Here is a 122,966-nt window from a genome sequence, read left to right on the forward strand (position 1 = left end):
TCCCATTTCACAAGCCATAAAAGAGTTAAACGTGAGGGAGTGTACCGTAGAGCAGCTTCACGAGCAGCATCACGGACCTCAGGCTTCTCAGCTCTCCTCTTCTGTATGACTTCCAAAGTAGCACCAACTATAGATCTCGAGTAGGGCTTCTTAGTGGTTCGGCGCTTCTTCTTAACAGCCTCAGCAGCAATGTCCTAGGAACAAACAACCAAATTATAAGTAGACTGAAAAAGAGAGCCCCACAGACAATGAACCATTTGAGACATACTATACCTTCTTGTGCTGTTTCCTGTACATGGCTGTCCAGGTAAGCTTGGAAGGCTTAAGGCGATTGTGGAAATACCTCTTGCATTTCGAGTTGGCAAAGAGGAAGACCTTCATCAATCAAATAGCAATACATTATTTCAGGAAACAAAAAAAAACTACTAAAAATAAATAAAAACAACCTAAAATTATAAATAAATAAGAATCCGGAAAACATATATTATTCACCTGAGAATCGGAACGAATAAATCTGATACCCTTACCAGGGTAAATCTTGGCACCACTGAAGCGGCAAAGCTCAGTCCTGGATATTCCAAAGATTTAGTTCTAAACTTTTTACTAATCCACAATAAAAAACTAGAACAACCATGCCTAACAATAACTTCACTGTACAGGCAAATGCAATAAAATTAGGGAGCAACATCATTTAACAATAAAATCCGAGGGTATTTATTAAGGGGATAAAAGTGAAATTAAAAATCTGAGATCTACTAAGTCAATTCAATCGAATGGAATACAGATAGAAGGAGAAGGGATATATACTTACTTGAGAACCATGGTAATATGAAAGTGCTGACGCCGCTCTGCTGCTGAGGAAATGGTCCTCTTCGTATTACAAACCCTAACTGGTCAGCAACCTCTCCAATTTAACTAGCGAAGAAACCCTTCTTCGTAGTGTCTTTGGGCCTTTTCCTCTCGCTTGTTAGGGCAGAAAAGGCCCAAACATCGGAAGTAAAGTCAAAAACCCATCCGGCCTTGCAGCATGTCAGATACATCTTTCTTTTTTGGCGAGGAGGTTAAATTTTAAAATTTAATTCATAAAGAGCACTTGCTAATACAACAATAAAAAAGGCCATTATCTCGTAAAAAAATAAAAAATCAATGGTATCTAATAATAAATTCTCAAATTAATTTTTTAACCGATCTATTTGAATTGACTTAAGAGTAAAATGTAGGGGAAAAAAACAAAATAGGCTATGTGAGCGGAATTGCATACGTGGCCTCTTTAAAGGAGGTCTAACCCCTCACCATTGTGCCATGCCCCCCCCCCCCCCCTTAATTTTATAATAATAATAATAATAATACAAGTCCCTTGATCATTCCTTCCCTCCTCTTAATTTTGCCAGGGACCCGAGTGTTGGGCTTCTAAAATGTAGGGTTTTGGGACACGCCTGCTGGCAGCGACCCATTTCCACCCAAATAATCCTTTCATAACAAAACAGCAGATGATCATTTGATTGATTAATTATGCTATTAAGTTCACTCTTAATACGACTAGGTAATTGCAGGGTTTCGGAGACGATAATTGATTAAAAAATTAACAAGAAACAAGCTTGATAAGCCATCGAGGAAAAACAACAAAAATGGACATGCAGCAATTATAGCTTCTAACGTCAATCCTGCCAATACTATTTTTATCAATTCGGCGACATCAGGCATCAGCTGAAAGGAGAACGGTTTAGGATACTGTGTGCGAAGAGATAGCTCCCACCATTAAGTTCAGTTTCTCATAACAGAACATGTTTCTGGAACATTTAAACAAGGATGATCTCCGCATCAACTTAGCCCATCATATTACCAGAATAGAGCTACTATTTACTTATGCTGCTCGTGCTGTGTCACGAACTAAGGCAAGCTTGGCCAACAGGCCACAGAGCTGAAGATACGAACCAACACCATCGCAGATTCTCATATGGGCAAACCCAGTTTCCTGAAAGCTCATAACGTCATAGAAAAGTGTGATAAATAGATTAGATAGATGGAAGGAAATGCTAGGCAAGCAATTATGTTTTACCTTCATGAACTCCAATTTCAGATATTCAGCCATATCATAACTCTTTATGATTCGGAAAAGGGTTGTAATTATGTCAGTGGGGGAATAGCCCATATCATAGAGATGCTTCAGACCAGAACAAGCATCATCAAATTTTCCCTCAAGCACCTGGCGCACCATATTCTTCACATGCAATGGATGAGGCTGATCACAGACCTGAAAAACAACTGACAACCTAAGATTCTCTAAATGCGTAGCGACAATAAATACCAAGGTTATGCACCAATTTTGGGTTGTAACCTTGAAAACATTTTCCTGGTTGACAAAATGGAATCCACTATGTGTAGCTTGCAAGTTGTTCAAGGCCTGCCTCATATCTCCATCAGCAGTAAATATAATAGCTTCAAGACCTTCAGGAACGTAAGGGACCTTCATCGAGACAAATAAAGGTCAATATGATGGTTGCATCAGGTTTATAAACACGCTCTACTATCAAAGGTTCATTGAGATTTTAATCTTGGGGAGCCATGCCAAAGAGTCCCCATCAAGTTTAACTGTACTTATAAACTTTCATGAGAAAATTCAGGCGTCATCCACTCATGTAATCTCCCAATCAAGATGTATTTGAATCTGAACCTAGTTTCACAAAAAAGTCATTAAATAGAATTAGACAGTGTTGCTTCATACCCAGTTCATCTACCATGTTTTCAGGGATAAAATATCCTGCATATTTAAATGATGATTGACCCATTAAAAATTGCAAGGAGGTAAATGCCAGTTTTCCGCCTCTTTCTCGCTTGTTTCAATTTTCACAGCTTAGAACTACCTTCAAAAGTCAAGGCATGCTCATTCTGTGGAGTAATAGCTCATTTAAATGTTCCCTCACCAGAAAGGTAGTTTAATTGATAAAGAAGTTTGTTGATAGCAGCACAGGCTCCATCACTTTAGGTTTAAGGCACTGATGCAGTGAACAACTGGGGAGGAGTTTTTAGAACAGGCATGATAAAGTAAACAAAAAACTGGCAGATGATGAAAATTGAAATTACCAATCTTAACAGTCAAGTTAAATTCAGAAACAATAAAAGAACATAGATGAGAATAATGGCTGCTGGTATTAAGCTTTAAATGGTACTGATGTGTTCAGTATCATGCAAAATTAAAAATCCTTCACCTGTTCTGCTCCAACTACAACCATGAGACGACCAAGTATCTCTTGATCAGATAATCTTGAAAATCGAACAATGGCACATCTACTTTGAATAGGCTCAATAATTTTAGAAGATGTGTTGCATGCAAGAGCAAACCGAGTGGAATTTGAATATATTTCCATGGTTCGTCTCAAGGCTTGTTGTGCTCCAGATGTCATGCTGGAACGGGGTTGATGAAAAGTGAATAAATACCAGAAAAAAATGTATAAAAATAAATTTGTTAACTAGAACTGCTTGTTGCTGGATGGAACAAAATGCATCTGGAATAGGAAAGTAAAATTCTAAAGCACGTGAATAGGATAAAAAAACAATACTATAGAGTTTGGCCATCAACCAAATGAGAGATAATCATTGGGTACCTATCAGCTTCATCAAGAATTACAATTTTGTGTTGTCCAGGAGGCAGTGTCACTTTCTTTTGTGCAAACATCTTAATTTTGTTCCTCACAACATCTATACCCCTGGAAAGCAATAAGGAGGTGACAATGAGACAAGAAGGCAAGCAAGGAAAAGTACTGGAAAGTCTTTAGCACCCTGAAGCATGTCATCTATGCTAACCTGTCATCTGATGCATTCAGCTCCAAGACAGCCTCCTTTGAATTTGGTCCCAGAAGCTCATGTGCAAGAGCCAAGATACTTGTAGTTTTGCCAGTTCCAGGAGGACCCTGAAAATATGAAGGGATATAAGTATCAACTAAGCAACAATGAAAAGCACATAACTACAAATCTTCATGTAAAACTTCACTATGGTATTGAAGCCACCCTTTTAATTTTCAAAAGATTTTTCTATCTAAACCTTTTTAAAGTAAATTAGCAGATGAAAGTTTACCCAATTAGAAATCTAAAGTGGGTTGTGAGCTATGACCAAGAGTCAGCCGCAGTGTTTGCAATTTTAATTTTTTGCCTGAATATTCGTAATAGTTCAAATATGGATTTAAAACTCCATTCCATCCCTGAAATTTTCATTTTTCCAAGCATCTATGCACTGGATAATTTGAGGCTTAATAGGAGATGCTTTTGGACCAAAATCTCAGTCCCTGGTGATCTCAGTTCTAGATTCGACTTCATCCCACGAATAGCAAAACCACTCATTAGAACACCTTAAACCCGGAATATGCAAAATTCATCGGTATGGGTATATTTCACAAAATCCATTGCTAATGCACATTATAGCTTAAATATTTCCTTTATCACCAAAATTTTCACTCAAACCCACTAAACAATTCATCCAAATTAGTATAAATATCACATTATCATGTTGATAATCAATACCCCGCGACCACATAAAAAATACATTCGATCTAGAACTGTTGCAACGGTAGAGAATAAATAAAAGAAAGAAGGGAAGCAGAAGCAAAATAAAGATTGGAACGTAACATACGGCTAAAATGAGATTAGGCATGTTTCCATCGCGAGCAATGACTTGGAGGCGAGAGACGGCGTCTTGGTTGCCCACGATGTCAGCGACTTTGTTGGGCCTGTATTTCTCTACCCATGGAATGTCGTAGTTACTGCTGTTGCTCGATGATGCCATCGGTTAGAGAGTTGATTGATTTGATTTTTATTTTTTATTTTTTTTTTTGTTACAAGAAAGAAACCCTTCGCTCTCTCTCGCTGCTTGCGCTATCCCTAGATAGAACCTCTTTCAGTCTTTCGACTTGGAGGGAAATTGCCAGTGAAGCGGAGGGAGAGGATTTTATTTTTCCCTTTTCTTTTAATATATTTTTGGGTAAGGAGGACGAGTCCAATTTTCAAAAAAAAAAATAATGAGAAAGTAAAAATTACATAGACTCAAATTATTAATCACAGTATAATTACCATTTTGTGCTTTAAAAAAATAAAATGCATGGGTGTTGTGGGTAATTTTATTTTTTACATGTACTATTATTCATTAAAAAATTAATCAGGATATATGTATTTTTTATAATTTTTTTAACAATAAAAAAACTTAATTATCTTCAAAATCAAAATTTTTAAAACTAACAGACAATAATATTCCTTGTTTTTTATTTTTTAAAACATAATAAAATAATAATTTTACTTTTAAAACAAAAAATATTAAAACACATGTGTTTAAGGACTTTTTATTTTTTTTACTATAGTTTTTTTTGGTTATTATTTTCATGAATGATAATTTATTCTTTTTACATGGATTGAATATTATTTTAATGGAAAAGGGTTACTAATGCACGAAGCTTTACAATTTTTCTCGTGCTTTTATTCTAATAATTCAAGACAAGTATTTAAAAAATTAATAGAGTTGATATTTTTTTTGTTTATTTTTCTTTTTAATTTCATTATTTAACATTATTATTATTTTAAAAAAATAACTTTGTGGTTTTCTTTGATTTTATTTTTACTGGGTTATCTAGACCCCGTGACTTGCAATGTGGGTTTGGCAATTTAATTTGGACTGACTCGATTCTTATTGCTCAAATTACATATTTATTATACTAATTTGGGTTGACATGGATTTTTTTTTGTTATTTTTTTATAATTTCAGCTTCTCATATTTAAACGGCTGAAAATTGAACTACATTATTTTTTATTATTAAAAAAATATTTATTTTCTAAGTTACTATGATCATTTTCTTTCTGTTTGCTATAATTATTTATTTATTTACAACTAATTTATTTGACCGATTAAGACTATAACTCGATTAGTAAAGTTTTCTCCGCGCTTATAACACCCAAATATTACTTTCTTGTAAGAAAATAACATATACCCACAGCGGAGCACAAGCATTGTCTAATAACTATGAAATCCATAATGATTTCATCCAAATGAATATGCACCCAGTCCACTGTGAATAGTTGGGTTCAGATATTGCCGGTGAAAAACAAAGTTCACTTGCATTCATAAATTTATTCTTAGGGTAAAGTTTTACATCAATCCAAAACTTGACGCATACCTAATTCAAAATTAATTTACATTCGTAATATTAATAAAAATTAGAAGAGATAATTACCCTAACCATTATGTAGTTTAACCATTTTTTTTATTTTACCTTGATTTTTTAGAAATTATGGTTTACATATTGGATTCAAATAATTTTTAAAGTTATAAAACACTTTGCATTATTATTATATAAAAAAAAGCAACAAAATAGTTTAAAGTACTTATAAAATTGTTATTATATTTTAATTAATGGCTAAAAAGCCTTCAGTGTTAAAATCATAAAATTATAAGATTGCTATCATAAAATTACAATATTGCCCTCTCTTCTCTCCCACCCCTCTCCCCCTGCTACAATTATTGTGAAAATATAGGCAATCAACAACCAGATAATTTTTAAAAAGTATTATGGTTTCAAGTCTGGTCAAGTGACACATAAAAGAATAAGGGATAATGAGGTTTGTTATAAATTAAAATTTTAAAAAATCATAAAAAAAAATATAACCATAAGTAGCCTCTCAAAATAATTAAATCTATTTGAACAATACTGAATAAGAAAAATAATTAGGAAAACTACCCCCCTGTAAATAGGATTTGTTTTTAAGAAAAACATCATAATACATAATAGGAAAATTAAAGAAGAAAAAAAATAAAATTAATTAAGAAAAATATTTTTAAAAAAATAATGATCATACATCAATCTTTCTAGTTCTCGAGTTCAAACCTCGATCATTAATTGTTCTCCATCATAAATATTCTTTTTATGTGTGGATCATTTCATTGGGAATCTTTAACTACTTTATATAAATTGTTTTATCGTGGGTCTCTAACATACTGTTCATTCCATCGTAAATCCTTAATACTAAATCTTTTTCTTTCCGATCGACCAACAGTCACCATCCTTATATCTATCGTGCTAGTTCTACGGTATAAAAACTCCATGGGAGAAGCACAGGATGGTCACATAATGAATTACAGTATCCACTCCGTATATACACTGTAATGTTCCTAGCTGGATGAAGATAGAAACCCTTCGATACATCGTCACACTGCTCTGGATCCTGCAAAAACCTGAATTGAGAACATATAGAACTAGTTCTTCTTGATCAACTCGAGCTTAAAAGCACAACCCTTTTTGCAACTAATTGATACTCAGTGGACCCTTCGCAAAAGGATATGAAAAGGGGGTTTGGTGCTTACCAACTCCACTTTACCCAATCCTCTAGGCTTACACTGCAAAATAGGGTTCAGTAAAGACGTTTCAATTCAATATTTCACGCTTGCGGAAAATTTATTTCCATGCAACACATGGATGTTCAACCACATTAGCATGAGAATATGAACTCTGCTCTCCAGCCTCCGTACATGATATTAGACCAGTCTCATATATAGTCTCATACATTGCTGGGGTTATATATTGTTTTTATATACAATTTTTTTAAAATATAAATTAAAAAATTTATACATATAAGTAATTAAACAAATCAAAAATTATATTGGTAAAAAAATAAAAAGTTATTAACAATACACAAAGATAAAAATGGAGAAATTAAAAGATATATATGAATCAAGATATTTGACCTCACAATATGAGTTTTTAACCTGATTGTATTTAATGACTTTGCTTACCACAATTATATGTTTATTTAATCAAATAATAATAGAAATAGTCATGCATATAATTAAATGAATAAAATAAAAAAAATATTATGTAAGGTTACAAATATTAAAAATATTATCCAAAAATAAATATTTTTTATTTATATAAAACATAAAAAGAAAAAAACTATAGTAGAGTTAGAATAATCTCTTCAAAAACTAAATGTATAAGTAAAAAATAATTTTTATTTAAAAGAGGCTAAATAAACAAAATAAAAGAGATAATAAGTATTAATTTAAATCTATATTAAAAAATTATTTAGAAAAAGACATATAAAAAGGCATAAAAATATAAATAGAAATAAAAAAAGACTAGGTGTTGTCGAGCCTGACCCATTTAATAAGGTCTCGCGCGTTTGGACCCTTAAATCTTTTTTTTATGGTAGATGGGGTGGATGACATGTCATCCGTTATTTTATATATATTTGCAAAGGTCTGGCGATGTATTGTCTAATTTTGCCTATATTCCGGTTACTATGGTTGTCGAAAAATTAAGGTTGAAGCTTTTGAACTTAAAAAACTCATTTTCAATTAATTTTTTACCAAAAACATCTTACGCAACATGATAAATCCATTCATGACATAAAAAACATCTTAAAACTTGAAATCAATTCAAAATAAAAAATCTTTTTGAGGATAAATAGGTTTTTTCACATACTTTCAAGGTAAAAAAATACCTAAATTGAACTCTTCTCGTAAAATAGAATCATTTGACACAAAAATCGATCGTTTTGATGTATGGAATTGATGCCAACATCATTTTCTCCTCTAACATTGGAATTCGATGATCTCTTTTTAAAACTAGAGACTAATAATAACAAAAAAAAACTTTTATAGTAAAATTAAATTGAAAAAACAACGAGAGACCAAATGGGTATAATAGTAAAGTTTGAGAACTAAAATGAATTATTTTTTAAAACTTTGAAACCATTATCTATTTATAGCTCCCTGTCCACCTTGGTCCCTTGTTTTTCATTTTTTGTCCTTGGTCAATAATTGTGATTTATTTGTCATTTAATTTAGCCTAAAAAGAATGCAATTATGCAAAAATAAAATTAAAGAATAAAAAAATAATAATAATTAAACAATAAATTCATAGTAAAATACAAAAAGATGAACAATACATGTGTATAGTAAAAAAAAAATACAGCTTTTAGTGTTTTCTATAATTAGCTACCCTCCCTCTTAATGAACAGTTTACCTTGCATGAAGTCAAGGTAGGACCATGAATGACAAACTTATCCGTCTCAGGATCGAAGGTTGCAGTTGTTTCAAGCCCTTGAACACTGTATCCATGACCAAGTTTAGTTTGCGCATGGCAGCAACTTATATTCCAGTGAGAACGACTTTGTTCCTGAATTTTTTTTAAAATGTTTTTTGAAAATATAATAAAATAATATTTTTTAAAATTTATTTTTAATATTAATATATCAAAATAATTTAAAAATACTAAAAAAATATTAATTTTTTAAAAATACAAAAATAAACAAAACATTAATCGCAGGTACGGACATCCCCGCCGACCATATCCAGATACACAAAGGCAAAAGAACCGGAGACGTCGTTCATAATCATTAAGAAAAGAACATGGAAAAGAGCACCTTGACGTTTACATATCAAATCAACAAATATGCCGAGAATGCAACAATTAATGCAAAATGTGTCGACTGTAGAGCTTGCCCATTGAAGATCGGTAAAGGCGGGTTCGTCAACAATACTGTAGCAGCTCGTTTGTGGACGTGCTTGTAGATATTTTTAAAATGTTTTTTTAGTTATGTATATATATATATTATTTTTTAAAGTTTATTTTTAACACCATTAAATTAAAACAATCTCAAAACAAAGAAATTTTTAAAACAAAGAAAAAAATAAAAATAAATTTTTAAAAGCATTTTTGAAATAAAAAATAAACGTATCAATCCTTTAGCCTCCCGGCCACTTTTCTGTAATACCACAGCTTTCAAGGACAACTTGTTGCTTAAAGAGTCAAAATTTCAGGCAAGTTCTATATATTTAGAAAATCACCATCATTCACTGTAACCAATAAAGTCCAACCCCTACAGAACCCACCAAGAAAAACAGCACGGCAGCACCAAATTTAAGAGCATTATTCAAATTATTCGTAAACATTAAGAACACAGAACCTGTCTTTCGATAATACGAAGCTCATCATGTAGCTTGTGTTTAGGAATGATTTTTTTTTTGTTTGGTTTGTTTTTTATTAAAACAAAAAAGTAATTAAATCAATTTTTTTTGGTTTGATTTTTTTAATTTTTTTTTTAATTTTTTCAGTTTAATTAGTTTTTCAGTTTTTTTCTTACCTCTAATTATATTTTTTGCTTGAAAGATTTACAATAGTAGGCGTGGGAAGAGAAACAATAGATTGGATATATGGCCCGTGGTTTTAATGATATCATTCATTTATTGGTTGTTTTTTAAAATGTTTTTCATTCAGAAAAGCATGTCAATAATATTTTTTTATTTTTTACAAATTATTTTTGAGATCAGTATATTAAAATGATTTGAAAACATCAAAAACATATTATTTCAAAGAAAAAAAAATTCAAATTTGTTTGGAAGTGCCTTTGAAAAGCACTCCCAAACACTTAGTTAAACCAATTAAATATATTTATACAGTGATTAATAAATAAATAAAATATATTAAGTAGAAAATAAGTATAAAATATATTTTAACTATAATGCTTGAAAAGGATGCCTTTTAGAGCTTGTTGGGGAGATGTTGCTTTTTATAATTTTTATTTAGAAATATATTAGAGTAATATTTTTTTTTAATTTTATTTTTTATATTAACCTATTAAAACAATAAAAACCTCTAAAAATATTAATTTAAAACTAAAAAAATTACCTTTTAAAATAATATAATTTAACCAATACTAAACAATATTCTAATCAAGGGATTAACTAGAAAATTTATTCACTCTCCGTGACACTATAATCTAGAGGTGGAGGGAGAGGAGTACAACAGTAAATAAAGCAAAGAAAGATACATGGATTTTCTATTTGTTTTTCTTTCTTTTCTTCTTCTATCTCCCTTCACCTCTATTTACACAGGAGGTTAGGAATGTAAAATTAATTAAAATTAATCTATAATAATTTATTAAATTTGAAAAATCAGGAATCTAAAAAGATTCAATAAGAATTAATTATTCATAATTCATTTAATTTTGCAGAATCAACGAATCTTAAAAAAAAAATAGAAGAACATAATCAATTCAAGATTAATGGTTCACATTCACCATTGATTAATAGTTTTAAACAGCACACACACGCACAAATTACTAAGCTAATCTTTTGATTTCATAAATTATAAATTAACAATGTAATTAGCTTTTAACACTTCATTCTCGAACTACTAATAAATTTTTTTAATTACAATGAAAATAAATATGAGTATGGACTACAAAAATTAAACACGTGAAAAAAACAAGTAGTTATCTAAGCTTAGCATGATTTTTTTTTTATTTCACCAAGAAATTATGTATTAAGCAGAAGCAGAAAAGGATACATCCAATTCTGAAGATGACGAATCATTTATTTATTTTTAAATATATTTTTATATTTAAAAATTAAATATTACATCAAAATTATTTGCTAAGAACATCAGGGACTCAACTGATAACAGTTTTATTTTCGGGATGAAGTTGATAACCAGTCAACAATTAGGGGTTCATTAGAGGTTTTGACATTTCTTCCAACCAATCATAATTTGGCGCGGAGGTAAGTAATTATTACAACGCAAGTATATTTAACTTTTACCGTAACAAAAGGAAAAACAGAATCCATTTTCCATTTCTGTTACAGAACATAAATCTCTCCAAAATTCTTTCATCCCCGCACAGAACCAACTACAACCCAAAAAACAATCTCTCAATAAGAGAACGAGACAACCTCCGATCCTAAAAAATCCTGTAACAATCTCAACTATCGAAAAGGAAAAAACCCCTTCCCCTCAACTGCTTGAAAGAAAAACAAGATCCCGAAACAACCAAAAGCCCAAAAATGTCCTCCACCACCACACCAATTTCCACCACCACCACAACCCCGACGCGAACCGGATCATCCGATGACATAATCGACACGACGCCGTTTCTTTCCCCTGGTCAACAAAATGAACCCAATCCCAATTCAAGCCGCCGATCCATCCGCCGCCAATCCCTCCGTGACGCGGCCAGGTTTCTACGCCGTGCAAGTAGCCGCCGTATGATGAGAGAGCCATCGATGTTGGTTCGAGAGACGGCGGCGGAGCAGCTGGAGGAGAGGCAGAGTGATTGGGCGTATTCGAAGCCTGTGGTGATTTTGGATATCATTTGGAACTTTGCGTTCGTGGCCGTGGCGGCGGGGGTTTTGGTTTTGAGTAGGAAGGAGAATCCGGGTGTGCCTTTGAGGTTGTGGATTTTAGGATACGGGCTGCAATGCGTGTTGCATATGGTTTGTGTTTGTGTGGAGTACAGGAGGAGGAGAAGGAGGAGAGTTGGGTTTGGAGGAGGAGGAGGAGGAGGAGGAGGAGGAGGAGATGGTGGGATTGGGAGTGATGGGAATTCGAGTTCCGGTTCGAGAGGTGATTATGGAGAGTATGTCAGTTTGGCCCAGTTAGAAGATGATGGAACTAGGTATGTTTGTGGTGTCCGCTGCTAGATGTTTGAGATTTTAGGGTCTTTGATGAAGTAATGTGAAATTTATGATTTTAAAACTGTTTGGCGTTACTTATTTGGCCTTTTATTTGAAGGGTTTTAAAAAATATGGCATATTTGATTGTTCCTGATTTGATTTGCCGCAGGCTGGCGTGGGTTGTCATGAGGTTGAGGGTGGTGTTGTGATGATGCAGTTATGAAAGATGAAATTTAATTATGGATTTAGGATAGGATTAAGTAAGCCTTAAATAGGTTCACCAGAATGTGTTTTCATTTTCTGATTTAAAAGTAAGATTTTTTAATCATCATTTGGCATGCAATTTCATACCTTTTCATCTTCATTTTTTTACGCACTGGCCTCACTTTATTACCTTTTTTTTCTTCTTTGAATCGCTTGTTATTATTTTGTAAATCCACTAAGGAACTGGGACTTGTTGATTTTCATGCTGTGTTTGTGCTGCAAATGAAATCTGTGGAATTGGAGTCTTTTGTTCATTCTTTGTATTTTAACTCTATCAGCAGTGTTGCGAAACATCTGGAATCTGCAAACACAATGTTTTCTTTTATCTGGTGGATCATTGGATTCTACTGGGTGTCTACTGGTGGCCAAGCTTTGGCACTAGGTTCTCCCCAGCTATACTGGTTTGTTCCTTCTCTCCCCTTCCTTTTTTCATAAGGCTTGAGAAAATGTTGCTTTAACAGTCTCTTACCTTCTCCAACCTGCCTTTGTTTTGCAGGTTATGTATAGTTTTTCTCGGTTTTGATGTGTTCTTCGTTGTTTTTTGTGTTGCCCTGGCATGTGTCATCGGCATTGCTGTGTGCTGCTGTCTTCCATGTATTATTGCAATCTTATATGCTGTTACCGACCAGGTAGACCCACGTATCTGCAGTCATGTTCATCCTTTGATTTTGTATTGCTATAACAGTGTCATTTCTTTTGGAGTTTATTACACTCCACCCTTTTATGTTAATCATGTGTATTGTGTGTAAGCTGAAAGTAGAAACCAGAGAATAATGACCTAATGAAGCAGTGTCTTTCACTGCTAACTCATCTAGGCCCATTGATTGAATTTAGAAAATGAAAACGAAAGGCTGGGTTATTTTGAGGTAGAGTTGATTTGATGGCACAAATGAGAATTATTTCTAATGGTGATGCTATGATATTCACTTGTTAGAAGAAGCAGGCACATCGAAACCTTAGTAAATTTGCTCGGTTGGTGTTTTCTGCTAAAGTTTTTCCTATAGCTTGAAGGGAGCACTATTCAACAATTTCTGATTAATCGAACGAGTTATCATGTTAAGTAAACTAACAAAGTAACAAGTTTATCTTCATCCAGTTTTACCACATATTGCTTAAATATTATATCCCATTGGACAAGGTGTTATCTTGTACCTTCTGTTTAAGTTCTGCTCAACTTGATGTACTGGAATATAACTTAGTGATCTGGATGATCTGTGATGACGGTATAGTTGATGTCCATAGCTTGTTGGGCAAAAAAGCTTAATAATGCATGATGCCAGAGTTGTTTTTGTGTGCTTGCTTTATTTGTTCTGTTTAGCTTACAAAATGCATTATCGTGCAAGTCATGTGCTTTTGAAAGTTTCACCGCGTTTTAACGAGGCATGAGAAGCAGTTTGACTTGTAGCAAAATCATGCCAATTTTGTGAAAATGGTTTGGGTTTTCTTCCCTTTGAGCCTCTATAATCTGTCCATATTATGGTTGCAGAGTGGTCATATCTTACATAATTCCATGATTGATAGTGAATTGAATTTGGGCTTCAGAGGTTTGTGGTTCAAAATCATATAGATATTCGCCCGAGAAGAATATCTCGGAGCATTAAAGGTGATTATAGTGCGAATTAGCGTTGTTAGATATTTTGTTTTGAATAGGAATATTACTCCTCCACAGATCAGAAGGCTGATGCATCCATGGCTAACAACCCGACTCATCATAATGCAGTTTGAGGGTTCAGCATTGGATACAAGAGTTACTGGTTGAACATGTAAACTCCACAGTATGGAGTCAGAGTTCTTAGTTCTTTGATATAATCATTTAGGCTTGAAAGGATTGGATAAAGTTTTGGAAGGATGGTTTTTGTTGGAGATGGGAGGATTAGCCTTAGTTCTGTCAAGGCATGGTGGGCTACTTTTTGGGCTTTAGTCACATTATTGGATTGACATCTTAAAATGTTGTAGTGTTTTATAAATTATAACGTGCAAAGTATTATACATGTACAGGAAGTAAACTAATTCTATTCAACTGCTCTCTTATTGTGTCCCTTTGATCCTTTCAACCTGTTAAAGCAGGAAGGAGCATCCAAAGAAGACATTGACCAACTCGCAAAATTCAAATTTCGAAGGGATGGTGATATTGACAAGCTCACTGGTGATGACCAAGGATGTTCTGGAGGAATAATGACTGAATGTGGCACAGATTCTCCTATGGAACATGTTCTTTCAGGAGAGGATGCGGTACCTGGTTCAACTCTTGCCTTGTTATTTGATGCTTTCCTCATCCTTATTAAAAGAATATTTGATGATCACTTGAATTCAAGCGGTGTCTTAAGCATGTGAAATTTATCCTTTTCTTATCTAGCATAGCCTTTCTGAAACATTTGATAATTATAAATGCTTAATACTTTTGTGGTTATCATGAGTCAATTTATCATCTGTTGAGTAAAAGATAACCTTGTGTCGCAATTAAGAATACATAGGGTGATAAGCTTGACTGGGGAAACTTGCTTGGCTTTGAGTGGGAAGGCAGTCAATCTGCATAACTAAACTGATGCTTGTGCTAACTTGTAGGAGTGTTGCATCTGCCTCTCTGCTTATGAAGATGGGGCTGAGCTAAGGCAACTTCCATGCGGTCACCATTTTCATTGTACCTGTGTAGATAAGTGGCTATATATTAATGCTACCTGTCCTCTCTGCAAGTACAATATCTTGAAGAGCACGAGCCAAGACAGGGAGGAAGTGTAGAAGGATTGCAAATACTTTATAAATCTGTGGACTTTGTCATGCCGTTCTAGCTCAAGCATGCCATTGGACTAGTACGAGCTCTCGCTATTGTCGCTGTGGTAGGTGTTCTGTTGGCTGTGGGCAAATTTCTGTTCTTGGTTTGGCTTGCGAATGTGCATGTGTATAATGTTGCTTCCCAGTACATTTGAATACTAATTATGTCTGTTTATTTCTCTAACTAGATAGCAGAAACATATGACAGATTGCATACACTCTGGTCTGTCAGGATTTTCTGTGTGGGTTAACATTAAGAGTGCTTCGGGGTTCTGGTTGAATAACATAATGTGCGAAATGTGTTATTTGTGAAGTGAATAAATTCAACAGAATATTTCTGAACTCTGTTGCTTGCTTGTGTGTTTTCTCTAAAAATGGAGACATCCAGGTTGGTCGTAACGCTATTTTATCTGGAAGGTGCAAGCAAAATATTCACATGATCAGACAAAACAAGAGACACCGCTAAATGTTACTTGCAACGAGGAAAAAAAAGCTAGAGGAGTGGACTCGTGGGCAGTCGGTAAAAAATAAAGAACATAAAGCCTAGTTTGGTCCCTTACAGGACTCCGATTCCGAATCCAAATGGGATTCGCATTTTCTGAAGCTAAATCTTCTCGGCATTTTCTTGAGAATAAAAATGGAGCACCATGAATGTTCATGCTGCCAATGAAAAAGAGCAGCGATTCATCCATTTTACGCTTAGAATCTTATTCTTTTCAAATTTTAGTTGCTTCTTTACATTTACAAATTACAAGCAGGTTATCTAGCCTCACCATTCCCGTCTACCTAGTCCTCCCATTTGTGCCTCCAGGGGATCACGGTTACAAGATTTTGAGCTTTAAGTGGCAGAAATCGTACCATGGTTTCAGCAGCCGCCAGCTTCCGTGAATGAACAAGTGTCGAACAAAGATGCTGAGAACGTGAGATGCTGGTAAAACTAGTTCTCTCTTGAGGATTTAATTGCGTGGTGTCTTCCTAGTAACGATTACGGGTCCTATTACTTTATATATAAAAGATTGTTTTAAATATGAACTTGATATTGTCTTCATACAACAAGAAAAGCTTATTATTATTACTTTCATAAGTCATAATCCGTAAATTTAGTTTGTTTGCTCTAATAGTATGTGTTGATCTAAAGCATACTCAATTCTAGAGTAGACCACTTGTAGCTGGAAGCTAAGCTATTACGAAGGCTCTATTTAAGAGATAGAACATTATTTGGTTGAAAAAATATAAATACAAAATAAATATATTTCTAAAGTAAATATCTGTATAACATGAAGATATGCTATTTTAGAGTTTCTCTTCGTCATTAATTTTGATTAAAATAGCTCTGTAACCCATCCAGTCCTACTAAATCACTCTCCAATCTCGGTTTCGATACTCTTAGCGCCGATTATATCCTCCACTGCGACTGGGAAATACTCTGATGAATTGGCTTATCTTGTCAATGCTAATTAACGAGCTTATGCACTGGAGTTTTGTTTAATGCTGATTAACTTCCCCCGTTATTTACTACGTAAAAGATATCTGGAACGAAATGATTATTAGTTCTAATTACTTTTCTAATCATCACAATCAAAAGAAATTTGATGTGAAGGTTTAAAGTTTTGAATCGTTTATTCTTTATCATAATTAATTCTTGGAAACTATAAAAATAATAACATTTTGTTCAGGCCCAACGGAATATCCCATTCAGGCGAAACACGCCTAGAGTTCCAAATGCACGCCGATTTTACACCCAGATTTCTAAAGACTTGGAGCATCCATATGTTAATGGCTATTTTTTAGTTCTTAGCTAAAATAGCTGGCTCTTTAAAAAATATAATCACATTCATGCTCTTCAAAATAAGAAACCGCACTATGCTACAAGTTTTTTTTTTACTCAAAATTAATATTCAAGTGTTTGTTATTTCATGTTATTCATTCTTTCAAATTATGTTAAATAATTTTCTAATTATTTAATGAAAATTTTGAAAATTAATCTTTTTTATTATAGTGGGATTTAAAAATAAAAAAAGAAATGCATATGCTTAAAAAAATAATTAAAATTTAAACAATGCGTGCTAATTAAAATCATTACTATATGGTTTAACTAATATCTTTATTTGACACATTTCATAATATTTAGCCAAAAATGAAGACATGCTTGCCATATTTATTAATATAATTATTCTCTCTGTTCATTCTCTTTCTTCGTCTTGTTGTTATTTCAATTAAATTTCTTTTATAATGACAATCTTGTCTGGTTCTACTTTTTCTTTGTCATGTCTTTGCTTTTATTTTATCTTCCTCTAAAACATATGTTCTTTTATAATTTTTCATCAAATCACATTCAGTTTTTATTTTATATTCTCTGCAATCCATTCAATATAAGAAAGCCGAGATGACATGGAATATGACGGGGACCAACGACCACCATGTCTGATGATGGGCAAATGATGTGGCACGGGTGGGCTGGACCACTTTATTGATGCGTTGTTGATCTGGATCGATATCAGGTCAAGGTCTGGGTTACCAGGTGAAGAAGACAAAGCTCATGATAATAAGTGGCGCATGATAGAGCTTGTGGCTCGCTCCAATTTTTTTTCGCACATGATTTTCATCATTGTGTTCGTACTTGGTCTCTTCTTCACAGCTAGTGGTATATTCAAAAACATGTTTAATTTCTGGGAAAAGATGAAAAACCACCTTCTTAGGCTCTGATACAAGTTGTTTGGAATTGGACCTGTGACCAATGCCTAGAGTTAAGAACACGCAATTTAACTTGGTTTGGCAAATTGACTATATTCACAGGACTGCTGATTTTACTCATAGGGGAGAAAACTAAAACTTACACCAATGGAGAAAAGAGGCTGTCTCATGCAACTAAAAATTACACCAATGGAGGAAGAGACTCTCTCAACTCAACTCACAAACACACTGTAACTTTCACCCCACTTCTTTCTATCACTCAATGTTTTTTGTTGTACATGTCTATTGCTCTTACAAACCCCTCTATTTATAGTGAAATGGAGAAGCGCATGCCATGATTCTCTCTCTTTAATTTGGTGTACAAACCCTCAAATCTCTTCCCTGAAAATTATTCATTCCTTTCCGGCTTGATCTGCACTGGTTATAAGCCTAATTTGTCTCCATTCATAACAACATGTTGATTTACCTTTCTTAGCAACTTAAATGAATGTCCATCTTTCAGGAATGTTATACATGGCTATTGCTGGATGGATGTTCTTCTCATGCATTTTCTGATGCGGATATCACAGTGATGGAAGATGACTTCAATGTGTTGAAGGTCTCCCTCCGCGCTGCGCGCGCGCACATGCCCGCGTAAAGAAAATTGCGGAGCAGCTTGAATATAGAAGTTCTCTTGTAAGAGATTTTGAGTAATCAATTGTTTTATGAGTGTATAAAGATGCTTGCTGCCATTGTTACTGACATCTTTACTATTATTTGCATATCATCTTTCGATTACATGATTTCAATGCGAGATTTAATTAGCGCACAGGAAAAAAAAAGCCAAAGCATTTTGAGATCAAATTTTTAAAGAAGGGCTTCCATCTTAGCAATGATAGCCAAGCTATTATTTGCATATATATCATCTTTCAATTACATGATTTCAATGCGAAATTTAATTACCACACAGAAAAAAAAAGTCAATGCATTTCGAGATCAAATTTTTTAAGAAGGGCTCCCATCTTAGCAATGATAGCCAAGCTAATGCTCAAGAAATCCTTAGACCTCTCCACCTTGGCCTTGATCTCATCAGGTAACACCGATTCCATCTCCTCCAAACCGTCTATGCAAGTTTCTTGATCTGTCATGACAGCACTGATCCATGTCTGGATGTCGTTCACCTTTTCCAAAGTCAACATCTTCTCTCCAGGTCCAACCTCCATTGCCAACAAAGAATCGTTGAGCTTACCCAAGGAATTATCAAACAGGCTCACGCAATCTCTCATAGCAGCCTGAGAGTTAACATCATGTGAACTAGTGAATAAAGAAGAGAGGCATTTGAGCTCTGTAATGGAGACTTTGAGAGAGAGCTTGAAGATGGCTTCTGGGTCAGGTTTTGTGGAAATGTTAAGAGAGGATATGCTGGTGAAGCAGGAGGATGGATACAGAGTCATGTCGCAGACTGTTTTGATTGATTCAGCTGAGTTTGATGCAGAGAGATATGGGAATTCGTCTGGCTCGGTATTTGACTCATGGATCAATGCTGCAAGGGCTAGACCGAGGATTAGAGTAAAAAAGAGGATGGATGAAACGCTGATGATGAGGATTCGGCGTTTTGATGCAGTACTTTCCTGCTGGTGAGGGCTTTGATCTTCAAGCGGATTCACTTTGCCATAGCCTTTGAAAAAGTTAAGGGATTCCATAACCAATTCAACTGATCTCTAGGTTTTTGGGTTTGGAAATTGATTGGAGGTTTGATGTTCTTTCGACGACTGGGAAAGGAAATGGTTAAACTTTAAAGTGGTTGTCCAACACGATCCCTGATTACGACCAAGTCTTAACTAATCCTTTTCCTCTGACTGTTCTTTCTCTGTTTGTGATCGAAAAATAATAAATTTTTTTAAAAATTATAAATTATATATTTTTTTATAAAATATTATTTTGATGAGTTTAATTCAATAATTATGGATTTTTTTAATCTATTGGTGTTGAAATTGATAATGAGAATCAAACCCTATTATTGCAATATTCTTTATCTCTATCATATCAAAACTTTAAAGAAATTTTTGTATTTAGTAGAGAAATCATAACTTTAAAGGATTTTATTTCTTTCTTATTTTATAAATTTATTATGAAGAGACACTCAAGTTGTCACGACCCGAATCCTGGGTCCGTGACCGGCAAAGCAGGAGCGGTGGCGGAAAGATATCCCTCCCGCGCTAAGCCTCAAAACGGACATATCAAAGAACAATTTATTCAAAAATACGCAGCATTTCATAATTTTTATTCAAAACTGATGAAACCAAAAGATAGTTTAAAACTCCTCATCAGTAATTAAAACAAAAATAATAATCCATAATACTCATTACATTGTCAAAATCCAAACTTAATTAAAACAAGGTAATAGTGGAGCGCCTAAGACATCGAATCAAACAGCCTTGAAAGATAAGCAAGGCATACTGACCCAAAACTGAAGAAGCAGGAACACTCAACAAGGTTCACCTGCTATCAGAAACTAAGAACCTGAAATAATATTAAAATGAGGTGTGAGTTCAACCAACTCAGTGAGGGAATAATATTTAATATACATTTTAGATATTTTAGATATTAATAGTTTGCAAAACTATTTATCTTCATATACATATACATATACATATACATATACATACTAAAACATATTATCATAAAGTAGTGGAAATTTATCTTCATATACATATACATATACATACTAAACATATTATCATAAGGTAGTGGAAATTTATCCTCATAGACATATACAGATACATATACATACTAAACATATTATCATAACGTAGTGGAAATTTATTCTCATATACATATATACATATACATACTAAACATATTATCATAAAGTAGTGGAAATTTATCTTCATATACATATACATATACATACTAAACATATTATCATAAGGTAGTGGAAATTTATCCTCATAGACATATACAGATACATATACATACTAAACATATTATCATAACGTAGTGGAAATTTATCCTCATATACATATATACATATACATACTAAACATATTATCATAACGTAGTGGACTACATGTCAGAGATCAGATGACACCCGAAGGTGACCATATGACACTCAAAAGTGACCAGATGACACCCGAAGGTGACCACTGTGGGATGATCAGTCACCACAGGCTGATGCCTCTCTCACCAGCTAGGTATACATAATACTATGTGCACATAGGCTAACTACTCTCCGTTAGCATGGAGTTACTGACAAGTCCCATATCAAGGCATATTAGATATTAACATAATCATCCAAGAAACGTATATCATATCAAATAGAATTTACTTTGACAGATTGCGAGTGCAAATTCAAGAATAAATGAGTACTCGGAAAATAAGCAACATATATAATTATTCAAGAAATTAACGAGTTGTACTCATTGTATAATCAGAATACATATTTACTTATCATATATGCATATTAAAGATTATCCCACTCACCCGGAAAATATAGAACTAAAAGGAATGTCAGACGAAAAGACCCGAAATCCTAATGAGGATTGTTAGGAGAACCTACAATAAATATATGAAATACACTTAAAAGCAACTCAAAGCAACACAAATAAAAGATTCCAATGCATAAATGAAAACCAGGTTTAGTCTCCTAGGTTTAGGGACTAAAATGACAATTTTCCAAAACAGGGACCAAAACGTAATTTTACCAAAATTGGACCAATCTGGAAAATACATAACTATACTGAATTTTATCCATAATTCATCCTTATCTTTGTACAGAATCTCGAATTATGCCCCAAGAGCCAAACTGTGATTTTATCAAAATTTTAGGGGTCAAATCGTAATTTGTCAAATTGAGGGACCAAATTGAATTTTTGTCATCTTCAACCTCAAACCCAGAATTTCACAGATTACCTACTGTCATCACCTGATTTCTAACACAATTTCACCATTCAAATAAAATCATAACTCAAAATCATCATCTTTACCTCCAATCTCTCACAATCAACTAATTAACCAATTACCCACAACAATCAACCCATAACCTTCCAATTAATTCATCAATCAAACTCAAAACACAATATTCAAAACCCTAACATTTATCAAAACAGAAATTAAGGCTTAAAGAACACACATTTATACATAATCTTACCTTTAAACTTATTTCCTTCAATTCTCTTCTCCTTTCCTTATCTTTCCCTCTTTTCTCTTCTTCTTCCTCCCCTTTTCTTCTCTTCTCCCGTCAGTTTTCACTCTTAAAACACAGCTCTCTTCTCCTATTTTCTTTTCTATTTATATTTATCAACTCTTTATTCAATTACTACAATACCCCTTATTCATTTATACTCATTTTTAGCCTTCAAGGGCTTTATTGCCTTTTACCTACTCATCTTATTTCAAAACATCACACAAGTGACAATTCTAGAAGTAACCATATAGATAACTTATAACTAGAGTTTGATTAAGGAAACGAGGTGGCGGTTGTTTGAGATTATAGTCATGATATAGGAATTTGATTTGTTTTTATTGTAAGAATAAATGGTATATTAGGAATAATTGTTCCTAATACAATAAAAAAATAAAGTTTTCAACGAGGATGGTCATATTCAGAGGAAGAAAACTAATAACCTGAATTTGCTATTCTCGTGTACGAACCTGTGATTGCTAATATAATAGTTATTAAAAATTTATATGGTTGTTAATTTCAGGACCTGTAAGATTAATCGAGATATACACAAACTCGCATGAACTATAATTTTAAAACCTAGCCCGGCTCAGCGGGTCAACTCGAGACTCGCCTGACCCGGAACTGAAACCAGGTTAGGTTAAAAAAAAAACCTAATATAACCTGGTGGGTCAACCTGACAAAACATGGTCAACAATAAAAATACTGAAATTGGACAATGGGTTCTTTATGGATCTGGCAAAGCTCCGTTATTGATCTTGAGAACTTATGGGTTTATCATTTGCTGCAAAATCCTTAAGTTTATAGTTCAACGGGAGAAAGATTTTGAAACGATTTCCAGATTTGTTCTCTACCTCAATCATCTTTAAATTGATTGAAATTTATTCTTTTTTACTATAGATTAGTTCTTTCTAAAATAAATCTATCGAGGGAGAAAAATTATGATTTTTTTTTTGCGTTTACCTTTTTTTTTTAATTGAATTCTAAATTATTCTTTATTTACTTTCACTCCCCATTTCAGACCACAGACATATACTCTTTTTTTTTTCTTAATTTAAAATTGATTTTATTTATATTGGGATCCATTTCTATCCATAATCTTTACAAATTCTACAAAATAACCTTAGAATTTCACTATTTTAAATATTTTTTACACCCTTAATACTTCATCCTTGAATTTTACTCCTTTAACGTTTCTCTTCTAAATTTCTCACATCATACCTTAGTTTTAAAAATCGCTTAAAATGCATGTTGTTCGTTTACATCTTGGATAAAAGACAGCTAAAATCATGTTGAATTGCCTCTGGGTTGTGAACTTGAGAGCTGAACCAGCTTGTAGCTCAACGAAAACTTTGAGGTTATGTTTGTTTTTATATTTTAAAAGTATTTTTTAAAAAAATTAATTTTTTCAATGATTTTAAATTATTTTAATATTTTAATATTAAAAATAAATTTAAAAAAATAAAAAAATATTATTTTAATATCTTTCTAAAATATAAGTACCACACAAGCAGGCTATTAGTAATTTCCGATATCTTAGTTTTTAGCAATTGCGTAATGCAACAGGACGACACGTCGCTAGTAGATAATTTATTTCGGACCACATGTCGAATAGCAACAAGCCACCTAATCGGGGTTTCCCACTTGAGTGCTGCTGTTACGTCTGCAAACCCACAACTAGCCAGTCTTCGAAGTTCAAACACTCCCGAAGTATCATAGGAACAATTTACTCTCTCTACATACAAAGTAGCAGTACAAGTTTTTCCTTTTCCTATTCGAAGCATGCGCCAGATTATCATCAAACGAATATGAGGTCGGAGTTCATGGCTTTTATTTTCCTTTGTAGCATTGCTGCCCCCTTTCCTAGTTCATGTTTCTTTCTTTGTTGAATGGCTTATCTTTTCCTTCATAGAAAGCTTGAATATGTTAATCTTTGAATTATCACTAACCGAACACTGTCTTGATGCTTTTTACTCTTGTTTTTTCACTTCCTCTACCACTCCAGTCGTTCTGTTGATGGTGTATTTTCATTCATTTTTCACGCTCATACACTGTTCGATAAAATGCTTAAACCAATATGACTTTTAAAACTACTAAGAAACCAAAACTAAAACGGTAGACATACATTATCCATTCAGAGAAATCTTTTTCAGGACTTATTTGAAGGTCAATTTGTTTCCTCCATGCTGACTTGATTCTGTTACTGTGTACTTAAAATGCAGCTTGAAGGAAAAGGCTTCTCTGTTTTTCTTTTCTTCGAAGGCCGTGACAGTATTAGTTTAAGATGTCACCTGCGTGAGTCGTTATAGATTGTTCAGATATTAATTTCTGCTTGGTTCAGTTCTAGCAAAGATGCCATCATTAGTATCACCGCGGTTGCTCTTTCTTGTTGGAGAGACAATACACTTGAAGAAACTATCACGTGGTTCTAGCTCAGCTTTGTGTCAACGCAGTGTGCGGTTTTTTAGTCGTGTTGACCGGGACAAAAATGCACCTCTAACTCTTGCAAATCTTGGGTTTAATACCGAGTTTGAGACAACTGCCAAAAACAAAAGAAATAAACTGGAGAATGTGAAAGTGAATTACCCGATTGAAGCACCGAAAAGTAGAGAGAAGGTGGCTACAAGCAACAAGAGTAGAGCTGTTAGAGTGAAAAAAACACTCGAAATAGAGTCCGCCCCATTTGCTGCAAAGTCATTTTCTGAGCTTGGCCTTCCACCTCCGTTGATAGAAAGATTAGAGAGGGAAGGGTTTAATGTTCCAACTGATGTTCAGTCTGCAGCAATCCCGACTATTCTCAAGAATCATGATGCTGTCATTCAGTCGTATACTGGGTCTGGAAAAACGCTTGCATATGTACTTCCCATACTGTCTGAAGTTGGGCCGCTGAAGAATAATTATTCTATTGCTGATAAAGAAACTGGGAAGAAAACAGAGATAGAAGCAGTTATTGTGGCTCCATCTAGAGAGCTAGCTATGCAAATAGTGAGAGAGGTTGAGAAACTGTTAGGACCTGAAAACAAGAGAGTGGTTCAACAACTTGTAGGAGGTGCAAACCGGTCAAGACAGGAAGAAGCTTTAAAGAAAAACAAGCCATTAATTGTTGTGGGTACCCCTGGCAGGATTGCAGAAATTAGTGCAGCTGGTAAACTTCATACCCATGGTTGTCGTTTTTTGGTCTTAGATGAAGTTGACGAGCTTCTTTCATTTAACTTCCGGCAGGACATCCACCGAATATTAGAACATGTAGGGAGGAGATCAGGGGCAGACCCTCAGGGACAAAAAGATTCGCTAGTGAGATGGGCTGATCGTCGGACTATCATGGTATCTGCAACAGTGCCATTTTCTGTCGTAAGGGCTGCTAGGAGCTGGGCATGTGACCCACTTCTTGTCCAAGCAAAGAGTGTCATTCCACTTGAATCTCTCGCTCCTGGAACTGTTAACCTGTCCAGGCCTACTTCTAGTTCAAACTCAGACTCGAATTTGCAGCATCAGGCAACGGTGCAGAGCCTTCCTCCAGCATTGAAACACTATTATTGCGTCACAAGGTTGCAGCATAAGGTTGATACTTTGAGAAGATGTGTTCATGCACTAAATGCACAGTCTGTGATAGCCTTTATGAACCATACAAGGCAACTAAAAGATGCTGTCTTCAAACTAGAGGCTCGTGGGATGAAAGCTGCAGAGCTCCATGGGGATCTTGGCAAGCTTGGTAGGTCAACAATTCTAAAGAAATTTAAAAGTGGAGAGGTGAGAATTCTCGTAACGAATGAACTTGCAGCAAGAGGCTTGGATGTTCCGGAATGTGATCTTGTTGTCAACCTTGACTTGCCTACAGACTCGATTCATTATGCACATCGAGCTGGAAGGACTGGCCGGCTTGGGAGGAAGGGTACTGTGGTGACAATTTGCGAGGAGCGAGAAGTGTTTGTTGTGAAGAAACTGCAGAAGCAGCTTGGGGTCCCTATTCCTGCTTGCGATTTTACAGAGGGCAAGCTTATTGTTACTGAAAAAGAGGAGAAACATGCGGAGGCTTTAAGGTGATGGGCATCTTTCTCATTATATCTTGTGGTTCTGCTTATTTCCATCAAGATGACGGATAATGAGATATCCCTACTGTTTTCAATCCCAACTGTTTTCTTAAGCAGCTTGTTGCAGCTAGATGACGTTGAATTTGAAGTTTATTGTGAGATATGCAATTCAATTTTTAGAGCTTAAAGTATATTGCAATTCAATTTTTATCACGACTCTGCGATTATGACTGCCATACAAAACAGCTAAAAATCAACTTGTTTAATGGGCAGTAATCCAGTTTTAACAACCTACAAAGGTTCTGTGGTCTACTTTTTTGAAGTTGAATAACATGGTTGCTTGAGTGAGAATAAATGATGCTGCAAGCTCTGTGACATAATTTGCCAACTCAGAGATGATGCGGTGAAAAGCTAGCATTCAATCATGTTTAACCTGGATACAAAATAGGGAAAATGATCATATTTCGTATGATTGAAGAAATAGCAGTGTGTGATATTACACCAGACATGCCCATAGAAGGGGATTTTTTTTTCCTTTTACATGCTATTAATCGGAGATGCTTTGGTGTGGTTAAAGAAGAGCGCTAGGATTTTAAGTAGCCACGTGATTTGTCTTCAGATGATTCTCTTGCATAGCTTGTAGCCTGATAACTTGGTGCAGGTCGCAATGCCAAGGAAAGTCGCAAACGACATGGTTATGGAAATGATGACCGCCTTCTAGATAGATGCATTTTTATCAATCTGTTGGACGGCAAATATGGCTACCGATCTAGAAGAAATCAGAAGATAACCAGCAAAAAACTTGGCCATCAAGGGATTGTATTTTACAGATTGCAACGGGTAAAAGACATTGAGAAAGGGTTTACAGTTTTTTTTTTTAAAGCTTCTTTGAAACAGCACTTGATCAAGGATGAAGCTCTTGTAATTTGGGAACATGTCTGAGATGACGATGCCTCTGTGTGCAATGTCACAGACACCCTTGAAGAGTTGGAATGCAGAGTAAACGAACAGTGAAACAGATTCAATAAAGCAGTACCTACCAAGGAAACAGAGTACTCACTCAGATGATTGTGGACAAATAATTCGTAATATGATAACAAAATACTATAGGTATGAATGGATTTATTTGTTGCTTCTGATTTGTGAAGCACTATAATTTCTTAGTGCTCTTTATTAGTGAAAACTTATATATGGGACAGTGCTAAATTGTGAGTTTGTATTTTTCTTTGTGAAAAAACAATATTCAATCATTCCAAGCATCACAAAAATAAGCAATTCAAAATAATTCAAATTATAGCCCTGACCGGACTTAATAAAGTGATTTTATTTTAATTAAATGGTAATTTTTTTTTGCAACAATAGTAAAATAACAAAATAAAATAAAAAAAGACCATGAAAACCTAAGGAAAAAAAAATTGAAAGTATGTAATTGAACAAAAAATTGACAAAAAAATCAAGATGAAGTAACTTCAAGGTAACATGATAAATATGAAAGCTGGGTGATAAGTGGTGAGTCAATTTATGTTAATTTGCAAAACTCATGGTTTAGGTTATGAGATTGAGTTAACTTAGTAGAATTTTTTTTAAAAAAAAGCACAACTTTTTTTATTTTTAAAAAATATTATAGAATGACAAATTAAAAAAAAAGGCAAACAATAAAAGAGGATGTTGGGTCACATCAGCTTTTCAAGCTCATAACCTGAGTTATTAGACCAAAAACACCATAAATTGAAAAATAATAAAACTTAATCCTAAGCAAATCCAACGCTAAATGATAAATTATCACTATTATTACTATCACATAATTATCATTATTATCGGTATTATTATTATTATTATTATTATTAATTTCACTACCACCACCATATTATTACTATCACTATCACTACCACTACCACTAAGAAAAAGAAATTAAGGGGGGAAGAAAGAGTCACCGACAACAAACCAACCACTTTTAAATTATATAAGCCCACCTATAAAGAAAGAAGACATGTTAATGAACCAAATAATAAGGCAAAAACTTATTTTCTACTATCGGGAAGCGCAATGGCTCCCACTTATTGGCACGTGTTTGACATGGGCCCATAAATTTTTCATTTTAAAATTATTAATTAAACGTTAAATTACCTATATTAGCCTCAATCAAATCAATAATTACAAAAAAAACTAAAATAAAAAGACGCTAATACCCCTAATTCAATGACTTAAAGTTTTTGACCCTAAAGTTATATTTGTAATCTTATTTATATTAAAAAATAAAAAGATAAATACACCATTGCCCTTGTTAGTTTTTTCCTTTTTATTACAAGGGTATTTTGATTTTTTTATTGTTCATTAATATATTAAATAGATAAAAATATCTCCAAATAAATCTATAATGATTGAAGTTGAAAAAATAAAAGTTATCTATGGTAAAAGACAATCAGTTTTTTTTTCTTCCGAAAAGGCCATAGGAGTGAATTTTATATATGGTTAAAGGAAAATCACCTTTGTTGTTTTTTTTTATAAGAAAACTAAAATTTGAGAACGTTTTGGTCTATGGCTACAATAATCTAAGCAATTCTGAGTAGTCAACGAAGTTAAAAGGATGTTGAATATTCTTCTTGGATGATGCAGCCATGCAGCTAGTGAAAGAGCAGAGACAAAGGAAAAGACAAGTGCCTTCTTCATTCAATTGCTCCTTTCAAAGAAATGGTTCCTCAAACCAGCTTCCACTGAATATTTTGGAGGGCCCTCTAAAAAATCAACTTTATTTTTAAGCTTGGTTTTTATAATACCGTGCCTCTTCAGGGTGTTTTGTTATTACTATCCATGGAGTTTCAGGGAAGAGGGTCTTGGTGTTAATGGCAAAGTTGAAAAAAAAACAAACATTAGGGTTGACCATTATTTCTATTTGATCCCAGGGAAGTTCAATTGTGTTGAGAAATGTAAGCATGGAAACGAAATCAGTGACCTGTATGTATAGTGGGTAATTCTTGTACGTTAGTGATTTGAGAGGAAAACGAAATGCACAAGTCAACTCTTGCTCGGTCAACTGTGATCTTTGCAACAAAGAATCCCACACTCGTCGCAAGAAACAATAATAAAACATTAAGAAAATGAAAAAATGAAAAATGAAAAAAATGAAAGGTGTCCCTGCAATTCTAGTTCTAGCCAAAATGACATGAGAGAGAACTGTGACAGATTATATTCTGCGCGACTTCCTCTTGATTATATTTTGGCGTTGACAGCCAAGTTTAGATGGGAGAGAGATTCATGTTTCTAGATAGGAATGCTTGCATAATCAAAGCAAGCAAAAGAAAACAAACAAACAAATAAATAATGAACCAGCAGCAGAGCCCATCTTTCTTCTTCAACTCGAATCATAAATCTAGACTTGTAACTCGTAAGCATTATCAAATATCAACACAACATTAATTTTTATGAGATTGAGAATATTATTCAATGGTGGGAAATTGAGTGGCTTGTTTATACGGAGTGTTGTACGGGTGTATGGCAAATAGACCAACAACCCAAATAATGAGGGAAAACATAATAGACGTAAAGGGGGAATGCCTATCAGATCAAGGTCATGAGAATATTTTTCTGTGGTTATTTGGCCTATGAGTCGGGGATTGTTCTGTAGATCTGGACGAAATAGCTTGTTATTTTTCAGGCTTTGACTGGTAACCCCATGGATTATTGCTTGCCCATTTCCATTGGTCTCTGCACATCTCCTCGACACCGTATTTTGCCCTGAAAATTCAATCACAACGGTTAACATAAACTCATTAGGCCAACAGATCGAACTGGAACTGATGCTACAATTAACTTGTGAAATTTCAACAAGATGGCCAAACAGCAATGGAAAATTTATTACGCGTGACATGATTAGGCATGCAAGGGAGGATATGTGTCACGGAAGCATCATCACAAATTGAAAGAGAAGATCCTTGTAATATGCCAAAATATCAGGAAAATAGTGGGTTGAGAACATACTTCCAGCCAAGTTCTCTCTCAGCTTTCTCTGTAGAAGCATATACCGCTGTGGCATCTCCAGGCCTTCGTGGACATAACTTGACGGGGATTTTCTGAAAACAAAATCATAGTAAATACTTTTTGACTAGCTTCATTTTTTGAGAGAAGAGATGACAAGTGAAGAGAAGGGACAGTCACCTTGCCAGAAGCTTTTTCAAATGCAGTGACCATTTCAAGCACAGATGTTCCACATCCAGTCCCCAGGTTGTACGCAATACAACCTAACACAAGCAAATTGCTTAATAAATGTAGCTTTCTAATGATAAAAACTAAACTGCATTTAAGCATGCAGTGATGCGAATTTTTGAAACGAATTAAATTAGAACTGAAACCAGATGCAGGTGGCTGCACTTCGGTTGACATTTAAATCTGTGTAATAAAAAATGATTACCAATATCCTTTGTTGTGAAAATTTTCTGAAGAGCAGCAACATGACCATCTGCCAAGTCCATAACATGGATATAGTCCCTGACCTGTTAATCCAAAAAACTTAATAGTTGATGAAAACTAAACATATGGTGGTTGAGAAAATCATTTGGTCTGCTCTAAATTCACGTGGAACATATCATCCATGTCAATTTGTCAAACAGAAATGCCAAATATATCTTAGACAGCCATTAGGATTCCAACAGGAAATGTTTCTATAATTTTGCAACAAAGAGAATATCTTATGTAGAACTACATACCGCACTACCATCCTTTGTGGGATAGTCATGACCATATACATTAAGCTCAGGAAGTCTACCAACAGCTACTTGTTGTATGTAGGGCATGAGATTGTTTGGGATACCCTTGGGATCTTCACCAAGTTTACCACTCTCATGAGCTCCCACGGGGTTGAAGTACCTAAGTAAAATGATACTCCATTCTGGTTCTGCCTTTTGAATATCTCGAGCAATTTCTTCAAGGAAAAGCTAGAGAGGAAAATACAAAAAATGTTAGTAATTGGCAAGGAAACAGGATCATTTTTATATAAAGATGGCCACTCCAACTCCACCAGGTTAATCCAACTTCAAATATGAACTTCTAAGAAAAAAGCAAGTTTCCAGGAAAAAATAGATTTGTACCTTGGTACGTCCATAAGGATTCATTGCCATAAGGTTGAAGTCCTCAACACAAGGAATTTTTTCAGGTTGGCCATAAACAGTTGCTGATGATGAGAAAACCATCTACAAACAAAACAAAAAGTTTAAAACAAAAATCAAAATCGTTGTTCCAGTGATGAAAAAGCATGAGTCTTCTAACCAGTCAACAACAAATGAAAGTTACAGCTCCTTTACAATCATAAAATGTTTCTTAAATTGATGTATGACATTTAAGGCTAAATAAAGGTAAAAGTACCTCTATTTAAGATGAAAAAAGTGGTAGAATCAAGCTTAGATAAAACTAAATGAAGAACGAAAAGAAAAAAGGGAAAATAAGTTTGTCAAAAACTCTTAGATTCTCGACCACCGATTATTGTGCAGATAAGCCAATAGTAATATCACCAGATGCAATCCTTTACGAAATCATTGTAATATGTAAAAATGCTCTCTCTCAGAGATATTATGCAATAAATAAAAAAAAGTACATAAAGCAGTCCCACTATGCCATTGATCCATTGAAATTCAATCAGCAACAGTAGCTTCCATATTGGTTTTGGTTAATATCAAAATTCTTCTGGCATTGCAGTTGGTTTCCATGTAAAGGAGTGGCAGGCTCCACACAGAGAAACTACCAAATAAAAATAGTTAAACAAACTTATACAATGATATACCTTCTTGCAGTTGTATTTTGCCATAACTTCATAGAGATTGATGGTGCCAACCAGATTATTGTCAAAATATCTACGTGGATTAGCAACACTCTCCCCAACTGCCTTGAGACCAGCAAAATGGATCACAGCATCGAACCTGTCACATTTGCAAATATATAAGCCATCTCCATTTATGAAAAGGCATGATCTAGTTCGACAGTTGCCAAGTGATCTTTATTTAATAATAATCTAAGAAATGATTTATCATGTAACACTCCAAAAATGTTGATTAACATTCCACCATTAAAACCTAGTCACAAATAGAACCCTGTCTAATTTAGAAATGAAACCCAACCACCAATTAAGTATTCAGATTCAAGATTTACCAATCCAGCAAAGTAAAATTATTGGGCAATTTGAAAATCATCAAAAGAGCAAAAGGGTATCAGAAATTCACTTAGTTCTTGAAAACAACTTCTCCAAATCATCCTTGTTTCTAAGATCACCCTGCAAAAACACACCAAAATAGAATAAAAATTAAAAATTAAATTCCCCAGATTCTATTTTCTCCATCCAACAGAAAAGGAGTATTATTACTCATAAATAGAAAGAAAAGGTGTGAGCTTTACCAGATTGAATTCAAGATTCTTAGAAAGCTGAGGACCCACCACTTCCTTAACACGATCAACAGCTTCAGTGACAGAATTATCAAGATTGTCAATGATTGAAACCTTAAAACCTTCCTTTAGGAGCTGTACTACTGTGTGAGTGCCAATAAACCCAGCCCCACCAGTCACAAGAATTGTTTGTCCAGCCATTATTACTAACAAAACTTGACAAGAACCAGATACCCCGAGAGAGAGAGAGATTGAGAGCTATTAAAAAGAGGAGTTTAAACAGAAAAGGGAGAGTGTGTAACTTTGGTATTTATAGGAAAAGGAGAGAGAAGAAAGATTGAAAGCAATTAAAAAGAGGAGTTTAAACAGAAAAGGGAGAGTGTGTAACTTTGGTATTTATAAGAAAAGGAGATTTTATTTATTTATTTATTTTAGTTTAATGTGGGTGTTCAAGTCAGTTTGAATATACCTTGATTAATCTTACAAGTTCTAAAATTAATAATTATATAAACTTTCAGTAATTATCATATAAACAATCAAGACTCAAACATGAGATGAGATGATAAAAAAAACAAATCTTTTGATATTAAATTTTTATCACTGATGGCATTTTATTTAATCTTTGAGAAAATGAAGGAGAGAAGATAGGTTTGTTTCTGTTTGAAGCGGGTAATACCAAAACTTTGTTTATAGTTGTCTCCTGGATGAGCACGGAACGGTTTGGCGCGCTTTTTATTATGTAGTAGTATCTTAAACCACTCGTTAATGGTAGCGCGTGGATACACTCTCAACAAAAGGTATCCTCTATCCTCTCTTTTCTTGACACGTCATGGCTACTTTTTGGTCATCCCTTCTTTTCAGGTAAGAACGAATTTTGAATTTCAGAGGTAATATGGATAATATCATATCACTTTATCCTTCCACATCCTGTTTTTTCTTTAAATCATCACTGTATGGATAATATCATATCATTTTATCCTTTCACGGTCTGTTTTTTCTTAAAATCATCACTGTTTATAAAAATAATATAATTTAAAAAAACTTAGTGAAGAAATTACAAATCATATTCGGAAAACACAACATTTTAAGATGAATCAACCCTTGTATATATAATATTACACAAACGACGCAAATCTCTTAAAAGTTGTCTCTCTTTAAGCATGATTACCCTCTTTCTCCTAGACAAAAAACCCCCAAATTGATTTCCATCCTTGAAAGTTTTGTGGTGGCTTGGAGCAGAAAAGGAAGGCCCCAGCTGGTGGGAAGTCAGAGCCCGTTGATCATCGTGCCTAAAATGACTGGAAGCATCATCGGAGTTTACAACGGCAAAACCTTCAATGAGGTTGAGGTCAAGCCCGAGATGATTACCCATTATCTTGCTGAGCTCTCAATTTCACACATGGAAGACCTAGTATTGGTGCGACACTCTCTGCCAATTTCACACATGGAGGCCATCTGATTGGAGAAATAGGCCTTAAACGGACAAGTGGATCAGTCCTCCAAGGAGAGGCAATGGCAATTAAAGAAGCTCTTAAACCTGCACAAACTTTTTTCTCTAGCACCAGTGCTTGTAAAATCGGGTTCCCTCCTTGTTGAATTGGGAAGAAAATTGCTTTGACCCCCGGAGAAGAGGTGGAGGCAAGGTTTTTTTAAAATAATTTAAGGATAAAATTGCAATATTTAATATAAAAGTTATTTAGTCATAAAATAAAATAAAATATAATGACAATTCTATAAAAAAATAAGATTTTTTTTTAATTTTTTTTTTACTAGTGATGATATAAAGTGTTATAAAATTATAAAATTTATAATTATAACTATATTTTTCAAAAAATTTTTTGACTCAAACTAAAAAAATTATCTAACCAAATAAAAATAAGGGTAATTGCCCCCTATATTTGTGACACTCACTTGCAGACATGCTTATATTCCTCAATCATAATATGTAGTGTCCGGTATCATATCATTGCATGTAACAACAATCTTACTTCATTCATAATCATTGCCCGCGCCACATGTAAACCATTATAGTCATTGTTAGTAATTTTTTTAAATTTTTGTTGGATTTATTCTATTGATATTTTAGATGATATTGATGGTATTATACTTAAAGTTTTGGTATACTTGTATAATTTCTTTTTCTTTCCTCATTATAATTAACTACTTATCTTTAAATAAAAAATGTAATCCACTCTGATTACGGTTGATAATTTTCTTTGATATTATTGATTTGTTTTATTAAAATATTTCTAATGATACCAATAATATTATAATTAAAATTTAGTGTGATTTCACGATCCTTTTTTTTTTCTTCTCTATTTTTATTGTAACTCATGTCAGCCAAATTGCTAATTTTTTTTGAAATAACATGTTTCTATAAGATATTTTTAAATATTATAATTTCTAGTCATATCATTTATAAAACCATATTATTATTTTTCAAATTTTTTAATATCTATGTTATTTGTCTAATGCTTTTTTTTTTAAATGATGTTAATAAGCAAAAGTACACTACACCATGCGAAGATGAAATGGAAGGAGGACTTTTTGGCGTGTGTGGACGACACACAAATGTAAAACAGTAAAAGAGAGACCCAGTTAATTCAGGCAGGCAGAGTGTTTGATAGCCATACTTGTCAAGGATTGTTTTGCTTGCTGTTCATGGGGCTCTAGGTATGGGAAGGATGCTTTAGAGTCACTCCTTAGCTTCCCAGAAATTGAAACGAGTGACTTGACAATCATGGGTTGTGGTTAAGACTTCGGGCTACATGTTTTGTGCCTTCTATACAGATTGCACTTGCATGGGATCATGGCTTTAAATGCTGCCCCACATGTGGGGACAGGAGGTTCGATCAGCTGAACATGCCTTTCGCAGCTCCTGAAATGATATCTCAAAGCATCACGCAAAAGACAATCAATTGTATCAACCACCATAACCAAGCCGACGCTGAAACCAACAAGGCAACAACTGCTTTTATTGGAAAGACGGGCAAAAGCTGTGTTTGGACTGTATTTAAGAGTTTTTTTCAAAGTATTTGTGGGTTAAATGTATTTTCAATACAAACCCCTTTTTGGCAAAATCAACTTTAACTACAAAGTGAACCAGCTTTCAAGTTAGTGCGCACTATGATGAGAAAGTAGCCTGTCCATATTAGATTTTACATCAGAAATCTTATAGACTATATATAGCCTATAGCTACATGGTTTTGCGCCTTTTAGATCAACAAGGGAGATAGATGTGGCAAAGCAAAAGAAAATTGCCATCATCTCCCAACCATGAGAGGGAAAATCAAAACATACTGTACACTCCAGGTCCACAGTTTGAGCTGGCATTCCCCACATACTTCGCGGCCGCGACACTTCTTCCCTTTATTGTGCTCCCACTATTGGTTACACTATTCTGCCTCTCCTTCCACAACTCATCTTATTCTGTGATGCTTTCCAAGATGGACTATCATTTGGTGGCCGATCAGATTAACGGACCTGACATAGAAAGACTAATGAAATTGGATCTAGCTATCAGAAGGAAGGTGATATTAAAGGTTAAACTATCTATTTAAATCAATATCAAGGAAACGAAAGGAAATCTCAGAATCAATAATTCAATCAGATACACCAAGCAAAACGAAGGACTCATCAAACAACCTAAGAACACAGGTCTCTCCAAGAGCCCACTTTCCTGTGTGACAGTACATCTTTCGACAATAATAGTCATAATTCACAGAATCAACATAATTATTTAAGTTTTAAGTTTCATGATGCTGAAACTGGCAACAACAACTCAATAATAATCCATTACATCAAGGAAAACCTGTTCAAAGTATGGCATCAATTCCCTCATTTCAAGTGTTATGAAATATGGTTTTCCTAGTTATATATGTTGGATGTAGCACAAATTGGAGTAGAAAATAACTGAATTCGTCATCCATCATGTGTAAAAATGCCAAACAGGGCTTTTAATAATAACTGCAGATTTTTTTAAAAAATTATACTAATTTCTGCAAATAGTCTATTTAAGACAACAGATCCTCTGATTAATTGTAGGAGTCGAGGGAAAGAAGTGCAATTATGTGATATATATCATGCATCATGCTTAGTTGATAGATGAAAAAAAGAGTGGATTCATTACTCAACCCAAGAAGTCCAGAGCAGAAAAAGTCGGTAGCACTCACTCACCAAATTTAATTATCTTGAGGTATCCCTATCGCGATTCCAAGAAATTCTGATGCAGAGGTTCACTAAGAGAAACTGATTTGCCGCATTTACCCAAATCTGCCTCCTTTTCCATATCAAAAGCATAGTCAAAGTGCCTTTTCAGAGACTTGATGGCAAATGAAGTTTCAGGTTGGAAGTAACGGAGAAACCCTTGCTTCTCATTTGGACTGTTTGTGCTGTCGGCAATTTGGAAGTCATTTGGACATGAAAACTTCGATGAAGGTGTGCAGGTGACATCAGAAATCTTAGCAATAGCAGCACCTCTGAGAGCCCTCTTCCTTATAATAGAAGGGGTATTTTTAAAGGTCCTAGCTGAATTCCTCAATATTGATTCTGGACTGGTACTATTGACAGAGATACTTTGTGCGTACTTTGTTGGTGTGGAACAACAAAATGGACTGATTGGATGCATGACACAAGTATCCATGCTAGGAACTTCACCCGCATCCAAATTACAAACCAAAGTGCTTAGCTGTTGTGACTCATGATGCAAGCAATTCTGGCTTCTCTCCTCTGCTTGCATATGCAATTTGTGAACTTCATTCTTCTTGCCAATACCATTGGCCTTTCCAGATCCAGAAGCATTCATCTCAGCACTACACCTCAACTCCATATTTTCATATACAAAGGCTGCCTTCTCAACACTTTGACTTTCTTTTAACGTCAAGCAGTTTAGTTCTGCGGTGCAGTTGTAGGAATTGGGAGAACTAACTGTGAACAGATCCATTGTACAGCCATGTAGTGAATATGAATCCAAATTCTTCTTCAGTACACAATTCCAGTAATTTTTTATTGCATTATCACTCCTGTCATTTACCAAAAGATACAAGAATTTTTTAAACTTGATGGCAAATAAATGTATGCATATCACGATGAAATGATAGGGTAAAGTAGTGCTGGAATTTTATCTTTTGGTTTCAACTAAATTCATTTCTTTTTAAATTCTAGTGTCAGTGGTGAAAGTATTAGGAGGTGTTTGGGAGTGTGATCCAATCACGCTTTTCAAAAATTTTGAATTTTTTTTACTTCAATTTTTTTGTTTTGTTTTTGGATTGTGTTGATGTTAAATGAATTTTCAAAAATAAAATAAAAAACATTATTTTGATGCATTTCCAAGTGAAAAACACTTTGAAAAGCAACATCTATCGCTTTCTCAAACACCCTTTTAATCTATCATGCATACCTTCCAGGTAGAAACCTCGCTATCTTGGCCCACTTATTTCCATATATTTCACGGTAGTAAGTCAGAGTCATCTCCTCCTCTTTTGTCCATGGGGCTCTATTTATAGTTGGATTTAAATGGTTAAACCACCTGCAAAAACTAATTATTAGCTTTGTTGAGAACTTAAACCACCTGCAAGAACTTAACATCCTCAAAGGGACATCATGAACATTGATACACTCCATTTAAAACTTTTAGGTGAAGTAAAAATGCTTGGCCTGTTTTTGTGCTGAGCTGAGTGGATGTTTTTTCATCTTTTACCGAAGTAAACAGGCTAATATTACTACTATTATACTAGAATACTAAAAAACCGCAGAAAAAAAGTAGGAGCAAGAATCAAGCATTTTCACTTGATAAGATTTCAGTTTTAATGAACAGATGACCATGCCTCGATTACAAGAGAGTTCCTGTTTCAAGAATAATTACTTATGTATTTATTAGTGGTTACTCTGATCATCATCAAACTTCTATTGCATGTGGTGTGAATATAGATAGTTAATTTTTCACTTCCTTAGGCTTTTGCTGCAATGACTAGCACCTCTTGGTTGTCATATGAACTCTAAATGGAGGGAAATCTACATAACAAGAAACAAATCAAAAAGGTTGTCAGTTACCTGACAGAAATCCAATGCCAACTAAACATTTGGATTACTTACCTTTCTCGGCATTGCTTTCCTACTCGACCTGGTAAGGACTTTGCGATAACAGACCATTTCCTACAACCATGTTTTCCGACTAACTCCATGATGCAATCGTCTTCCTGAAATTCAAACAAAAAGAAGACCATGATCCCATATCAATAATTTCAGAGAGACAAAACACAGGTGCTTTTCCCTGGGCAACAAAACTATCAAGAATATTTTATTTTCACCTCCTTTGTCCAAGTTCCCTTGACAATTGCAGGATTCAGAACCCTGTCCCACCGGCAAAAGCACTGAGAAACTGTCCTTCCAGGAAGACACTCAGCTGTGCAAGAAACAAAAGTAATCATTTCATTTGCTTCGGATACAACTGAAGTTCTGCACATGTATATACTCACACAATGGCACATAAGAGAACATAAATAATTCAGAAGGATAGCTTTCTTCAGCAAGTACTACGTGGTAATCAGGAAACTTCACAGCAAACATTATTCACTAATCACTGCTGACTGTCTTTCTCTGTAGTCCATTGACGCCACCCATATTTGAACCATTTACCAAAAACATTCAAACATTACATCTTGTGGGTAGAAGATAAATGGTCCATGATTGACCCTAAGATGATGTGCAAGCATTAGTAGAAAGCAAGAAATATAATGGTGACACCCACCTATTTTCTTCCAATGCCTCCCATTGAACTTCCGGACTGATTCTTCCAGAAGACAATCCTGTCCATCAAACTCATTTTAGTTACAAAAGTTGGAAAGCTTCAGTTAATGAAAACTTCCATCTCACAAATAAGAATCTAAGGGTAGAATCTGTCGCTGAATATGGAACTACTTTTATTTGTTCATTCAACTCTTTCTTAAGTTCATTGCCAACTTCTAAGCAATTAATGAAAGTGAATCTGAATGAAGAAAACGTCAAACAGCATATACTAGTTGCAGAAAGGTCATACAGACTCCACAACTACTATTCTTATAATGTTCTATTCTTTCTTTAAAGTTCATCAATCTGTGGCAGGTTCTACATGAGAAGGTATATGCATAAACCATAGAACACAGAATTAGTGACAAACTACAGTTTACAATGACTGACCTCTTCCTTCGTCCATCCTCCCCTTCTTGATGATCTAGTGGGACCAGTTGTCCACCTACAGATATTGGAAAACGAATAATTAATTCATTAATTCTATGCCGAATAGAGAAAATTAAGTGATCAAAAGTATGTATTGCATGGTTACAATCTAAGGATTCCAAAGTAACAAACAGTTATGCCAAGGCCCTTAATCTAAAACTAGAACTGAACAAGAAGAGAAGATTTTCAAATTGAACAATACAGAAACCGCAGAATTTCTTCACAGTCAATTTGGAATTTAAAATTTTCTATGTAGCATGAAAATGCAATCACAGAAACATAACTTTGCAAAGAAACAAACCTTGGAGAAGCCCCAAAATAAACCGAACAAGGTGAAGCATCTATAACTTCGTTTTCCGAATCCACATTGAGCAATTCCTCCTCTGTCTTGACTCTCATGATCTCCATTGAAACGGCTTCACAATTGCAATCAGACTTTCAACCTATCACAAAACCAGATTCCATTTTCTTGTTTTACTAAACAATAAGATGGTAAATCATGTGAAAACAAAAACCCTGTTTAAGTTATCTTCTAAAGATTAATCGTATGCTATTGTTTTATAAGGCCTTTGAATCTAAAAAAAGCGAGAATCTAAAGCGCAAAGTTCTAACAATTTTCCTACATTTTCTCAGCAACCAAACAGGACATCACTTCACCAAAAATCCAATCAACAAAACCAGCTAGAAAACAAGAAGCAGTTAAAACAATATAAGAAACAACTGTGATCGGAGTCTATTTTATAAATCCCTTCATCTTCCTACACAAAAGAAAAATCTTTCATCTATAATAAAGTACTTTCCCACATTTTCTCAGTTACCAAACATAACAAAATGGGTAATCACATATAGCACCGCAAAAAAAAGTAGGAAATACATTATATAATATAGAGAAAGAACTGATAAAATAACTACCAGGGTTTGCAAAAGGAAGTGAGGAACTTACTTCTTTGAGTGAAACTCTGTAAATGAAAAACCGAGAAAAGACTGAAAGTAAAGCAAATGCAAAGTACAAGGATCACACTTGACCCTCAATTTGGTTCTGCAAAACACGTTGGTAATGAAAATGTGGAGGTGGAGAGATTGATAAATGGGCAGGAAGAAGCGGGAAAGTGAGGGGGTTTTTTTTCTTGTTACAGACGGTTTTAGCTTACGTTGGAAGTTTCATGAGGTGAGTGAGAGGATGGTCAACGTCAGCTACTCAGCTTCCGTTGGAAGCTAATGACTGGACCGTCACTGATTTCATTATGGGCCTATGAATCTATTATGGGCTTACTTTCTTATTTGTAGATCCATGAAGCCAGTTCGCAGCGGTAGGGCTTGAGCCTGTAAAATGAGAGAGGTGATGGATGTATGGAATTGAAACTCTTTGCTCTCTGTGGATCACAAATGGATAATCCCTAATCAAGTGGGCTTGAATTTATACAATATTTGTGACCTGAAATTCGTGCAGTAAAACACACAATTTTTTATAAAATATTAGTATGGGGTGTTCGGGATAATTTAATTATTTTATAAATTTTTAGTAAAATATTTTATAAGTATTTTTTTTTATCTTGATGGTTCCTTTTATAAAATATTTTATAAAAAACGTTGTCAATGTAAATTTTTTATTGATCTCATCATGCCGATTTCAAAACACGAAGGTTCTCTCCCTGCCTTCCTCTCTCTCACCCCAATACTGCAATCCGAAAACACGCTTACCTCTAAATCCACAAATTATCCTCGATTTTTTTAAGCCTTAAGATCGGTTCTAATTGATTAAAAAAAAAACCCAGGGTTTGCGGTTGGCTCTTTTCCGATCGACTATTTAACAGGATTCGAACAAAAAGAAAATTAATTAAAATCAATACAAATCCCAATGACAAGAAAAGAAATTATAATAGTAATAGTCATTTATAGAAATTCTGATAATTTCTTGTGCATAGATGGCACTGCAAGAACAATAAGATAGGCTCAAGAGGCAGCAGCAAGAGAAGTGCCAGTCAACGCTTACAAGTGTAGCGAAATCAAGGCCCAACGTGACTCAAAAAGCCTTTCCGGTAGCTGCATCGCCATCAACGAGTGCTAGCCAGGACTCCTGCTCCTGCTGCCAGATTTTCTAATGACACGGAGAGGCTTCAGCATACCAATAGTATTAGAAAAGCCCCCGCCGGAGCTCAAATCAAGCGAGTGATAGACCTGCTTCTAGAGGTAACAATTGAATTCTTAATCACTGTTGTTTTGATTCCTTTCTGAATTGTGATGGACACCGGGTTAGGTGCATAGTAAAAAATAACTTGATAGAAGGATTAGGTGAATTGAAGTTAATGTGTTATCCAAGATGATGAATGATGTTGGAGATACAGTTGACGGTCTTCGGTCTTTGTTCTGTCTCCCTTTGAGTGGATTGTGTACGGAAGTGAGAGTCTTAGACACCTGGGGCTGGGAGGATGTTGGCTGCTTGGGAAGGACTGCTAAGATGAAGAATTGTAATTAAAAATTTGGCGTGGCTTGCAGTGCAGCGAAAATAGTTAACCACAGTAGCTTTTTTTTTTTTTTTTTTTTTCAATTCGCATTCTTTTTTTTTCTTCTTCTTATGATTGATAGGTGAAATTTCTAAAAGAAAAAAAAAGAATTCAAAGGAAAAGGATCAACACACATGGCCAATTTCAAATTCATACAAAAATTCATTTTAATCTAAAAGTATGTGTTTTTTTTTTTCAATTCATGACTGACATGAAAAAGAAAAAAGAAACTTATTAGAAAACAAAGAAGACAGAAAGTTGATGGTTTTTCACATTTCAACAGCAAAAATACAAGATTTTTAAAAGAGTAAATCTTGAGTGAGAAAGAATTTTTCCCGTTTGAATATATGTTTTTGGATGAATTCCAGGGTGTTAAAAATAGATTTTTGGATCCATAAAACCCAACCCTTTTCTTTTTATCTTTTTTTGTAGTTTAAAAATTAATTTTACATGATAATTCACCTACCTTTCAATTTTAACATTCTTAAATAATATCATAAGTTTTTATTAGAATGTTAACAATTTTGTTTTATATACCAAATTCTTAATTACGTTTTTATACATGGTTTTATCATATTTATTATTTTTTAAGCCTTAAATATATATAAAATATGAACATGTTATTTTGATTTATATTTTCGAACTTGCTTGGATAATTATGAAATATTTTTTTTTAAATAGTGCTTCCCGTTAAAAAAATTCTTTCACTAAAATAATTAATAGACATTAATAATAAGGGAATTGAATTTAGATTTGATAAATACATGTTTCTTTTTTATTTGAAGTAGCTTAAATCTTTAACAAACCTTTATTTTAATTATCACTCCTTTTTATTAGAAAAGTGTGCTCTTAATAAAAAAAACAATGTCATTAATTGTTTTGAAGAACATTGGAAAATTTAACGGTGATATTAATGTTGTTTTATTGATTATTATGTATTAGCACCGTATACAAAATTTTGATATTAAATTGCTTATTAATATTGAATTGCAAAAAAAAACACTTATTCTAATTCTTTTCATTTGTTTTTATAAAAATTCAGAACCAGTGAAAAAAATATTAATGAGAACAACAAGATTTATACTATAATTTTTTTTAATGGAATTTAAATTATTTATGTTATAAAAAAATAAATAAAAATCCCATAAAATGAGATTATATATATCTTTATCTTAACTTTTAAACTCAATATTTGATTAATATTAATAGATTTTTTTTATCATTTATTAAAATATATAATTATTAATTTATAATAAAATACACATATCAACCTTTTATTTTAAAATTAAATTTTTTCTTGATGGTAAAAAATATTAACACCAGCACTTTATTTTTTTAATCGGAAATCAAACTAGTTTAGGCTGAGAATCAAGTGCACCACCAACCATGCACTATGGTGTGGTGTTCGCGGGCTTGCCCTTTGGGCAATGATAGGTTAACAACATGTTGTCAATCAATAAAGTTGACAACATCCCATGTGGATGCCAAATGGTACAAGCAAACTCTGTATTTGAGCGCGTAAAGAGCTGGAAACAGCTGAGAAAAAAACATTAGAAAATCAAAGCAATATGAGAAGAGAGACGAGTTGAACCAAAAAAAGGAGAGAGAAACGGGTCGATCTTTGCCGTCCGGCCATGACCGAATGCGAAACCATCGCCAAGTAAAAGATTCAATTGCCAAGAGTTCATTCATATAAAATCTAGACCCGCACACTGTCGATTTTGGGTGTTTTGAGACTTGAGGTTTTGGATCTAAATACTCTAAATTTGAACTTGAAAGTGATTTTTAATGTCTTATTACCATTTGGGAGGTGGAATGGTTGTTTGTTGATTATTTAAGATGAACTGGCGATGGGAGAGGCGGAAAACTAGCGGCGAACAGAGGGGGTGCCGGAAGGAGGAAGCTGCTGGGCTTTCTAAGCAAAAGTTATGACATAGTCCTTGTAGTCTCAAGATAATTAAACTCAGTGCTTATAGTTTTGATAGTTTCAGTCCCCATGGATTTTTTTTTCAAATCCCCACATCACATATTTAGAAGAAAACTAAGCACAATGGTAATTTATAGAATTAAAGAGTAGAAATAAGCTCTCATAAGTTGTTTGTAATCATAATAAATCTTTCGTATAATTGACTTGAAATTTTATAAAATTAAGAAGAGCATGAGAATTAGGAATGCAAATGAGTTTAGCCTCAGTGAGCAGCTTAATGCTTGCTTAGTTTAGGGCTTGACTCAAACTCGTTTATACGATAATTTTATACAAATTTATTTTAAAAATTCATTATAAAAATACATGTTGAATATATTTTAACTGAGATAATATTGATTGGTTAAAACTAATAATTAACATAAATTAATCGATTAGAATGAGAGATTATATCAGATTTTTTTTCTAAAATTTTTTATAATAAAATTAAGAAATTAATTAAGAAAGTTTAGGATGAACCAACTGTGACTTCGATTAAACTAAATTTTGTATAAAATAAATAATAAAGCATTAATAAAATGAATGTTAAATAAGATAAAACTTTCAACCTCGAAATAAGATACGTAAAGACATGTAAAACCCCTTATGGTGGGACTAAATGGGCAATTATTGAATTTCCTTCCCATCAATATAGATATACGTGAATCAAATTTATTGCTTTGATAGTCACATATGCTAGCAATGAATATTATTATTTGACTTCAAACTGGATACGAAACAATTAGTATAAAATACAAAAAATGCACAGTAACACAATTTGAATTTAGAGCAAACAACTTTGGATTTTATTGAATTTAAAGTTAATTTTTTGACTTTTATAATATATTGTTGTAAGAAGTTTTCAAGTGATACAAGTTACCAAAAATTATATGAAAATAAATAACAATCTCTTGCCACCGACTGGTTTTTTCAATATTACAGGAGAGAATGACAAAGCAAGATTTGTAAGGCAAAGTAAAAATATATTATTTCACAAAAATTAAAAAAAAAAGAAATTGAGAAATAAGAATAAAAAATTAAGTCAAGGGATTGTATGGACATGGACTTAGCATCAGGCAAAGGAAATTAAGAAACATATAATAATGGACCGTATGGTATCTCATTAATGAGCATGTCTTTAACTCGTTGACGCGTTGTCTGACTGGCAAATTAAGAAATTCAATTGCTTGAAGGACAAAATTGATAAAAGAAAAATGGTGAGAACGAAGCTGATACCTCCCTAATAGTTGACGGGTATGTCTGAACTTTGGTTATTGATTCTCAACACAGCCAGGTGCGCTTATACCTGCTCACGCGGAATTTTTCTTAGTCAAAGCGTGGAGGGCAAATTTGCTTACGCGGAATTCTTCTCCCAGTCGGCCACGTAGTGTTGTCAACTCAATTTATTGACAGCATATTGTGAACCAATATTTTCCCGCATTATTCCGCTATTTATTAATAACAAAATTGGAAATTTATTTAAGTTGGAGCTGATTGCATCTCGTTGGAGTTGACTTGAGTTGTAATCAAGTTTTGTTTGATTCTTCCTTTGCCCATGAATGTGTTACACACGAGTACAAGCACAAACATATTATACGTCCCTGTTTAAGCACAGAAAAAATATGTTCATGAATTCTTCCTTTTTTAAGCAAGAGAATGAGTACCATCGAAGGGTTAGCGGCAAGAACCGGCAGTAGAACCTACTACAGTTTGAATCTTTACCGTGAGATGAACACAGTTTGAATCTTTACCGGCAGTAGAACCTACTACAAGGGATTAATTAGTCTCCTGGTTCAGAAGAGGGCGCCGGAGGATACCCTAGTAAAAAAGAGAAGAAGAAGCTCTTGCACAAAAAAATCCTTTTAAGAAAAGCGAAAACAACTTTCCTCGATGATACATTAATGATTGGGAGAAGTGGCGTACCATACGGTAGTATGGTATATTCTTTTATTTTATTTTCAGGGACCCATCCCATACTGCAAGTGATCATTATGATCTGTCTCCATGCAGGTTTCGCTCATTAATTTCAACTCTAATGACTCGTACCAGTACAGTTCTACGAGCCTTGCTTGACCACTTGCGAATGCAGCGTTTGCTATATAAAGAAGAGAGATAAATTCCACTGATGGTGGTCTGCATATGCAGTACGTACAATCCTTCATGTTCTCATTCATTCATTCATTCATTCATGTGGAGTGAAATTTGCCCCGCCCTCGAGGCTATACAAGCAATCAAGTAATAATAAATCCAAAATCAGGTGGCCAATTGTTGTTTTATATTAGATATTTATGCTTTGACTTCTTCTGTAAACCAGCAAAGGATCTTACAAATATGCAACAGATATAGTCGGTGGCTACAACCAATTTATAATTAGATCGTTTCTTGTACCCTTAGGCCTTAACCTATTGTTAATTTATAGGCATTAACTCCCCATCTCACAAGTTTTTGACCTTTCTCATCTCTTAAGATTTTTGTGGAGATGGAGAACATGAACAAAAATAGCTACTGTTATTCTTTTTTCTTTTCTTCTAGTTTTTGATTTTTACCATATATAATATATATTGCAACTCTCTACATTGAAAAAAATCGGAGAAACATGGACTCTCTCTCTCGGAAAATTCCTTCGTTGGCGAAATACTTTATTATAATTTCTACATAGAAAAACACTTCTGTCAAAACTCTCAATCTTAATAAATTATACATCCTTGAAACAAAAAGAGAGAAAGTAAAAAAAAGGGCAAAGATAATAAGGTCTACAAGCTGCAAAAAGATATGTATACAACTGAACACACATATAAGGATAAATAACCAAAACTATAATCAGTTGTGAAGGGGGTTTGGCCCCCCTGGAACTGCTCTATAAGAAACTCCATAAACTGGGTCGTCGATCTCATCTTTGCTTGATCCTTCAGAAGCTTTTGCAGGGAAATGCCATGAAAGCTGAGTAAACACATCTGCCTCAGCTCTTTGCTTATTTTGATCACCTATTTTTATATGGAGGTGGCGGCAACTTGAGAGCTGGCTAATAGCAAGGATGATGATCATCAAGAAAATAAATGAGAGTCTTGGATTTGGATTAATCCTCATGGTTTTGATGAAGAGAATGTAACAGAAGAGGCGATATATATATATCAGAGAATAAGCAGCAGCTAGTTGAAATATTTGGAGCTTATGTACAAAATAGTTAGAGAAAGGGGATTTGTGAAGTCTTTTATTTTGGGAACAAGCAACCTGTGGTGAAGATACAGCCAAATCTATATCTACTCACCCACCTTCAAATTCCGGAAATGCCCTTTTCTTTTGGGAACAACCAATCGAGTCGGTGTCCACAACAAAGAAACAATAAAAAGTCATTCTCTTTTAGTTTTCTTTTTTCTTTGTTTTTTTTGTACACACACACACGTAATAAAATAACACGTGAAGAGAAAATCTATGTACGAGTTATTGTCATACCTCAAGAAGGGATCAGTGCGCTAGCTCTTTAAAGTCATTCAAATTCTACATATATAGAAACATGTTTTGTCCTTGACTCCTCTTGTAGCCATAGGTTAGATGGAGTGGGAGATCATAGAGGTTAGTTTGGTCCTTTGAAACCCACTTGAGTGCTACTTTGAAACATAGTTTTGGCGAGGAGCGTTGACATTGCATGAGTTGGATCTCTCATGTTATTGTGTTCTGATCATAGTTAGGCCGTGTTTGTAATTCATTATTGGCGAAGACTCGAGGCTCTGGAGATACTCGTGCCACATGGCCACCGTGACAAGTGGCTCACACGTTCTCTGTACTCTGATGCTTAGCTTCACCACATGTTCTTGCTTTCCAAGTTATTGGTACAAATCCTAAAAGATGTCCACCGCTTATATTAGATTTTCCGGCTGGCCGGATACCGCAACCTATTAAATATATGCTGGGATCCCGTGGCGCCCCCTCCCCTCTATGCGTTTTCGCTTCCTTTTGTCATTCGTTGATTTTTCCAACTAAGTTTTGCGATACCGATTTTTCTCCAGCTAAATATTCATTTCATATTAGCCTTTTGACAGGTCAAATTATCGATAGAATAAATTCAAGTAATTATGATGATAAGCCGATGGTGGAAGACTCATGGTGACAAAATAAATTGAGGAAATGTGCAGAGGAACGAAGCTCTCTGGTGCTGTTTGTGGCAGAAGATGATGATAGCGATTAGCTAGTCGACAACGATGAGGAGAGCATGACATCTTTGGCGTTGAATCATGGGAAACATGATTAGGTAATGAATCACACTTACTATCAAAAAAAAAAAAGGTAATGAATCACGCTTAATCCTTTCACTTTTAACATTTAATCAAATAAAGTTTTCTACTTTAAATTGGCCCAAATCAGTTCCCCTAATACCAATTATATGGAGTCTTAACCCTTTTCACCAAACTCTGACACTGACTAGCTGGCCAGATGGATGTCAATGTTATGGTATAGTAGTTTAGAGGATCTCAAATTTGTCTTCAATTAGAAATGGAGGGGTTGATTAATCTGATTTAAGGAAAGGGGACTTGATTTGACAAATGGACAAAATAAAGGGATCTCACGATAATCTTAACCCCTTGTGTACTAGAGCATTTGCATGGGGAATAAAAAATATTTGATACCCAAAGGTCAAATGCCACATCAGCTGACAGAATTTCCTCGCTATAATTTCATTTGCTGATGAATCACGAGGGACAAAGGATTCTCCTATGCATGATTCAAAAAGGCTTTAGAAATCGGGCAGAGAAACAATTAAAAAAAGTGACCGTGAAAATGCGGTTTGAAATTGTTGAGGATGGCGTACGTCTATGGTGAATCCAAGGTCGTTTTCCTGGAATTCCAAGCAGGGTGGTCGGCCGTCGGTCCACACAGACCCATCGGATTTTTCTTTTTTTATTTTGTCATCGTTGTCAAAGTGAACCCATCGTATAGATGAATATGTTCACGTTGAATATTTTACGGGGACCCAACAATAATTTGGAAAATATTCGTTTATTTTAATATTTGGAAGTTCTGCAGAAAGACTCTGTTGCAGCCCAGCCCCACAAGAGTCCTGATCTTAGAAGCATTTATTTTAACCTATAGTTACCATCAAAGCACTGCTCCTTGTCGCAGTGTATCCGTCTGAACTGGTGCAGATGGATTTGAGAAGATATGATCAGAAAACGGGTTCGAAAATATTCTGATCACTGAAAATACCAGGATTTTTGTGGTACAAATGCACTTTATGTTCGAACTTGATTAATTAGCAGGCTGTGATATTTCTCGGATGGATCTCGAAGGGAAAAAATTAAATAAAAATATTCTTATGTTTTGTTATCTTTAATTATTTCTGGTTATGTTCCTCAGGATTCAATATCCCCAGGCTTTGCTCAACAACATGCATGTCATCTATTAATGCAACATATGCCTCGTAATTAGGTGCTAATTAATGAGGCCTGAATTTAATTACATATTAGAAATATTGTGATCCCAAACAAAATCTGATTGTGATATTGAAAGGATATATTCTATGGCTCACCGTAGTTAGGTAAGTTTGGTTTGTGAATGATAAAAGACACATCTCATTCTCATCACATAGAGAAAAAAGAAGCACGCTTTCGTAACTTGTTAAGCTTGAGTTCATCCTGTAATCTTGTGCTTTGCGTGTGATGAATGCAGCAGCTTTTTTTACCATCATTCACGGCGGAAGACGCCCTTTTTATTTATTTATTTTATTTTAAAGATGTATTTTTAAGAAAATGATTTTTTATTTTAAATTAATTTTTTAAATCATAATTTTTAAAAATTAAAAAATTATATTTTCTTTGATTACTGTAAAAGATGTGATAGGGTTATTTTATTTTATTTATTTGGAGCTAATTAACTATTTCACTGTATTATATTTTTTGGATTGTGGAGGAGAATGAAGACTCCACTAAAGCCCGAGTCAAATAATTGACGATGTCAAAATCTGTGAGAGAGCTTTCCAATGTCAACATCCCAGAATATATGCAAGCTGTTCGTTTGATTACATAAATAGTCAGAAACATAATTATTGTAGTAGATGGGTAAATAATTAATTGGTAAGCTGTACTTTAAGATTTTAACCCATGTAGATTTCACATTGTTTTGCTTTGGACTCTATAGTATAGAATAGTATTTTTCAGTGTCGATCTCATAGCTAGCTGCCATGGTCCCAACATCTCCTTTCTCTGTTAAATAACTAACGATGGTCGAATTTATTAAAATCTAATTAATTAATTTCGGAATTTTAAGTGTTTCCTGGTGGATTATCGAGATAATTAAGCGAAAACTAATGGAAAGGTTAAATATTCTCGTCATTAATTATGGTATTTTATTGTGTTATTGATTGAGAGGTTGATGTTTCTCTGTATATAGAATTTGTTGTGTTCACAAACACCAATTGATAATTTGAAGGAGTGTAAGTGTGTACGAGTTGGTGGTGTGCAAGGTTTCTTTTGACTTATCAGAGTTTGAAAAATACTTTGAGGTGTATGCCTGGATCAAAATAATGGGTTGAGGCAAAAAAAAATAATAATAAATTATGGTCAGCTCATCAGGCCTAGAAGGTGTTGAGTTATGATGCCTAGCCTCTTGTGAAGCATGGAGTGTTTCATAGGTTTTGCCATAACAGATTAATCACAGAAACAATATCTTTTGAGATGAGTTAAATCTTTTTTAGCCATTTCCTGGACTAAACACATCTTCTCTTTGGGTTTTTATTTCTAGTTCTTCTATTCTCTCTGGGCGATCCCTAAGACCAGGACACTCTTCAGGTTTCTCAATATATTCTAACAAATATAATCTAGTCTTCATAGAAGTTTTTTCCCAACTTTATCATATAGAAATATAACATGATAAAAACATATATTACCATAGAAGTTGATTTATTATAAGCTGACATGATTAGCTTACGAGGCTCAAGACTTTGACGAACTTGCTCATATGTCCCAAACACATTCTTCATGCTCAGGTTAAATGGCAAGGGAACTCACCTCGTCATCTCGCCAAAGCCCTTCCTCATATTCATGCCATTTAAACCGTCCCAAGTCTTTGTACGCACGCATACACATTATGCAAGCGTCATTCTGACAGGCGAAGAAGTTCTTAAGCTGTGAGGTTTTTACTTCACTCACCGAGTCACGCTCCCAGTGTAACGAAATGGGGTTTTTTGTTTGAAGAGCGTCTACGATGACAGAATGAGATATGTTGAGTACCTCCAAGTCGAAGAGCATCAATGTGATCTTCAAAGCATCTTTATGCAGAGGCGAACAAGATCGCAGGCTCAAGACCTTGAGATTGGGATGTAAATAAACAAGGTAGTCGCAAATTAAATCATGATGATCACATGGGGACTCGAGCAATTCATGAAATCCAAGAAAAGCAAGGAAAATAACAAAAATGGCCCCAACCAGAGCCCCGAGCGTGATTTTTAATATTTCAAAATTCGACGGTCATTGGAGCACCAAAAGAGATTACAAATAAAAACAAAATTTAAAAACTTCTATAAAATTTTGATTTGAATCCATCAATCAAATCAAAAAAATTAAAAAATTTTTAAGTTATCATTCTGGTAGTTTGAAGTAACCAAATCTTTTTTTAACCTAAACTTATCCCATTAGTTTATAAATACATTTATTAGGTCTTATAAATACATCTATTAAGTCATCTATATAATCTGTCCGAGGCAAATCATCATCTAATTGTGGCAAATTCACATCTAAATGCTCAGAATCACTTGTTATCTCAAACCCGACTACATCACTTGTTATCCTAATTTATAATCTTATTGATTATGGTCCTCCTTCTTCTAACTACTGTTTATTTGGTTTTTGATGCTTTTTGAAGTATGGATTTTTTTTTTATTTTATCATTGGACATTCTATTCAATTTGATTTTTTTTATTTGATTTGGTCCCTCTACTTTTAATTGCTCTATTTCTAGAAAATAAATTTTGCAATTTCATCCCTTTTAATCTTATTGCATTTATTTTTTTAATTCATTCTTGGTCCCCCATTCTTTTTATTACTATATTCTTGTCTTTTTTCTTGATTTATCCTTTTTTTTTAATTTTATCCCTCAACATTAATTTCATTTGGTCTTTTATCCAGTTTTAACCCTTATTCTTTCAATAACTTTTTTTCTTCAATTTAGCTCTTAATACTATATTTAGTTAGTATTGTTTGGGTTTTAAATTGTTTTACGATTAAATATTTTACTTTGTTATTTTTATAGTTGCCTTCTAATAAGATAGTTCTTTATTGAAAATTGATTATTTTTTTTAAATTTCTCATTTGACATTTGATTATGAAGCCCTTAGCTTCATTATTTTTTACGTTTTTTTTATTGAGTTATTATAATCTCATATCTTAAGTAATAATAGATTAATCAAGTTAATCATGATTATCTAAATTTTTTTTCCATAATTTTTTTTTTTAATTTCTAATCTGCGTGGAATATTAGATTCTTATGCATTCAATAAGTATTTGAAGTTCCAAAGTCTGAAAGAGATCGATTCACAAGTACGAAGGTCATAGGTTTTAGTTACTTCTCGTTGGTAATTTTCAACTCTTCTCTCAATGTGCATTTGGGTTTCAAAACAAAACCAAGGAACACCCCAGCTTTTAAAGGAAAAGGTACGCAGCTTAAAGGACCTCAACGAAAACTAGTAACAACAATTATATTACCAAACAACAATATACAGGGTAACAGGAGTGCATGTGTATGAAAGCATTGCCATTCTCAGTCCGCTATCAAACTAAAGAACCCAAAAACCCTGATCATGAACACGCTGCATTGGATAATGCAATAGAATGACCCATCAAAATCGCAATTACAAAGCTTAGAAGACACAATAGTATGGGGATTGAAAGCAGGAGCTAGACCTATCACATATTACCAGCTTTCAAGTGGAATAAAAATTGAAGCTGGTCTTTCAGCACAAGCTAAATCTCAGCAACACTAACCAGCAGCTTGCATGCATCAATGCTCCCAATAAGTACTACCTCCGGATCCGGATACCAGGGATGTCTTTCAAACCCATCTTTAGAGCTGTTTTTCTGAAGAGGGAAGGAGGTTTATGTAAGCCTATTGACTCGGAAAATTGGTTGGCCAGCTCAACAAGCGTCGTTTTATCCCTTCCAATCTCTCTGATGGAGTTATAATACCCTAGCCAAGCATGATATGCTCCTTCTTTGACACTACTATCAATCTTTGACATTGACTCCTCCACCTGCAAAACAGAGCAAGTATCTAAAGGTTATCCATATGAAACCTGCACAATTGCATGCCCTAATAACAAACGGATAGGAGGGACTAAAACCCAGAAAGCCATGCATTTTGATGTTTCAGAGGGAAAACATTATAAGTTGCAGTTTAAATCGAGGTAGACTAAATGTTTTAGTTACTGTTCGTATCAGGACCTCAACCATGCACCATTTTCAAATACAAATATGGATCATCAAGTGATGTTAATTCCATAGTATGCAACATAAGGAATCCACCCTTGAAAAATCTTGTTTAACGAAGTGGGAAAAACATGCGGATGGCCTTCTAGAACTTCAGCACGTTAATTAAGAAGACCACATGTGCCTTTTGCATACTTCTGCTCTGAGTTCATTTTCTTTCTTTTTTTTTCTTTTTAATATCAAACCATAATTACAATCTCTTATAATGCTGAATAAAAACAAGAAGCAATTAAAGCAAGTAATCAGTTAGAGCATTACCTTAAAATTTGTTTCAGAATCAATTTGTGGTAAAGGGAATTTCTCGAGTGGCAGGTCTTTTAACTCATTCAGGAAATATTCTTCCCATGGAGCGAGCAATAAGATCCCTTCTCCATCTTTCCCTTCGCGTCCTGTTCTTCCAAGCCGATGGATATAATGTTCACGATCATAAGGAATTCCCACCTGATTATGATTAAAATTGGTGCATTGTTTTACAGTAACACAAAATAATGCATTCAAATCAACTACTGAGAAGAAATATACAAAATACTGGGTGTTTGAGAGATACTGTCTACTGGGCACAGTTGATTTGATGCTTGGCAATTTATACAAGCAGAATATGAATTTATAACTTTTCAATGGTTGTTAGTACCTGAATGACCAAAGTAACATCAGGATAATTCATTCCACGAGCAGAAACATCAGATGTAACGAGAATCAAACATTTCGATTCCCGGAATTCATTAGAGACACGAGTTCGATAAAGTTGAGGCTTTCTAGAATGCATCTCCCTTACATTCATATTCATTTCCCGAAGAAGTAGATACATGAGTGATGTTACCATTCCAGTTGTACAGAAAACAATAACCTGGGGCATGTTAAATGTCTAGGACTCAGCCACACACATTCCGATGTGCAAATAAATGAAATCCAGAATCTACAGAATCTTACCTTGTAATCAGGTGCCTGCAGAATATGCTCCTTCAGAAGATGGTGCACTACTTGAAAATGCAATCTGTGTGGAGAGACAAGAAAAGACTGCTTGATCTAAAGGAGCAGAAACGAGCATTAATGCTTTTTGCTTCCCAATTTAGAAACAATCAAAATCAAATATCAAACAGTCCAGATGATTTCACTTATAGTGATTAGATATTTAATACATCAATTAGTCATTAAACCAGTGCCAGAATGTTCAGCCTAAGACAAACTCTGGACCATTTTACAGGTAACATGATCATTTTTAACAACATCAGGTCATTGCCATCTGCAATTCCCTGATTGGTAATTAACCACAACAGTTTCTTAATTTAATGTATACCTTAGCAGGAGTTTCCACACAACCAACACCCACAGTATTAATGAAAGCATGTTCCCTTTTCAATACAAGCTGAGAAATTCGACGAACCTGTATATGCATAACTAAAATCATAATGAAGTCATGTGACACAATTTAACTGCTTGTTTGACCCATCAACAGAAAAATGAGGAAAAACCTAACCTCTTTTGGAATTGTTGCAGAAAATAGCAACGACTGTCTCTGACGGGGCAAGCAGTCTAAAATTTTCTCCACATCCTTCCGAAACCCAAGATCAAGAAGGTGATCAGCCTCATCAAGTATAAGCACCTTCAATCCCATCAAATGCACAGATAAACCACCTTTATTCTCAATGTGATCCAGCAGCCGACCAGGAGTTGCAACAATTATCTGGAAAAAGTTCAAAGCAACAGAAAATGATATGCATGCATTAATAATGAAAAACACAGGAATATCAACTGCATATTTATTTCTTTTCTTTTTTCTTTTTTTCAAGTACATGCCATGACATGAGTTGAAGTTAAACCAGGAAAAAACACCAAGCACATGAGCAAACCTGATAAGGATCTGATTCAAGGCGTCTCTGATCATCTTTGAAACGTGTTCCTCCAACTAGTGTTAGCACACCAATTCCATCATGGTATTTCAGCATAGCATTTGCTTCTGCAGCTATCTGACTTGCTAGTTCTCTTGTGGGGCAGAGAATAAGAGCATATATAGGGGACACTTGTGGCTTGTCATTGCTACTTGTTGCCTTCAGAACTGCTTCAATTGCAGGAAGCTGTTTGAATTTAACAATGGCACCAAAAGAAAGAAGCTAAAATACCATTAATTAATTTTCAGGAATGCCAAAGAGACTTGTAGTTTACCAAAAAAGCTGCGCTTTTTCCTGTGCCAGTTTTGGCTTTGACCATAGCATCCTTGCCTGCTTCAAATTGAAGTAAAAACCATCATTCAAACTTCACAATGTGCAAGAAAGATCATTTTTTGGCATGCACAGGTTGACTAGTTTGAAAAAAAAATCGTACATAATCAAAATGGAGCACAGAGAGTATTTCTTTAGTATAACAATACAATAAAAGAGATGCTATAAGTATCCAAACATGCTTATGGCCTCGCACATGCCAAAAAATGAAAAAGTTGACACACGCGCACACCCTAACAATATTGGTCTACCCTGATTTTTGAACTAACTATATAATTACCAAAACTCTCATAACTGGAGATGAAACATAAAACACAATTTGCATACCCTCAAGGCAAACAGAAAGAGTAGCCTCCTGTACCCTGGTCATTTGAACATAACCAGCAGCTATAAGTGCTTTGACAGTCAACGGAGACAGACCACATTCATCAAATCTGCAAAAAAATACATACAGCACAAAATCACCACTTAAAAAGTAGAACACTAGATCTTTACATTACACATAATTCCACAGCCTCTTCCTTTATTCTACCCTAGACTCCAAAAAATGCAAAGTTCTTTGATTTACTTTTCTCGCAAAGCAATTACATCAGAAAAGTATCCTCCCATTACTACAGTGTCGATATTGTGAAACGCAAGAGAGCTTATACGGGGCCCCCTTCTCATTGCTGTGCTTATGTTCACCGTACACTTTCGGTGTCATTCTCTTCTATTGTAACTTTCTAAGACCCACAATTCAATGAAACTGCGTTTTTCATCCATGCAGGACCTGGTGAAATTTCTTCTATTGCAGGTTATGGTGAAATTTCCCTCATATTCGGCAATCATGATCTCCTTATTGTTATCATATCCAGAGATTAATGAGGGAATTGGAACCAAAAAAAAAATAATGCACATTTTCCCGTGAATGCCGAAACTACCTTACTAGTAAGACTAAGACACCATTTAAAACCAATAAAAAAAACTTACCTTTTTTCGCTAAGAATTGAATCCTCCTCCTCCTTATCTCCTTCATTTCCGGCAAACTTTTTCTTCCTCCCCAGCTCGTATCTGATCAACTCCACTTCGTTCGCAAAATCATTCTTATCAAGCACCTTTAATGGAACCCTTCTTGTCTTCTTCATATCATACTTCCCTAAAGCAGCTCTACTCCCAATATCAGTCGCACTCCTCCCTCTCCTATCTCCCCCACCCTCCAAATCCTCATCCTCATCATCACTCTCATTTCTCTGAAACCTCCTCTGTTTTACTGTCTCAGAACCCCTATTCTTCATGAAATCACTCACATTCCTCAAATTACTCACGCCTCCTCGCTCATTCCATGAATCTCCTACGAAATTCTTCACTTTGTCATTAACAAACCCATGATCTTCATCATCATCACTCGAAGAACTCTCATTTATCCTAAAATTTCTCTGTCTCCGCGCTAAAGGCTTGGTAGAATCACCTCCAGACTCAAAACCCAAATCTCTAAGCATCGAATAATCTCTACTTTTCACATAATTAAACCCATTTTCGCGATTCTGCGACACATGACGCCCTTCTGATATTAATTTTCTCAAATCCACCGGCGAATGAATTGATCCTGGCTGTTGATTAGTCCCCACGAATTCAGTCTGTTCATCCGATGGGGGTTTCAATGACCCATCATTTTCGTTCCACAAATCTTCAGCTCCATCTTTCATGAAACGGTCAGCGAGGGCTTTGAGGTGCTCGCTGGGGCTCATGGGGTTGTACTTATTTGGGTCCGGATTCAGGTTAGGGTGGGATTGGCCAGCGAGGTTGGAGCTGATTTGGGAACGCATCCGGTCCTGGAAGAGTTGTTTTTCTTGATCAAGGAGCCGTTTCTCTTTTTCTTTGGCTTTTTTCTCGTGGAGACGTTTCCATTGCCATTTGTTTAGACCTCCAGGGAAGCTTCGGGGTCCACCACCCATCAGTCGAATGAAGACCCGGGTCCGGAGCTGTTCCGATAAGAATTTGGAGCGGCGGAGGAGTGATGGGTACATGATGGAGAAAGGGAAGCGGGAATGAGGATGGTTTTGGCTACTGGGGTTTAAGTCTAAGAGACGAAGGGTTTAAATAAAAAAAAGTCTTTTTTATTATTTTTAACCTCAAGATTTAAATCTATAAAATTAAGGCGAGGAGTTTTTTTTTTTTTTTTTAGGTTCATCAGTTTTAATATCTAATTAACAAAATGATGCAAAATAATCATTCTTGAAATGTAACTTTATTTTGATACTTAATATTTTAATTTTTAATTTTGATTCTTAATCTTTAATTAATTTTTAAGTTTATCCTTATATTTATAATCTTAATTTTTTTTATTTTAAAAAAATTTAATTCTAATTTTTTTTATTTTGATTTTTTATTTTCGATTCATTTATTAATTTAATTTTTTTTCAATTTTGCCTTTTAATTCAAAATTTTTATTTATCCTCTTAATTTTTTTTTTTCAAATAAGGTTCTTATTTTTTTAATTGTTATTTTTTTATCCTTCAATTTTATTTATTTCATCATTGGACATTCTATTTATTAGAATTTGGTCTTCTTAATTTTTCTCATTCTTTATAGGCCTTTCCCAAGAGTTAATCCGGAATAATTATCGGTTATAAATTGAATGGGTTTGCTTAAGTTAGCCCAAATCAACTAGATTTTTTTGTTTTATAAAAAAATCAAAATGATACAACTTTTTTTAAAAAGGAAAATATTGAATGGGTTTTGACTAGATTTTTTTTGGATTAACCGAAACATTAGCCAACCCAAATTTTTAACCGTATTACAATGGATCAATTCTCCTCCAATTTCTTTTGAAACTCAGGCCAATCTAAGTTAAGGGTCACCTGAGACATGGATCAATATATCTGGCCAAACCAAGTTTTTAAATAGTTGTTTTTCAGATACAGTGTTTCTAGTTTAGTCACCACTTAAGGTTATTCATTTGAAAAGTTAACACGGATTAACGTCGTTTTTTTTTTCAATTACATCCTTCGAAGTTGTTCATTTTAAAAAATAAACTTCGTTAATTTTTTCAGTTTTTTTTTTCAATCAGGTTATCCTTATCTCATGGTCTAGGTGAGGGGTTTATTCGGGCGACCTGAGTTTTTTAGAAATGGCTTTTTCTTATCTTTTTTTTTTGTCGTTCAAAATTCAATTCTTTTTAAAATTAAATTTTTTTTTTATATGTTTCTCCTTTTATTAAATTATCTTATCTACATGATACTACTCGCGGGTTTTAACAACCTTACTTGATTTTACCAATGTTTTGTTTTTTAATACTTTTTTTTCATTGATTTTTTTTTATGATATTATTATTTTATAGTTTGATTTCTGAGGTTTGACAATCATTATTTTTTAGTTCTCTAATTTATATTTTAACTGGATTAAATAAGTTCACCCTGTTAGTTTTCAGTTTAAATGTCTAATTAGTACTAGTATAATAATACATAAGCACCTATTAATAAATCTTAATTATACTAGGAAAAAAATCTGTTAATTTGGTCTTTTTAACAACCTTATATTTGTTTTGATAGGTTATTGCAGTCTTTGGTTTTCACAAGACAGCTCTTCAATCGGTCCCAGTTCTCTGGGTTGTTCAACTGAAGCAAAGACCAATTGCATGGGATTTTCAAGTTAGACTAGAATGTGAATCTTGAAGCAGATACTAAAATATCAGTGATACAGCAAGAGCTCTCTTTTTTTTTTTCCTTTTCTGGAACAATGAGCACAGAAGGCAAAGTTTTTGCCTGTTTATGAAACCATGAACTGTAATCCTGAAGTTGATACTCCTTATATCTAGCCAGACAAGAAAGTATTAGTAGCTGCATCAAGATCTGGCCATTTCAACAAGTCAGACCAGGGGAGATGAGCCGGCAAGTAGTTAATTCAAGGATCTTGAGCTTCAACCTAAAAATCAAGTATCCACCAAGGCTAACCAAAGGAATCTTATTTTTCTAACAAATGGATAACGTTAAATGGATTCCCTTGTATTGCAATGTTAACATAACCTGCATAATCCCCAGCAGCAGCAGTGCAGCCTGCATCTAGGGTACGGGGTCTGGAGGAGGATGATCCCAGATAGGTTGCTTTTTCAGATTTGATGTTGCAAGATTGAGACAAGCTGCTCAGTTAATTTGTAATGCACGATACCTTCATTCATATAAAAGAAAATATTTGTCACTCCAAGGGTTGTTTCTAACGGTTCAGAAAAGGGGAAATAAATCTTGGGTTTAATTTGTCAGATCATGACAGTAGAGACTGGCACAGGACAGACGAGAGCTAATGTAGTTAAGGCATGGCAGCTATGCCAGTTGTGAGGATCAGGTAAAACGTGAGAGCAATGGTGATTTGAACTGTCCTCTCTAGCTAGTGTGTTTTATACAAGCGATAACGCAGCCAGCTTCTAAATCTTTTCTATAAAAATTAATAAAATACCATAATTGAATATCTTTGTACAACAGTTACGCTAATACATCCTGTGACAGCAAAACAGAGATTGTGTAATACCGCAAAATCTTCGCCCAACCAAATCCACACAAAGAAGAAACAGAAAATAAGTAGTAAAGAATAAAAATATGTTGAACAGAACCCCTTTTTTTTCTTTTTTTTGCTAGTGGTGGCAAAGTCCAGCGTCGCAGTCTGAAATATGGCAACTTGTAGACTGGGTAGGAGGTCAGAGGAATTTACAGTTCAGCACAAAACTATTCCACTCTGTTAGTGCAAGACAAAATCGTAGATTTCATTTCTTCTTTGCTCAATGACGCCTGAACTATCACCTGATGCAAAATAGAGGTTTAATCACACAAAAAATAAATAAAATTGTTTAAGGTGTATAAAAAGAAAGATCGTGACTGTTTGTTTCTTATTAAGTATCAGTTTCCCTTCATACAGTCACAACATAGTCGTTAACTTTCACCTTGTTCAGCCAGCATATTTCATCTTTTTGTTCTTTTAATTTCTTGAAGAGATTGCAATTTTTATTATTGGAAAGAATTCAGAATACCTGTTCTCAAGCTATACTGCTTTATGGCCAAGTTCAAGTTATTACTTTATGAAGTGTAAAGATGGCGAACTCAGATAACAAACTCTTCAAATGAAAACAACTGAAATTGATTGTTCGGGTGGCTTATATTTTCATGCATTTGTCCTGTTTTCACTTGAAAGTGGGTAAGGGTACTATAAGTAGTGTCAGGAAGGTAGTCTTGTAATATCTTCAGCAAGTTCATGAAGCTATTTGTACGAGGCAAAAGTTCAGGGCTCAAACATGCTGATTTAAGAAGTGCAGAATCTTCAAGGTAATATACTTTTAATACGAGAATAGGATCAAACTTTCAACTATTTATGCATGCAAGAAACTTTCATACGGATGCATTTTTCAATTTGCAAAAAGTGAATCTCTTGATCAAGAAGATCAATGGGACCATCAGGAATCCAATAACACAAACACTTGCAAACTCCAAAAATTTTACCTCTTGTACTTTGTTTCCAGATCGAGCAAGCAATTTGTATTGATTCTCAAACATGGACGCCATATAAACCTGAAGCAGAAGATAGATGAGAATCGGATTAGCTAGCATGATTCGAGTCGAGGATAAATAATATACAAAAGGTGAGAGACCAGTGCCTTCTTTCAGAGTTAAGAAACAAAGGCTACACTAACAAATGGTACATTGGCTACAGCTATTAACACCCTGCAAAATCATGACCATGATTATAGGGGTGAGTTGCACCTTTAATTTGTAACTTCTGGTGCAATATCTAGTTAATAAGTCCTTGTACCTGAAATGTGGGAGCTAAACCTGGACTCAAAAAGAAGCGGCCTCTAGATACAGACTGGATCCCTTCAATTTGTTGCAACTCTTTGACAAGTGTTTCAACATCAGCCCACTGCAGAATTCCAAGTCAGAAAATTCAAGAATAGCTACTGCAACACAATGTACGAGGTGCAGAGAATACATAGAGCATCATTCAACTAACTATTGATACTTGCTTCCATAAATACATGCATCATAGGAAGTACCCCGTAATTAACTGAGAAATGGAAGGTAAACTTGCCCAAACTTCCTAAACTGCAGCAGAATTGCATTGTACTTGTGCGATTACAATTGTCAAATCAAACTTTGAAGCAAAAAATAAACATCATGTAATGAAATGGAGAAAACATAACAATGCTAGTGTTTCCATCGCCAGCCTGACATGGCTGTCAACATATGAATCATTACGAAAACCCCTGTAACTGATCTCAAAACCTTTCAATCATTAAATCCCATAAATTTCACTCTCCTATTTCTTTCGTCCACCTTCAAGCCTACTTTTCACAATTTGGGGATTTTACTGAAAATATTATTTAACAGATGGCAGGGCACAGCACCAGTAAAAGCTTAGCTCTAAAATTAGACATCACCAGAATCAATTTGTCATATTGGAATCAGCACAATCATCAATTTTTTTCATGAATAAGTTTATTTGGAGAATCTTGCTTGAATATTATGAAGCAAGTTTGGTTAGTCCGGGCCTTATTTCCTTGTTCTTTTTTATTCAGAAATCATAATGATGCAGATATTCTTGTTCAGCAACTCTTACTCTATCCACATATTGTCTTTGTATAATCACATTGAACTGCAGTCTTTTCTTAATTAAAAATAAATAAAAAGTAGGAAGCCTTTTATTTGGCAAGTCAAAGTGACAAGAGGAGTTGATGACTAAAGGTGTTACTCAAAGTATGAGAATAAAACCTCAGAATCGGCTTCTGCTGCTTGTAATCTCCCATCCCGGGGAGCACGACCACCAAAGACAGATTCCAGGGTCTCAATCAGAGGATCAGGCTGCCAAGGGAAAGAGAAACAACACATTATACAATGGACATATTGTTGAATTGCCTTGGCCTAGGATAGAAATTCAGCATCGAATAAACAAGTTAAATATAACTTACTGTAATCTCCTTCAATGATAAGAAAATACGTTGAAGGGTAAAGTCCAATTGGTGAACTTTTGCCTCCACAATCTGCAACAAGAATAGCTTTCTTCAAAATTGAAATGGCATGAAAGAATTGGCAGCTAAAGAAGCATTACAACAAGCGAAGTATTTGATCAGTATTTTTCATAGCCAGTTTCAGTAAGGTTTGGTTGTAGGCAAAGTACTCATGCCAGACAGCACACAGAATAAGGACAGAATTTTTCTGGAAGACCCACATATTGATGAGAATATAGACAATCTTTTATGGTGCCTTATGGAACCAGCACACGTAGACTGTCAATGAAGATATTTAATTATCATAAAACAGGTAACATACCTGACCAACTTTAAAACAGGATGCAGGGTTCAGAGTGGCATCCCATGAGACCTCCGATGCATGAATTAACGCAGGCACACCTTCAACCTAAATGAGTATAGTTAGGTTAAATATTTTGTGCAAGTATTCTAAGATCTCATAACTCTAAACTTTTGACTCTATTTTAAGGAATTATTCTCAAGATACTGACACAAATCAAACCACTCAGCCCTCCACCAGTCAATATGGTATCTCTTGAACCCTTTTTTCTGCATATCTTTTCTAAAAATATTCAAATTTCCCTACTATGCAATGATTTCTTGCTCGAAGAATTATCAGCATACATAACTTTAATTCACCTTGATGAATGTAGCAAAATTATTGATTTACCTCAACAAAAATGCCAAAATAAGTTACTTTCTTGATGCAGCATTTCACAACATCCCCAATTTGAAGTGTAGCCTGGAAAAACAAATGGCACGAGAACATCAAGACCAGAAGCTTGCTTGATAAGCTAATGAACAACAAGCTTTTGGACAACACAAAATCAGATGTATAGGAGATAAAGTTTGGCCTGAAATTCATCTGATAATCTAACAAATAACACGCTTGCTTCTTCATGTCAATTATGTAACATTTTGATTGTTATGGTGCATTTTCTTTCTATCAACACTGCTTCAACCACAAAAGGGTCAGCTCACAATTAACCCAACAAGCAAATCCAAGTTTCAGTTCTGAAAATCGAAGTAAACTGAATATGAAACTGCATAAATTGTGAGAATTATTTTCGTTGTCAAGCTGTTACAAATGTTTTCAGGAACTTAAAGCTTGCATATAAAACAAATAGTGAAAAATAAGCATCAAGAATTAGTGCATCTGGACATGCTCCTTACCATGAGATGTCTCTTTTTCTCAACCAACTCTTCCTTCTCTTTTGGCCTCAGAGAAACTACAAGTTTCCTCAATTTTCTATCAGCAATAACCACGTTCACTTTGATTTTCTGCAAATAGAAGTCCATGAAAACTTGAAAGAGAAATGTTTATGATTAAAATACCAAGTTAATATTTCCAAACCTGACCAACAAAAGAAGACAGGAACTTCAGTTTTTCTTGGTCATATAGCATAAGAAGATCCTCTAACTTCATATCCGGCTTATTTTCTAACTCAATTTTTCTATCTGTATTTGGAACAATGCTTGAATCAAGAGAACTGTTCTTTTCTGGGACATTGTAGCTTCCAATTATTCCTAAGTTTTTCTTGTAGAGTGATGGATCCAAGCCTTTCTGTTTCAACCATGACTCAAAAGCTAAGAACTTCCACCTTGCAGCTAGGTTACGGTATGGCAAAAATCCAACCAGAGAGCCAAAAGATACCTGCAAATAGTTGCATGGAATTCAGAGAGGTTGCATGGAAAAGAACTTGTTGTTCTGCAAATAACATAGTACAAGAGGAGAAAACAAAGCCAAGCAAAGCCCATTTACTACTTTGTCAAATTGGACTTACAATGAAACCTCTTGCGCTGAAGCTAATTAACTCAACTTCTACTCTATCTCCTGTCCTAAGCAAATCATCTGCCCTTTTCCAATCAGCATCCTAGAAGTCCATAAACTGCCCAGAATTAATACTCAACAGTTACCAATCAAAAGCATTACAAGATTTGATAAAGACATAACGATCTCACCTCCAGTGGTGATATGGAAGTGACATCCTCATTAGCATTTCCAAGATTTTCAGGATTTACAAGATTCAAATCTTCTACTCTAGAGGCTGATGTCGCTTCAACATATTGGTCTAATCTATAAAAATCAGCACGTTAAATAAGGAAAATCTAACAAGAAAACTAGGATAAGCGTACAAGTGCTTTGGCAGGTAAACATTAAGAATATAAATCTGATGTAGGACTCTGCAGACCTCTTTGGTTTCCCTTGCAGTGCAGCTTCCATAGAGATCTTGACAGCAGAATCAACCAAATTGTTACCAGATTGTTGGTCTAGGGCAGCTTCCTCTTCAGTGAACTCAATATTGCTCTTCTCCGATGGCTGCCTTCCTTAAAAATCAAGCATGGTGTTATTTTTTACAATTCTACTCCAACAAGAAAGCCACTAATATGTGCTTAATTTTTACAATTCTAGTTCCAACAAAAAAGCCACTGATAGGCACTTTAGCTTAGAACCTAAAAGGTGGGTTCAGATAGGATCACTTATATATTTGAATCTTGCTGTGCATTAAAAAGGAAATGGAAAGAATAAAAGAAGCCCCACAAAATAGCAACACGAAACCAAAAAGATTCAATTCTGACTGAAAGGATTGTTACAAAGCAGCATAGTTTATTACCTGATATGTAGTTATCTTCTACTTGCTCCTCTTCAAATGAGGCATCCCCGGTTTCTGAAGACTCTTTGAACTCAATCTTCATAGTTTTGGGTTTTTTTAACAGCGTAAAACCACTATATCTATTCTCAACTTCTTCTTTTTCAACCCTCATTCCAGCACCATCATGATTAACTTCAGTTCCCAAATTCCCAGAATCTGGCTTCTCATCAACACTCATTGGTCGTGGCTTTCTCAATAGTGTCATATCACTAAACTTCTCCTTATTTTGATCATTTCCCATTTTCAATGTTAAATTTGGTAAAATATTCACCCTATTCCTAGATGGCCTATCTTCCACATCATCCTCTACATACAAAGATGGCTTTCTCAAAATAACATTTGGAACACTACGCTTTGCGTTATCCATTGCTTTTTCAACAGGTTGGTTTGATTTCTTTATCTTGGGAGGAGCTACTGGCTTATCCTCTTCTTGAAATTTAAATCCTTCCTTCGGAACCGGCCGAACTAAATTCAAACCATCCAATACATTGGATGGTTTCTTTTTCATTGAAACATCAAAAGGAACCTCCTTTATTTCTACTGCTCTACCCTTATTCTTGTAAAATGATTTCTCAACTTCAAGATATGAAACATCCGGGTTTTCTTTTCTAGCCATTATCTAAGCAACAAAACCACAAATTTAAAATCACCAATATAATCAAATTCAAAGCAACAATTTATAAACACCCTTTTAAAAATGAACTTTGAAGGGTTCCTACAAAAAATAGACATGCTTTCACTTTAAGTATTGAACTATAAATGAAAACTTTAGCTAAAATAAGCATAATTTCCCATTCCTTGAAAAAACAACACAGCAATTACCTTAGCAAGAGTAAGTTTGGGGTCTTCACCAAGTAAATGACCAAACTTGAGCTCCATTTGGTCCCACTGGTCCAGCTTTGGTTGTCCTTCTTCTTTTGCAGCCAAAACCAAGAACCCATTTTTCCTAGGAAACCATATTTCTCTTCTGCTACTTCTTGCTCTTACTGCAACTGATGGTGAAGGAAACAGTATTTTTCTCACAGAGAAGGCAGATGAAGTGGCTGAGATGGTGGCAAGAGCAAGACAGTCCATTTTTTTTTGGGGATTGGAAAGAGTAATCTCATCAGATGGTGGTGAATGGCATTAAACTTTGTTTAATGTTTTGCACCCAGTGACTGTGCTTAAGAAAAAATATAAAGAGACTTTTCGAGCAGAAAAAAGGAAGGGAAGGGAAGAGCTTTATCTAGTTCTCTTGAGTCTTGATAGCGTTTTATGGTTTTGCTACTTTACTTTTACGTCGTATCAGCATATGCCACGTTGTCACCCCGGCCGTATTATAGCATGTCACTAGCCTTAAGTAAAAAATAAAGTTCAATACCGCAAGCAATTTTTTTTTTTTGTTAAAAAAAAAAGTGAATTGAATAGTAAATTCAACTAATTAAAATAAGTTTATTTTATTTTAATTAGATAAAAAATAGTGATAGAATGAATTAAGTTTTAAAAAAACATAATTATAATAACTCAGGAAAAATAAATATTTTTTAAAAAATAAATAATATATTTCAATTTACAATTCATTATATATAGAAGAATAAAATAAAGTAAAAAAAATATAAAAAAATTGGTTATGGTCAACTTGAATAAGCATGTCAAAATTGTAACTCTTTTAAATCAGAGTCGAGTCAATTTGAGATATCTCACTAAACCCTTAGTCCAAAAAAATAAAATAGTTATGAAGCTTTTTTTATCAAAAAATAATTCGTGTTAATTAGACTTGAAGCACTCTATGTAAAAAAATTATGAAATTCAATTATTAATCAATCAAATGTAAAATAATAAAATTAAAAAAAAAATCAATTATATAAAAAAATTAAAAATAACAATTAAAAGAATAAAAATCAAAACAAAAATACAAAATAAATTTTATATTTGATTGAATGATGAAATTAAAAAGAAAAATCAATTTAATGAAAGGACCAAAAAAATCAAAAGAATGAGAATCAACATTAACATCAAAAACTAAAAATAAATTCTTGATTGAAGGGTAAAATTAAAAAAAAATTATAAAAGAATGAAGAAACAAATTAAAATAAAATAAAATAAATCAAAAAAAATTGTCATTTATTGCTTGTTTGGATGTTATAGTTTAATATCAACATAATATTATATGTCCAACATAAACTATGCTTGTTTGGAATATGATTAATTATCAACTAACGCCTACATGAACTGATTTGGTTTTATATTAATGTAAAATTCACATCTTATAGAATTACAAGGTAGACACTGTCGTCTAACAGGTTAAGTTCCAGGTATTAAATCCTTCATATGGGAAGAAGTTTATATTGATAGCAAGTGGGATCCTTTTTTTGTTGTTGAAACCACTAATTAGAGAAAGAATGGCCAGGAAAAAATAAACAAAAAGACTTTCTTTTAACCATTTATTTTGTTTAACAGGTTCCCATTCTCTATTGACAAATGCCTTACAAGGAACAAGGAGAGCAACCACTCTGTAACCTCAATGTCCCCTTGAGAGGCATGTGAAAGGAACAGTACAGCATTGATAACTAGTTCTGCACATTCTCATGTGCAATGGCTAAGTCAGAGCTAGCTTCTGGTACTGTTAAATGGTTTTGTTCTGCTTCAGATTTTTCTTCTGGCAAATTTACTGCGTTTTTCTTCATCGTGGAAGTTTTGGTGAGATAACTATAGCTTCCCTTCTGCTTAAACAATTGCGAGAAGTGGGCCTTGCAGTATAGTATACCGTCAAGAGCAGCGTAGGATGATGGTGTGATAAAGCAACCTCCATGAGAGCACCTGAAGCATGACTTGTGGAAGAATTCTCCCTCCACAGTCACCTGTCAAGAATATTTTGGTTACAGCGATAAGCCTTTTTACTCTCACTTGATCTTGTTATTTCGATCTCAATCTATTGAACCATGTGAGCTCAATAGAATAAAATAAATATAATGAAATTCAAACTTGTAATTAATTGGTCAATAAATTTATAATACTATATTAAAAAGTCATCTTAATTTAAAAATTTAAGTTATTAGGTGAGGTGTCAAAAATAATTTTATATTATTATCTAACACATTCTTTCAAGTAAAAGTTATTTAAATTTGAAACTTACATATGTTAACGTTATCTTATATGTTAACGTTATCTTATGTTTAATTTTTATAATTAGAACGAGAGTATTGAAATTTAAATGTATAACCATTTAATAGACAAAACTCTGATATTATATAAAAAAAATTATCTTTAATTTAATAATTTAAACTAAGATAAAACTATGTTTAATTTATCTTTAACACTTGGTGTATGAAATTATATTGATTCCAGGTTATGGTACGACAAAGATATCAATGAGAGTTATTCTGACTTTTGCATTTCAATTTGAGTTTGTGCAAATATATACATATAATGGATTAGGAATGAATGTTAATAATTGGGGAAATAAGAATTGTGAGAGAGAGAGAGGGAATTGGATAAGAAACCTTCTCTAGTGGGTATACAGTTTTTTTACAGGATGCACATTTGTCCTGGGTGCCAGAGAACATGGAAGAGAGTTTGCTTGGGGCCTTTGTCTGCGTAATTGGGAAAACATACATCAAACTTCAGCGAACAACCTAGAGATTTCCATCAGAAACAAAAGTAGGGTAATGAAAAAGAATCAGTTGTCAGCAATTTTAGTACCAGGCCATTTTTCTTCTCTCCCGCTAACAGCCAGAATGCAGAAACACATTGTTAGCGCTCAAAGGAAAGGTAAAATAGGGAGGACTACATCCTTCTCCGTGGAAAACCAATTCCAAAAGTATGTAAAAGAATTGAACATAAGGAAAACAAAGAGGGGGATCTCACAGGATTGGAGTTTCTTGCTAAAATTGCCAGTCTCCTTGAAGAGCTGGTCGTAATGAGGTCTGCAATATAGAACACCATCGATTGAGGAATAGCTGCTCATCTATAAGAAAAATTTCATGGTGAGTCAAATTCGTTAATCCTGGTAAAAGATCATATTCATTAATTCTTACATGGACAACAGCTACAAAAGAGAAGGCATGCGAGGGGGAGAAAAAAGAAGGATAAATGAATAGAACTCGCACCACAAGAAGTCCATTGCAGTGGCTGCATTTGAAGCACTTCTTATGATAAGGAACTCCATCAGCTGACACCAATTCAATGAAATAAACAGTTTTATCACAGGCCTTGCATCTCTCTAAGGTCCCAGTGAAACCCATTATGTTGGTCCTGGTGAATCTAAAACCAGCAGTATAAAATCTGATATCAGAAGGGATGCTTGGAAAAGCTTTAACAGTAAAGTTCAACAACAAATTCAGAAAGTTCCGTTCCACTCTATCTCAGAAGTTAAGATAGATGGAATTCCCAGAATATGTGACCCAGATCAATAAAATGAATGTTCAATGGATGGAGAAAAGGACATGAATCGCTTATTTAAGCTATTGTAACCTAGGGTTCATGTCTCTTGGAAAATGCAAAGTACAGTTCTAAAAATAGTGGGGATATAAAGATAGACATGAGGCATTTCCTGACCAAGTCTTTTAAAGATAGTCCTGACAGGAGGCAACAATTACAACTAGAATCCTCCTATTATGTGGTAGACAAATCAGTTATCTCCATATAGATTTTTTACTATATCTAGCAACCAATCTGTAACTTCAGAGTTCGTGTGTGGGCATGACAATAAAGCACTATATTAGCATCCATTTGATTCCAAAATTGATCGGCCAACCACTCAGGAGTCTTTGCTTATATCCTACATAAAAGATGCAAGCATTGTTCACGGACATGATGTATATTCATAAATGAATAGGTTGCAATACACTGACGCTACTTATACCTTGAAATAGAGAAAAAAAACTTCAATGTTTCTTGAAAAGTTTGTGAAAAATTATTCCAATACTTTATAAGTTCATAATACTTTCCATGGTGTTAAAAAAAATAAAGAAAAATCATTTATTTATAGGTTAATGTCCCTGAAAATTACTGTCATAAATTCTTTAATTGCCCAGTAGCCATTATAAAAAAGATACGAGGAGATTGCATAAACTTGCCTACAAACATCTAACAGGTTCATCTTCGTTCTGCCAAATTAGCAGCAAGCACTTCCATTCCGTAAAATTCACAAAGCGAATCTCAGAGCCCCTAACAAACCACATACCAAGCCAAACGGCTTCATGTTGAAATGGAACTTGTTTTTGAATTAACAGAATGCTCACCCATGTCCTAACTACAACAAGAGAGACCTAACTCAGATTGGGTCCTGCCTACTAATTGGAATGGTTGAAAAAGAGACAAGGTTAGAGGGCCATGCATGCCTAGGCAATTATAGTAAATGACCGAGATTTACAAAATCAGAAAAACAAATGGAAAGAAAAGGTTGCGAATGCAGAGAAAATATGGAGTTTCTGACTATTATATGTTCTTGGGGTCCATCATTCATAATTCTCTTAACCTTTCACTGATCGTGTCCCACTTTTGGATGCTATTTTATGTTACATCCGCATCACTTTGTCTACCCAGTACCAGCCCTCCCTTTGCCTCTCACCAGACCACAAAAACTCAGCTCAGACCCCAAAAATGCTTGGAAGAATGAAAAATAAGTGACACTTATCTCAAATTGGGTCAGCACCCTAGCAATGGTTTGAGCAAGCTAGACAACCATTCAAACGTTGAAGAGCTCATTCTGAATGTGGTTTTGAAAGAGTCAAGATGAGAATAAACCCGGTTCAACTCACTGAGTCGATTGCGAGTTCGTCGTCTCTTCATGGGTCGGCTTAGAATCTGGTTCTCGTAATTGGGTTCTCTTTTGTTTCTTGGATGTCGGGAGTAGTGAGAGTGAACTGGTGGTTTCTTGAGAGGAGAGAAAATGATAAATGATTCGTAAAAGAATTCCATGGGAACCGGAACTGGAATTGTGAGAATTTTTATTATTTCAATTGATTTGAAATTTTCTTATTCTCTATCAAATATTCTTCTGGGGTTGAGAATGTTAGCTTAAGAAGTTAAATTGGATTATGGATGACATAGTTTTTAATTCATTTTTGTTTTCCTCTACTGGAGAAACGTCTACTCACACAAAAGGAAATATCAAAACCCAAGCTTGGTTCATGACATAACTTGGGTGATGTAACAGTTGCACGCACACCCAGTTACCAAATTTTACAATATCAGAAGACAATTAGAGAACCGACCAACAAACAAGACAAAATCGAAGCAAACTTAATTTTAAAATCCTTCTCTGGTATGCCCCCCTTCCCCCTGTTCTTCAGGATTTTCCAGAACATCTTAGCTACTAAAGCATCCCAGAAACTTCTTTGGCGTATACCCGGTTGCTCGGAATTTCGCTGCGGTTTCCTCTACCTTGAGACATTCTTCGCTTTTTTTCGCTTCAATCATTGCTTTCTTCTCTTCAGCAGCCTTGTGGAGTTCGGCTGTTTTGTTCTTCATTTTCTCTGCATATTCAGCCTTCTTCCTTTCCAGTTTTTCCTATCATGCCACAAATTAATCGAGACACTTTTAATCAATAGTTCATCGCAACAATATGTTACACAAGAACTTTGAACGTCTATGCAGTTTATTAAGTGGTAAAGAAAATGAAGATGCGATACCTCAAACTTCATTATTTTTGCCTCCACTGATACTTTCTTGGTTGTCTCCCATGATCCAATGGCAGAGAGTTTTTTGTGAGCCCTATTTGAAAATTCAGTGTGTATAACTAGCTCAGAACCAAGCTCTGAAAGTCATCATTGAGTAGGAATTGAAAGTTTTATGAAGCCAAGATTTACGTCCTACTTGCAGACTGAATCAAATGCAAAAATCCTTGTTTAAAGAGGACATCGTGAATCATCTAAGATGGACCTTTCACCTTTGGAGAGTATAGATGAATTCTATAGACATTTGAAAATGGAAATTCTAACCAAACTATCAAGTATCACACACACATAGATATTTATTGAGCGTCTTCGCATTTACATATCTGAAGCATGTGCTGACGACAATGAACTTTACTTCTATGGCAATAGTAATGGAGTTTCTCTCTTAGTTATTTTATAGCTTAACAGTGTGTGATCTGGTTCAGAAAATTTCTTCCAATGACGCATTTTTATAGCCTAATATGTTTGGATTCCTGGACCCAATCCCAGGGACTTTCAAATACATTATTTGATGTTGGATGACAAAAAAAGCTGGTCAATTATTGGCTTGAATGTACTTTCCATGCAGTAAAATTCTAATTCAGGAGAACTTCAGACCCTAGCAAAGATGTAAATAGTGCAAGTAGTTTGATAAATCGATTGAACCCGAGTCATTTCAAGCATGCTTTTATGCTTGATTTGATAACCTGGGTGTGGGGAGGCCTGCTTTATGGCAATACTGAAAGATGGATAGTTCAAAGCTTTAGAAACAGTCTCTTACTTGTTCTCCACTTTAGCCTTCTCATTTTCTACCCATGCTTTAATTAGAGCATATCTTTTCTCCGTTTCAACCCTTGAAAGGATAGCATCTGAAGATCGATATAAATCAATATGTTCTGTCAATAAGAAAAATATCAAATTTGAGAGCAGTAACTTCAAATGGTATCCTGCACATACCTCTGTTATTTGATCCCCCTGAAACGTTTTCAGCAGCAGTTGGATCTGCAGCGTCTGATACGTTGAAGATTTAATCATATAACTAGGGAACTTATAGTAACATGCACAAAAATAAAATATAAAAAAAAAACCTCAATAATTGAACTATTAAACTTCCCCTTTCCTCTCTTTCTATGTTAATTTCTCAGGAGAAGAATGAAAAGAGAACATACTTTCAGAAACTGGGACCAAGTTCTTCTCATTAGCAGCATCATTTAAAGAGGCTTCTTTCTCTTCTTTAACAGGTCCATGCTCTTTAGCTGGTGTAGGCAGAGAGACTGCCTTAGATTCAGCTTTCTCGTGCTCCTCCTCCCCCATAAAGTACTATTTGAATTTCACCACAGAGACCCAAAAAACAAGTTACAACAATAACTATCACCAAATACTAAACGAAAAATCCTATAAAGATTACCATCTAACAGAGAAAGAAAGAAACTGTTGTAAATATCGCTGGATTGTGGTAGGTACAAATGGAAGTTGGGTATGGACAAAAAAGCAAATTTATTTGTGGGGTTCTTTGAACTTTCTCAGGAAGGAAAAAGCCATGCTTTTGTCTTCTTTTGGTTAATATATTTATGGATCCAAAAGTTCATCCAATCTACATCGAGCAACTGCCAAATCATTACAATATGGTAGTCCATGTGTGACATTCAAGACATGTAGATATAGACTAGCTATATGGAACTGAAGATTTTTCAATATCATAAGAAAGCGATTTACTTAATTTATATTATTCTCAACTTTCAAGCATTTCATGTATTGAATCATCAGGAGAGGCGAGTCTTATAAAACAATGAGCTGTTAGCATCCAATGGAAAGGGTTTTGCTTTGAGATTATTAACGTTATGTTCATACCTGAAACGAGAAGAGTGCCCACAGACAGGAGGATGTCCCTTGCTAACAGAGGTGCAATCTTCGTACGAAAATGAAGAAAGAACACCAAGAGCAAATGAGAGGAAAAGCTTGAAAACATGTTATTTTTAGGATATACCCTAAAATTAATCGGAATCAGTCATTATGGAAATTGTTTGACTGTTAAGGAACAAAAAAAAAGGAAAAGAAAGACAAAACAGGTTGGATAGCTGACTTGGGCCACTTGGCAACAACCTTAACTTTAACGCCTATGTTTCCTGAGAATCTCTGCATTTATATATTTTCTTCATCGAATATAAATTCTACATATAGAATTAAGGGTAATGAAGCATTGGCAGTCATTTCGGGGATGAATCCTTTTCAAATAGAAATTTTAATAAACTATCGATTCATAAATATTCCACCTCTACCCACATAATTTATAATTTTCCAATATTATTCTTACAGTTTTAGTTTATCCTCCACTACTAAATAAAGACCGCCTCTTTTCATATATTTCATTTTAACTTTCATTGTTTTTCCTCTTTTGTTTCCTCTCAAATCTCTCTCTCTCTCTCTCTAAAGATTGTTTGATACCAAACGAAGGGCAGGGGCAAAAAAGAGGTTTACCCTTGATAATAAAGGACCGGTTAGGAGGTATGGTAGGAACTAGGACGCAGGTAAGCTGCTTACATCCTTGAAGGTAGCTTTACAACCATAAAGAAGCGTCAAACTAGTTGGGTCTACAAAGATTTCGAACTGAACGAATTATGAAATCCCTCGTGGTAAGTAGTAGGTGAGAAGTGAACATTTACTTGAGTTAATGATGCTGAAATCTTCTGAATCTTTTCTTCTTTTTTTTGGATTTTATCTTCACCTGCACTTTCCATGCATATAGGATATCAAATCCCACTCTCATGGACAAAAAACACTCATTTTCTATGAGCTGAGGCGTGTTTGGGTGAAGATCAATTCATTGATCAAATATCTAAACATGGTGATAATTGAAATGAAACAAGAACCATCCAACAAAATATAACTAGATGAAAGATAAATTAATCTTGGTTATGATCCATCGATGTTGAGTTGAATGTTTACTAATAAAAACTATATGTCTGCTCAAAATAATCACAGAAACTATCCTGAAAATCACTTAACATGAAGGAAATGGTATTTCTAAGATTAATTCCTTCGAGTTCATCCAATAGCTTTATAAAAACCAATACTGTAGAACTGTCTTAAAGCCTAACGGATAAGATCCAGAAAAATTAAAGCCTGCACTGCTTTAAGATCTCACAGAGATAATATTTAAGCAAAATAAATAAGTAATATATGTCAATGAATTATTCCATTTTAAAGTTAAATTCTTCAGAGGGAAGACACCAAAAAACATCTGCACCTATCATGAGTTACACGATAAATAATCGATGGAGAGGGCTAATGTTCTTGAGAAATTTGGAAGTTTGAAAAGCTTCAAAATAATTCAGGCCACAATTAATTTTCCTAAAAGAAAAAATTATCAAGAGTTGAAGCTTGTCTGATGCCCCGTGCAAGGAGATCGATGGGACCTAACATTAATTATGATTTAAGTAATTTTATTAAACTTTAACCCATCATGTCATAAAAACATAATTCAAATTAAAGAAAAAATTCACACAATGTCATGCATTTATGATTCATCTGGACACTAAATTTGCTGTGGAAATCACCTTTCATGATGTCTCGAGGCAATTATATACACTCTCTCATACAAATTAGGACAGCTAACCTAACAAAACCGACCATGGAATGCTTTTGACTTGAAAGTTCAGACACAGATGGGTCCGGAGCCCTGTGATTCAACACTCATTGAAGCAGTGTAATCTTTTCTTATTTCTTTTCTTGCACACTGAGAAGTGTTGTGACTTGATTAATTAAAATACGTCAAGATCCTTGTCAAGGGAACAGGTTTCTTACCGTCTTAACGCATGAATTATGAACTAATGGTATCAGGAGACTGTTTAACTAATTTTCATATTTTTTATTTGTAAATATTTCAAAATAATATTTTTTATTTTTTAAAATTTATTTTTAACATTATTATATCAAAACGACTTAAAAACATAAAAAAATAATAATTAAAAAAAAACAAAATTAGATTTTTTAAAAACAACAATATAACCATAATACCAAACACTCTAAGAGAATCGTTGTCAAACAAACACGTGATTCACGGATTGAGCTTTCACTAGCATCATGTTTGGTTTATATATATATAATTTTAATGAGATTTACATTTCCAATCATTTTGAAGTTAAAAATTGAGTTTCAAATGAAATTCAAACTCCAAAAATAATAAAAATAAACTAGATGTTAACCCCTTAAATTTACTGCATAAAAAATAAAAAATTAATATTTTTTTAAAAGATAAGCATATGCTCATCATTGTTTAAGAGATATTTGAAGGAATAAGATAAGGTGATGTAGGAGGATAATGTAGAAAATAAAATAAATTGAATTCTTTATCTATGTAAATTCAACTTATTTATTAATTAAGTTTAAATTTAAAAATATAATTAAATTGAATTAGAGTAGGGAAATATTTTAATTTTTTTCATATGGCACCAATAATTGACAGGCTCTCGAATGATGAGTATTTTGAGGATAATAAGCAAACCCGGTATTTCATACGGATTTCAAACGCATATGCATTGAACTCCTTTTTTCTTGACAATAAGCAAACCCAATATTCCTAGTTACATCGCCACTCTTTTATGTAAACCTCTTAAACCATAACTGTGCACGAGATTTTTATCTCGCATGGCTCCTAGGTTATAAAAGAAAGAAGAACTCGTCTTCCTTTCTTCTTCTTTTCCATAAAAGTATAGTTTTTACACCTAGTCCGGTTTAAGATCCAGGTTTTAGGTTTTGATTGGGTCACCGAATTGTTCGGATCAATTTTTTTTATAAAAAAAATAAAAACAGCATCATTTTAATAAAAAAACAAAAGTCAACGGGTTGCAACCGGTTTTTTAATCGGGTCAACCGGGTCACCAGGTTTTTTCTTCCTCTGTTTTTTTTCAACCCAACCTAATTCCAATCTCAAATCAGCCGTGTCCCGAGTTGACCCACTAGATCGAGTCGAGTTTTCAAACTATAAATAAAAGAGGTAGCAATCAAGTGGTTTTTCTAGGAGGAATCATCCTTGAAAGAATGTGCAATAGCTAATTTTTTTAGAATTTGTTTTTTCTTCGACATAAACAATTAAAAAAATTATACATTCCCACTCTTTATAAGAGTGGTAGAGTACTTTTGATATTATAAAATTGATCGAGAAACTAGGTCTTTCAAATTATTTTGCACAATATAATTATTTAATTATAATTGAAAGCAAAAAAAATATTTTATCTCTAGTCCAGTGGCTTTTTTATATTTTACTTTTCATAACATAATAAAATAACTTTATTACTCTTAAAATTAAAATTTTCTTATCTTGCCTCCAAGGGTTTGTTCATATTTTCATTTTGGGTTTTTTTTATTATTATTATGCGATCAATTTAGTATTTTAATAAATATATTTAAAAATAGTAATTTATCCATGCATTGAACACACCAACAAATAAGTCACCCTGTCATATTTAAGTTACATGTGTGGCGACTTATGACAACAAAAAATAGTTTTTCTTAGTGTTTTTCAATTTATCAAGGCAGGACCATCTCCTTGGATGACAAGTGTGGCATAATTTTTCTTGGTTTGGTACTGATTGATTTTTTTTTTTCTCTCATCTTTATTTTTTGTGTCTCACCGTTCAAAATTTCACAACCCTTCAATTTATTTTTTCTTCAAATTTAGTCTCTATTCTTTCCATTGATAATTTTTTATTTGAATTATTTTATATAATTGAATTGTTTTTTAAATTTCAACCTCCTTTATTTTTTTAATCTATCAGATTTGGTCGTCATCCTTTTAATTGCTATTGCTTTTACTTTGACAGATTTTTTAAATTTATTTTATTTTTCTAATTCCATCCTTCATCATTTAATCGGGCTTCTTGATTGAGCTCGGGTCTAGGATTTAACAGGTTATAAATTTGGAAGATTAACTCAGGTTTAAAAGATACATCAGGGTTCATTTGTTTTTTTTTCCTTGTTTTTAAGTTCATGTTTTTTCAATTTTATTCTTCAACATTTGATTTAATTGAAGATTAGGTCCTGTTATTTTTTATTTGCTTTCTATAGGATTTTCAACTAATTTTAAAAATGACTTGGGTTATCTCAAACCTTTTTATTTGTCATTCTTTGTTAAATTTAGCTTTAGAAAAGAATTTTTTAATTAAATTAAATTAATTTCTTAAATATAAGTATGGTATACTCATTTCATGATATTTTACTTTAATTTGAGATCCTTACTCAAGCGACTCATGTGATCTTTTTTAGTGTCGTCATGCAGCTTTTTACAATGATGTTACAACCATCTCGGTGAGCTCTTTCTAGTAATGGGTCAGTATCCATGACGTGGCGTGGGCCACCAATCTAGGTTTATTTTAGTTATTTTTTATTTTTTTTATTGACTATTTTTTTTTTATCATTTTAGCTTTCAATATTTTGTTGATTAGAATTGAGCTCCATATTTTATTTCGATTTAGGTTGCATGAGATTATCAATGTCCTATGCCTTGAATTGCAGGTTTTATAGGCTAACTATGGTTAGTTTAGATCGATTTAACGTGTCATTATCTCAATATTTTTAAAATAAAATATTATTTAATAGGTCATCATCTTAATATTTTAAAAGTGTTTTTTCTTGTAAATATCAAATCTTTATATTTTTTAAAAGATTAGAAAAAAAAAACATAACCAATTGCGTAGCGTGTACAAAGAATCTACTTGTCTCTAAGACTCATGGTTGCTTTTCACATGCTGTTGTTTTCCCTACTCTCCTCAATGTGTTACACGCATGCAACAAGGCCAAAAACTTCCCCAAAACTGGTATGTATCTTTGCATCTTGGCAACTTCATAAAATTAACGAGTGTTTGCTTGTTTGAATAAAATATATGGGCGTCAACGTCCATGGTATCCCCACTTCTCTTTTCCTATAAATACATCTCCCTCCTCTCGCCACATACAGGCTCAAGTGTAACAATTCGCTACAACTAATTAAACTTATTTATCATCCTTTTATATAATTAATGGATGTGTTTATTCCTGAAGAGTATGTTATGCGGAGAAGAAGAGAAAAAAGGGGAGCTGCAATTGCTGAAAAAAGGACAGAGGAATCAAGCAAGAGAAATGCAGAAGAGATCAAGAGAGTCCATCCATCACCATTTCGGCTAGAGAATGAGTTCTTGGTTGCCAGTGGCCTTAGTGAAAGTGTACTCTTCAGCTGCTTCTCAGCATAGGCATTGTCGTACTATATAATGTAGTGTTAATCAAACAGTCTCTGTCAGACTCTGTGGGTTTAGTTTAGTTATAACAATTATCCTGATGTAGAGCATGAGTAAAATACATGGAAGCGTATGCCAAATCGCCTGTAATGGGTGCGTTATATATTAACTTTAGCATATTACCACTCCATGATAAAAATAATTATTAACCAGGCTTGCATGAATTTTCTGTGTTTCAATGTCTGCAGCAAGCGAGGGAGTGAGCTCGCAATGGTCATCATCAGGTCGAAGATCAGTACGCGTCATCTGCATTTCTTATGTTGAATTGGGCCGTCTTTAAAGATTTATGCCCCATTGGTCATTCACGTACTCGGGCTTGGCGGAGGGAGGCTGTCTTTTATCTCCTTCGGGCTTGGAATTGAGAAAGCATGCTCTTATAGATTGGTGTTTATTGCTATTCGGTGGGTTGGGTTAATTATTTTTTTTTAATATAGATTCGACCAAATGCAACTTCTTGAGGGACCATGTGTGATTATTATGAGGAAGTTAGTTTTTACCAAGATTATTATTAATATAAACAATAGTCTCCAGATTGTGTAATGTCAGGATGGCCGAGTGGTCTAAGGCGCCAGACTCAAGTTCTGGTCCTCGTGAGAGGGCGTGGGTTCAAATCCCACTTCTGACAAATTTTCCTTGCTTATTTTAAATTTTAGAAATTCGAATGAGCGAGTGTCGAGCCCCTTTTGGACAATTCTCGTTCACAAAATTCACTAATCATTTTTAGAAGCTCCTGGCCCAATTTCCTTTTAGTTTTGCTCGGTTCCATCATTCTTTTTTAATATAAAAGGAAATATTCGAGTAAAAAAAATGAATTGTGCGAGGATTGGTTTGAAGTAACTCAGTTAAATTGAGGATTGGTTTAAAGATAATCCAAACAATAAGTAAAAATATAATTTGATTAAAAAAACTCAAGATAATATTATTTTTAAAAAAATATTGAGACAACAACATATTAGATCGACCCGAATCAACACAGGTTAACTTATCAAATATATGACTTTGGTTTTGAGACCATGATAACCTCATATAAAATAAATTAAAACAAATTATGAAGTTCAATTTCTAACTAACTTAATATTGAAGAATGAAATTGAAAAAAAATCAATTATATTAAAAAAAGAAGAAGAAAACTTAACCCAAGTTAACCTGTCAAATCCATAACTTGAACCATGAAACTAGGATAATCCTATATAAAGTAAATTGAAATAAATTATGAAGTTTATTTTCCAATCAATCTTATGCTGAATAATGAAATTGAAAACAATCAATTAAAAAAAAACATAAAAGAACCAATCGAGTCAAATCAGATTAACTCATCAAACACATAAACTATGTTATGAGACTGGAAAAATCTCATAGAAAGTAAATAAAAAAATACACCTAGTTAACTCACCAAACTTGCGACCTAGATCATGAAACTATAATAACCTTATAAAAAACAAACTGAAACGAATTATGAAATTCAATTGCTAATAAACCTATTTTTGAATGATAAAATTTGAAAAAAACTAACAAAATCAATCTAAAAAAATAACACAATAAAATGACATGTGTCTACACGGGTTAACTTGCAAAACCCGTAACTCGGGTCATGAAACTAGGATAACATCTTAAAAAGAAAACCTAAATAGATCATAAAGTATAATTCCTAATCAATTCAATATTAAAAGATAAAATTAAAAATAAATATCAATTAAAAATAGAAAAATAAAACCCAAGTCAATTGAATTAATTATCAAACTCATGAAACGGTCATGTGGCTAAAATAGTCACATAGAAAGCAAACAACAAAAAATCATGAAAATCAATATTGAATAAATAAAATATTAAAGGATAAAATTAATTAAAAATTTTTATTTTTTATATAAAAATAATTATTGCAATTAATAGTTTTGTTTCAAGTCGGTGGACAATAAAGCACCACCTCTTCTGGATTTTGCTCACAGTATAATGCGGGCACGATAACTAATAACATCTAATTAAATTAATCACGTTTTTCATTAAGCTTAAGGTCACACACACACACACGACTCTTACGAAGGTGAACGACTTTGTTTCTTGCATTAATTCAATTTCTTACGACAAAAGGTAAAGGATCACTGGGATTGTGCTGAACGGTTGACCACCGGTTTGTTTTTTTTATCAGGAACCATCACCACTCAGCTTTTACTTCCATAGAATTTGGTTAAAATAGGCCATCTAATTAACTACATCTAAATACTATTGCTAGTAACCCCAGGAAAAGATAATGGTAGTCTTTGGCATGTATTTGGTCTACATCATGGGAGGTATTCGATCTGTGGGTGATCCTGCATTGTTTTTCACGAAAAAAAGAGGAGGAAAAGAATTCATTTAATTTGGACATCGTGTGGTTAAATAAAATAAAATGAAATGAAATCAGACATCAATGTGTGTGCCGATCAAATTTAGAGTTTGCATTAATTTGGTAATGATCAAATGATCCAAGCATACAAAGATAGGTGGGGGATCTACACTCACCCACCATTGTTAATTTGGGGGGGTGGGGGGTGAAGGTCTTGTTATTTGCTAGTTGTTTCGATTTCCACAGGATTAATATCCATGGAGTGGCTGGAATTAGACACCAAGTTGACAAGAAAGTCAAAGATATCTGTTGCTGTAACAGCAGAGGCCACATCCTCTTTGTGAAGTGTCCTCCTCTTGCCTTGGATGGTGATCATCCAAGACCTCTGTGTTAACTCCTCGATGAAGAGTTCACATGCTTTTGAGAACACAATTGGGGCCTCACCAGATATCATCTTCACATCATCACCGGATTTCTTCATGATCTTCTTGATTCTTGCCAATGGCAATGAGTGAGGCCCAGTTTTTCCAGATAAACCGCCAGAAAGTATTCCTGAGTATGTCCCAGCTTGCCTCATATTGTTCTTATGTCGGGTTCCTTGACTCCAGGTAGCGTCGAGGTAATGATAATAATGTGAGAGGGAGTGCAGTTACAGTTCAGAGAAATGTGGTGAAAGATTGCTGTATTTGCATGAAGAGATTAATATTCAACTTATAAGAGAGGGACGAGTAAAGAAATACATGTACAGGCCGGCCGGCCAGCTTTGCCTAGGCCGGCTACAGTCATATAAATAAAATATAGTTGGGACGTTTAGAATTTTCTTCCATTTTCTTGCATCTATTAATCTCTAGACTTCTAGCTCGTGGACTTGTTACCGATATGGCAGCCATTTGACACTAAACAAAACAATGGCAAAATATCACTGTAATACGTTTTTTACTTGTGCTAAATGGGAATGCAAACCGTGGTTTTAATTTCCTCTCCAATTTAAATTAAATTCTCTGCGTGCCACCCATATATATCCCTACATAATTACTTGAAGTAAATAGAAAAATCCTTCGCTCTTTTCAAAGTTTTAAGAGCAATTATGCATGATATAATTTGCTTGATCAGAGACAGATTCCTTCGAGCCCTTAGTTTTAGGAGGGAAATAGGAATTGGTTCTCCTCTAGCAACGTCAACTTCGAATTCTTACATGCAACGAGGCAACTCTACATGCAAGTTAGGGATGATTAATTTTTATTTGGTTTAATTTTTATTAAAAAATAGTAATTAAATTGAATTTTTTTAAAAAAAAAAATCAAACCGAAACTGGTTCAAACCGACCAGTTTCGGTTCGGTTTGGTTTTTAGAATAAAAACCAGTCCAAACCAGTTTGGCTCGGTTTTTTCAGTTTGAGTTTGGTTCAGTCTAGTTTTTGCGGTTTCAGGCTTGTAAAACCAAACCGAACCGGTTGATTTTTTTAAAATTTTAATTAGTTTTTTTCACAGTTAGATTTTTTCAGTTATTTTTTTCCTGATTTTCTTAGTTTAATTATTTTTTTTTCCTCACCTCTGGTGCAAGGAGAGGGTAATTCAACTATGCCCAGATCCTATGAAGTGTTATTAGGGTTGGTTGAAAATTTGATCCACCCATTGATGCAATGAATAATTTTAATGTATTGTGAAAGCTTTATGCAATAAATGTTTGAAAATTCGGGGGGGGGGGGGGGGGGGGGGGGGGGGAAGGTTTTTTTTTTAATATAAACTATATCTTTTCTTAATTAAGATTTAAAAGAAAATTCTCAAAACCTCGTAATTATTTTATTAACTTTACATGAATTTTCCAACTACGGACGCGTGGTCCACTGGTCAATGATAACTGTTGGTGACTTCTGCGGTGCCTTGGTCATAAATGCAATCATGACACGTGTATAAATTAATTATGAAGGGTCCAGAAGCTTTGTATCATAATATGCCCCACAGCACAAAAATATTTATTCTTCAAAGTCAATTACTATACGGCTTTTATTTTCTTAAAAAAAAAAAAACAGAGAGAAAATGTCACTGGAATCCGGCGATGCAGGGGCGGAGCCTTCTACAAGGCTAAGGAGGGCTGTAGCCCAGGTTAAAAAAGATTAATGAGCCACTTTTCTTTTTAATTTTTACACAGCTTATGTCCCACTTTTCCTATCTTTTACAGCAAACCTAATATCCCACCTTTTCTTATAACACAAATTAATTACTTCTCATCAGCCGCCACTTTACTTTCTGTAGCAATACTAATTAATTAGCCACCCACCTTCTCTTTCAATTCTAATTAATTAATTATATTTTACAGTAAATTTATCTAAATATAAATAATTAATTGATTCACATGTCGTCTAAATAACTTGGGGTTTTAACTATTTTTCTTCTCAATAATATATAATTTTAGCTTGGATTTTGAAGAAGAATCTATACAGAGAGCCGCAAGAGTGTAAAATCATCAGGTAAGAATTTACAAGCCATGACTTTTCATTTTGAATTTAATGTTTCATATTCATTACAGTAGATTGTTAGTGGAGTAAACAGTAGACTGTACCTTAGAAATTGATGCATGCTAACACACTAGTAGTCTAGTACTAATAATTTACTAGTTATTTCAAAGTTAAGTTCTCCAAATCTTCCAGTAGTTTGCATCACTAGTTAATCCTTGTATATTCTGTATTTTATGAATATTCTATTGTGGCATTAATATCTTTTCATCTTACACCTGACTTCCCTAATCCTTTTTACTTGAATAGGTTATAAATTATAATGGAAAATCAAGGAAACAAAAGAGGAAAAACTATGTTTTCATTCTTTAAACCAAACGAACAAACATCAACCAGTAAAGGACATTCTCCTTCCAATGTTGTTATGTCAAATCGTAGTGAACAACCCCCTTTCAAATCTCAAAGAGTTGAAATTGATGTTAATACTCTTGAACGAGATCCTGGGTTACGAATTCCAGTGTGGAGACATCCTATTAATCAACAAGATGAAATTAGAAGAGCTTATATCAAAATGGGTCCATATCAACCTAAGTTAGCAGAGTATCCAAGGACTGAATCAGGGAGACAGTATCGTCGATTTCAGTACACTTGGTTTGATCAATTTCCTTGGCTAGAGTACTCTCCATCAAAGGATGCAGTATTTTGTTTTCCATGCTTTATCTTTGAAAACAAAGTGCCTCGTCATCTCACATTCACCACCGAAGGCTTTAGAAGTTGGAAGAGGGTTAATGATGGGGTTAGATGTGCACTTTTGATGCATGTGGGAAGTCCCACTTCACCACATAATAATGCTGTGAAATCTGCTGAAGATTTAATGAAAGTAAGTAGACATATTGATAAAGTGTTGAATGCACAAACTGTTGAAGAAGTTCAGAAAAATCGGTTGAGACTTATGACAACAATTGAAAGTGTTCGATGGCTTAGCTTACAAGCATGTGCATTTAGAGGCCATGATGAATCTTCGACTTCTAATAATCGAGGTAATTTTTTGGAGATGATAAGACTTATGGGGAGACTGAATGTTGACATTGATGATGTTGTCTTAGAAAAAGCTCCGAAAAATGCAAAGTATACCTCGCCGACTATTCAAAAAGAGATTTTGCATATTCTTGCGAACAAAGTGAGGAAAAAGATTTGTGAAGAAGTTAGAGATGCAAAGTTTTGTATTTTGGTTGACGAAGCCAAAGATGCATCAAATAAAGAACAAATGGCTATTGTTTTGAGATTTGTTGACATTCAGGGTTTTGTACGAGAGCGTTTTTTTAGTATTGTGCATGTTTCAGATACTACTTCTTCAACACTTAAAAAACAAATTTGTGATGTGCTCGCTCGATATAACTTGCATATTTTTAATATGCGAGGTCAAGGGTATGATGGTGCTAGCAATATGCGTGGCGCATGGAATGGACTACAAGCTCTATTTCTCAGAGATTGTCCTTATGCATATTATGTACATTGTTTTGCTCACCGATTACAACTGGCATTAGTTGCAGCAGCTGGAAATGAGATTTCTATTTGGTTATTTTTCTCAAAATTGACAACCATTATCAACCTTATTTGTGCTTCTCCAAAACGTCATACCGAGTTACATTATGCTCAGGCTATAGAAATTGCACATATGGTAGCTACTGGAGAACGTGAGACTGGTAGAAGGGCTAATCAAATTGGTAATTTACATCGAAGTGGAACTACTCGCTGGAGCTCTCATTTTGATTCTATTTGCAGCTTAATAGATATGTATGGTGTAACTATTACTGTGCTTGAAAGTATGGTTCAAGAAGGATCTTCTAATTCTATACGTGGAGAAGCTGGTGGTTGTTTGATTGTGATGAAATCTTTTGAATTTATATTCATCTTATATTTGATGCATAAAATAATGGGGATTACTGATTTACTTTGTCGAGCTTTGCAGCAAAAATCTCTTGATATCTTAAATGCAATGGATCTTGTATCAACTACTAAAGCATTGCTTCAAACTTTGAGAGATGCCGGATTTGATCTTCTCCTTGCAAATGTGCAATTTGTTTGCACAAAATATGAGATTGACATACCACATATGAATGCTTCGTACAAAAAGGCTACAGGTCGTTCATGTCAACAACAAGGTTCAGTGACAGTTTACCAGCATTATCATTATGATGTATTTAACTCAACAATAGATTTTCAGTTGGAAGAATTAAATTCTAGATTCAGTGATGAGACAGTGGAACTCCTTGTACTTAGCTCTGCTTTAGAACCTAAAGACAACTTTAAATCATTTAAAGTTGATGCTATTTACAAGCTTGCTGAGAAATTTTATCCTGAAGATTTCAATGAACAAGAGATGTATTATTTGAGATCTCAGCTAGAGCATTATCAGATTGATGTGATTCATCATGAGAGCTTTCAGAATATGTCTACAATTTCTGAATTATGTCGAGGATTAGCTGAAACAAATAAGTCGCAGCACTATCATTTGATTGACAGGTTGATTCGTCTTGTTTTGACTTTGCCTGTTTCCACTGCCACTACAGAGCGGGCATTTTCAGCTATGAAACATGTTAAAACCGTGCTTCGCAATAAAATGAAAGAGGAGTTCTTAGCAGATTCTATGATGATTTACATTGAACGAGAGCTTGTTGAAGATATTGATTCGGATTCGATCATAGATGAATTCTATTCTATAAAACATCGAAGGGTGCAGCTTTGATAGTATAATTTATTTTTATTTTTATTTTGAATTTTATGTACTTTAAATTTTATTTTTTATATATTTTATGTTATGTATTTGAATTAAAACTTTATTGTTAATTTGACAATTTTATATATTTGAGTGAATGATTGATCTTAAAAATAATTTATGTGTATTTATATCATAGCCCAGGATAGAAAAAATTCCTGGCTCCGCCCTTGCGGCGATGGCTGGTGGAATTCGAGCTTGATACCGGTCAAAAACAAAGTTAGATTTTAATCTAAAATAGTTGTTTATAAATAATTTTTTAGGTTAGATTTGAGTTTAGCGTCTGAGGTAAGCATGGATGTATATTTTTTGTAGAATAATAAAACCATAAAAATTGATTTTGGTGGTGGCCGGAGCAATTTTGTCAGGTTCTTGCAACGCTGCTGATTTCGATTAAGAGGAAGATGAATCAGTGGACGAAGTGTTATGTACATGATGACACACCATATCCAAGGCTTTCTATTTCCCTTTTTATTTCCTGGCAAGGTGAGGCCTGGTGGCACAACGCGTCCTCATGCGGGCCTGATTTATTTAGGGTCTTTTGGTACAAGGATATCTATCAATGGCAAAGTCAAACCATTAATTTTTTTTCACAATTTCAAAAGCACAATGAAACGATTAATAAATTTTTTTTTATTTTTTAAAGAGATTTTTTGTTATTATTATATTAGTCAAGAAATAATTTAATAAATAAAAAATAATAAAAATAAAAAAATGGCTGATATATGCAATGTATGGAAGACGTCTCCATCCTTTGAGCAACACATGTAATGTCTCTCAGCGGCTAAAATTCCCCTTGTAAAGTCATTTGAAGCGCCGCTCCATTCTCTTTCTTTTATGGCGACTCGTGTGGCTAATGGCAACACGATTCATCTTCAGTGACGCTTTCTTTTTTTTCTCTTTCCTCCACTCAAAATATACCTGGTCATGCGAAATTTTAAAGTTATCCTTTGATTTATGAAAATTTTCACTTCAATCTTTATTCTTTTAATTTTTAATATTTGTTCTTGATTTTTTTGTAAAATTTTGATTTATCCAATCCTAATCTGTGATTTTTTTTCTAATTTAATCCTCATTGTTTTTTTTTTGTTTTTTTAAATCAATTCTTATTTTCAAATTCACCATTTAATAAAAAAGTTGGTTTTATTTTTTTATTTCAGTTTTAATCCTCATTATTTTGATTATTTTTTGTCCTTTTGTTAAATTATTTCTTTTAGTTTGACTATTCAATAAAAAAATGGCATTTATTTTGTATGCCAATTTTGATCCTCATTATTTTCATTGATATTTTTTTGTTTTGAATTCTGTGTATTTGAAATTCTTTTTTCAATTTCATCTTGAATATTTGATTGGTTTATAATTAGATTTTGTGATTTTTTCAAATATATTATTTATGATCTAATGACTTGGATCATGAGTAGACATCGTGTTTTTTTTTAATTGGCTTTATGATTTTTTTTATTTTTTTCTATCAAATTATCCACATCTTATGACCTTGTCTGTGGGTCTAATGAGATAACCCGATTAGTTAGCCCATATTATCCAGGTTACAGGTTTGTCATTTCAATTTAAGCTGATTTTTTTTTATCTTTTTTCAACCATTCTTGTCATTGTATATTAAATGAGTTGAGAATTATGTTACATGTTTGTCTCCTTTCAAAAAAAAAAGTTTACATATTATTATGATTATTTTTTATTGTGTTGTATCATCTAATTAAAATAAAACAAATTTATTTAACTTGATCGACTCAAATCACATATTTTTTGTCTTTTTAAAAATGTGTTTACACCGCATCAATATTATTTTTTACACAAAAAAAATATCTGGCCTCGCGGCTAGCGCGCAGGAGTACACCTAGTCTCATCCAAATGAAATGGGCCGACAAGGGCTTCGTAAGACATGACCTGAGCCCAGGCCTCATCCTAACATCTTTTGCCCTTTATCTTATCTCTCTAGGGCTGTCCCAATCTTTACCGTGCAATTCGGGATTGTCTGTAGGGCCATAGCAACTATTTTCACTTTCCCGTCATCTTTCTTGAGCTAGACGGCACCGATCGTACTTAGCTTAGCTTTTCCTAAATGCTTAATTCTTTAATTTGGTTCGATTACTAGATTTCTCGCTTGCTGGATTATATAAACAACATACAACTCCAAGGCCCAAGCTTGAATTTCCTTTCATTTTTTGGGGTCATATCTTTTGTGCGAGTAAAATTCAATTTCAATCAACTTGCATGAAGACGGATCTCTTTCTCCTTTTTTTTTTTTTATGAAAGAAATCTATATCTCAAGAGAGAGAGAGAAAAAACTAATTAAAGCTAGGCAAAATTAATTAGAAAATAGTTGATGATGCCGGCGAATTCGATACAAAATCTTCTGCTCTTAATCATGAGTCTTTACTATTAACCATGCCCCACAACCAATTTCAGCTCACAATTAAGACAGAAACACATGGATGTCTTTAATCAAGTGAGATCTGTAGGCTTTGAGGTTGTCTTTGCACGTGATTTCGTGACACTTGCACACAGAACATACCTTTGCATCTGTGCTTGCCAGCCTTCTCTCATTAACTAACAGATGATAGCGCGCTGCCTCGAGGGGAGAAAAATGGGGCAAAGCAAATCATGAGATGTGATGATAGCCATCCTCGAGAAAGGCTTGGCCTCTTTTGGACCTCCCTGGTAGTGTCTCTCTAATGGGGTCGACCACCTTCACGTGAGCACCTTCTGTTGTCTCTCATGTGTGTGCATATGCTCCCTCATGATTTCTTCCTTCCTTTCTCTCTTTCTCTCCTCTCTTGATTTAGTTGTAATTTCTAATTCCTGGTCCTCGTATCTTTAATTTTCCTTTCCTTTTCTTTTTTGATTTTCTTTTTGTAGAGCATAGCGACGCTACCAATTTATGTGTTATTCTATCGTGTTAAAAAGCTAAAGTGAAAAATCTCAAGGAACTTTAATACCATAATCACATTCAATTTGATCTTTTTCACGCTTCCCTCTCTTTGTTTGTTTTTTGTTCTTTAACAAATGAGAGGCTTAGGTTGATAAAGTAAAGTGAACATACGTATCCATTGAACTAAATCCTCCTTGTTAAATAAATTATTTTGATAAGTTTTCATGAATGAATGTTTCCTAAAATACCCTTAATTATACATATTGATATTGATGGTATAAAAGTGTAAAAATAAATAAATTTGATTTATGTATTGCATGCATAAAATAACCAGACACCTCTCAATGGTTAAAAATCTATCTTGATTAACTAATTTGATTTGTCAAATCTTACCCTTATACACATCTTAATGTATTTTTTTAAGTTCTTAGAAGTCCCGCCCACAAGCTTTCTATATACATATCTTTTTCTATGCATGCAATACATTTTCTATATAGTGAAAACATTGTTTTTTTAACCATTGATTATTTTATAGTACTGTAATTGACCAACATCTATACTAATAACACTCATGGTACAAAAATTCTTAATTTTATAGGACAATATTGTCACCAACATTTCCATTAATAGCCAACATGACTTAACACCTAATGATTTAATTTTTTAGAAAATAATTTTCTTCTCCTTAATATAAGTTAAAGAAACCAAGTGTCTAAATATATCCACCTAAATGTAAGAAAAGAGAAGATAGGTCTTTGACTCAATATATAGCCATTAAAGGCTAGACCATGCAATCTAATATATAACCAACAATTCCATAAACCACCAATATTTACCATCCAATAATTACTTGAATCACCAACAACAATTCACCAACTCCTAAAACCACAAACAACCACCCGACAAGTCTTAGGAGCATAAACAATCAAGCAAAAAATTCTTAAAACATGCAATTTCTCTTACATTTCCTTACTATTTTTTATTTACCGTTCATATTTTTTTCTCCTACATTTTATTAATTTGTATTCAATGTACCCATATATACGAGACTTGTTTTGTTAAAAAACTCACCTACCAGCCTAAGATAAGAAAGTACGTAGCCCTGAAATACTCAATTCTTTGTGTGAAGTTTCTCACATCTTCGTTATATATAGAGGTTGCTGAATTATAATTTAGGTCTGTCCATCAAAGAAATTATGTGCGATAAGATTTGAACTTCATCGACATTTGGTCGTTTCTTATATGTTTTTAATGGAGTAATTAGTAGAATAGCCTTAACATTTTTCTCTGGAATAGAACTGTTTCGTTTTGCAGGTTTGCTTGGAATAAGATTCTGGTACCGCGTCATTTCCTAAATGAACAATACAGGGCCTGCAACTGCATGCCTCGTGAGTCAGCTTTTGATCCCTGCTTTTGTCTCCTGCAGCCTACCTTTTGTGAACATGAATCCTGTTTTCTCAAAATATCGAGAGGATTAAACGCCAGTTGTGTTTGTTCCTCTTCATTTCCGAATCCAAGGTAACACAGATTAAGAAATAATGGCATACTCGAAAGCAACAAAAAAGAAATTATGCTGAGCTCTTAACACCGCAAAAAGCAAAGTAAAATGGGGGGGTAGGCGGGACTATGCGATCACAAACTTGATTGTGTCCATCGCTCCACGATAGTTAGGAGGACTATACTTCTCGTGCTTGATTTGATGGATAATCTTTCCTTTTACGTCCTTTTAGGTTCTTAATGGCACAAATTAACTTTCATGTGAGATTCTGTTGATGATAGCCTAAGAAAGGTCTTTGTTGCTTACAACATGATGTTTATAATTAAATGTACTAAGGATTTGGACCCATAAATTGCAAGGCTATGTAACTTAGGGAAAACATGAAAGTGGGAAGCAATGATGAAGAAGAAGAAGAGGGTTAATGGTCCTTCTCAAGACAATGTATGGTGGAAAGGTTGAAGGTGACCATCTATTGATTATCACCATCTTCCCTACACGTATTGTCACGGGCATCGACGTCTCTGTAGTTCCCACTTAAACTTCTCTCGAGATGGAAGCCTGTCTCCGACTCTCTTTTTTCCCTCTTCCGAGAAGAGATCATTTTCAATCTATAAATTTTTTTTAAAAAAAACATCGATAATAATAAAGATTGTACTTTAATTCTTTGATTAGAGCTTTGGAACTTCCACACGGGCCGGAAGGGCCAGAAATCTTGTGGACACGATAAGCCAGCATGGTATGATTAGACTTCCTAGCCAAAAATACAATTTCAACTAATTAATTCATGATCACTGCATCTAAAATTCTCACCTCCTCGTACAGGTGACAAAGAGGACAGACAGTGGAAGATCTTAATTTCAGGTGGGGTATACAGTGAAACATCAAGTGACAATATTATTGCAACAAAAAAAAAATTGAAGTTGCAGAAAATATTAATTTCTTATACAGCAGCATGGTAAATTTGTTATCCTTTGATTTGATCTGACATCTGAGGAAATGGAATTTGGTCCTTTATTTCATCGGATAACGTAGGCAGATGTTAATGCACGTCGCATGGACTTACTTTCACATAGAAGGGAAGAAATTAATTATTAATTAAGAAAAGCTAAATCCCCATGGAAACACTGTTAACCTAGACTCGTGTTTTCTATTCCCTGAAACAGCGTGATAATAGTTTTATCATTCCCAGCAAAAATCTTTGAACCTGCTCTTGGGACTCATAGCATAATAATGTTGTAATAATATGTTGGATAAGGGTAATTAATTTTATATTTTTATAAATATAAAATATACTTAAAAATAAAAAATAAATGACACATGATAGGAGCCTGTATTCTTCAAGCGACACTTTCTAGCTATCAGAAATGTTATTTTATCATGTTGTCATAATCTTTGCGATACCCTCTGTTTTTGAAGTGGTGCGTATGGTCGATGCTGATGCGATTTGTTATCGATAATACTTTCTTATTTTTTTTATTTTCTCTCTCTCGTTTCCTTAAAATTCACGTTGATCATGAGAAATTTTAGAGTTTTTTTTCTTATTTATGGAGATTTCAATTTCAATCTTTATTTTTTTGATTTTTGATTTTTATTCTTGGCTCTCATATGAAGTTTTGATTTGTTTTCAATTTTATTTTTCAATCTTAATCTGTGATATATTATTTTTTTAATTTGATCTTTATTCTTTTGATTGTTTTTTTCTTCTTTTAGGTCCTTTTGTTAAATTGACTTTTCAATTCAATTTCACTTTTCCATAAAAAAAAATCAATTTTATTTTTTATTTTTTTATCCTTATTTTTTTAATTGCTATTTTTTTAGATCCTTTTGTATAGTTAAAATTATTTTTTTAATTTCATCATTTAATATTTGATTAGTTTAGAATTGCTATTTTCACTCTTTTTTTCAGCTAAAAACACGTAAGAAACATCCTAGATACTCAATAAACTCATTTTTGGTCTTAGATTAGTATATAATAGGTTGAAAAATGAAAAATCAACTTGAATTTAAAAAACATTATGAGCCCAAATAAACTTTTTTTTGGCAAGATAAAAGAAAAAAAAGATCTAAAAAGAATTTTCCTTTTAAATGAAACTTATTAACACTAAAAACAATGAGTTTCGTTGTTGAAAAGTGGTCATTCATCAACTTTCTCTTTTATTTTTTGTTTTTTAATCTCTCTTTCTCTCTCCAACAAAATTAAAGATTAAAATGCAATCAAAATAAATTTTAAACCAAACTGTTAAATTTCCAAACTAAAAGGACCACAAAGAAAATTTAATTTTAGTCCCTTCATTTTCAATCTTTCTCAAACAATAATTTTTTTCTTCGTCATGAAATCAAACACCAACCCAAAAGCACAATATTTTCTTAAAATTAAAATAATTATATAAAAAACAAATTGAAACAAACTAACAAATCTCAAATCTCAATCAACACAACATTAAAGGATCAAATTGAAAAAAAAATAATTAAAGAAAAAAATAAAATAGAAAAAAGGACTAGAGTGGCCATCACATTTTTTAAGAAAAGCATATACTTTTTTCTTTGTTTCAATTCTAGTACTCTCAATTTAAATTTCCTACAAACAACAAAATCAATTTTTTTTTCTGGTAAAGTTAAGCACAAGCTCGATACTAAGATGTTTTTTTGATATCTCAATAACTAATAAAAAACAAACAAAATAAATTATCAATCTTAAATTCTAATTAAAATATAAAAACCAAAATAAATTATCAACTTTAAATCATAATTAAAAAAATTAAAGGATAAGATTAAAAATAAAAAAATAAATGGAAAAAAAGAGAGGAGAGAATCACACTCCACAGTGGAACTATAATCACTGGTTTCTTTGCTTTTTTAACAACTATCCATTAAGATAAAGGGACTGGATCCTTAAAAAAAGAAAATACCAAAAGTTGCCACGCATGCATATATATATATATATATATATATATATATATATATATATATATATATATATATATATATATATATATATATATATATATATATATGGTTAGTACATGATGTGGACCTCATGGGGAAAGGGTAGTTGAGGCGGCAGTTGTGAATTCTTGTGACTCTCCTCTAATTTAGATAAATGGTGTTTACGGACGTTAGGAAATGGAAATAAATAGTTTATTGGTGCAGATACGGCACAGTTTGATGGTGATGGTGGTGACCGGAGAGGATAATAATCAGGGAAGACTATAGGTGTCTCTGCATTTGTATTTTATTTATTGAATAAAAAATTTAAAAATTTAAAAATTATTCATCAGATTTTAAATATTTAATGGGTATCATTATATGTTATTATTTACTATTAAATAAAAAGCACAATGATTAATATATATCTGAAGTATATGCATATTAAATGACAGAATGATAAATATTATGTACATATATGTGTGTTTTATGTTAATATTAAGATATATATATATATATATTGTATTGAAATAAATTTAAATATTTTACAGATATATTTATATAATATAAATATATATATCGGTTAAGGGTTAACTTAATTTTGATAATATTCATTCCTTGTAAATTAATTATCTAAAAAATAACTACCTCTTAAAGTAGGTGCGGGTTGATATATATGGTTCGGATTAAATCGTAACGAGGCTGCTCACGCACGCTTTGACTCACGTGGGCTCTTGTTGGCGGAAGTGCGGGGGGTTAAAAGCAGACTCACGTCCAACCCATGAGCATCTTTAAAGCCAAGTAAGGCTGGAAAATAAATGGAGGCAGCAAGAGACGGAAAGCAACGACTTCCATTCATTTTCTCGCATGGGCTTCCCTTCCTTTACTTGCCACGTAAGGCCTGAGACACCTGTCCTTTCTTTCTTCTTCAATTTTCCTTTCCAGCTTTCCATTCCGGGAGCTATTATTCACTACAAGCGAGAATATATTTCAGTTTCGTATTCCAAGCCAAGATGATACTGAGCATAAACGACGTGTCTTAATTTCCATTTATTAATAATAAACACCTGTCGCGCTTATAATTTATTAATTTCCAATTCAACCTTGCGGGCGTTACCAAACGGCAGGTATATTTGTGTTTTATGGGTCTATATATATATACAACACCTGTAATTTATGAGTAAAGAAACTGCTTAGATCCTTATCACGAACACCGACACCAGTTGCAATACTTGATTTCTTTTTTTATATATATAAAAAAAGGGAAAACTGTGTAGGTAAATCTCAGGTGATTTGATAAAGTGCTTATTCATACACTTCCATGGCTATCATTTGAGTTAAATCTAGAAGCTGGAGGCTGTGAGAAAAAAAACTTCATATAATTCAATGGAAGAAAATTAATCCCCAGATAAACCTAATTAACGCTACCATGAACATGCATCTCATTTTCATCCATGTTTAATCATGGAGGCTCCTTGGATTCCATGATGCTCTTACTGAAATTAAGAAATCTTAATCCTGGAGGCTCCTTGGATTCCATGATGCTCTTACTGAAATTAAGAAATCTTTATGGCCTCATTTTGCCAGGCAGAAAGAATCAATATTGATAGTTATTATTAATTACTGAGCGTGATCGTTTTTTTTTATAATTTTTTTAAAAAAATATATCAAAATAATAATATTTTTTATTTTTAAAATGAACACACTGTAAAGTTTAAAAAAAAACATAAAAATATTATTATTTTTTAAAAAATATACAAATCTTTAAAAAATGCTGTTCCGAAAACGTCCCCAAGAAACCTCTTAAAAAACATTTTCATAAAATCAATCAGAAGCGCAGCATCCCTGCGCCTGGTGGCCTACCGAAGGACAATCGGTGGTGGTTTGACAGTGACATGCTCAAAAAATAAGAAGATGGCCGTAATTGAAGGTTACGTTATTCGGAAAACAAAGTTACTCCTCCTATACGCCAAGGATAAAGTTTTTGTTTTTTATTTTTTTAGGGTTAATAAGTCATTTTCTTAGGATTAAAATTAATTATTAAAAAATATTAATTGTAAAACGAACGTTAATTAGTCAGAGTTGACCGTTGGCGTTGCTTCCCACATCGCTCCTCTTTCTACTCTCACTCGGCCGCACCTACACTCCGAATCCAAAGCGGATCAGAAAAGGCTGTAACAAAATTACTGCAATACCCTTAAACACCATGGCAATATCAAGGATAACATCATACCCCTCTACTTCCGTGCCAGAAGTTTAATGCTCTGTTGTTAAAAAACATGAAAAATAAAAATAAAAATAAAAATCTATGGCTCCATGAACCTTGGTGATCTTGATTCTTGTCATGTATAAAAATGCCAACAAAAACCATGTGATCCTGCTCGTGCTTACATGTTATCATGTAGGGGTCCTCGACATCAGGGGTAGAGAAAAATATCTACGCTATGACGGTCCTGGCTGGGGGGTGTTTATGTCATTCCATACCAGAACAATATTAATTTAATTCTTGGAAAATTATAAATAGCATGCCGGTCCAAGATGGCCAATCCTCGAGGTCAGATAATTTAGTTCAAAATCAAGGGCTTTTTTCCTTTTTTGCATTGCGTGTGCTGGCATTAGGACATTCCATCCCATTGACGATGACACCAACATATCAATCCAAGAGAATCCATTATGCAAGATTATATCACACCACCTCATCCACACTCAACAAAATACTGTTTTTTAATTATTTCTTTTTTAGGTTTGACGTAATTATTGTTTTTTAAAGTAATTTTTAATTAAAAATACATTATAATATTATTTTTTATTTTTAATATCAATAATTCAAAACGATCTAAAAATATAAAAAACTTAAGTTAAAATAAAAAAATTCAAGATTATTTTTTGGACCGCAAAGACAGTAACACGCACTGACAATAATGTGAAGTCCACTAGGTAAATTAGGTGAACAATTGACAGTATTAATACGTTAGCTGCATTAATCAAAAATTCATCAGCAAAGGCAAACCCACAGAAGCAAAGAAAGAATGTTAGATTACAAGTCTGAAATCAAAACCATGTTGTCATTTTCTCCATGAAAAGGCCTCTTTGCTACTGTATTTGCGGCAATTACAGCCTGCAACTCCCCCCTTTTTTACCCGTCGACGTGCGTTCTTTCCTGCCCTCGATCAGCCCTTTTTTATTCAAATCTTGCATTAAGTTCTCCTGTAATGAAATACTCACGCATTAAAAGCTAAAGTTTGACCAGCTAAATCAAAACCATGGTGTAATTCCATGCAAGAATTTATTATTAATACTACTACTATTATTATTATTTTAAGTACAACAACATGCATGTTCTTATTTCTTACATTTGAAAAACTTAAAGCTGCTTTGACTATGTGTACTGTTCCCTTACCCCAAAACATAGCTTCACCAGCTACGATAATTAATACTGTAATTAATCAATTACAAGAAGCTTCTCTTTCAATTTTTAATTTGATTTATTTATTTTTTCTGGCACTTTAAAGATAAAAAAAACACAAGTGTCAAGACTTTCTAAAAGACTGTCAGTTCTTACAAAAGAGAGGGATCCTTGAAAGAAAAAGAGAGACCTCACATGCCTCCTCCTTCGTAGTTCGTAGATCTGCCACCTCTTTCTCTTCCTCTTTATCTGTCTCCCCTGTTTTCCAACTCCACTCTCTCTGCATTTGCTTCTCAACCCGATCTCTTTGGACTCCGTTTCCGTCTCGAACTGGACTCACAAACCAGCACCATTACCCACCTATGCACTCACACTGACTGACCGTGACTCTGTATATTATATTATAAATTTCGGTCGCATTGGTGATGTGCCGGCGAGTTTGGCCGGAATCCCGTTGAGTGACTGGATTTTCCAGTGGAGAAAATGTTCAGGTCGGCGAGATGGAGGGGCGAGAAGAACAAGATCAAAACTGTCTTCAAGTTGCAGTTTCATGCAACTCAGGTACTTCCACCGGCAAACATACTACTTTTGTTTAACTTTGTACTCGTAACTGTCTTTTGTTTTCCAATCTCTGACATATAATATTTTGAATTGAAGTTCATATTTTTACTGTTTCAGTTCTAACTTTATAGATAATTGCTGTTCTGGTGAAAGATTTGAGCTTTTTTTTTTTAATGAAATCTTGGTGATGGGTTCAGTTCGAGAAAGAAAAATGAGAAATTTGAAAGGTAGAGTCTGCATCAAGAAAAACCTGATAAAGAAACCAGAAAATTTCAACAAGTCGAGCCTTATGTATTTTAGTTCATTCAATGTTGAATTAATTGGAGAATTTGAGTCCTGAAATATTGCTGTCAAATATGATTGATTAATTGGATGAAGTAAGGATTCTTAATTTGTGGGTGATCTGTGAATGTAGCTGCCGCAACTGAATGTGAATGCATTGGTTGTATCTGTGGTTCCTGGAGATGCGGGGAAGCCAACAGTGAGTTTAGAGAAGGGTATACTCAGACAAGGAAGTTGTCGATGGGACTATCCGGTTCACGAAACAGTGAAATACATTCGTGATGTGAAAACAGGGAAGATCAATGAGAGAATATACCATTTTGTGGTCTCCACTGTAAGGAATTTTACCAAAAAAATTTACTTTTATTGAACAACTTCTTATTCAATGTTTGCAATGTGATCGGACTTTTTGGATATTTGTAGGGATCGTCAAAAAATAGTCTGGTAGGGGAGGTTTCAATAGATTTTGCTGATTATGCAGAGGCGACTAAAGCTTCCACAGTTTCTCTTCCTTTCAAGAATTCAAAATCTAATGGGGTATTGCATGTGAGTTCTCTTGTCTCTCTGTCTCGTTTGTTTATATCTGTTACCAATATAATTCTTAGTTCCCACAAGTGATAAGACCTTCCTTGCCAATAGGATTGATGAGAACTTTCACGTTGTAATTGAAGTTCAGAATTTAACTTCAGTTGTTGGTTTTCAATAGGTTTCAATTCAGAGGCTGCAAGAAAATGTCGAGCAAAGGTAAAGAAGAAATATCACTTGTTATTATTAAATATTTCAAATTTCTTTATTTTTCTTTGAAGGGTTAATGAATTTTGATTTTTCTTTCTTTTCTAAAATCTTTTGCAGTGAGGTGATGGAAGGTGAAGATGCAAATGTAAAATCCCAGAGCAGAACATTGAACACCCTATTAAGCAATAGTAACATAGATGAGGGTATTGATAATCATTCCAGCGAAGTAAGTTTTAAGTTTAGTGCCAGAAATCATCTCTGTAGTTCTTATGATTTTTAAATTAGAAAGCGCATCACTAAATTTTAGTTTTAAGTTTTAATAGCAACTTTTGAACCCCTTTTTAGTTTTCTACTTCTCTAATTTTATAGATAGTTGATGAAAATATGATGGGTTCACTTTTCATTGTTCTACAGGATGGACCACTTATTAATGGTGCCCACACTGCTGATTTAAATGTCAATGACAGAACTTCTAGTGGATCTGACATTACAATGTCAAGTTCTGAAAGTAGCTCTGGGCTCAATACCCCACGAGAACTTGGATTGAGAAACAACATGCTACAGGACCCTATTAGCTTTCTATCGTCTCAAACCCAGACTTCAGCAGCTCACCTGTCAAAAGCAAATGCTTCTGCAGCAAACTATGGAGAGCATCGGCAACAGCAATGGGAGTTATCAGCAGATTCTGATCATGGGACAAGTACTGATGACTCGACAAACAGTTCTCAAGGCAACCTTACAAGAGAGAGATCTCAACAGGTGTCAGATATGGATATGGAAAAGCTGAAGGCTGAACTTGTTATGTTGTCAAGACAGGCAGATGTGTCAGAGATGGAAATACAAACTCTGCGAAAACAAATTGTAAAAGAGAGCAAAAGGGGGCAGGATCTGTCTAGAGAAATCTTGGGATTAAAAGGGGAGCGAGACATGCTCAAGTCAGAGTGCGAGAAACTCAAGGCATTTCAGAAACGCATGGAGGAGGCAAGAAGCAAAAACAAATCGCAGTTTGAAGGTGGCGATCCATGGGTGCTTCTTGAAGAAGCTCGACAAGAACTAAATTATGAGAAGGACCTAAATTCCAACCTCCGGTTGCAGCTGCAGAAAACGCAGGAATCAAATGCTGAGTTGATACTTGCTGTGAAAGACCTTGATGAAATGTTAGAGCAGAAAAGTAAGGGAACATCTGACCTTTCCAACAAAGCAAGATCCTATGAGAATGCTATCTCAAGAAGTGAGACTGATGATGATGAAGAGCAAAAGGCACTGGAAGAACTTGTTAAGGAGCATAAGGATGCTAAAGAAACTTATCTGTTGGAGCAAAAGATTATGGACCTCTGCAGTGAAATAGAAATCTACAGGAGAGATAGAGATGAGCTGGAGATGCAAATGGAGCAGCTTGCACTTGATTATGAGATATTGAAGCAGGAGAACCATGACATGTCATATAAATTAGAACAAAGTCAGCTGCAAGAACAGCTGAAGATGCAGTATGAATGCTCCCCTTTGTTTCCCAACATTAACGAACAAGAAGCTCAGATTGAGAGCTTAGAAAATGAACTGAAGATGCAGTCAGAGGAAAACTCTGATTCTTTGGCCACCATTAAGGAACTAGAAACCCATATCAAGAGCTTGGAGGAAGAATTGGAAAAGCAGGCCCAAGAGTTTGAAGCTGATCTGGAGGCTGTAACACGTGCAAGAGTTGAGCAGGAGCAGAGAGCCATTCAAGCAGAGGAAGCCTTGCGAAAGACAAGATTGAAAAATGCTACTGCAGCTGAGAAGCTGCAGGAAGAATTTAGAAGGCTGTCCATGCAAATGGCATCGACTTTTGACGCAAACGAGAAGGTAGCTATGAAAGCGCTCGCAGAATCTAGTGAACTACGAATGCAGAAAGTTCAACTGGAAGAAATGCTTCAGAAAGCTAATGAGGAGCTCCAATCAATTACGGATGGTTATGAGTCAAAACTGCATGATCTTTCCAACCAACTGAATTTGAAAATGCATCAGATAGAACAGATGATGATGGAAATTGAGGATAAATCCAGACGGCTTGAACAGCTAAAGAAGCTGGATGAAGAACGTGGCGGGGCTTTATCCCAGCAAATCCAAGGCTTAAAAACTGAGCTTGAAATGCTCGCAATAGAAAACAATAACCTTTTGAAGCAAGCAGAACATAAAGAAAGTATGAGTTTAGAGCTGGAACAAATAAAGACATCAATTAAGCACACTGAAGCACTGGTACAAAAGGGAGATACGGAACGGGATGAACTGGTGGGTACAATTTCTTTGTTGAAGAAGGAAGCGGAGAAGTCGCTGGTGGAGTTAAATAGGATGAGATGTCTCAAGGATGAGAAGGAAGCAGCAATGAATGTCTTGCAATCAGAGGTGGGAATGCTTAAAGCTCAGTGTGATAACTTGAAACATTCTGTGTTTGAGGATGAGTTGGAAAAGGAAAAACTTAGAAAGCAGTTAGTCCAATTAAAGAGTGAGCTGAAGAAGAAGGAAGATGCTTTGAACAGCATGGAGAAGAAAATCAAGGAAAGCAGCAAACGGGCAGCAGTTTCTGAAGGAACAAAGACTAATCTGAGAAACAACAAGTCTGCTCCAGTTCCTTATGGCTCTAAAGAGGTGGCAAATCTGAGGGAGAAAATAAAATTGCTTGAGGTAAATGTTTGTTTTGAAAATTTCCAGTAAATTTATAGTTTTAACAAGAACATGCAAGGCCAAATTATTAAGTATTGGTGATAACAACGATCACTGGTGTGTCAAGATGGACAAGCTCGTTTATGATCTTCCCCTCGTATTTTTTGGTTTGGCAATTTCAAGTTCACTCTGATTTATGATTTTGTCCTTCATTTGGTTCAATTGCGGTTGACTTGAGAATACTCCCTTTCTTGCTTTTGTATGACAGGGACAAATTAAGTTAAAGGAGACTGCTTTAGAAGCCTCTGAAAGCTCGTTTGCAGAGAAGGAAAGGGATCTTCAAAACAAAATTGAAGAGTTGGTTAGCAGATTGGAAGAACTCAACCAGAATAGTGCAATTTTCTGCTATAACCAACCTCAAAAGGTTAGCAATTATATGTAAATATAATGTGCATCGGGAATTATATGTTTTTGTGTTCTGTTTGTGTTACTCAAACATCTAGGCATACACGAGTTCTGAACCACATAAGATAGATGAAGTTCCTTTTGTGATGTATGATCTTTTTGTAACCAGTTGTCTATCTAGACGGTACTGCTATATTTTTCTTTTAAATTCATTAAATGTGCAACGTAATACTGTTTCTTAATCTTAAATGTTTATCCTTCAATGCAGTCATCTGAAGACGACATTGGAGTTAATTCAATTGGTGATATAGCTGAAGATTTTGGAAACACGGATGAAAATCCAAGCAGTTCATATGGGACGTGCAAAGAAAATGGGAATTCGAGATTGTTAATCAAGAGGTATGATTTGGAAGAAGCAGTAGTTCTATTTGAGTTGGTTCTGTGCTCTAGCTTTGCTCCTAGCTTGTTCTTCTACATTGTGATTGAATTCTTTTCCTGTTTCATTCCAGCGATCATTCCACTGCATCAGAGCAAGAACCAAAAGCCTCCTGTATCAATAACACAGACCACAATGCTGATAAGTTGTTGAGTGAACTAGTGACATTGAAGGAGAGAAACAAAACGATGGAAAATGAACTGAAGGAGATGCAAGAGAGATATTCGGAAATAAGTCTCAAGTTTGCAGAGGTAGAAGGAGAAAGACAACAGCTTGTGATGACACTACGGAATCTTAAGAATGCCAGAAAGAGCTAATATTTTTTTCTTGATATTATCTTATACAGAACCTATATATACTGTGTATAGTTGTGCGGTAGGATGTGCTGCAAGGAGAATGTAGTGTTGTTTCCTTTGGAAGAATGAATAATCAATCTGTACAAAGTAATACGAAAGTACAAAAAAATCCCGAGTGTAGGGAAGCCATTTTTAATTAGGTGTCCAGATGATTTTGTTCTTTTTTGTAATTTTCTGAAAGCTTGTCATGTTGTTGTGACGTTTGTTCATTAATATATTCTTTTCATTGTTCCCTTGGTGATCACTGTTGTTCCTGTTACGCTGGAAGTGCTTGCCTTCTGGTGATGGCTGGGGAGGAGGGTAAATCAATGAAGGGAGCTACACGTCATCCACTGTAATATATGATTTGCTGTTCGGTACCTGAATAAAAAAAAAATTAAAATCCTTGTTTTTAGGTTTTAAAAACTTATTTTTATTTAAAAATACCTAACAAATATTATAAAAACCTATTTTCAACCTCAAATCACCCTTTAATAACTTAAAAAACAAAAACTAAATGAATAAAAAAAAATTCCAATTTATAAATTTATAAGGGGAGTATTGCTCCAGTAGACCCAGACCTGTACATTGTACTTGTATTATATTAACTTAAAAAATCCACCACTATTTTTAGGCCTGCTTCTACTCTCCTTTTATAATTACCAGAAATTTCATTAAATATCACATCCTCGGCTGCGAATAAAAAAATAATTTAAAAAATAACGAATTAATGGTGTAATTGAAACTTCTATTAGATTAGGGAGCTGATTAAACCATTATAATATTTGAAGAACCAAGATGTAGTTTGCCTTTCTATAAATTCTTGAAAATCTCTCTTACTAGGGTTTATCGCATCCCCTTCTCCCTCCCTCAGCTCTGTAACCATGGAGAATCCCTCACCAGCACCTCCATCAACTACTCAATGCTGGAGTAACATAGTAAAGAACCCCCAACCATCACCACCGCCAGCACCATCACAGCAACAGCAAGACCAGTTGTATGTGGAGAGTTGCAAGTCGACACACGGCATATCAGTGGCGGTTATTGATGCAAACGCCGTCATACAGGGCGGGGAGAAGCTCAACAACTTCGCCGACAAGTTCGTCACCGTCCCTGAAGTCCTCGCTGAGATTCGCGATCCTGTTTCTCGCCATCGACTTGCTTTCATTCCTTTCTCAATTGATTGCAGGGAACCCTCCCCTGATTCTCTCAATAAAGGTAAAAAAAAACCCCCTTCAATTTTGAAAAGTGGATGATTAGATCGATTTCTGTTTAGATTGCTTCTGTAATTTTGCTATTAATTTGCAATGAAAAGGGGAGTAGCTGAATTATAAGAAAATATGTCACGGAGCGAACTTGGGGTTTAGTCTCATGTGTTTTATATGCCTTTGACAGTTATCAAGTTTGCGAGAGCAACTGGAGATTTACAGACCCTATCTGATGTTGATCTTAAACTCATTGCATTGACATATACATTGGAGACACAACTTCACGGGACTAAACATATTAGGGATGCGCCTCCCCCTGTCCATACAGTCAATGTGAAGAGGCTGCCTGAAAAGGACATGCCAGGGTGGGGTTCTAATGTTCCTAATTTGGAAGAATGGGAAGCTTTGGAACAAGAAACTGGAGATGGGATAGATCCAAGCTCGAAAATTCTTCCATTAAAAGACATAAGCTTGAACGTTATGCCTGCTGATGACCAATCTGAAGATGGTTCGATGGGGACTGGAGGGGAAGCAAATTCTGAGAATTTTGAAGATGTTGAACATGGTTCGAGGAAGCCCAGGAGATTTCCACCCAAGAAAAAAGACATAAATCTTGAAGGGAAAAAGATGGTTGCTGGTGGAATTGATGCATCGCAGGGACAATTTGATGATAATGCTGGTGATTGGATGCCTGCTGTTAGTCGAAGTACTCATAGAAGATATCTTAGAAGAAAAGGTAGACGTGAACTTAATGAAGCATTATTAGAGAAAGATAGCCAGCAAGATCTAGAGAAAAGTATGGATGACAGCACTATTGAGGTAGCTAGTGTCCCCGATCAAGTGTTACATCAAAGTTTGATATCCGAGGAGAGTATGATGACAGAGGTGAAGAACTGTGATGGTGATGTTTCCTTGATTTTAAAACAAATGAGACTGGAAGAAGGTTCACTGGAGGCTGCCCAAGGTGAGAAAGGAGAGAACAGTACTTCTGTAGAGACAGAGATTAACGATTCTAGGGACATGGAAGCTTCCTTAGATCGCATTGAAAACATTGATGTTGAGACGAGAAGAGTTGATATTGCCAGTGCAGAATCAGATCACTTGGAGATCTCAAGCCAGATTCACGAAAGTGTTGGTGCATCATATTCAGATGATAATGATAGCGAGCAAAGCTGGATGGTCAGATCCTTATCTGAGTCAAGTGTAGCTTGTGTAACTAGTGACTTTGCAATGCAGAATGTACTTCTGCAAATGGGCTTACGACTGCTGGCACCTGGAGGAAATCAAATCCGCCAGCTGCATAGGTATACAATTGTTGTTCATGTTTATATCGGTTTCCCAATTATCTTTTACTTTCTTGACTGGATCATTGTGGTTATATTCCTATCTTTAAAGACATCTACACTTGCAGGTGGATACTGAAATGCCATGCCTGCTATACTGTCACAGCTGAAATTGGGAGGATATTTTGTCCTAAGTGTGGAAATGGCGGCACTTTAAGAAAGGTTGCTGTAACAGTTGGTGAGAATGGCATTGTTTTGGCTGATCATAGGCCACGGATTACTCTGCGTGGTACAAAAGTAAGTATATTCCTAGGGAAGGAAATAAAGAAATCTATTCAAGCAACCAGCAGAAAATCTTAGATTCTCTTTGTACCTTGGTTTAATTCTGGGGAGACATGTATAATACATTTATGCAGTTGTTTCCATCTTGCATTTATTGCTTAGCTTATTCTGGTCTGTGCTTCTGACCATTGGTTTATAGTACTTTCTTGTTCTGTGGGTTCTATTACTTAGCTGACTGTGATTTCTACTTGGGGATGGTTTTCCATGGCCATGCATGGAAGGCTTCTTATTCTTTACATCATGTTGGAAAATCTGTACCATGCTAGAATCCATGCTCCTGCCCCACAACACTGACACACACACACACAACATTCTTCTCCAGTGATAGTGCAAGGAGTGTTAATTGATTTTTCATGAACCGTAGAAAGCTTGCATGAGTGCCGCCCATTATGCCTTCTGTTGTTCAGTGTCTGTTGTGTGTGTGTAAGAAGTGCATGGACTGGGCATGTTGGATGTTCTTTTTTGCCACTAATTTGTTTGAAGTCCTTCTGCCCATATATGCTTTGACATTTTGCCCCTTGCAGTTTTCACTGCCTTCACCACAAGGTGGGAGGGATGCCATCACTAAGAATCTCATTCTGCGCGAGGATCAGCTACCACAAAAGTTCCTCTATCCTAAGACGAAGAAGAAAGTGAATAAGGAGGTTGGCTTCTTTGTTGTTTGCATTTATCTTCTTGCTTGTGTTTGATTAATTCCAGACTAATTTATATAAATCTAATCATGTAGGGAGATGACATCTTCTCGGTTCGGGATGACATCTTTGGCCACCATACTGATAAAAAAACTCCTTTCCGGCCTCCCATAAGGCAAGCATTAGCAGTTTTTAGTGGGAAAAGGAATCCAAATGACAATCACTATGCTCGTCCTAAGCACTGATGTTAGCTTTTGATTTTCTTTTTTTTTTTAATTTAATTTGACTTGGAATTGTTGTCTACTCTGGTTTATTTTATAGTTGCTGTTTGCGAAATGATTATCAACATTTATGTTTGAGTCTGTAGTGAGAAGTTAATAATTGTCATGTACTGAAAGTTTGTGCTCCGAAAGAGCACGGTTTTGGTAGTTTTGTGCGATTGAAATGATACTCGAACTGCATTTGTTCCAGCAATATCTGGTGTATTACTTTCAAGCAATAATCTACTGATGAAATTAGTAACCTGTTTCTTTTAACCTTGGATTTTGTACCTGGTTTATTATTAATATAGAAGACAAGTTAGCTAAAAATCCATGTATTTAAATAGTGCCAACATTTCTTGCACACCAAACGCCCCAAACTCCGGAGAAACCTGTGACAAATCCAGATGCAATTCCAGTATTAATCCTACGTGACATGCCATTCTCTCCGCGAGCTCTTAAAAGTATAGTGCCACAAAGTTCAGAGTTGCCCGTGTAGCTGAGTTTGGCAAGCTCTGGACCTTAAGAGGAAAGCTCCATCATGCTTGACCTCGTATCAATATATTTCAAGGAATGCTATAAAGCCTCTGCAGATCTGTCATGCACAGATAGTTCATTGATAGGCAAGTTTGTGAGGTTTCCAAGCCGATGAGGATCCATTCTGCAACTCTCGAGCTAGGAAGGATATGATATCTTGAACTTCTCACTAAACCAAAAAAATATGGGACACTTGTATGGTTATTTCAGCTAAGATCCAAGCAATCCAGCTGCTTCAACTCGACAGAAGGATTTAGGTCACCAGCTATAATATATTCTCATAATTTATAAATATACATATAGTGTTTCAAAACGCCAGATTTTGGAGGTCAAGCATGATAGCACGCCCAATTATGGTATCACATTCTATAGCTTCCCATCTACAACGGTCTTCCTCACCAAACCATGATGCCAACCTGTTTTGCTTTCAGAATTGCCTAAAAGACATTGCTTGAATGGTAGAGTCGTTCCTCTCTTGTTCATGCAACTATTAATTAAAATTGATTTCTGAAAGGGCAAGAAGGTTGGAACCAAGTTGACCCACGAAGAAGCAAATAATTAGATAGATTTGCAAGGAACTCTAGGCCTTCAAAGAAATTTATATTGATTAGCTAATAAATTCTTCAGCCTGGTCAATCGAATCTTTCGCCAGGTAAAATTTCTGTTTCGTCTTTTTTTTTTTTAATTTATAAATCCTTCATTTAAAGTCAATTGCCAATATATTTCTTTTATTTCAATGCTTGCTGATGTTTGTCATTTGCTTGATGTCTGTAACAAGGTTTTACGACAGCAAGATCAAGTGAAACAACTTGTTTGCCATGTCTAAAGTAATCATAATCAACCATTTATCTGAGTTGCTGGGAAAATTTAATAAGAATAGTGGAAGGCAAATGCATATCCTTTTCATACCTGGAGTCATTGATGTTAAACAAACAAGCATCCCTGTATTTGCCCTCTTATTGTCTCCAATTCTCTGAAAAGGATGCAAAACAATGAGTAGGGCTAGGAGCCATTTCCTATGGCTCCAGCACCTTATTGCTTAGGAATCTTGCACTAGAGAACGTACCATATAAATGGTTTTTCTCTGGGAATTGCTTTTGATCATGCTACATACAGCATGTTACACATTAATATGTGCATTTGTATATTGAAACATTCCTTCCATAGTCATATCTGACTCTTTTTCAGAGTTTTATGAAAATAAATGATAACCAGAGAACACAATCAGGTGAAAAGAAATGGTCGATGCAGTTTGAACTAAAAGTTTGCTATGGTCATAACTTTACTCATCATCCAATGGTATACAATGAGGCTATTGTCATAAAGGAAGCTCTTTGTTTTTTTAGCACGCACACATTTACAAGGACCTCAGATGAAACTGAAGTGAGAAAAAAGTAAAGGAAAGAAAAGACGCAATTGTATGAATCTGATTTACTGTGTGTTAGCTTCAAGCCTTCAACTCAATTATGATGCCAGCGCAAGCTCTGCCCATGCCAAAGAAGATGCCTTGAGGTCAGCAGATATAGTTGTATCAATTCCGCTCTCTAGAATGGTACTTAACTCCTGCATGGAAGGCTGCTTGGTGGGGTCTGGATGGATGCAAAGTTTTACCACTTCACATATAACTTTAAGGTCTTCGAATCTGAAATGCTTCAACTCGGGATCCACCACATAAGCCAATGCTTCTGGCAGTTCTAGGAAGTCCTTAGCCTATAGAACACAGAAGTTATCATGTTTTTTTTATCACTTATATGGGCAACGATTTTTCCAGATAACTGTTTCTTTGAGATTACCCAGAACGGAAATTTGCAAAAGTTTAAACTACAAGAGATTTCTTACCCAATCTACCAAGCGCCCCTTGTCCTTGCAGTATGGAGGTCTTCCACTGATTATTTCCAGTAAAAGAACACCAAAAGCATAAATGTTCCCTTGGACATCAAGATGGCGTCCCTCCAGAGAATGTGGAAGCACACAGATAGCACCTTGGCTGCCTATGGAGCCTGAGTTCTTCTCTGATCTTGCAAGAATACTCTTCCAACTTTCAAAATCAACCAACTGCAGGGACAATCAAAAAGAAATTCTGAGGACCACAATTTTATAGGGGTTTGACATCCATCATAACAAATTGTTACTTGTTACTGGTTTTGAGAACCAAAATTAACTGGAAAGAGAATCAGGAATGGCATTTACTAGATATCAGGTTACAGAAGACAGTTTCAGACACATATTGAAAGATTTTACAAGCTTAAAACAATGAATAAACACCGGAATGAAGTGTGGCTAAGGTCACTGATCCTGTTCACAGATTTCCAAGCTACCAGAGCTACTTTAAATCTTCCAGTCCTCTCAGTTAACAGTAGATTGATAGAATGTTTGATATGATTCTTTTGGGTTGCATAAGCTAGCAGTGACCATAGCTAAAACAAGTTATCTAATCTGAGGAGAATTCAACCTCATGAACAATTCCATTTTTTCTATGATACAAAAAAGGAAGTGCTGACAGACTTAGGAACTCTTTTTTTTTTTTTTTATTGTGTCAAAAGTGTAAGTTTTTAACATTTCTTTAGAAGAATAGAGAAAGGCATCAGTGAGTACCTTTGGGGAAAATTCCTCTGTGAGATATACAGAACTGGAATTTAACTCGGATATAGTAAATGGTGGCTCAAGTTCAGTATGAAGGTACTTCAATCCACGAGCAATGCCTGTGACAATTTTCATCCGGCGTGTCCAAGATAATTGGCATCCATCTCCATCTGCATTGATACAGGTTGTTTGATCAACCCTGAGCAAGTATATAACGTCTTAAAAATGTTTGATTGTCCCAAGCAAGAAACTCGACTTACAGTGAAGGTGCTCATACAGGGTCCCATTCGATGCATATTCAATAACTAACATCCTTGTAAACGGAGTGCTCTCTTTACAATAGCCCAGTAACTTTCCTGCATTCTCGTTATTTAATCTTGCCAAATCTGCCACCTAAATTGGATTAAAATTTAATAAAGAAAGATCTCAGAAAGGCTATCCCAAAATCCTCAGCTTCTACATTTGTAGTTGTTCAGTGTCTGTTTCAATAAAATTTGCAGTGAGAAGGAACAAGTCTTCACCTCTCTTTGGAAATAGAGTTCAAGATAGCCTGTCCATTGTTGTTCTTTGATGCAGAGAGATATGACTGCAATCTCAGGCCCACCTTTCATGATGCCCTTGTAAACCAAACTATCTGGAGAAGAGCCAATGATGTTACTGAAGTCTTCACAGGCCACTTCAAGCTCCTGCCTGCTGAATCTCACTACATCTTTCAACATCTCAGAATCTGTGCAAAAATATACACGGTAAGATAACACAAATAACTTATTAAAACACTGTTAAAGAACACTGAATAAACTAAAGGTCTGGAAATATGGAAGCAAACCTATGTATACAGTCACATGGTCCTTCTGACTCGATAATTTCTTCAAAGGGATTATGAGAGAAGATTTGTTATTGCATCTCTGAAGAGCAGTTAGGAAGGCAATTAGAAAGAGACAGGCCACCATGGTTCCTGTCACTATTTCCAGAGCCAAAAGCCAGGCAGGTTTTGATGCCCTCTGGTGCTGCTTGGATACATCTTCAGCAGGCTGGTGCTTGGGGCTTCTTGTTTGATGGGTTCTGGCATGTGGAGCATGATCTGTACAAGGAATTAATCAGTCAGTATAATCACCATAATTTATTACTGTCCAAAGGCACACCTGTTACTACGAAGTTCAGTTGGATGATAGGTTGGTAAATCATATTACACGGCAAAAGCAATACCCTCTCCATCCCAATTTAAGCCTTATGTAAGAAATGACAGTTACTAAGGAGAGCATATGAGCTCATGCATTTAGGTTAGGTCTTCAAGATCTCCCCTCGATTTTATTTTTTTAAAAAAAGAATAGAATTGTGGAAGATGGGGCCTTTGAGAGGGGCAATATTGTTAAAAAAAATCTCTTAAAGATTCGAATGTCACACACCAAGCTCATTTTGGAGCAGACTGAAAGAGGACTGCAAGACACCAAACTCATCCCAATTTTAGCATGGCAAGGTATCTATCATTAACAATTCACATTGAAACAGACAACCACATGCTCATACTTTGCATATCCATGGGGATTGCTCTTCATTTCAAGACATTATTGTCCATAGACATGTTGACAACAATACAACAGTCCACAAATACAGCAACGGAAGCCTGAAGGCTGAAAGATTAACCATGTCACACGTACCACAAAGAGAAGAAGAACGCTGTCTTGGATCTTTGTTCTGAAGGCAGTTCCCTTGGAAGCTCGTGCTGCATAGCATATGTTGTGCATAATGTAAGTTTATGTGACATCCAAATGCCAGTAGGAGAAAGGCTAAGAGTGTACCTTGGAAGATACCCCAAGCACTTGGGAATGCTCCCAGTAAAGAAATTGTATGAGAAATCAGCCACTTTTAATCCAGATGCTCGACACAGGCCAGTTAAGTTTGTGTTTGAAGCATAGCTGAAGCAGGAGTGAATTATATAATTGTACCCAAAAAAAGGAGAGAATAATTCAAGTAAAAGATTTAAAGAATCAAAACTGAGTTTCAACTGATCAAAGATGAGTTTACGTCCCATCCTAGTGACTGTTCTCAACTTATACAATCACAAGCATTCTAGCACAACCTACTTAAGTAAGAATAGTATTGTTCATTCTACCCGTTAATTTGCAAAATGCACCAAAAACTGATGTGCATTCAGAATTGTACTTACATTCCATACACACTAGACGTGAAATCTGAGCCACTGCTAGCAGGAACAGATCCTTGAAGCCTATTCCTATCCAACCAAAGTTCTTGAAGGTACCTCAAATTGCCAAGTTCAGGAGGCAAGCTTCCTGTTAACCCATTGGACTGAAGGTTTCTATCACAACATAAAATGAGAAAGTAAGAGAGAACTCAATATTGCCAACCATTACAGTCCAATCGTTAAAACCCAATAACAAGATTCTTTTACATTTTCCTGACACTGGTTAGATTTGCAATCTCTGGAGGAATAGGACCCGTCAATTGATTTGCTCCCAAATCCAAGACCTGGAGGGATTTCAACATTCCCAATTCTTTTGGTATAACCCCAATCAGATTATTACCGTGCAAGACTCTACAAAATATCAAACAAGCACCAAAAGAGAAAGAAGCCTTAAATACAATGCATAAAATAAACTAAAAGCATTTATTTCAGTATGATGAAAAAAGATGAAGACGAAGAAGAAAGAAACATACAGTTGTTGCAAAAATTTGATCCGACCCAATTCTGGGGCAAGAAATCCCCTTAAAGAGTACCCAGTTATGTTTCTGCAAAACCAGAAGTCCAACAGAAAAATGGTAAAACTTCATTCAACGATAAAAGGCACCTACACATATACCACACATCAGGATCTAACTTCAGAAGAAACTATAACGCATCTAACCCTGAACCAAAAAAATAAAAATTGATGGATCATATCTTACATCTTTACAACATGGTCTCGAGCAGAAGAGCAGGAAATGCCAGACCAACCACAAGGATCTGCATCTAAGGCATTCCAATTGGACAAAACCATATGTGGGTCTTCGTATATAGCTTCCTTGAATGTTGTAAGTGCCCAAACTGCCCAGAAGTCGATAGATTCCATTTAGTGAAAAGTACTAGACTATAGGATTACCGAAAACCAAAATTTACGCACAGTACATTAATTTCAGATCACATAACTTCCAATGCCACTGATGGTATTAAGTCACAAAGTAAATGTAGAAAGGATAGCAGAAAGAGGCCAAGTTTGAGACTTGAAGTTTTCGCATTGATTGCATAATAACTAACACCACTCAATTCAGCCATGTGAAACTAGCTAGCTCAACTCTTGGAACCATAATAATTCAAGTTTATATTCTTTTTATCAGCAAAAACAATGCATTTATAAAAAGAAGTAAAGTGATAAATGCATACCTTCTTCTCTGACAAAGGAGTCACAGGTTACGACAAGAACTAGAGAAACAAAAGAAAGAAGCTGAAGGGAAGCATATGATCTCATTTGTACTCTGCAAGAAATCTCTACTCCTCTCTCTTTGTTGGAAGAAAAAACCAAAGACCCAGAAGAACTCATGAACCCAGTGACCAAGAAAGAGCAAAAAAAGAAAAAAAGAAAAAGAAAAGGAAGCAAGTTGATTGGAGATGTGAGTTTTTTTATTAAGAAACTACAAAAGAGAAGAAAGTTAAAGTCTTTGACACAGCAATGCACTACTAAAATACAGTGAAAGCTTTGTTTAAGGAAACAACTCCTACAACTAGCACTCAGTTTAATAAGATTTGGAAACTGGCCATGATAGCAAAATTACTTCAGCTATGAATGTTTAAAGTTGGACAGAGGAGGCGGACAAAAAAGATGAAGATAGAAACTTAGATTGAAAGAGAGGTTATGGTTATATTTGGTAAATATTAATTTTTTAAAATTTATTTTTGATATAATTATAATTAAAACAATAAAAAAAATTAATTTAGAATTAAAAAAAAACTTAAATTTTTTGAAAAACATAAATCAAATAGAACTTTTTATCCTGTTAACTGCAGATAAATTAAAAGAAACCAAGAGAAAGTTTTGATTTTTTTTTTTTATATAAAGAGAATGAAAGTTGTTTTGTCTTTAAAATTAAAATTAAATGGCGGTCTTTTATTCTGTAATTTTTTATGTGTACTCTCACGGCACTTTGTGATCTAAATTCCCGGTTGCTGGATAAAAATCCAACGGTTCATAATCAAGAAGCGGTAGGTAATGACGGAGGGGATTTAAATTTAAATTTTCTTAATTTATGAACTGAGCTGCGGGCCCCATTTTATAAAAAATGTTAGTGGAAGTTCTGATGCCATTAGTGTTAATAATTGCATTAGCCGGGTGATTTGTGGAAATGAATATGATTTCTCGTTCGTCAGATGATAAATTGAAGCTTTGGAGAGTTTATTGATGTGTTTACCTGGAGTTGCTTAAGACCATGGACTGTTACTGATCAACGGCCCTGATGAAGTGAGAACTTGAGAATTTTAGGACTGTTTAGCCTTTTCCATTTCCATTTTCCTTTTCTATTTTCAATGAAAAACTGAAAAGGGTGTTCATTTATTGAAAATTAAATACATTATGTATCATAAAACGGTAATCATGAAGTAATCAGTAGTATTATATTAGTTTTCTTTTCTGGGTCTATTTAAAAAAACAATTAAAAAAAATGAAACTCGTGACCATAAAAAATGATAAAAATATCTTTATTTAGAATTATATTTTTTTAAAAAATGAATTCAAAAATTAATTAATAAAATACCATTAATTACCTAATTATTCTATTATCGTCGTAAAATTAATTAACAACTCTTTAACTATTGTTTTATGATGTTGTGGCTACAACGTGTTCTCGAAAAAACAGAATTATTGCCATTATGTTTCAAAGGGAAAATTGTTTAGATTCTAAAAACCAACTTGCGGATCACTCGATTATTATATATAAAAAGCAACTTGCGTGTTTTTTCAATGTTCCTTGGTACGCTGGATTTACATTTTTTATCTGTCGCTTTTGAATCCTGGTTCAAGAATCCCACCTGCTATTATTAAGTATTATTCTCAAAGTTATGAGTTTTTTTTTCAAGGTTTTATTGTTAAATTTTTCATATATTATTATAGATGGATTGTGTAAAATTTTATATTTTTTCAATTTGATTCTTAATTTTTTTTTGACGATTTAATCATAACGGAATATCAATTGATTTTAATTTCTTATGAAAATATGGGACCGAAATGAAAAAGATATCAAACATGGGTGACAGCTATAAGTTTTGTAAAAAGTGCACTGTGATCCTTGAATTTAAAAATCACGTATATTATACAATTTCAGTACCTCAATATTTTTTCAATTAAATTTTGAAATAAAAGTTTATTTTTGATATTTTTTAGTTTTTAGATGAAAGAGGAGAGAGAGAGGTTGTCGGATCCTGATGGTAGAAAAAAAAAGTATCGTTGACATGATTTAGACCACCAAAATAAACAATATTTATGTCAAATGGTTCAATTTGATGAGAGAGGTTCATATTAGAAGTTTTTTTGCCTTTAAAGTTTATGAAAAATAGATATGAGCTCAGGTTTATTTTGGTTTTTGGAGGTGATTTTTTGGGTTTTCTAGGTTGTAAATAGGTTTGTCACGGTTCCTACGATGTGTTTATAGATGTTTTGGTTAAAAAATGAGTTAAAAAACATAAGCTTTAATTTTTTAGCTATCACAATGGCTAGAATATGAGCAAATAAAAAATAATTAAGGGCTCAATCGCACAAGCCTGCTAGGGTAGCCTAGCCCTAATAAAAAAAAATAAATTAATGATTATTTTTATGGTTTTTTTTCTAATTTTTTTAATTTATATTTAAATTATTACTCATTCTCTCTTTCATTTTGTTTCTAGAATCTCTTTTAAATGATAATTATTTTTTAGTTATACATTTGAATTTAAAAAGTTTTTATGATTCATCTATATATTTTTTTATCTTTTGTATGGATGAGTTTTATTTTTAAAAATAAAAAAATTATTTTTTTAGATAATATTTCTAAAATGTGCAGTTTTACATGATTTTTTTCCTTTTTTTATTCGATTGATTTAATTTATCTCTATTTCTATTATTGGTTGCTTAAATTAAAAAATTATTTTAATAAATGAATTTAACAAACATAATAGGTAAACATTTCATTTTTCAAGATTAAATATGTTGATCTATAGTTGTCTTTCGATTATTCAAGTTTTATTTTTAGATATTGTTAATGATTTTTAATCAATTTATTTGTATACATAGTTCTCAATTTAATTAATTACATGTATATATAATTTTTTTTTATTTGATCTTAGATTTTTTAAATTACAAAAATACATTAAAAAATTTGCATATATAACTTTTTTTTATAAAAAATAAAAATATCTGGCTCACGACGAAAAACGAGTTACATAACTAGTTATTATGTAAACAATGTTACATATTTGCTCCAAGTTTTTTTTTCTTTACATCAGTTTCCTCTGGAGAAAAGTAATTTTTAAAGATTTTTGATATGAGCAAAACATATCATAAAATAAATGTTGTGATGAAAACCATTCTAATTAATAAAGACCACCGAGGAGCAGCTTCTTAATTTTGCTAACAAGCCAGAGATACTATTAGAAATCAATATAAACATTATTTTCTGCCCATAAAATTAGAACCCATCGATCATGATAATTATGTGCAAGTTCTTGGAAGAATATTGTTTCAAATAATATTGAGTAATTTCAAAATGGAATAACAAACATTAAATAGTTTGCACATTTCATTTTATCATTTAATATTTAAGGTTAATTTCTTTCAGGAATAGTTTTGACTTTTGAGGGAGGAAAATGTTATTTTATTTTGGGTGTTGTTGGAAAACAGAGAAGTTTGAACATAAACTATATTAGACCAAAGTCAGCTTTTTAAGCATACGCATTCCATATTAGAACCACGAGGGCCCATATCCGGTGTTTGCGCCAATAATCACGTTTATTAACTTGATTATTTGCTAGATTTGATAGTTTGACGATACTAATTCCATATCTTCTCGTGAAAATGTCAGGTAGTTGCATGCGGTGGCAGTCAAACCATGTTTTTGATATATTTAAAATTATTTTATTATGTTTTTAAATTGTTTTGATATTTAAATGTAAAAAATAGATTTTAAAAAACAAATAAAAAATATTTAAATATATTTTTAAATAAAAAATATTTTAAAAAATAAATTATTACCGTACTATCTTAAGATAGATGATTAAATAAAAACTATTTAAAAAAAAAAATTAAGGTGTTCATTGAAAGGTTTTAGATAGATTTATATTTTGAACTTTAAATTAGGATAGTTTTTTCTCTCTTTTTGAAACCTTTTTCTTTGAATTCGAATGCAAATACCGGTATAGATATATTAACATTTTTTTATTACTTGTTTTCGCAGCTCAATAATCTAATTTCTTTTTTTTTCTCGTAGTAATAATAATAATAATTAATTATTATTCTTATTATGTGGAAAGGGATAGATTAAACAAGAATTGCGACCTTAAAGAACGTATCCCTAATACTTTTCTAGATAAAATGTCTCGATCTCCAGCAGGGGGAGGAGATTGATAATTGCCACATCAACTCCTTTTGCCACTTCTTAGTTAAGAAGCCGAGTAATTGTATATGGGAACCAATTAGTTAGTAAAATTATCAAACATTATCTCAACAAATAAAAATGTACCATTCAAAAAATTAAAAAAATTAAAATCATGTGTGCTAAAATAAATGACAATGCATGGACAAAAGCCACCGTTTAATTAGGAAAAAAGAATTGAAAATTAATACTCCCAATTCCCACATTCTACAGTTGTTCTCCATGAACAGAAGAGTTGATTTATTCCTTTCCAATCATATTACAATATATGAACTGCCTTCCAGGTTGTGTAAGTGAAAAACAATTAATAAAGCGCAAATCATTGAAGGGGCAAGTTATTAAATAGGACCATATAGAATTATGTAATATATATAATAATCGAGTATATATTTTCTTGCTGACCTTTATGTTTTGGCATGAGCATGAGCCTTTCCTTTCCTCGTTCCTCTCCTCTCTCTCTCTCTCTCTCTCTCCCTCGCTATTTGTTTTTGTATATATTTGTCCGGTGACAGAAAGACATGAATATTGTTTAAGCATGAAGGTTCCGCACTGGCAGGACTTCCAAGCAAGATACACAACGAAGTCTTTTGAGTATTTTTTAAGGGAGGAGGCCGAGGCAAGGCAAACGAGCCCCATGATTTTCAATTACGACTGTGATCAGATGGGCTCAGTCCCATTTGAGCTTGAATATGTGTCCAAAAGGAATAGTTAGTTAGCCAATGATATTTGGACACATAATAATCTCATATGCAAGGCCTAAGTTGCCCGTGAATTTTGACCTCTTACGGCTCATGGGTGGATTTTACCCTAAGGAGATGGTTTTGTGTTGCGTTTTTGAAAAGGCCACGTCCATAGAGGCATGCATTGCCGGGAAGGGGTCCCTAACCTCTGTCCTCGTCTCCCTTGTTGCCATGAATTCATGAACACTGCCCACTTGCGTTTCCTTCACAAGGACCCCTCGTGTCTTTTTCACCAGTGCAACTTGTTTTAAAGTTGATAGAGACCTCTTCTTTTATTTATTTTAGGGTTTTCACATTGAATTATAGTTTCTTCCTAATTAACTCCTTCACCTCTTCTCCTTCCTGCTTCAACAACGCACGCATGTGCACAAATAAATAACATATGACGAAGCACAGAAGCATATCTGAGCATATGAACACTTGTTCGCTCCAAATAAATTAATTAAGAATCGATTATTGGGTGCAAATTATCACAAACTCAAAACATAGTGATAGAGAAGTGTTGCATGAAACCTCGTTTGTTAGTGAAGTTTGCATTGTACTTAATTTTTATTAACTATTCTTTTGCCTTAATTTTGAGTGGGATTAGATAAGTTGTCCCTTCAGTCATAATCAAAGCATGGATTAAAAAGCAAGACTTTTCAATGTTTGGTATAGTTTGGATCTAGACTAAGGTAAGAGTTAAAACTGTAATACTTTTCTTTTACATAATAATATTTATGATAATAGTTTGAACAATAGTAGAAAATTGAAAAAACAACAACGAAAACACTATTGTTGACATAAATCCCATCAATATATATTTTTTAAAGGAATTAAAACCCGAAGGTCATCTCCTCCCCATTTGAAGTTATTCCCATGATAAATGCTGGGTTGCTATTTTTCTATGATACAATTTTGATCACAAATATGCCATGATGGAATCCTGAGCTTGTTTGGTGGGGATGGAGGAGGGTGTTGGTGTTATGTAAATTGAGTAATCAATGTACAGACATGTTATCTTTTGGAAGTAGACTTCATGTCTTGTTGACCTTTGCATTACTTTCCAAGCTCATGATTATGTAGTTGTTATATTGTCTTTGATTATTAGCGTTGGGTAGCTCCCGTGTTGAGTTGAAAGTAAACTTTAATTAATGGTGTTGTCTTGCTTCCTACTTATGCCTTTTGAGTGTTAAAGTTTTATCTTAGTAACGTTCGTTCATGGGGATGATCATTTGCCAGAAGATTTGAGTATATATGTTGTTAAGTGGTATTGCTAAGGTTTTTGGTCTCTAGCTACTTGGATCCTTTATTAGTTAATTATGCTTGGCAGAAGGCAGATTGTATAGGGTTTTAGGTGGACAAGGATTGTTGTTATAAATCCTAATTGCTTGGATTTCAAAGCTGGAATTATGGTTGTGTCTGGAAATGGAATCTTGATTGAAGATTAAGCTTTGCTTGGTCCTTGTGATGTAGTTACCAATTGATGAAATGTACACTAATTAGTCAAGATGGTTTAATTTTTTTGGCATTTTTTTGTTCTTTTATTTTGGTCTTGTCCTTAATTTCTTCTCACCGTTTGATTGTAAAAAACTTAAAACCAGACTTCTGGTTTTCTTATTTTCAAGATAGAGAGATATGTCCTCTTTCTAGAAAATTAGTGGATGCCCAAACTGATCATTATATATATATATATATATATATATATATATATATATATATATATATATATATATAATTTAAGGAAACACTTTATCATAAACATGTGAAGTGGAATTGTAATAAATAATTGAATTTGTGTTATAGTATATTATAATTTTTGAATTTTGTTTATTGTATTCTTTTAGAACATGAGAGCAAACTCCTACAAGAAAATAAGATTTATTGGGCTAAACTAAATATAGCTATGAATGCATATTTTCTTTTCTCATTGAGACTTTTTGGTTTAGAATTTATATTTTTTCATCTTCTTCAACACCTCTATATATATTTTATATTGTTGATTTGACTTGATTTGATTGTACGTAGCTGCTGAAGTTTTAATGTATTATTTATATATTTTTTTGTTTTTAAAATGTTTGTATATAAAATTCTATCTATCTTATATGAATTTACTATTTAAATCTTCAAATTTTAAAAACTTGTAGGTTTGCCTAATCTATTTAGCATTATTTATTATGAAATTTGTATAAATTAGTTTTTAAAAATGTCCTTTTGCTTTGGCTATGAGTTTATTACGAGTAAGTAGTTGTTAGCTCAGGGATCACATAACAAAAATAAAAATAAAATTGAAATCTCAGACAAAAAGATAATTATATCAGTGTTTCTATTTGGATTTCTATCAAAATTTTCATATGGAATTTTTGTAAAACTTATAGAATTTATAGCAACATAACAGCCAACAAAAAATGTTGATGGAAAAATAAATGGTAATGAAATTGCCAATGGAATAGAAAACCCAATGAGATATTACTCAGTAGTAGTATTTCATTTCCTGTTATGTCAGCATTAATCAAGGCCGACAGGGACTTCATCATTTACTGATAGAAAATCTGTCGGTAATTTTCAATTTTCTAGTAATGTAATGGTTAAAATTTAGTTATTTTTAAGGACAATGATTTATTTACTTATAGTTTTTCTAGTATTTAAAGGGTTGCTAGTGCCAGTAAAAAACAACTCTGATAATTTTATTAAAAAATGTTTTTTTTTCTTTTGTTTAGTCTGCATAACCAACCTCTGGTATATATGTGAGCTATTTTAAACCAATTTTTATATTTCCTTCCTACATCAGAAACGATCTAATAATATTAATCTTCATATATAGCTGCTATTTATGTGAAAGGCAATGACTAGCCTTGATGGGTTTGCTAATGGCTACCTTTACCAAACTTATTCCCTAAAATGAAATTTAAACCTAACACTGGCTCTTGAAAACTCCACAAGTCGTTTGGCATCAACATCATCCCATCAGTCCCCCAGAAAAGGAAAATCACTCCATCAAGCAAAATGCAATTAAGTGATGATTTAGTATCTGTTAACGCAATGGCGATGTCATTAATCCCCCCCTTTTTTTCCTTTTTTTTTTACCATGCGTGCGGGAGAAGAAATATTAAATCTTTGAAGTTCATCATTTGAAAACCTGTCTCTAGAATCCATTTGTTTGAATACAAATTATGTAACTCTAATTAAACGGTCATGACATTACTCGATCTTCTTCTCTGTACGTGTTTAATGATTTTTCTTCATGGAATCAAAACTGCAACCTCTTAACATTAGTATCTAGCTCTCGCAATTCTGTGAATACATGAGGTTAATGACTAATAGGCATGGCCTAAATTTTCCAGTCTCACAAGCCATGCAGTGATGCAGTCTATAGCAGAAATCCCTTCTTTCACTGTTGGATCCTATAATTTAAAGGCACCCTATTCTGAGGGAGAGGAGAGCTGCCGGTTCAACAGTAAGAACTAAAACATCTTCAGTTAAAGTGGGATGTGGTTAATATACGGATATTGTGCTTTTGTCCAAAGTATGGCAGCTTATTTTGGCATGGACAATTTGATCTCCCCTTTCTGTGTCTTAAAAGAAAGTAGAGACTAGACAAATTTGTTAACTGGGCCAGGCTCCAGCTGCTACTAAATCAACAACAAAATCATAGCCTTAGATATGTAATTCAGACATGTTGTGAACTCCTTTACTTTTGGGACCAAACAATCTCATTGCTCATTAGTGTTCTTACCAGTGCGTTCCGTTGAATGGGCAAGTACCTTTTTTTTTTTTTAATTATAATGAATGGATGCATACTCAATGATTTATTTTTTATTATTTTATATAATAGATATATTTCTGGACACGATTTATGAATAAATAACTATTTTAAAAAGCAAAATCACAAGAAAAAACTGATCAACTTGAAGTCCTCAACTGATTGCATACTTATACGTGGGTTGAGAAATGTAAATGATAGGATTCAAATATTTGTTTTTTTTTTCTCAAATTGACTCCTTATCGCTTGATTATTACCGGTTAAACTACTAGCTTACTAGCATATTTCAGTTTTCTGTGACTGAGTTCATCTCCTGCATGCGGAGTTCGTATTAGAACAACAATATTTAGCTTGTTTGTGCAGAAAATTTCCAGCTCCTTGTCACTGGATTGGCATGCATAGGTACATCTATATATGAAACACAAATTAATTGCTATCCCCCACATCCAAACTCTTTTGATATATGTCAGCTAGCGAATGCAGTGACAGAGCTCATGAATTTGGGGACAGTGAGATGATAAGCCACCCACGTTTCTACGGGTCCCAAATCCTGTATCGGTAGGCTTATTTAATGCTCTTGCAGGCAATCATAAAGAGGGTCCAAAGGTTTAGTTTATAATGAGCATCAATCATCAACATAGCTGCTTGAGTGCAGGATAGAAGAGACGAGTACCCCCGAGCAAAGAGGGTGAGATGAAAAACAAGACGGAG

General features: G+C 34.1%; 16 protein-coding genes, 1 long non-coding RNA gene and 1 other non-coding gene across 27 annotated transcripts in view; 6 read left to right on the forward strand and 12 right to left on the reverse strand.

Annotated features, from left to right (window-relative positions):
* LOC133700811 (large ribosomal subunit protein eL24-like) overlaps window positions 1–969 on the reverse strand; it is a 1,369-nt gene extending 400 nt beyond the window's left edge. Inside the window, exons 1-4 of the mRNA XM_062124488.1 lie at window positions 812–969; window positions 493–568; window positions 274–375; window positions 46–194 (exon numbers count right to left, since the gene is read on the reverse strand). Coding sequence (XP_061980472.1) covers window positions 46–194; window positions 274–375; window positions 493–568; window positions 812–822 — 338 coding nt within the window. The 5' untranslated portion in view covers window positions 823–969. The remainder of the gene's footprint in view (window positions 1–45; window positions 195–273; window positions 376–492; window positions 569–811) is intronic.
* A 578-nt stretch (window positions 970–1,547) lies between these two features.
* Window positions 1,548–4,940, reverse strand: LOC133700797 (replication factor C subunit 2). The gene is made up of 7 exons (XM_062124456.1): window positions 4,628–4,940; window positions 3,805–3,911; window positions 3,606–3,707; window positions 3,210–3,405; window positions 2,339–2,467; window positions 2,060–2,254; window positions 1,548–1,975 (listed from the first exon to the last, which is right to left on the reverse strand). The coding sequence occupies exons 1-7, from the start codon at window positions 4,778–4,780 to the stop codon at window positions 1,865–1,867; spliced, it is 993 nt and encodes a 330-aa protein (XP_061980440.1). The 5' UTR covers window positions 4,781–4,940; the 3' UTR covers window positions 1,548–1,864.
* Window positions 4,941–11,594: 6,654 nt separating this feature from the next.
* LOC133701630 (E3 ubiquitin-protein ligase At4g11680-like) lies at window positions 11,595–15,808 on the forward strand. 3 transcript variants are annotated; one of them, XM_062125623.1, is made up of 5 exons: window positions 11,595–12,432; window positions 12,976–13,095; window positions 13,191–13,323; window positions 14,759–14,926; window positions 15,260–15,808. In XM_062125623.1, exons 1-5 carry the CDS (start codon window positions 11,822–11,824, stop codon window positions 15,431–15,433), a joined length of 1,206 nt encoding a protein of 401 aa, XP_061981607.1. In that variant the 5' UTR covers window positions 11,595–11,821; the 3' UTR covers window positions 15,434–15,808. The 3 variants fall into 3 exon arrangements, with proteins under 3 accessions (XP_061981607.1, XP_061981605.1, XP_061981606.1); XM_062125621.1 differs by having other exon boundaries at window positions 11,596–12,432; window positions 12,973–13,095; XM_062125622.1 differs by having other exon boundaries at window positions 11,596–12,432; window positions 12,973–13,095; window positions 14,762–14,926.
* Window positions 15,809–19,003: 3,195 nt separating this feature from the next.
* On the reverse strand, window positions 19,004–19,968 carry LOC133701236 (pectinesterase 3-like). Its single transcript, XM_062125078.1, has one exon. The coding sequence runs from the start codon at window positions 19,840–19,842 to the stop codon at window positions 19,120–19,122; it is 723 nt and encodes a 240-aa protein (XP_061981062.1). The 5' UTR covers window positions 19,843–19,968; the 3' UTR covers window positions 19,004–19,119.
* A 470-nt stretch (window positions 19,969–20,438) lies between these two features.
* Window positions 20,439–22,541, reverse strand: LOC133700328 (uncharacterized). Its single transcript, XR_009843380.1, has 3 exons — window positions 22,290–22,541; window positions 21,623–21,694; window positions 20,439–20,662 (listed from the first exon to the last, which is right to left on the reverse strand). It is a non-coding gene; the product is annotated as an uncharacterized LOC133700328 (long non-coding RNA).
* Window positions 22,542–23,954: 1,413 nt separating this feature from the next.
* On the forward strand, window positions 23,955–26,541 carry LOC133702052 (DEAD-box ATP-dependent RNA helicase 47, mitochondrial). Its single transcript, XM_062126228.1, has 2 exons — window positions 23,955–24,135; window positions 24,545–26,541. Exon 2 carries the CDS (start codon window positions 24,675–24,677, stop codon window positions 26,364–26,366), a length of 1,692 nt encoding a protein of 563 aa, XP_061982212.1. The 5' UTR covers window positions 23,955–24,135; window positions 24,545–24,674; the 3' UTR covers window positions 26,367–26,541.
* Window positions 26,542–29,770: 3,229 nt separating this feature from the next.
* LOC133700843 (bifunctional UDP-glucose 4-epimerase and UDP-xylose 4-epimerase 1) lies at window positions 29,771–33,093 on the reverse strand. The gene is made up of 9 exons (XM_062124538.1): window positions 32,735–33,093; window positions 32,563–32,612; window positions 32,127–32,262; window positions 31,438–31,539; window positions 31,057–31,284; window positions 30,762–30,843; window positions 30,509–30,591; window positions 30,332–30,423; window positions 29,771–30,088 (listed from the first exon to the last, which is right to left on the reverse strand). The coding sequence occupies exons 1-9, from the start codon at window positions 32,921–32,923 to the stop codon at window positions 29,998–30,000; spliced, it is 1,053 nt and encodes a 350-aa protein (XP_061980522.1). The 5' UTR covers window positions 32,924–33,093; the 3' UTR covers window positions 29,771–29,997.
* A 2,663-nt stretch (window positions 33,094–35,756) lies between these two features.
* LOC133701427 (transcription factor MYB3R-3-like) lies at window positions 35,757–41,110 on the reverse strand. 2 transcript variants are annotated; one of them, XM_062125338.1, is made up of 9 exons: window positions 40,881–41,110; window positions 40,239–40,380; window positions 39,899–39,953; window positions 39,471–39,528; window positions 39,031–39,125; window positions 38,816–38,919; window positions 38,121–38,249; window positions 36,899–37,743; window positions 35,757–36,205 (listed from the first exon to the last, which is right to left on the reverse strand). In XM_062125338.1, exons 2-8 carry the CDS (start codon window positions 40,343–40,345, stop codon window positions 36,924–36,926), a joined length of 1,368 nt encoding a protein of 455 aa, XP_061981322.1. In that variant the 5' UTR covers window positions 40,346–40,380; window positions 40,881–41,110; the 3' UTR covers window positions 35,757–36,205; window positions 36,899–36,923. The 2 variants fall into 2 exon arrangements, with proteins under 2 accessions (XP_061981322.1, XP_061981323.1); XM_062125339.1 differs by having other exon boundaries at window positions 35,757–36,219.
* Window positions 41,111–53,065: 11,955 nt separating this feature from the next.
* LOC133700769 (probable DEAD-box ATP-dependent RNA helicase 48) lies at window positions 53,066–58,158 on the reverse strand. Of its 4 annotated transcripts, none has more exons than XM_062124426.1 (10): window positions 57,066–58,158; window positions 56,424–56,530; window positions 56,041–56,096; window positions 55,728–55,952; window positions 55,355–55,561; window positions 55,175–55,261; window positions 54,808–54,903; window positions 54,509–54,724; window positions 54,136–54,318; window positions 53,066–53,642 (listed from the first exon to the last, which is right to left on the reverse strand). In XM_062124426.1, exons 1-10 carry the CDS (start codon window positions 58,100–58,102, stop codon window positions 53,412–53,414), a joined length of 2,445 nt encoding a protein of 814 aa, XP_061980410.1. In that variant the 5' UTR covers window positions 58,103–58,158; the 3' UTR covers window positions 53,066–53,411. The 4 variants fall into 4 exon arrangements, with proteins under 4 accessions (XP_061980410.1, XP_061980409.1, XP_061980411.1 ...); XM_062124425.1 differs by having other exon boundaries at window positions 56,041–56,099; XM_062124427.1 differs by lacking the exon at window positions 55,175–55,261 and having other exon boundaries at window positions 56,041–56,099.
* A 2,335-nt stretch (window positions 58,159–60,493) lies between these two features.
* On the reverse strand, window positions 60,494–66,971 carry LOC133701877 (uncharacterized). The gene is made up of 14 exons (XM_062126041.1): window positions 66,561–66,971; window positions 65,700–66,357; window positions 65,277–65,412; window positions 65,047–65,161; window positions 64,869–64,958; window positions 64,439–64,738; window positions 64,258–64,365; window positions 63,755–63,826; window positions 63,386–63,472; window positions 63,025–63,096; window positions 62,828–62,917; window positions 61,872–61,979; window positions 61,562–61,630; window positions 60,494–60,868 (listed from the first exon to the last, which is right to left on the reverse strand). Exons 1-14 carry the CDS (start codon window positions 66,810–66,812, stop codon window positions 60,794–60,796), a joined length of 2,232 nt encoding a protein of 743 aa, XP_061982025.1. The 5' UTR covers window positions 66,813–66,971; the 3' UTR covers window positions 60,494–60,793.
* A 1,163-nt stretch (window positions 66,972–68,134) lies between these two features.
* LOC133701406 (LIM domain-containing protein WLIM2b-like) lies at window positions 68,135–70,465 on the reverse strand. The gene is made up of 5 exons (XM_062125312.1): window positions 69,827–70,465; window positions 69,585–69,684; window positions 69,420–69,442; window positions 69,221–69,310; window positions 68,135–68,578 (listed from the first exon to the last, which is right to left on the reverse strand). The coding sequence occupies exons 1-5, from the start codon at window positions 69,959–69,961 to the stop codon at window positions 68,288–68,290; spliced, it is 639 nt and encodes a 212-aa protein (XP_061981296.1). The 5' UTR covers window positions 69,962–70,465; the 3' UTR covers window positions 68,135–68,287.
* Window positions 70,466–71,768: 1,303 nt separating this feature from the next.
* LOC133701291 (remorin 1.4-like) lies at window positions 71,769–74,364 on the reverse strand. 4 transcript variants are annotated; one of them, XM_062125158.1, is made up of 6 exons: window positions 74,228–74,364; window positions 73,546–73,696; window positions 73,334–73,387; window positions 73,158–73,245; window positions 72,353–72,434; window positions 71,769–72,230 (listed from the first exon to the last, which is right to left on the reverse strand). In XM_062125158.1, the coding sequence occupies exons 2-6, from the start codon at window positions 73,688–73,690 to the stop codon at window positions 72,030–72,032; spliced, it is 570 nt and encodes a 189-aa protein (XP_061981142.1). In that variant the 5' UTR covers window positions 73,691–73,696; window positions 74,228–74,364; the 3' UTR covers window positions 71,769–72,029. The 4 variants fall into 4 exon arrangements, with proteins under 4 accessions (XP_061981142.1, XP_061981143.1, XP_061981140.1 ...); XM_062125159.1 differs by lacking the exon at window positions 74,228–74,364 and adding an exon at window positions 73,785–73,891 and having other exon boundaries at window positions 73,334–73,378; XM_062125156.1 differs by lacking the exon at window positions 74,228–74,364 and adding an exon at window positions 73,785–73,878.
* Window positions 74,365–80,188: 5,824 nt separating this feature from the next.
* TRNAL-CAA (transfer RNA leucine (anticodon CAA)) lies at window positions 80,189–80,272 on the forward strand. Its single transcript has one exon. It is a non-coding gene; the product is annotated as a tRNA-Leu (tRNA).
* Window positions 80,273–82,187: 1,915 nt separating this feature from the next.
* Window positions 82,188–82,547, reverse strand: LOC133701962 (nuclear transcription factor Y subunit C-3-like). Its single transcript, XM_062126157.1, has one exon. It carries the CDS (start codon window positions 82,545–82,547, stop codon window positions 82,188–82,190), a length of 360 nt encoding a protein of 119 aa, XP_061982141.1.
* Window positions 82,548–84,996: 2,449 nt separating this feature from the next.
* LOC133701963 (uncharacterized) lies at window positions 84,997–87,174 on the forward strand. Its single transcript, XM_062126158.1, has one exon. The coding sequence runs from the start codon at window positions 84,997–84,999 to the stop codon at window positions 87,172–87,174; it is 2,178 nt and encodes a 725-aa protein (XP_061982142.1).
* Window positions 87,175–98,047: 10,873 nt separating this feature from the next.
* On the forward strand, window positions 98,048–103,579 carry LOC133701600 (uncharacterized). Its single transcript, XM_062125573.1, has 9 exons — window positions 98,048–98,484; window positions 98,900–99,100; window positions 99,190–99,312; window positions 99,473–99,510; window positions 99,619–99,727; window positions 99,916–102,162; window positions 102,410–102,565; window positions 102,815–102,945; window positions 103,056–103,579. The coding sequence occupies exons 1-9, from the start codon at window positions 98,407–98,409 to the stop codon at window positions 103,297–103,299; spliced, it is 3,327 nt and encodes a 1,108-aa protein (XP_061981557.1). The 5' UTR covers window positions 98,048–98,406; the 3' UTR covers window positions 103,300–103,579.
* A 573-nt stretch (window positions 103,580–104,152) lies between these two features.
* LOC133701601 (RNA-binding NOB1-like protein) lies at window positions 104,153–107,256 on the forward strand. The gene is made up of 5 exons (XM_062125574.1): window positions 104,153–104,535; window positions 104,713–105,829; window positions 105,937–106,105; window positions 106,675–106,794; window positions 106,878–107,256. Exons 1-5 carry the CDS (start codon window positions 104,202–104,204, stop codon window positions 107,025–107,027), a joined length of 1,890 nt encoding a protein of 629 aa, XP_061981558.1. The 5' UTR covers window positions 104,153–104,201; the 3' UTR covers window positions 107,028–107,256.
* Window positions 107,257–108,830: 1,574 nt separating this feature from the next.
* Window positions 108,831–113,980, reverse strand: LOC133702245 (probable LRR receptor-like serine/threonine-protein kinase At1g63430). Its single transcript, XM_062126541.1, has 13 exons — window positions 113,542–113,980; window positions 113,067–113,205; window positions 112,839–112,910; window positions 112,573–112,716; window positions 112,330–112,479; window positions 111,962–112,078; window positions 111,821–111,885; window positions 110,989–111,243; window positions 110,684–110,889; window positions 110,423–110,555; window positions 110,175–110,332; window positions 109,419–109,634; window positions 108,831–109,289 (listed from the first exon to the last, which is right to left on the reverse strand). Exons 1-13 carry the CDS (start codon window positions 113,696–113,698, stop codon window positions 109,044–109,046), a joined length of 2,058 nt encoding a protein of 685 aa, XP_061982525.1. The 5' UTR covers window positions 113,699–113,980; the 3' UTR covers window positions 108,831–109,043.
* Window positions 113,981–122,966: the final 8,986 nt, after the last annotated feature.

The sequence above is a fragment of the Populus nigra genome, chromosome 8 (genome assembly GCF_951802175.1).
Source record: "Populus nigra chromosome 8, ddPopNigr1.1, whole genome shotgun sequence".
In the NCBI taxonomy this organism is placed as follows: domain Eukaryota; kingdom Viridiplantae; phylum Streptophyta; class Magnoliopsida; order Malpighiales; family Salicaceae; genus Populus; species Populus nigra.

What these genes read in the sequence shown, in the direction of transcription:
- LOC133702245 (XM_062126541.1), bottom strand. Translation starts at nt 113,698, where the DNA reads ATGAGTTCTTCTGGGTCTTTGGTTTTTTCTTCCAACAAAGAGAGAGGA. An exon ending in CGAGACCATGTTGTAAAGAT is followed by an intron (nt 112,911 to 113,066) that starts GTAAGATATGAT and finishes CTGGTTTTGCAG; the next exon opens with AAACATAACTGGGTACTCTT. An exon ending in AACTCTATTTCCAAAGAGAG is followed by an intron (nt 110,556 to 110,683) that starts GTGAAGACTTGT and finishes AATCCAATTTAG; the next exon opens with GTGGCAGATTTGGCAAGATT.
- LOC133701236 (XM_062125078.1), bottom strand. Translation starts at nt 19,842, where the DNA reads ATGGAATCCCTTAACTTTTTCAAAGGCTATGGCAAAGTGAATCCGCTT.
- LOC133701406 (XM_062125312.1), bottom strand. Translation starts at nt 69,961, where the DNA reads ATGGGTTTCACTGGGACCTTAGAGAGATGCAAGGCCTGTGATAAAACT. An exon ending in GAGAGAAGAAAAATGGCCTG is followed by an intron (nt 69,311 to 69,419) that starts GTACTAAAATTG and finishes CCAATTACGCAG; the next exon opens with ACAAAGGCCCCAAGCAAACT. An exon ending in CTGTATACCCACTAGAGAAG is followed by an intron (nt 68,579 to 69,220) that starts GTTTCTTATCCA and finishes TATTCTTGACAG; the next exon opens with GTGACTGTGGAGGGAGAATT.
- LOC133701630 (XM_062125621.1), top strand. Translation starts at nt 11,822, where the DNA reads ATGTCCTCCACCACCACACCAATTTCCACCACCACCACAACCCCGACG. An exon ending in GGTTCTCCCCAGCTATACTG is followed by an intron (nt 13,096 to 13,190) that starts GTTTGTTCCTTC and finishes TTTGTTTTGCAG; the next exon opens with GTTATGTATAGTTTTTCTCG. An exon ending in TATATGCTGTTACCGACCAG is followed by an intron (nt 13,324 to 14,758) that starts GTAGACCCACGT and finishes AACCTGTTAAAG; the next exon opens with CAGGAAGGAGCATCCAAAGA.
- LOC133700843 (XM_062124538.1), bottom strand. Translation starts at nt 32,923, where the DNA reads ATGGCTGGACAAACAATTCTTGTGACTGGTGGGGCTGGGTTTATTGGC. An exon ending in AGAATCTTGAATTCAATCTG is followed by an intron (nt 32,613 to 32,734) that starts GTAAAGCTCACA and finishes GTGTTTTTGCAG; the next exon opens with GGTGATCTTAGAAACAAGGA. An exon ending in GAGAGAGAACTTGGCTGGAA is followed by an intron (nt 30,089 to 30,331) that starts GTATGTTCTCAA and finishes TTGAATTTTCAG; the next exon opens with GGCAAAATACGGTGTCGAGG.
- LOC133701600 (XM_062125573.1), top strand. Translation starts at nt 98,407, where the DNA reads ATGTTCAGGTCGGCGAGATGGAGGGGCGAGAAGAACAAGATCAAAACT. An exon ending in ACCATTTTGTGGTCTCCACT is followed by an intron (nt 99,101 to 99,189) that starts GTAAGGAATTTT and finishes GGATATTTGTAG; the next exon opens with GGATCGTCAAAAAATAGTCT. An exon ending in GCTATAACCAACCTCAAAAG is followed by an intron (nt 102,566 to 102,814) that starts GTTAGCAATTAT and finishes CCTTCAATGCAG; the next exon opens with TCATCTGAAGACGACATTGG.
- LOC133701427 (XM_062125338.1), bottom strand. Translation starts at nt 40,345, where the DNA reads ATGGAGATCATGAGAGTCAAGACAGAGGAGGAATTGCTCAATGTGGAT. An exon ending in GAGGCATTGGAAGAAAATAG is followed by an intron (nt 39,126 to 39,470) that starts GTGGGTGTCACC and finishes TTTCTTGCACAG; the next exon opens with CTGAGTGTCTTCCTGGAAGG. An exon ending in AGGGAACTTGGACAAAGGAG is followed by an intron (nt 38,920 to 39,030) that starts GTGAAAATAAAA and finishes TTTGAATTTCAG; the next exon opens with GAAGACGATTGCATCATGGA.
- LOC133701601 (XM_062125574.1), top strand. Translation starts at nt 104,202, where the DNA reads ATGGAGAATCCCTCACCAGCACCTCCATCAACTACTCAATGCTGGAGT. An exon ending in CAAATCCGCCAGCTGCATAG is followed by an intron (nt 105,830 to 105,936) that starts GTATACAATTGT and finishes CTACACTTGCAG; the next exon opens with GTGGATACTGAAATGCCATG. An exon ending in AGAAGAAAGTGAATAAGGAG is followed by an intron (nt 106,795 to 106,877) that starts GTTGGCTTCTTT and finishes CTAATCATGTAG; the next exon opens with GGAGATGACATCTTCTCGGT.
- LOC133701962 (XM_062126157.1), bottom strand. Translation starts at nt 82,547, where the DNA reads ATGAGGCAAGCTGGGACATACTCAGGAATACTTTCTGGCGGTTTATCT.
- LOC133700769 (XM_062124425.1), bottom strand. Translation starts at nt 58,102, where the DNA reads ATGTACCCATCACTCCTCCGCCGCTCCAAATTCTTATCGGAACAGCTC. An exon ending in ATGTTACTTTGGTCATTCAG is followed by an intron (nt 54,319 to 54,508) that starts GTACTAACAACC and finishes AATCATAATCAG; the next exon opens with GTGGGAATTCCTTATGATCG. An exon ending in ATTCTGAAACAAATTTTAAG is followed by an intron (nt 53,643 to 54,135) that starts GTAATGCTCTAA and finishes TCTGTTTTGCAG; the next exon opens with GTGGAGGAGTCAATGTCAAA.
- LOC133701291 (XM_062125156.1), bottom strand. An exon ending in CTTGGTCCCAGTTTCTGAAA is followed by an intron (nt 73,388 to 73,545) that starts GTATGTTCTCTT and finishes TCAACGTATCAG; the next exon opens with ACGCTGCAGATCCAACTGCT. An exon ending in CAAAAATAATGAAGTTTGAG is followed by an intron (nt 72,231 to 72,352) that starts GTATCGCATCTT and finishes GTGGCATGATAG; the next exon opens with GAAAAACTGGAAAGGAAGAA.
- LOC133700797 (XM_062124456.1), bottom strand. Translation starts at nt 4,780, where the DNA reads ATGGCATCATCGAGCAACAGCAGTAACTACGACATTCCATGGGTAGAG. An exon ending in ACCAGGAAAATGTTTTCAAG is followed by an intron (nt 2,255 to 2,338) that starts GTTACAACCCAA and finishes GTTGTTTTTCAG; the next exon opens with GTCTGTGATCAGCCTCATCC. An exon ending in TGAAATTGGAGTTCATGAAG is followed by an intron (nt 1,976 to 2,059) that starts GTAAAACATAAT and finishes ATGAGCTTTCAG; the next exon opens with GAAACTGGGTTTGCCCATAT.
- LOC133702052 (XM_062126228.1), top strand. Translation starts at nt 24,675, where the DNA reads ATGCCATCATTAGTATCACCGCGGTTGCTCTTTCTTGTTGGAGAGACA.
- LOC133701963 (XM_062126158.1), top strand. Translation starts at nt 84,997, where the DNA reads ATGGGTCCATATCAACCTAAGTTAGCAGAGTATCCAAGGACTGAATCA.
- LOC133701877 (XM_062126041.1), bottom strand. Translation starts at nt 66,812, where the DNA reads ATGGACTGTCTTGCTCTTGCCACCATCTCAGCCACTTCATCTGCCTTC. An exon ending in ATTTTGGCATTTTTGTTGAG is followed by an intron (nt 63,473 to 63,754) that starts GTAAATCAATAA and finishes ATACTCATTTAG; the next exon opens with GTTGAAGGTGTGCCTGCGTT. An exon ending in CCTGTTTTAAAGTTGGTCAG is followed by an intron (nt 63,097 to 63,385) that starts GTATGTTACCTG and finishes TTCTTGTTGCAG; the next exon opens with ATTGTGGAGGCAAAAGTTCA.